This window comes from Rhinoderma darwinii, chromosome 6 (genome assembly GCF_050947455.1).
Source record: "Rhinoderma darwinii isolate aRhiDar2 chromosome 6, aRhiDar2.hap1, whole genome shotgun sequence".
NCBI lineage: Eukaryota > Metazoa > Chordata > Amphibia > Anura > Rhinodermatidae > Rhinoderma > Rhinoderma darwinii.
In genome coordinates this window covers 39017858-39162036 of record NC_134692.1, presented here as the reverse complement: position 1 = coordinate 39162036, position 144179 = coordinate 39017858, and positions in this window count along the sequence as shown.

Sequence of the window (144179 nt, the reverse complement as noted above, 5' to 3'; positions counted from 1 at the left end):
TTTCCCAGACCGAACACGGTCCATCGAGACGTACTGATAGTATCATCATAGTTATATATGATGCTAGGTGTCCCTGCCTCCCTGTGGGAATACTGTCCCATACTGCAATCATGTTTTCAATACAGGACAGTAGTCCCGCAGGAAGGCAGTGACTCACAGGATAATGGATGACTACGATGCTAAGAGTAAGGCTCCCTGAACAGTGTTCGGTCCAGGAAATGCAGCCGACATGCGGTCCGTATCTCACGGACTGTACACGGCCATGTGAATAAGGCCTGAGAAAAACAGAGCTCTGACCCTCTCTAACAATATATGGTGCAGTTTCTGGGACTTCATTAAACCCAACCAAATTAGAAAAAAAAAATTCTATAAGCCCTCTGGTGCTGCGAATAGCCCTCAGTCAGGCAGCTGTGTTCCCTCAATAGACTCAAGTCTATGAGGGACCCGTGAAAATGAGTCCCGCACGGGTGCAAATCGGCTGTGATTTGACACCCGGTCGTGTGATTAAAGCGTAGCTAAACGTTTAACTAACTTCTGACATGTCATAGTGACATGTCAGAAGTTTTGATTGGTGGGTGTCCGAGCGCTGAGACCCCCACCTATCGCTAAAACGAAGCAGCTGAAGCCCTCGTGTGAGCGCTCAGCCGCTTCATTCTGTTCGTCTTATTCCGGAAATCAATGTATCGGTGTAAGGAATCAATAGAAAGTCTATGAGCCTGTTATTGAGATACATCAGATTCCCGGAAAAAGGCGAACAGAAACGAAGCAGCTGAGCGCTTGCACGAGTGCTTCAGCTGCTTTGTTTTAGTGATTGGTGGGGGTCTCGGTGCTCGGACCCCCACCAATCAAAACTTAACATGTCAGAAGTTTGTTAAACATTTAGCTACAGTTTAAAGCCTTAAAGGCTATGTAAACCTTTGAGCACTTTTTTTTTTTTAAATAAAACTATTTTAAAGGATTTCAAACAACTTTTTTTATTGGTTTTTATTAAAACATTTTTTACTTTTTGAGATACAGCTTCTATGTATCCTGGATACATAGAAGCTGTATCTTGCGCTCAAATCCAAATCCATCAGGTAGCGGGACGGACTGCTACGGTAACAGTGGGTTGTTGATCACATCTAAATTCATGACTTAGATGTGATTGATAACAGGTGGATTCTGCGTGTCAGAGACACGCAGGACTCGCTGTCACTGAAGCTGTCAGTCCCGCTGACTTGAAGCATTCGGCTTGGAGTGCAAGATACAGCTTCTATGTATCCAGGATACATAGAAGCTGTATCTTAAAAAGTCAAAACATTTTTAATGACTTTCTCTCAATCTCATTTTTTGGAGCTGTTTTTCTATTGACTCAATGAAAAACAGCTCATGACTTGCGCTTCTTTTTTACGTGCAGATATGATTTTACGGAAATCAATATATCGGAGTATGGGCTCAAAAGAAAGTCTATGAGCCCGTACTCCGATACGTCGGCTTTCCGGAATAAGGCGAACAGAAACAAAGCTGCTCATTGCTCACATGAGCACTTCTGCCGCTTTGTTCTAGTGATTGGTGGGTCTCAGTGCTTGGGCCCCCACCAATCAAAACTTCTGACATGTCACTATGACATGTCAGAAGTTTGTTGAACATTTAGTTACCCTTTAATAGATTTGTGTTGGTAAGGCTAGGATAGACATTGATTTTTTTTCTATGTGAAGTGTAAAATGTTAACAAATATATTTGATGAATATATCTGAATATTAAATTTATAGTGTGAATGCCAAAAAACAACAAATGCAATTACTTGCCATACTAGTATATAATAACATACATATCAACTAACTGTATTAAATATATCTAATTTTAGAGGAATATTTAAAGTGACCCACCAGGCTCCCCCTTACTAGGGCTTATTTGCCTCAGTATATGTGTGACAATTACCTGATTTTCATCTTTTTCTAACTAGTGATTTAGTAATAAGTACTTTATAATCATACTGCTCTTGCTGTAATAGAAGGAAGTCCTCTATGCACGGACTTCCTGGTGAGCTTGTGATAGGCTTGTGTTTATACCCAGCAGCTAATCAGAAGAGGCAGAGCTGCAATAGTGAGGGAAAGAGCAGCAGCCTCAACCAATTATGAGACAAGAGGTGTGTCTCAGACTACCTCAGACTCCATGTAGACGCTGTAGCTAAGCTGTAGTCAGAGATCACACGTCTGCCCTAATGGCAATGAGCCAAAAAACAGCCAAGCGGCAAGCACTGAGGAAAAAAATTGTAAGTAAGCATCATCATCATTGCATTGGACTTCCATCATTTTAATGCTAACTACTGGACATATGCTTGATGTCAGCAGAATTTACGGAGGCAGTAATCATTTAGATGGGGGTTTAAAAATTATTACCAAATGCATGGAGGGTGGCTAGTTAAGTTAAATATGTGGGGGTCTGGGAATGTCTAGCAAATAAAGGTGACCATTTGTATCGCATACTAGGCAATTTCTGGCCACTGCTTTGAGTTTTCCTGGGGGCAGGATACGGACCAGGCAGTCTCTGATCATTGCTTGCAGAGTTGCCATGTGGCAGGAGGCAGCTGGGAGGCCCTTTTTTCTAATCCAAGACAACTCCTTTAATTATGGCAGGATTTTATTTTTTCTTTTAGAATGTCCTAATAAAGAAAAATAGACTATGGCATGGAGGGCTATTAACTCTGTAAAGGAGGCACTCGGTAATGGCAGACAGATTTTTATGTCTAACATTCATGTAATAAAATGTATAGTTTCTACTGTATAATTATGTAACTTTATCAGAAAAAAATGGAGTTATAAATCTATTGTGCTTTTGTTTATTTCTGTACATTTTCAATAAAGAAGCATTTCTGTAAAATAAATTAGGAAAAAAAACGAGTCCAGTGAGACCATGAATGGACTACTATAAGCGGCATACTTTAACCGTGGGTCTGGACTGTTCTGCCCTCCCCAATCGGCTCCAGCAGAGTATGAAATGCAATAGACCTCAAAGCAATTTTGAGAACTATCGTCACGCTTCTGCTGTTATGCCTAACATGATGTAATCCTCCCAGGGGATTATAATTGTATGTTGAATTAATGATGTTTTGGGTAAAGTCTGGATTCCTTAAGAATGTCAGTTATCTACGTCCGTGTCAGATGTTTTACTTTCCCCCTCAAAACTTACCATTACTTATAACCAGCTGCATTGTTTGCATATACTGTATACTATATTTGTACGAGGCATTAAATTTTGCTCAACTGATGCCTTGACGTTGCTATACGGAGCCAAGATGGTTAGTTAAATTACTGAATTAGAACTGCCAATACTTGAGGTATTGAATCAGCATCGAGACTAAGGCAAGACCATCAGCCAACAGACCAAGACCAATGGTTCAATATCTCCCCATTATCGGTGCTTCTTTTTTCGGATCTATGTTCTACAATGGTCCTTTTGCATTCTTCCTTTAAATACTGTTTGGAGTAGGAACAGAAGGAGAGTCTGAGGCTAATGGCGAAGAGCTACTCCATATACTATAGCTTACTACGAGGTATTATGGACCATATCTGCTCTCTGCTGCTTTTCAGTTTTCTTTTATGTGATGTTTGAGAGGATATAGTATCCTATAAACGATGGCATGTGTGTGATTATTTTAGGGCATAAACACATTAAAAAATATGTTGTCTGGGCCGGATGCCATATTTATCGAACACCTGTGCCACTTTTTTCCACATATACTTAGAAAAGAGGCAGAACGCAACATCCGGTTCAACCTGGCATTGTTTTTAGCCTATGCCAAATTCATAAACAGGGTGGGCACTCTGTTGGTGAATCTGGTACATGCTGCACTGGGGGAGGGAGTAGTGCACCGCTCGCATGGAGGGCCAGTTTTAATAAATCTCCCTCATCGTTTCTATGCACCAATATAAAATACTTCAATAAATTGTTTTGGAATTGAAAACTATCTACATATGTTTAGTACAGTGACTGTAAACAGAAATAAAGTTTAATAAGTAAAATTATACAAATCAACATTGTCTGGTTTTCCTAGTATATCACTTCTGATTCATAATAAAATAATGATTATATCCATCATACGTGATGCTGAGTAAGATTCTAGCCATCCGGGTCTTCTTAGTGTACAGCTTCCCATGACCTATTCAAGCGATGGAAACAAAGGGCAAATAGCTGCACAGGATATATAAACAAGGAGAGTTTAGGATGTGCAAGTTACAAAGATATAGTCACAAGGACAGTGTTGATAGCATGCATGGCTTTTCCCCCCTAAATCCATAAGCGGTTTATGATCTATGTTTGACTTGAAAGAAGAAAATCATGCATGATGAAATGGAAATCTGTTTCAGATCCAGTGATGTAATACAAGTATAAAGGCTATCACCACTTAAAAATGGTTTGGTAAGTTGGATGAATAAAATATTTCTCAAGTACAGGCTTTTACCTCTCCTGATCTTTTTCAAGGTTCACTGATGAGCAGGACTTAATAATGGGTAACAGTTAAAAAAATATTTTGGGAAATTATCATCTGACTTCTTAATGACCAAATATATTATGGTTCCTTATGACCAGATAGTTAGTGATTTTTAGAATGCATGGGTTTAACCAGGGCCGGCGTTAAACCCATGCGGTTGTTAAGGCACCACTGTCCATATATGGACAGTGATGTAAGAAGGAGAGGATTCCGAGGCAGAGCGCTAGCGGCTCTGCTCCGGGACTCCGTCTCTGGGAAAGCCCCTGACATCGCTGTCCATATATGGACCAGAGCAGTGTCCCAGCCTGGCCGTGCTGCTCCCGCCTCGATTCAGTTGGTTTGAATGCTGGAGCCTCGCTCCAGCATTCACTGTGCCGTGGGCAGATCGGCAAATGTAGGCGCGATGTAGTGACGTCACTACCTATCGCCTGTCGCTCACAGGACAGTGCAGAGGAGGAGAAGGATCCTCCCCACGTCGGTAGGTAAGTAATTAGGTTTTTTTTTTTTTCCATTAGGTACATATGGGGGCATTATACTGGGTATGAGGGAGGGTCCTATTGTAGCTGCTGAGGGGGCATTATACTGTATCGGACAGCTGTGGGGGGCATTATACTGTATGTGGCAGCTATGGAGGGCATTATACTGTATGGTGTAGCCATGGAGGGCATTATACTATGTGGGGCAGCTACGGGGAGCATTATACTGTGGTGGTCAGCTACTGGGGCATTATACTGTGTGGCGGCAGCTATGGGGAGGTCATACTGTGGGGGCATTCATGGGGTCTGTCAGGCAAGTTAGCTTGACATAGGCGTGCGCAGGGGTCTGGTGGTGTTGGGTAGGGGGGGGGGCTAAGCTGAATTCTTGCACCAGGGCCCATGAGCCTTTAGCTACGCCACTCCCAGGCAGAGTGCTAATAGTGCTCTGCCCGGGACTATGGATCTGGGGTTGCCCCTGACAAAACTGTCCATATATAGACAGTGATGTCAGGAACTGTGCACCACTACCTGGGAGGAGGGTGCTGTGTGCCACTATCTACAGAGGGTACTAAATTTATTGGGGTACAAACTGGGGGCCTAACTTTTATATGGGGGCATAAACAGGGCCCAACCTCTATATGGGGGCACAAAGTGATGATTTTTAGCATTTTACTGCCGCCGTGAGTTTCCCCGCAAAGGGGCCCACTAAGACTGTCTCGCCCAAGGGCCCACATAAACCTGGAGCCAGCCCTGGGTTTAACAACTATAAAAATATTTTCTAGAGTACCTAACTTTTTTGGCTTCTTTTTCAAGAAGACAGATAAACACTCATGTGATCACAATTTTTAGGTAATAAGCCTTCACATTTTAGAGTTTTTAGTACTTTAGCGAATGATGAGTGAGATAAAATATTTCTTACCACTGGAAACATAATTTTTAATCAAGAATAGTATTACTTTAGTGTAACAAAGTAGGTTTACCAATGTATTGGCTTCATATATCTGGGGGTATGATTAGGGCTACTAGGGTTTATTAGGGCTTAGATAGGACAATTAGAAAAAGGCTGGGTGGGGGGGGGGGGGACGGACGCGTAATGTGTGGGTACTTAATTACACACCCAACTACGAAGCTTCTTTTTCCCACGGGTCAGAAGGCAAAAATTAGCTCCTATTTTGAAACTGTTATTAATCATATATGACCTTTATTTTTTGCTGATAATTTAATTTAGGAACTGTGTCAGCAATAATGTATTACCGTCTTTAACACTTGAAAACTCACAAAATTGACTGTTGAAACTTTACTATAATCTACTTAATCCATTACAACTCTTAGGTCTTGTCCACACGTAACGGAATTGCTGCGTATTTTCCGTCGGGAATTGCAGATGGAAAATATGCAGCAGAATACAGTAGCAGCATTTTTACAAATCTCATCCACATGCTGCATAAAATTTCCGACCAGAAATTCACATGCGGTGCATATTTTTCACTCTGCAGCATGTCAATTCCTGCTGCGGAAAGGGGACTGAATTGCTGCAGATTTTTTTTTAGGCGATATCACCATTTCCTAGCATTGAAAAAAAACGCAGCAAAATACGCACCATTTTCTGCAGTAAAAAACGCAGGAAATAGGGCGGTTTTCCAGTGTCTGCTAGCTTTAACGGAAATACTGCAGAAATCTTCTGCAGCAAATCCGTTACATGTGGACAATCCCTTACAATAAAGAACCTTCATAAGAAATAAAATTAAATGTGCAGTTCTAAAAATCTAACATCTGACCGTTCCTTATATATTTCAACTTCGCTTTAGTTGAACCTTTAATGAACAATTGTATTTCTGTGCATGTAAGATACATCATTATGTAAACATGTTTATTTGTCCATTGTGACTGTAACTTTACTTAATATAACAATAAAAATTATTGAAACAGAAAACTCACAATGTACTGGTACAATATATATATATATATATATATATATATATATATATACACACATACATACACACACTGTATTCCTACAATGCGTATCCCTATTTAACGGATGTTAAACAATCACCACTGATAGTGTAGAGATAAATGGAAGGTGTGATGGTACTAAGTGAACAGACACAACTTTGTCTTTATCTATGCAGAGGATTTTAATGAGGATGCCATTCCATTTATAAACCCTTACATTTATCTCTTTATCTTGTCCTTTCCGCCCCTGCTTCCATGCTTTCTCTTTTATATCTCCCTCACATCCTCCCTATGTGGTTCCCTCGTACTGTGATACAAAATGGCCAGTGTGTTAAAGCCCTTTTACAAGTAGTCACTTTTTATAAGAACAGTTAGTGATAAACTGTTATGCAGATGGATGATGTATGTATGTATGCACAGGACTTGTTAGTCCTAGCAAGCAGAGTGATACTCCTATTACACGTAGAGATCGTACATTTTCTTGGAATTGTACTGTACATGCTCCAATGTGTGTTCAGTTAGGGCTGCGACTAGTAAGATTAAGTATATATATATATATATATATATATATATATATATATACACACACACATATATATATATATATATACACACACATATATACTTTAGGGATAAACTTGCCTTTTGGATATATGGAAATTCCCTATAGAGAAAAGGATGACGTGGCACTTGCGAATTTTGCAGAAATTTCCAACCATGCTCGAAGCTTCTAAATCTCAAATCACATGTGACCTTCTCCTCATAGGGAATAACAGAAGTTACAGACTTCAAGCCACCATGTAATCCTAAATCGGATACGCAAATAGAGCACCAGTATGTAGAACAGACTTTAGTATCATGTCATATCTATACAGATAAGACAACATCTGCTTTTGTAGACTTCTGCTTACTTTTGCACTTTTGACCTTTTCCCACATCCCCCACTTGGAATCCTCTGGATTGATAATAAATTTATCGTAACCCCCTAAGGTTCAGCTACCTATAAATTTTTGGTGGAATTTGCCAATGATCTATTGTGTATAGGTGATATGAGATGAATCGGCTGTATTGGATTTAGTGGTCAGAGGTCTTGTGGGTGCATTTTCCTATTTCAATTGATCTTTATATGTTGAGAGAAGGCAGAGCTGTGTGTATGGAATCTGTACATTGGAACTGGTGGAGTTTTTGTAGCTCTGCACTACGAAGACGTGGGCACTATGTGATGCAGTATAATGCCTCCATGTGGCATTGTATTATGGAGCTATTCTGCCCTAGAAGTATTGCCACTGTAATAAAGCATACATTTAGACAGTATGCAACATAAAAACCTCTCTGCCAATTTATGAAATCTGAAGTCATATGAGGGTACAGTCGGGCCCCATACACCTCAAATGGGAGCCATATGATGACTTTTTCTATGCGGAATATGTAGTTTCATGAGCCCTTAAAATAATTCTCACCTGCTACTCTGTTTTGTGTTGCTTTTTCTCTAAAATTGGTACAACAATAATATAATATATAATATGTTAAACGATTCAATGTATTATAGCATGACTCGCTCAATATGGGAGACACTGCTCACCCCAAGACCTCTCATCCATCTAAAACAGGACATGAAGGGATTGACCCATGTCCAAACTCGCTCAAAATACTCATTAAATTAGGTGACAAAGAAGCTCACTCCCTCCACTCCAAAAGACCCCCTCCCACATCATGCTGATGTAGAAACGGAGTTCGACACAGGTGGGATCCAAACAAAAGCAGACCCGGGAACCGAACCCAGGCCATGATGTCTGTATCACGGTAAGTCACATAACGTCACCCTACGTGGTGCACCAACTACACTTCACCTGGGTAAGAAATGAACATAGCCGGGAATATACCCAAATCCTGGGAGAGAAGGAACAAAGAGGGACGGGTCCAAATAACTGAGCTGAAAGATTTAAATATAATATAACAATAACAGGATCACAGGGATAATGACAACACCAAAACGATATTGAAAAAAAATAAAAATAAATTATATATAAAACCATGTACACTATACAAATAGGCATCTGTTGATGACAACCTAATACAGGAGATAAAATCATTGTGCTCGTGAAATGGAGATGATGACGCATGAGTCCAGAGTAGAAGTACCACCAACAGATCTATATCTAAAACAAGATAAAAGACAAAGAAGAATAGCTGTAAGTATGTAGACATCAGCAGAAAAAAATGGGACATAGATAACTTCAAAACTACAAAAAAGGCCATACTTACTAAGTGGGTGGGTGAAAACCCGTTCCCAGCAGGACGCAGACAGGTCAAAAAATGCTGCAGAAGGAGGGTGCATTAAATAGTGATAGCCCCTCCCAATAGTCTTGAGGGGAGTGGCGAACTAAGTGCTCAAAGGTGTGCGATAAATGAGCGTCAGTGTTAGTGTAGTGCTAGGGTGTGAATGTATGGTAAAAAAGAAATGTGTATGTATGAAAGTGTCAGAACGGTGTGATAATGTAATAATAAATAAATGTGATGAATAGGGGTCAGTGCTGTGAATAGTACATGGGGTGTCAGTACTATGTGTAATATGTGGAGGGATAAGGTGCTGGTCGTCAGGCATAGCATATCTTGCGGAATTACAGCCTATTTGTAACGCCGCTACTGTTAGCTAAAGCGGGCTGCTCTGCATGCCAAACCAAACGCCAGCACATCATGCCCTCCCAGCATATAAGACCCATTATTTAATCACTATTTAATGCACCCTCCTTCTGCAGCATTTTTTGACCTGTCTGCGTCCTGGCTGGGAATGGGTTTTCACCCACCCACTTAGTAAGTATGGCCTTTTTTGTGGTTTTGAAGTATGTAGACATTTAAAAGAATATACTACTCAAATCATGAATATAGTGTACATTCAAAATCTCGTACAGCAGAGAGGAATATGTGTGTGAATAGACTTCACACTATATATACACCGAAATCTAACATATTCAATATAGCACATCCTCAAATAACAGAACCAACCTTGAAATCAATATTAAGGCCATGAGGAGATAATGTCTTCAATTTGAAAATCCACTCAAGTTTCCGACATTTAAGTTTAGCTATCCTTGCCCATGCGCGTACATTTTTCTAAATAGACTGACTCCGGACACGTGAGATTTTTCCTGATGCGTCTGTGGGGCAATGCGCAGCAGATAGAGTAGTTTCTTTATCACGGCTGCCTTCACTTCGTTCCCAGACATGCGCAGTGGCGAGTGGGAAACGCTGAGACCGAGGAACAGTAAGTCCACATGTGATAGCTTTGATGGAATGTTTAAAGAGGCTCTGTCACCAGATTTTGCAGCGCCTATCTGCTATTGCAGCAGATAGGCGCTGCAATGTAGATTACAGTAACGTTTTTATTTTTAAAAAACGAGCATTTTTGGCCAAGTTATGACCATTTTTGTAATTATGCAAATGAGGCTTGCAAAAGTCCAAGTGGGTGTGTTTAAAAGTCCAAGTCCAAGTGGGCGTGTATTATGTGCGTACATCGGGGCGTTTTTACTACTTTTACTAGCTGGGCGTTCTGACGAGAAGTATCATCCACTTCTCTTCAGAACACCCAGCTTCTGGCAGTGCAGACACAGCCGTGTTCTCGAGAGATCACGCTGTGTCGTCACTCACAGGTCCTGCATTGTGTCGGACGAGCGAGGACACATCGGCACCAGAGGCTACAGTTGATTCTGCAGCAGCATCGGCGTTTGCAGGTAAGTCGATGTAGCTACTTACCTGCAAACGCTGATGCTGCTGCAGAATCAACTGTAGCCTCTGCTGCCGATGTGGCCGTCACGATGCAGGACCTGTGAGTGACGTCACAGATCTGCACTGTCACAAGCTGGGCGTTCTGAAGAGAAGAGGATGTTACTTCTCTTCACAGCGCCCAGCTAGTAAAAGTATTAAAAACGCCCCGATGTACGCACCTAATACACGCCCACTTGGACTTTTACTTTTAAACACACCCACTTGGACTTTTGCAAGCCTCATTTGCATAATTACAAAAATGGTCATAACTTGGCCAAAAATGCTCGTTTTTTAAAAATAAAAATGTTACTGTAATCTACATTGCAGCGCCTATCTGCTGCAATAGCAGATAGGGGTTGCAAAATCTGGTGACAGAGCCTCTTTAAATGTGTGTTTTTAAAATCTCTAAGTAGAATTTGTATATTGCACATTCTTTTTTAAACACTTTTATATTGATCACTACACTTTACCTATGTCAGGTAGTGTTTGCTATTTAATATCATGACCCTATGACTTGTATTTTTTGTACTGTATCACTTAATTATATTTGCTGATTGTTAATGACTCTTTGAGTCCTTATATACTCATCACATTATGTGTGTTCACATGTTTCAGAAATGTCCTAATACCTGTAAGGGTCCTCTTACACGGCCCAACGTGGGCCATGTAAACGAGCGCCGATCAACACGACAGCTCGTTGATCCGCGCTCGTTTGCTCTTTTGCTACTACGATCTATGATCGCTCGTCCCCATACATTTCTATCACGTCGGCAGCATGCCTCCCTGTTTACATAGGGAGATGTGCTGCCGACAATGATATTTTAGGCTGCATAAACGATATAATCAGCAGATGAACGAGCGTTTGCTCATTCATTGGCTGTTGCCCTGTTTACACAGGGCAATGATCGAAACGAGCGTTCTGCGAACGCTCGTTTGCCCATGTAAAAGGGCCTTAAGTCTCTTAGTCCAGCAGCGCAATGCTTGGGCCAAAGCAAAATAAGTCACCCAAAGGTTGTGGGGGATTCTGGTGCAACTAATTCTCCAAATACTAGGTGGTGTACTAAAAACAAGTATGCCATTTCATTCGTAAACCTACAGAATAATGTTACATTGGTTGAAATAAATGATTATGTTACAATAGACATAAAAGTGGTCATTATGTAAAATGTATTCCGTGTATCTAGTTCGGTCATAATTCAATAAACTTAGCTATATTTATGTTAAAAATCACCCTTCTTATTTTATGCATGTAAAACATTTATCCATTTATCGGAGGTCCCTACACTATAAAATACTAATTATAAAATTCAGAAGAAGAGCATTCAGTGAAATAGGAGATTCTGAAGGGAATGTATATATTATAGATAGTTAAGATTTTTAATAAAAATTCCCTGCACTCATATTGAACGCATGAATGGAGTGACAACGTTTAAAAATACAGTGTGAAAAGGACAAATGGTTTCCTAAATCCTAAGTGCCCGGCCCCTGAACCATCCAGTGATCTGACTTGGCACAACATTTGTTAATTAGTGACATCTTACACTTTTATAATTTCCCAATTTATAATACATGTATAATTCCTTCATGGCAGTAAATCTATGTTCCTTTGCCAGTAATGTGTTTTGCACCAGAAATCTCAAAACTCCTTGGCATATGTGCTTCATAATATGTCTTTCTAATTAATTGCTAGTCTAAAAATGCTAACAGCAAAAAGAGAGACCTAGATCTTCCACCAGAAAAGAGAGGGAAGAAGTAATGGCAGATGCCAATATGCCGCGTTCCCTGAAGGTTCTCAATCACTCCCACAGCTGTGATCCTCTAGGCAAAGCAAGCTAAGAAACTCTACTCTGCCTTTAAGAGTGCGACATATTTCAGACTTTTCAGTCACTGAATTCATTTTAAAGGTGGGTATATTTTTAATGGCCTCACATAAACATCTGTTTGTCACTGAAATAAGAAGTCACTTTCAGAATGAAATGACTGGTCTTTGTAGTTTCTGCCCTGGAATGCAGCATTGCATTGATTTGTATTGTAATCACAAACAGACGCCCCACTCAGGAAGTTGGGCACACGCTGAAACTATTTTTACAGCTGACCTATGTTTACATGCATCCTTTATAGAGTCCTTTGTGTCATCCAATGCTCTAAAATTGCACAGGTACCAATGGCGGAGAAACCAGACATCAATCAACTAACAGAAGTTAAAAAAAAAAAAGTTTATAGGGCTTTAAAAGAAACGGTTTGTTCACTAAGCTCATTAACTTACACATTTCTGTGGCAACGCTTTGAAGCTTTATTGATATTTACAAATATTTGTCACCCTGGCAAAAAGGGTGGTGCAAAATAACGTAATAGGAAATTGACCGCTTGTTCACATGGAACCACTTCTTCATTCTTGCCAGTGAAATGTTTTATTCATTTTATTTCCTGTTACTTTTATAGCACCCACATACGTTGCAGTGGAAGTCAATATCTCATGTGGATCTTTCAAGCACACAATCAAACTAATTTCATAGGAAGCCAATTAACCAATCAGTGTGCTTTTTGGAGTGTGAGAAAAAAAATTGAATAATGAGGACAATCATACAAGGTGAAGATAAACTCTGTGCTGATATTTTGCCATTGTTTAGATTTGAACTAAGGACCCCAGTTCTGCAAGGCAACTGTATAAGACTTTCTGCAGATTTTCCGTGCGGACAGAAAATCCATAGTGGAGTACTGTAGCTGTAGGGGGTGCAGAGGTGGTAGTCACTTATGAGCCCATCTGCCAGTAATTAATGGGACCCAAAAGCAGAGGCGTAACTAGGTTCTCCAGCACCCGGGGCAAAGATTCAGATTGGCGCCCCCCCCCCCCACATCTCCTTCCCCCGGTTTGCTTTCTCTACCAATCAATGAGGTGTACAATATTATAACAATAAGTTAAAAAAATAATTAAAGAGAACACACACAGCCCCCTTGTAGATATTACCACACATACCCCCTGTGTGTGGTAATAGCTACACACCACCCCCTGTAGATAGCGCCACACACAGACCTCCTGTAGAGATAGCGCCACACACAGACCCCCTGTAGATAGCGCCACACACAGACCCCCTGTAGATAGCGCCACACACAGACCTCCTGTAGATAACCCCCACACACCCCTTGTAGAAAGCCTCACACACCACCCCCCCCCCCCGTAGATTGTGCCACACACACACACACCGCTTGTAGATAGTGCCACACACAGCCCCCCGTAGATAGCGCCACACACATCCCTTGTAGATAGCGTCACACACCCCTTGTAGATAGCGCCACACACAGCACCCCCTGTAGATAGCGCCACACACAGCCCCTCACCTGTAGATCGCGCCACACACACACAGCCCCCCACCTGTAGATAGCGTGCACCACACACACACTCACAGCCCCCTGTAGATCGCGCCACACACAGCCCCCTGTAGATCGCGCCACACACAGCCCCCTTGTAGACATTGTGCACAGCCCTCCCTTGTACTTATTGTGCATTGCCCCCATCAACACTGTATATAACCCCCATCATCCCTGTGTATTACCCCCATCATCCCTGTGTAATGATGAGATTATACACGGGGATGATGGGGTTGTACACGGGGATCATACACGGGGATGATGGGGGTCTACACGGGGATCATGAGGTAATACATGGGGATCATGAGGTAATACACAGGGATGATGAGGTAATACACAGGGATGATGAGGTAATACACAGGGATGATGAGGTAATACACAGGGATGATGAGGTAATACACAGGGATGATGAGGTAATACACAGGGATGATTAGGTAATACACAGGGATGATTAGGTAATACACAGGGATGATTAGGTAATACACAGGGATGATTAGGTAATACACAGGGATGATGAGGTAATACACAGGGATGATGGGGTTATATACAGGGATGATGGGGTTATACATGGATGATGAGGTAATACACAGGGATCATGGAGGTTATATACATGGATGATGAGGTAATACACAGGGATCATGGAGCTTATATACAGGGATGATGAGGTAATACACAGGGATGATATATAGGTTGTATACAGGTATGATGGAGTTATATCACCCCTGTGTATAACTCCCCCCCCCCCCCCATCATCCCTGTGTATTACATCATCATCCCTGTTTATAACCCCATCATCCGTGTGCAGGGCCGCCATCAGGAATTTCAGGGCCCCATACAGCTAAATTTTCTGGGCCCCTCTACCGTGGCACCGCCTGTTAACGTTACTCCGTCCAGCACTATATCATGGTACCCAGGGCCGCCATCAGGGGGGGTATTAGGGGTACTGATGTGAGAGGCCCGGCCAAACCTAATTGAAAGGGGTCCGGCAACTGCCGCGACTTGCCTTTGGTAGAAAAAAAACAGGCCCCTGCAATGGAGCCCGTTTTTTTCACCAAAAGAATGTCGTGAGCTGCGTGCCCCCCTTTACATTTTGGCTTTTTAAGCCGCAGCATGTCAATGTATTCTGTGGAGTCGCTGCTCCTCTGTTGCGGAAATGCTGCGGTTCTGCCGCAAAAATCACAAATGAGAAAAAAAAAAAAAGGCACTTTTTTAAATGTATAAAAAAGTTTAGACTTACCCCGGCCGTAGTCCTGGGGACGCATCTTTCTATTCTTAGCGCAGAAAATCACTGACAGTCTGCACGGCCCCATAGAGTAACATAGGTCCGTGCGAGGCACGTGAAAATAACGCGCGTTGCACGGACGTATTACACGTTCGTCTGAATAAGCCCTAACAATAAGGCCCAGTTCACAGAATTTTTGGGCCTTGATATTGACTCGGACACTGCGTCAGAATCAGCACCAAAAAACTTCCAAAACCGCCTCCCACTGATTTAATCTGAAATCAATGGGAGCCAGTCGCGGAAAAAATAAAAAGCACCACGTCCATTTTTGCCGCGGTTCCGCCTCTGACCTCCCATCGAAATCAATGGGAGGCAGAAAATGCATTTTTCGCTGCGTTTTTTGTCTGCTGTCCTCAATCGCAGCGGGCAAAAAACGCAGCAAAAAACGCGGCAAAATAGTGTGGGCAGGTCAAAATCTGCCTCAAAATTCTTTATGGAATTTTGAGGCAGATTTTTTCTGCCTGCAAAATACTCTGTGTGAACAGGGCTATACTTAATGAGAGCTTTGAGACACTTTACTCACTGTGTCAGAAGAGCTGCTCCCACTCCAGTCCTCGTCAGGCGAGGTCTTCGGTCCAGACCTTCACCTCCAGGCTCCAGAAAATGGTGGGGATCGTAGAACTCCTGCCGCCGCGCAACAACTGGACTCCACCCCCTCTCGCTACGCTCTGGAGAAGAAGGAGGAGGCGGAGGAGGAGAAGGGCGGAGGCGGCGGAGGAGGAGGACGAGTCGGAGTCGGAGGCGGGCCAGCAGGTAACTAGACTGTGCACCGCTGTCCCTGTGTGGCTGTCCTTCCCAATAGATCGGTCGATGTACTTGTGGTGCGGGCGCACTGCCTCCCTCTCGGCGGCGGGCACGAGCGGGTTGAGCTCCAGCGCGCCCGGTCGTTCGCGTGTGGGCACGCGCTTGCGGTCATGCGAGGGCGGGTGCGCGCTTGCAGTCGTTCGCGCGCAACCGGGCTGTGTTTCGCGGCGGTGTTTGATGAGAGGGGGGCCCGCTGCTCACGACATTGTTTTGGTGAAAAGAACAGGCTCCATTGCAGGGGCCTGTTTTTTTCTACCAAAGGCAAGTCGCGGCAGTTGCCGGTCCCCCCTTTCAATTAATTTTGGCCGGGCCCCCTACAGTAGTACCCCAAATACCCCCCTGATTGCGGCCCTGTCCGTGTGTGTATAACCACAACATCCCTGTGTATTACCCCAACATCCCTGTGTATTACCCCCAACATCCCTGTGTATTACCCCCAACATCCCTGTGTATTACCCCCAACATCCCTGTGTATTACCCCCAACATCCCTGTGTATTACCCCCAACATCCCTGTGTATTACCCCCAACATCCCTGTGTATTACCCCCAACATCCCTGTGTATTACCCCCAACATCCCTGTGTATTACCCCCATCCCCGTGTGTGATTATTACTGGGAGTGTGTGAGAGTGCAGGGAGCTGGGTGACTAATTAGAGCAGGGAATGACCTGTGTACATAGAAGGGCGTGACAGTATGCAAATGGCTTAGATGCTGTGGAGGTTAGGAAGGGGGGATGTAAGCTATTTCCTCAGATGCAGCAAGGGATCATGGGTATGGTGGGTTACAAAACCGGAAACTGCCAGGACCAGAAGCAAGGGATGTAAACAAACAGAAAGAGCAGCAGTGACGATGGAGATCGAACAGAAACTGGTTAGAAAGCACGTAGGGGGTTTTAGGGAAGGCAAGCTTTGGCTGGGGGACACATTTTAGAAAATATTTTTTTCTATATTGTAACGTAATGTCATGTCTATTTGGCTTTAATTTACATCCTGTGCATACACCTAAAATATGCCCTAACAGGGACTTATACTGGACAGCTCTGGAGGCCCTTCTTAGGCCCCAGGCTGACAAAATAAAACCATCAGTCCCAGCAAACGCAGTGTCGGGACTGGCGGTCAGATGACAAAGGGAGCCCCCTCCCTTTGTCAGCAACACGATCAACGTGCTGAATGAGTTAAAGCGACGGGATCGGAGTTCTCTAATCACAGCTGTTCGTACTGGAGGGGAGCTGTTAATTATAGCAGTTTGTCAGAGGAGGATTGCGCAGGTATAGCTTCAGTGCCCAGCGCGATCACATCACGTACATGTACGTTGGGATACATTAAAGAGTTTGCGTTACATGGAGGCTGTTCGTTAGCAGCCCATGTGCCACTGTATGGTGCCTCTGTACCAGGCTATATTGAAATCCTTCTAATGAAGAATGCCTACACAATTTTATTCTGCCAGGTTCATATGGAATCAGACAGAACAAGCCTCTGCATGTGAAATCGGAGACATATGGACGGGGTATAGAAATAGGGGTCCAGAGATAGCAGTCACACTAAGGCCCTGGTACCTCTCGGGCCCAGAGGCTCCTTTGCCACATACTACACCAGTATTATAAATGGCAAATGGTAGGTGGGTGGCCCTGTTAGGGTATTTGCACACGACCTATTTTCAGACGTAATGAAGGCGTTTTACGCCTCGAATTACACCTGAAAAGACGGATCCAAAACGTCTGCAAACATCTGCCCATTGCCTGCAATGGGTTTTACGATGTTCTGTGCAGACGAGGTGTAATTTCACGCGTCGCTGTCAAAAGTCGGCACGTAAAAGAACAGCTCCAATTATGTCCGTAAAAAACGCGAGTACATGCAAAAACCTCTGAAATTCAGGAGCGGTTTTCCCCTGAAAACAGCTCCGTAATTTCAGACGCATTTTGCGCTGTGTGAACATACTCTTAGGCTGCGTTTACATGTACAGGATTTGCCTATGGCAAACGCTGTTGTGTTTTTTTTACAAGGAATCCAAGGCAGAAATCCGAGGCTGACACTCTGAATTCTACCATGGATTTGCCGGAGGATAGACACATGGATTAGCCCCGTTGTGTTTTCATGGGACCAATCAGCGGCTTTTCCATGCGGAATGCATCAGAATATATATATATTACTCAGTAGCAGACACGGACAGCTCGGGTCCCCTGTGCAAGAACAGAATATGGGCCCCTTGTTTTCCAATATCTTATCATAGATCACCACCTTATGTCGCTCTAACAATCCATTAGTAATTATTAGTCATAAAATGTATTACCTCAGGCATTTACATGCAATCTAATACACAGAAGGAGGCTGCTTTAAGGTGACATTGGGCCCCTTACCTACTGGGCTCCTGTGCCGCTGCACATGTTGCACTAATGGTATGTCCGCCCCTGATATTACTCATTCTCGCAGATAAAAAAAAATTCTGTGGCACATTTTTTCCTGAGCATGTGAATGAGATATGAAATACCCAAATCAGTTGCACTCGATGTGGAATTTGTGCCTGAATCTTCATCAAACCCTGAACGTGCGAACATGGTCTTACAGATCTTGCATTGGGGCCAAGGAACTTTAAGTTACACCTCTGCATACAGAGATACAGAATAGTCCCATAGAAGTCCTTGTAGTGTGGGGCTATTCTTGGTAACGTGGAGGAGTCCATTATATAGAATCAGAGAATTAATTCATTTGTAATAATAAAGCTCGTCTGCAAAGCTGCAAACATTGAGTGGTGTGAGAAGAGGAATGTGAATTACGGTGAATAATTATAGGGAATGTTTACAAACAGTAATAAATGATTAAAGGATTCAGTGATAATTACTGGATCAAAGTAAATAATGTTCAGCTTTATTTAGGTCTTCGTTTTTGCTTCTTAGTTCAGAAGTAACTATGCTGTATGAATAGGTTTAGAAATGTTCTCATGAGATTTTGCGGCTTATTTAGCGGTGTTTTGGTGAAAAATGTCACCAGACATGCCATAGTCGCCAATACAGCCAAGACCCGTGAGATGTAGGAGCACGTATGTGTGGAGTAGTGAATACTAAATTCATTGGTCTGTCTCCCTCTGTTGCTTCGCCTGCTGGCTAGCAAACCCTTTGTGCTGTCCACTATTTCTACAGACAAACGGATTCAGCATTCTCACTAAGGCTCTGTTCACGCGGAGGATATTGCTGGAAGAAAAAAAATCTGCCTCAAAATTCCTTCAGGATTTTTGAGGCAGATTTTGACCTGCCTGCACTTTCATGCCGTGGTTTTCATGGAGTTTTCCACCTGCGGTCATTTAGGGCCACGGGAAAAAAACACAGCGAAAAATGCTTTCTCTGCCTCCCATTGATTCCAATGGGAGGTCAGAGGCATAAACGCAGCAAGGGTATGTGCACACGTAGTGACCAAAAACGTCTGAAAATCCAGAGCTGTTTTCAAGGGAAAACAGACCCTGCTTTTCAGACGTTTTTTGACCAACTCGCATTTTTCGTGGCGTTTTCCGCGCCGTTTTCGCGGCGTGTTTTATGTCCGTTTTTGGAGCTGTTTTCATTGGAGTCTATGAGAAAACAGCTCCAAAAACGTCCAAAGAAGTGTCCTGCACTTCTTTAGACGAGGCTGTATTTTTACGCGTCGTCGTTTGACAGCTGTCAAACGACGACGCGTAAATAACAGGTCGTCTGCACAGTACGTCGGCAAACCCATTCAAATGAATGGGCAGATGTTTGCCGACGTATTGTAGCCCTATTTTCAGACGTAAAACGAGGCATAATACGCCTCGTTTACGTCTGAAAATAGGTCGTGTGAACCCAGCCTAAGAAAGAACACACCGCTTTTTTTTCCCACGAGCGGCTAAAAGCCACCGTGGAAAAAAAAAAAACAACACGTCAGCCTCCTATTGAAATCAATGGGAGGCAGTTTCGGGCATTTTTTGGCACGGGTTCCTTGTAATTAAAAAAAACTCACCGTAAACTGGGCCTAACACATAGCATTACCTGCATCTTACCTGTATGGAATGAAACCTGAACAGAGGGTGAGCTGGGTTTATATAGGATGCACTTGATTGATGACAGGTGAGGCAGTGCTGCAGCCAAACACAGTAGATGTATCTTTCTTTTGTATGATTTGGTTATGTGTATAGAGATTGTAAGCTCCTTTTAATTTTTAAAGGAGACAAGCAGTATGGAATATGAATAATATGTTGTTTAGGTATAATATGTATGTTTTGAAATTTAAATGTGTGTCCCTTTAAGACTGTAGAATTCTGGGAACTAGAATATTGTGTATTTAAGGGCAACTAGAGCTGCGTGTGGCAAGTTCAGTTCAGGGGGTATAAACTGAGAATTGGGATGCTGCTTGACACTAAGGGAGCGGCAATTTAACACCTAGTTTCCCTTCTTTTTTTGTTGTTTTACTTTTGTTTTGTATTTGCTCAAAATAAATCTGAGCGTCGTTTGTTAAATCCTGACTGTTTATGACGGAAAAATTACCCACATTGTACGCCCACCAATCGTAAATATTTGATGCATAGAGCACATGATGCGTATTATGTGCGGATTTGCCGCGTGCATTTTCGTGCAGAAAATCTGCAGCGTAATACTGTACCAGCAAAATAAATAAGCTTCAAGAAATATCATCTACATGTTGCAGATTTTTGGTGCGTTCTTTTGAAAACTAGTCAGATACAGATGCACGGGCGGAAATGCAAGATAAAATTTACAAGCTGCAGATTTTAAAATATGCAGGCAGGTCAATTTCCGTGCAGAAAAATCTGCAACGTGTAGATGAGATTTCTTGAAGTCTCATTTACTTCGCTATTACTGTATTATGCTGCGGATTTGCCGCACGGAAATATGCGCAGCAAATCCGCACGTGATATGCATCGTGTGCATTTGGCCTAAATGTTCCAGTGTGACAGATATAAATACACCTTTCAACCATACCACTGAGAGAATACACCTTGGTTTCCGTTTGGCTTTCCGTTCATGGGTTCCTCCGACGGAAAGCTTCAACGAAAACCATGGACGGAAAACAACGCTAATGTGAACGAGGCCTGAGCGACACAAATACAATCTATATAAAAGCAAACAAAGTGGCAGCAATGTTTAGGGTTTATGTAGAGCCTTGTGCATGGATCCTTTACTGCGGCACACAGAGTTCTTAGGGGTCTATATAACGTACCAGTAGTCTCCCTGAGTGCCACCAAATGGTGCCATATTATTGGTCCGTACAACACAGTCATGCCGGTTTCAGATAGCTGGACTATAGTGTGATGGCGGTGATCTCACCTGTCTAAAATTTCAGGGTGTTGAGAAAATCCACCTCTCTCCCAGGGGTGGAGATTTGGACAGAATATTACTGCAAAAGGAAGTCCAATGGATTTTCAGAATAAACCGTGTTAAACCTCTGGGCCTCAAAAATGAATTATATCTCAGTTTAGTCCATAGATAGTTTACTCTTCACATGAATAATTACATTCATCCACAACAGCTTGTTATCAGTGGCATAACTACCACTGTAGCAGTCATAGCGACTACTACAGGGCCCGCGGCATGAGCCCCGCCGGACAGACCCCCTCCGCTAGCAGGCGCTATGGCTGCTACAGCGGTAGCGAAGCCACATTCAATAGTATCTGCGTCCTTAGGACCCAGATACTATTGAACACTGTGGCAGAGCAGAGAGGTATCTCCCTGCTCTGCCACAGGCTACGGGCCACATTCGGCCTGCAGCCGATCAGGCACAGCCTACGCAAGGATCCCGTCGGCGTTGAGGAGCAGCTCAGTTTGTTGTGGGAATAGGGCCTAGATAAGTAGAACGTTTTCTGTTTTATTTGTTTGGGGGGGCGATATATGGCGCTATTTACAGGGGGCTGTATGGCACTATCTACACGGCGGGGATGTATAGCACTATCTACAGGGGGAGGCTGTATAGCACTGTTACAGGGGGAGACTGTATAGCACTGTCTATAGGGGGAGGCTGTATAGCACTGTCTACAGGGGGGGCTGTATGGCACTGTCCATAGGGGGGGCTGTATTGCACTGTCTACATGGGGTGCTGTATGGCACTGTCTAGAGAGGGGCTGTATTGCACTGTCTACAGTGGGGCTGTATAGCACTGTCTACAGGGGTGGCTGTATAGCACTGTCTACAGGGAGGACTGTATTTCACTGTCTACAGGGGGGCTGTATAGCACTGTCTTCAGGGGGAGGCTGTATAGCACTGTCTACAGGGGCGGCTGTATAGCACTGTCTACAGGGGGCTGTATAGCACTGCCTACAGGGGGGCTGTATAAAACTGTCTACCGGGTGGCTGTATAGCACTGTCTAGATGGGGAGGCTGTAAAGCACTTTCTACAGGGTGGCTGTATAGCACTGTCTACAGGGGGAAGCTGTATAGCAATGTCTACAGGGGGCTGTATAGTACTGTCTACAGGGGGGCTGTATAGCGCTGTCTACAGGGATGGGCTGTATAGCACTGTCCACAGGGCGGGCTGTCTACAGGGCCGGCCTTAGGGATGAGCGACCTGTGCCATTGCACAGAGTGCATCACTCCAGCAGGTGGAAGGGGGCGCTGCAGTGGATCCCTTCCCCTGCTTGTTTCAGAAACGACAGGCCCAGCGACTCAGCAGCCGCCTTTCCGCCTGGGCGCTTCTTCACTCAGTGGTGTCGCTACCGCTGTAGCAGCCATAGCGGCTGCTAGCGGCGACACCGGGCATGAGGGCGCCCGTGCCACCCTTCAGGACAGGCCCCTCTATGGTCGGCGGCGCCACTGCGGCTACTACAGTGGTAGCGATGCCACTATAGCAGAGCAGGAAGGTATCTCCCTGCTCTGCTATCTACTAGCGCCACTGTTGCTCCCTGAAGGAGCGGAATCCCCGTGTGGTCAGGGATCCCGTTCCTGGACGGAGCGCTTGATGTCTCTGTCCATATATGGACAGTGACGTCAGTGGCAACTCCTGAAGCTGAATCCCCATCCACAGTGTTGCTGACTGTGACCGTTGATTCCTCTCCAGGAGAAGCCCTTGACGTCACTGTCCATAAAAGGACACAGACGGCAGCGGCTTCTCCTGGAGTGGAATCCCCGGTCACAGTGTCGGCAATGCCGTGGACGGGGATTCCGCTTCAGGAGTTGCCCCTGATGTCATTGTCGATATATGGACAGAGGCATCAAGCGCTCCATCCAGCAGCGGAATCCCTGGCCACTGCGGCATTCCGCTTCTTCAGGGAGCTACAATGCTATCTACAAGGTTGGTTATGGGCTGTGTGGCACTACCTACAAGGGGTCTGTGTGGCACTACCTACAAAGGGGCTGTGTGACACTACCTACCAGGGGGCTGTGTGGCACTACCTACAAGGGGGCTGTGTGGCACTACCTACCAGGGGGCTGTGTGGCACTACCTACAAGGGGGCTGTGTGGCACTACCTACAAGGGGGCTGTGTGGCACTATCTACAGGGGGAATCTGTGAGTGAGGGTCTGTGTGGCACTATCTACAGGGGGAATCTGTGAGTGAGGGGCTAATGGTCATTTTACTGTGAGTGGCGGGGAGAGAGAGAGAGAGAGAGCGCACATGTATGGGAAGGTGAAAGGTTCTCTTTAAGGATGAAACGCGCTGAGGGATGATACTGTATGATATTTTTTTTATTACAATTATTAGTACCACATATTGTAGATATACATAACAATTAGGATCTGTTCACATTGAGATTCTTGTTGTGATTTTTTACGTGGAAAAAATACGTCCGCGAACGATAAAAAAACATTTCCGTCTCTGACCTCCCATTGACATCAATGGGAGGCAGAGAAAGCGATACTCGTGCCATTTTTTTGGCATTACATTGGCGTTTTATATCAATGGATCAATGGCCGCGGCCGAAAAACACAGCAAAAAACGCAGAAAGGAGAGTGCAGGCAGGTCAAAATCTGAATTTTGAGGCAGATTTTTCTGCCTGAAAAAAACTCTGTGTGAACAGGCCCTTATAAGGAAATTAGATGTATTGTTAGCTATAGGGTCAAAGACAAACACTATTTTCTGACTTTGGCTGTCTCCCTGCTTATCGTAAATACAAATATCTCTTACTTCTATCCAGGGAGAGTATAGCAATAAAGCTTATATTTGTGTCCATATTAGCATGGTGTGAATTATACTAAAAGTTCTTATTTAGAGCCACACAGGTTTTCATATATATCAATAAAAGTTATTTTATTTTTATTTTAATTTCTCACTATTCCAGTGAATTGTACTTTACGTGTGGGAATACGTTAATATAGTTTAAGTGATATCCTATATAATGGACCAGTAGGCTCGCCGAGTGCCACCAAACGGTGCCATATTATTGGTACGTACAACAGTCATGTCGGTTTTTAGACTCTGGAATATGGTCACATTTTAATGTCCACATTATAGCCGCAATACTAAGGCCTCTTTAAAATTCTACTGAAGCAAACTCAGATAACCATTTGTATGGTATACGTCCATAGTAAATGTGTCAATCATTTTGTCCACGCCCATTTTATGCACCATTCTTTAACCTTTGTAAAGGTTGCAGAATAATCTTATTAATTCATGAGTAGTTCATAAATTTGGCCGTATATTCTTAAGCATGTTACAGTGCTTTTCTGGCACATTCCTTTTCATAAATCTGCCCCATTGTTTTGCAATGGTTTTGCTTCCTGCAGCATTATGTCCACTACTAATACTTGTGAAAGGTCCCTTACAATTGGATCTTGCTGTTTAGAGTTCAGATCTTCATGATATTCTTTCTGTGGCCAATATCATTTTCAAGAGGAAAAGGATCAGCACTCCTTGTGGAATATATAAGTATTCGTCTTTATTGAAATAGTCAGCGGGTAAAAACAGGCAAAGTGGACAAATTACATAAAGCGTCCGTCCCCTCTGACGCGTTTCTAGCTCTCCAGAGCCATTACTTATTACTCATAGATATCTATGAGTAAAGAAGAATACCTTTATATTCCACAAAGAGTGCTGATTGTTTTACTCTTGAAAATTTTGCCTGTGGCGTGGAGATTGCTGTTTGTTTCGTGCACCTTTGGAGGTGCGCTGACATTCCCACTTCTATTTGATGTGATAAATCTAACCCTACTGCCCTTTTTTAGAAATTCGCCAATCTTCTAAAGAAAAAAGTGATGTGGTGAAGGTCAAACTTATGACCATGTTTATGTATGGACTTAATTTTTTCCTCTTTTACAATTGGCTGCCCGTTTTATGTTTGTGGGCAGAACTAGAAGTGGCGCATGTATAAGATCATATAACATATTTTAGACCAATTTTCAGCCAGTTAATGACATCTCTGAGATGACCTAGACTGTAGAAGAGCTTTTCTAAAGGGTGAAGTAGTGCATGTTGGCATCATAAGACAGGGATGAAGATAGCTTGCACAAATTCATCTCTGTCAATTAACAATTTCTGCACTATAACAATTTCTTAACTACAACACACGTACAAGACCTGTGTCATTTTTGGCAACATAACACTATAAGTGTGCCCCACTGTGTTGATAGTAAATTATTTCTAATAAGCAGTAATTTTATAAGGCAAAGAACGAATCACATATATTTAATATGGTAAAAAGCCGGTCAGCCATTAGGAAATATTTTACAATGTTTATGAGCAGATGAAGTAGTTAAAGAAGCTGTCAGCAGTGATCAGCTTGGTATTCCTAAATTAAACATTTCAGTTTTGAAAGCGTACCTAACCTTTCAGGTGACTTTTCAGAATAAACTGAACAATAACACTATATCTGACCATTATATGACTTGTATGTGGCATTATTTATCAGTTTTACCCTCTGCAGGCTTTATCTCTAATTCTCTGTTGTCTCTGAGCTAGTGGACGAAGCCTGACGGATGTCATGTCTTCTATACACAGCGCACAGAGAAGAGGAGAATCATGCTCTCCTATCTCTATCCATCAGATACAAGTCCTTCATAATGAATTAGGATATCATCAAAAAGTTATTTAATTTCAGTAATTCAATTAAAAAAGTTAAACTCATATATTATATAGATTCATTACACACAGAGTGATCTATTTCCAGCATTTTTTTATTTTAATGTTAATGATTATTGCTAACAGTTAATGAAAACTCAAAACTTAGTGTCTCAGAAAATAAGAATATTGGTTAAAAGTTGAAAATTGTAGACTCATGGTGTGACACTCTAATCAGCTAATCAACACAAAACACCTGCAAAGGTTTCGTAAGCCTTTAAATGGTCCAACAGTCTGGTTCAGTAGGCTACACAATCATGACGAAGACTGCTGACTTGACAGTTGTCCAGTAGACAGTCATTGACACCCTCCACAAAAGGACATTGCTAAAGAAGCTGGCTGTTCACAGAGTGCTGTATCCAAACATAGTAATGGAATGTTGAGAGGAAGGAAAAAGTGTGGTAGAAAAAGGTGCACAAGCAACAGGGATAACCGCAGCCTTGAAAGGATAGTCAAGAAATGGCCATTCAAGAATGTGGGGAAAATTCACAAGGAGTGGACTGCGGCTGAATTCAGTGCTTCAAGACCCACCACACACAGACGTTTCCAGGACATGGGCTACAACTGTCGCATTCCATGAGACAACGTCAGAGGCGTCTTACCTGGGCTAAGGTGAAAAAGGACTGGTCTGTTGCTCTATTTTCAGATGAAAGTAAATTTTGCATTTCATTGGGAAATCAAGGTCCTAGAGTCTGGAGGAAGAGTGGAGAGGCATCAATTCAAGTTTCTTGCGGTCCAGTTTGAAGTTTCCACAGTCAGTGATGGTTTGGGGAGCCATGTCATCTGCTGGTGTCGGTCCACTGTGTTATATCAAGTCCAGAGTCAACGCAGCCGTCTACCAGGAAATTTTAGAGCACTTCATGCTTCCCTCTGCTAACAAGCTTTATGGAGATGCTGATTTCATTTTCCAGCAGGACTTGGCACCTACCCACACTACAAAAATTCAATACCAGGTTTAATAACCACAGTATCACTGTGGTTGATTGGCCAGCAAACTCACCTGACCCAAACCCCATTGAGAATCTATGGGGTATTGTCAAGAGGAAGATGAGACACCAGACTCAACAATGCAGACGAGCTGAAGGCCATTATCAAAGGAACCTGGGCTTCCATAACACCTCGGCAGTGCCACAGGCTGATCGCCTCCATGCTACGCCGCATTGATGCAGTAATTCATGCAAAAGGAGCCCCGACCAAGTATTGAGTGCATATACTGTACATTATTTTCAGTAGGCCTACATTTCCGTTTTAAAAATCATTTTTGAAATTGGGCTTCTATAATATTCTAATTTTCTGAGATACTACATTTTAGGTTTTCATCAACTGTTAGCCATAATCTTCAACATTAAAAGAAAAATGCTGGAAATAGATCACTCTGTGTGTAATGAATCTATATGAGTTTCCATTTTTTAATTGAATTACTGAAATAAATTAACTTTTTGATGATATTCTAATTAATTGAGAAGGAGTGGATTGCATATAGTGGCAGCAGCATGGAGGACATCATACAGCAGTAATAGCAATAGTAGTGTAGCTGTAAATCCAGCATGGGGTGAGACATAATAACTAGAAGCTGCAGCAGTGTTAGGGATCTGCCAGGTACTACGTCTAGGTATACTCCTGGGATTAATCAATCCACACCTGAGGCCAGACCTGTTTGACTGACACCATCTCCCACCAACCAGGGTGGCAGGCTCAGGAGTGGGAGAGCCTATCCCGGCCTGGTCAGTCGGAGTTAGCTCCGCCCCCTGTCCTTTATTACCTGCTGTGTTCTCCTCCTCAGTGCTTGTAATTCTTTTGGATTCCTGGCCCCACTGCTGCTTGCTCCAGCCTGCTTCTGCCGTGCTTCTGCCTTGCTGCTGTTCTGCTTAACCCGCTTTGCTTTGCCTCCGGCTTGCTTCCTCCTCCGTGCTCACTTGGGTATACTCCACTTCATCCTGGTCCTGACAACTCATTCACCGCTCGTTTCCTCGCGGCGTTCCGTGGGCTACTGCCCCTTCCCTTGCGTGTCCCCTGTTTGTTATCCCGTGCACTTAGACAGCGTAGGGACCGCCGCCCATTTGTACCCCGTCGCCTAGGGCGGGTCGTTGCAAGTAGGCAGGGACAGGGCGGTGGGTAGATTAGGGCTCACTTTCCCTTCACCTCCTTCCTGCCATTACATAATTACAAGCCCCATTACCAGAAACTATTGGTGGCCTGGGTTGCCTAAAGACGTTAGGGCTTACGTCGCCGCTTGTGAGGTTTGCGCTAGGTCCAAAACCCCTAGGTCCCGACCTGCGGGCCTACTACGTTCCTTGCCCATTCCCCAGAGACCTTGGACCCATATCTCCATGGATTTTATCACCGATTTGCCTCCATCTCAGGGCAAGTCGGTGGTGTGGGTGGTAGTAGACCGCTTCAGCAAGATGTGCCACTTTGTGCCCCTTAAGAAGCTACCTAACGCCAAGACGTTAGCTTCTTTGTTTGTGAAACACATCCTGCGTCTCCATGGGGCCCCAGTCAATATCGTTTCTGACAGAGGGGTACAATTTGTTTCCTTATTTTGGAGAGCCTTTTGTAAAAAGTTGGAGATTGATCTGTCCTTCTCCTCCGCCTTCCATCCCGAAACTAATGGTCAAACGGAGAGGACTAACCAGTCCCTGGAACAATATTTAAGGTGTTTCATCTCTGACTGTCAATTCGATTGGGTCTCATTCCTTCCCCTTGCTGAATTTTCCCTGAATAACCGGGTCAGTAACTCGTCAGGGGTCTCCCCGTTTTTCTGTAATTTCGGGTTTAACCCAAGGTTCTCCTCCGTTTCCCCTGGTTGTTCCAATAATCCTGAGGTAGAGGATGTTCATCAGGAACTGTGCACTGTCTGGGCCCAGGTTCAGAAGAACCTAGAGGCGTCCCAGAGCGCACAAAAGATTCAGGTGGATAGTAGACGTTCTGCTAACCCCCGGTTTGTCGTCGGGGATTTGGTCTGGTTGTCGTCCAGGAACTTGCGCCTTAAGGTCCCGTCCAGGAAGTTTGCTCCCCGATTTATTGGGCCTTATAAGATCATTGAAATCCTCAACCCTGTATCCTTCCGTCTGGAGCTGCCCCCATCCTTTCGCATACATGACGTCTTCCATGCCTCCCTCCTTAAACGCTGCTCCCCGTCCTGGTCCCCCTCGAGGAAACCTCATGTTCCCGTTCTCACCCCTGAGGGGGTGGAATTCGAGGTGGCCAAGATTATGGACAGTAGGATGGTCCAGGGCTCCCTCCAGTACCTGGTCCATTGGAGAGGGTACGGGCCGGAGGAGAGGACTTGGGTACCTGCCCGTGATGTTCACGCTGGGGTATTGATCAGGAGGTTCCACCTTCTCTTCCCTACTAAACCGGGTCCTCTTAGTAAGGGTCCGGTGGCCCCTCATAAAAGGGGGAGTACTGTTAGGGATCTGCCAGGTACTACGTCTAGGTATACTCCTGGGATTAATCAATCCACACCTGAGGCCAGACCTGTTCGACTGACACCATCTCCCACCAACCAGGGTGGCAGGCTCAGGAGTGGGAGAGCCTATCGCGGCCTGGTCAGTCGGAGTTAGCTCCGCCCCCTGTCCTTTATTACCTGCTGTGTTCTCCTCCTCAGTGCTTGTAATTCTTTTGGATTCCTGGCCCCACTGCTGCTTGCTCCAGCCTGCTTCTGCCGTGCTTCTGCCTTGCTGCTGTTCTGCTTAACCCGCTTTGCTTTGCCTTCGGCTTGGTTCCTCCTCCGTGCTCACTTGGGTATACTCCACTTCATCCTGGTCCTGACAACTCATTCACCGCTCGTTTCCTCGCGGCATTCCGTGGGCTACTGCCCCTTCCCTTGCGTGTCCCCTGTTTGTTCTCCCGTGCACTTAGACAGCGTAGGGACCGCCGCCCAGTTGTACCCCGTCGCCTAGGGCGGGTCGTTGCAAGTAGGCAGGGACAGGGCGGTGGGTAGATTAGGGCTCACTTTCCCTTCACCTCCTTCCTGCCATTACAAGCAGCGTGTATATGCCTCTCTCTCACTCTGCTCCTGCCTTCTCCACCCCCTCCCCTCTCCATAGACTTCTATGGGCCACTGTAACCTGATCACTCATTGAGCTAATGGTCTGTCTTGCCTTGGGGAGACGGATTTAGTAGTAAATTCAAAGTAGGTGATCAGTTAGGAAGGGGGAGAGGAAAGGATTCTGATAAATGGAGAAAGGCATTTTTATCCAATAAGATATATTACAACGTTTGTTATATTCGCTTGTACTATTGATTCATGCAAAGTTTGTTAAAAAGTTAATGACCATTTAATGGAGACAATATTATGGCATTCATAATTTAAATTGGGAGATGCTGTGTTATTACCACTAGTTAAGGTCAAAACCACATTTTTTTCCTGTGGGAATTGAAAATTGAACAAAATAATGTGAAAGAAACTAAATGTATGAGCTAGTATTTCTGGCGTGGGAAAGGACGTGGTGAGCGAAAATCACTGTCCTTACTGTTTAGGTTAAGTAATGTATTTTTTAGTTCTGTCACATAATGTATTGCTTAAAAGTCTGCAAGTGTAGACCTAATTCCTAATGGAAAGTCAGTTCAATAAATACAATTACATACTTTCCAGCTCAAAGTAGTGATCAGAAACTTGAATTGGAGCAGTAAAAATTTTAACAGAAATGTTGTCAAGGGTTAAAAATCTGGTGATGCGCATTTCTCCATATATGACAAGAACTTGGTGACTAGGATTTCGAAGTAATTTTGCCCTGAAACAAGAATGGGTCTGTATGTAAAAGATGTCATGGTCGTAAATTAGCCAACAGACCAGAGATTACAGCGAAAGTAGAAGAAACATTAGGCCAAATGAACATGATGCGTATTACGTGCGGATTTGCTGCGTGTAATTTCATGCGACAAATTCGCAGCGTAATATAGTACCAGCAAAGTAAATGAGATTTCAAGAAATCTCATCTACACGTTGAAGATTTTTTCTGCATGTAAACTGACCTGTGGTGCGTATTTTAATATCCACTTGTCAATTTATCTTGCGTTTCTGCTTGCAAATTGTATCGGACTCGTTTTTTAAAAAGCGCCAAAGCCTGCAGTATAAAAATGCACATATTTTCTCATTAAATGTAAAAACCGAATCTAAAAACGCATTAAAAAACGCACTATTAGGTGCAAATTTTACCTGCGGAATTACCTTTGCTTACCTGTGGTTTTATTGCAGATTTTCTGCACCAAAGTCCATAACGTGTGCATGCAGCTATTAAAGCTAATGCAAGGACCGTGGGCAAAAAACGCAGTAAAAAAATGCTCAGAAACAAGCGCCACAGGTTTTTCTACCTACCATCGATTACAATGGGAGGTTAGAGGCGGAGACCACGGCAAGAAAGGACATGGCGCTTTCTTTTTTCCCCGAGTGGCCATAAGCCGCCTGGGAAAAAAAGCACCTCTGCCTCCAATTGAAAGCAATGGAGATGATTTCGGCCATTTTTTGCCGATGATTTCTACGCGGTTTCCGCGTCAAAATTAGCGGCAAAAAAAATTTGTGTCAATTGACCCTTACAGAGTATTGGAAGGAGGAAACATTTTTAGAAAAATTGGTAAAAAGGGACATCAAATTATTTGTAAGTAAAAAGGGTTAGAAAGAGAGTGAGGGGTGTGAGATGCTCAAGAATAATGTTGCTCGTATACATAAGATAGTTGTTGGCTGAACAGTGGTTTGGCCAACAGCGATTTCTGCCAACTTCATCATAAAGATACTTGCTCAGATGGGAAGAAGTGAAGATTTTCTTTAGTTGCCCAGGTGTTACTGGTGAACTGGCTCAAGGAAGCCATTCTGATATCAAAGATTGCTAGGCAAATTATATTTTTGCAATACCCTGACATATTTGTATACAAGAACAAAGGGAAACCTATAGTTTTAAATCTAGGACAATTCACCGTAATACATTAATACCTGGATATTATTATGGTTTTGAATATTCACACAGGCTGAATAGCATATAATACATGACACCAATTATTTGCAGTGGTATTAATATGTTAATGAGCATATCAGACACATTGCCCATTCACAGCAGGACACTGCAGTGCACCCAAGTAGTAAATAATGACACCTAATAAGAATAAGGTCAGTCAACAGCAGCTTGATGACTTTTTTTTATGTCCAAATAGGACGTTCAAACTAAAGATTAAGTAAAACAACAAAAAGATAATGAATATACACAGTCGAGTCACATTATTATGACCACCAGTTATTATCCAGTGTAACCGCCGTGCGCAGCACGGACAGCAGCTAGAAAGTCTGGGAGTGACTCAATAAGGTGCTGGTCGGTTGTCTCAGGTATCTGGTGCCATGCTGACTGCAGTGCATCCCACATTTGCTGGAGGGTGCGTGGGGGAGGATCCATAGAGTGAACAAGACGATCGAGGTGGTCCCACAGATGCTGAATTGGGTTCAAGTCTGCCAAAAATAGGGGGCCAGGGAAGTACTTGGAAGTCTTGGTCGTGCTCTTGCAATCACTGTCGGACATTAGCTGTGTGACATGTCGCATTGTCTTGCCGGAAGATTCCATCTGCCCCAGGGAAGACGAACAGCATGTATGGGTGGATGTGATCCGTAATGGTGGATTCATACCCATATTGGTTCAGAGCCTTCCACATGGATGAGTGGGCCCAGAGATTGCCATGAAAAAATTCCCCAGACCATAATGCTGCCACCACCGGCTTGTGTTCTTCCAGCAATGGTTGCAGGGTGTTTGTTCTCTGATGTTTCCCGCCTGACACGCCAACGTCCATCCGTTTGATGAAGCAGAAAACGTGACTCATCGGAGAAGGCAACCCTTTGCCAATCATTGGTGGTCCAATTCCGACACTGCCGTGCAAATTGAAGACTCTTTTTTTCGATGCACCTTTATTAGCATAGGAGAAGTGACCATCCGTCTGCTTCAGTGCCCCATACGCAGTAGGGTTCGCTGAACTGTTGTTTTAGACACACGTCTGGTAGCCCCCTGGTTGATTTTCACAGTGAGTTGCTCTACTGTAGGGTGTCGTTGCCCTCGCGCACCTTCGTAGCTGACGTTCACCTCTCACATCAATGGCACGTGGTGCTCCGAAGTTTCCACATCGGTTATTCCCAATGGTGCCATTTGTCCACTCACGATACATTTTCACCACAGCAGCCCGCGAACAGTTCACAAACTACGCTGTTTGAGAAATACTGCCACCTGTGGCCCGAAAGCCAATAATCATTACTTTTAATACTCTGATAAATCACCCCTTTTACCCATGGCAGCAACAAGTGATATGTGTTCAGACAGCCTATCGCACAATATACAGTGAAGGAAATAAGTATTTGATCCCTTGCTGATTTTGTAAGTTTGCCCACTGTCAAAGACATGAACAGTCTAGAATTTTTAGGCTAGGTTAATTTTACCAGTCAGAGATAGATTATATAAAAAAAATAAAAAAAAATCACATTGTCAAAATTATATATATTTATTTGCATTGTGCACAGAGAAATAAGTATTTGATCCCTTTGGCAAACAAGACTTAATACTTGGTGGCAAAACCCTTGTTGGCAAGCACAGCAGTCAGACATTTTTAGTAGTTGATGATGAGGTTTGCCCACATGTTAGATGGAATTTTGGCCCACTCCTCTTTGCAGATCATCTGTAAATCATTAAGATTTTGAGGCTGTCGCTTGGCAACTCGGATCTTCAGCTCCCTCCATAAGTTTTCAATGGGATTAAGGTCTGGAGACTGGCTAGGCCACTCCATGACCTTAATGTGCTTCTTTTTGAGCCACTCCTTTGTTGCCTTGGCTGTATGTTTCGGGTAATTGTCGTGCTGGAAGACCCAGCCACGAGCCATTTTTAATGTCCTGGTAGAGGGAAGGAGGTTGTCACTCAGGATTTGACGGTACATGGCTCCATCCATTCTCCCATTGATGCGGTGAAGTAGTCCTGTGCCCTTAGCAGAGAAACACCCCCAAAACATAATGTTTCCACCTCCATGCTTGACAGTGGGGACAGTGTTCTTTGGGTCATAGGCAGCATTTCTCTTCCTCCAAAAATGGCGAGTTGAGTTAATGCCAAAGAGCTCAATTTTAGTCTCATCTGACCACAGCACCTTCTCCCAATCCCTCTCAGAATCATCCAGATGTTCATTTGCAAACTTCAGACGGGCCTGTACATGTGCCTTCTTGAGCAGGGGGACCTTGCGGGCACTGCAGGATTTTAATCCATTACGGCGTAATGTGTTACCAATGGTTTTCTTGGTGACTGTGGTCCCAGCTGCCTTGAGATCATTAACAAGTTCCCCCGTGTAGTTTTCGGCTGAGCTCTCACCTTCCTCAGGATCAAGGATACCCCACGAGGTGAGATTTTGCATGGAGCCCCAGATCGATGTCGATTTTCTTACTATTGCACCAACAGTTGTCTCCTTCTCACCCAGCGTCTTACTTATGGTTTTGTAGCCCATTCCAGCCTTGTGCAGGTCTATGATCTTGTCCCTGACATCCTTAGAAAGCTCTTTGGTCTTGCCCATGTTGTAGGGGTTAGAGTCAGACTGATTAATTGAGTCCGTGGATAGGAGTCTTTTAAACAGGTGACCATTTAAGACAGCTGTCTTTAATGCAGGCACCAAGTTGATTTGGAGTGTGTAACTGGTCCGGAGGAGGCTGAACTCTTAATGGTTGGTAGGGGATCAAATACTTATTTCTCTGTGCACAATGCAAATAAATATATATAATTTTGACAATGTGATTTTCTTTTTTTTTTTTTATATAATCTATCTCTGACTGGTAAAATTAACCTAGCCTAAAAATTCTAGACTGTTCATGACTTTGACAGTGGGCAAACTTACAAAATCAGCAAGGGATCAAATACTTATTTCCTCCACTGTATATACCCACCAAGCCTGCCCACGACACATCAGTTCCTTCACGGGCTACATGGTGCCGGCGTCGAAAGTAGGAGGTGGTCATAATAATGTGACTCGACTGTTCATATTACTAAGATGCTAGCTTTTACAATGGCTGACTATATAGATACCGCTAAACAATTTGTATCTCAATATTGTTTAGATTTTTAAACAGACATATGTTTTCCATATGTGTTGAGCAAAGGAATAGATTTCATTCCCATAGGGCTTAAAAAGCATCAAGGTCAAATGAGGACATCCCATCGATTTGCACATAATATTAGCTATTTGAACATAATATTCACTGAATAGTCATACAAAGAGACATAGAACTTCACTGTTCACTTCCATTCTTATCTGAGCCATGACAGCTTTGATGGATCTCTTTTGGAAACAGATCCAATTGACTTATTGTATAATCAATACTTTTTTTAATGGAAATTTGTACTTTTTTATGGCAAGAATAGCAATGTAGACTACAATAATCTTTCTATCAAAAGGCAATGGAAACCTGACAGACTGAGACTAACAGTGTGAACTGTGTGTAACATCACTAAAAGGATGTGTGCAGTTTCATGTTATGTGAAAATTAAACTGCACTGACCCAGTTAGTTTATTGTAAAGCTGGGTTTGTTCAGGTGGGTTGTGGCCGTCGGCACACGGTAGGCCCATCATTTGACTGGGCCATTGCGGAGAGTTCCACCTATACTGCCTTGGTGGTGGTGCCAAGTGCAATAGTTGCCATAATAGTACTGTAAAGCATTACTGATAGCCCAAGTTTTGATACGGGCACATAAATTACAGGATATTTTGGGCGCCAAATAAGCAGGGTAAAGGTGTACATTTATATACACATTGAAGGATGGTACATAATATATGGGGGCTATATAAATCCAGAACAATAAGATAAGTATTTAAAACCAACCCATCCCCCTGCTTAACTCCATTGATTTAGGCTCCTCTTTAAATCCTGTTCTCTCCAACAATCCACAGCTCAAAGTCTGATTGTGTTCCATCTGTTAAAAATTATTGAGAAAGGAAATAATTAACTAACACTATAGCACAGCAAGTACTGATAGCGTCAGCAGTCCTGAGAGATGAACTTTTCCAGCCAACAAAACACGTAGGGAAATTGCTGCATAAAGAGCTTTCCACGTGTGATGCGTCCTGTTTGTTTAATGAATTGTGCAGAGACCTCTTTGAATAGAGGCTCTATTAGATGTCGTAATGATATTATTCTAGTGAATAAAATACAGCGAGTCTCCATTGGCTCCTCAAGTGAGGAGTTAATGGCCAGAAGATCATGTCACTGGTATCTCCTACAAAGAATGAGAAGGGCAAAAAAAGGGACAGCAAGCAGTGGGCCTACCTTTCCTGGGATGGGTACATGTGATGTCATGAAACAGATTTTTGCTATGGGAACGTTCGATGTGCTTCCTGAAAGGAACCTCCACTTTTGGAAAATGTAATCCATTCCATGGAGTTTAGATAGGCATTTAGAAACATATATATATATATACACTACCGTTCAAAAGTTTAGGGTCACTTAGAAATGTCCTTATTTTTTTAAGAAAAGCACAGTTTTTTTCAATGAAAATAACATTAAATTAATCAGAAATACACTCTATACATTGTTAATGTGCTAAATGACTATTCTAGCTGCAAACGTCTGGTTTTTAATGCAATATCTACATATGTGTATAGAGGCCCATTTCCCGTGTTTTAATGGTACATTGTGTTTGCTAACTGTGTTAGAAGGCTAATGGATGATTAGAAAACACTTGAAAACCCTTGTGCAATTATATTCGCACCGCTGTAAACAGTTTTGCTGTTTAGAGGAGCTATAAAACTGACCTTCCTTTGAGCTAGTTGAGAATCTGGAGCATTACATTTGTGGGTTCGATTAAACTCTCAAAATGGCTAGAAAAAGAGAGCTTTCATGTGAAACTCGACAGTCTATTCTTGTTCTTAGAAATGAAGGCTATTCCATGCGAGAAATTGCCAAGAAACTGAAGATGTCCTACAACGGTGTGTACTACTCCCTTCAGAGGACAGCACAAACAGGCTTTAACCAGAGTAGAAAGAGAAGTGGGAGGCCCGCTGCACAACTGAGCAACAAGACAAGTACATTAGAGTCTCTAGTTTGAGAAATAGACGCCTCACAGGTCCTCAACTGGCAGCTTCATTAAATAGTACCCGCAAAACGCCAGTGTCAACGTCTACAGTGAAGAAGCGACTACAGGATGCTGGCCTTCAGGGCAGTGGTAAAAAGCCATATCTGAGACTGGCTAATAAAAGGAAAAGATTAATATGGGCAAAAGCACACAGACATTGGACAGAGGAAGATTGGAAAAAAGTGTTATGGACAGACGAATCAAAGTTTGAGGTGTTTGGATCACACAGAAGAACATTTGTGAGAGGCAGAACAAATGAAAAGATGCTGGAAGAGTGCCTGACGCCATCTGTCAAGCATGGTGGAGGTAATGTGATGGTCTGGGGTTGCTTTGGTAAAGTGGGAGATTTGTACAAGGTAAAAGGGATTTTGAATAAGGAAGACTATCATTCCATTTTGCAACGCCATGCCATACCCTGTGGACAGCGCTTGATTGGAGCCAATTTCATCCTACAACAGGACAATGACCCAAAGCACACCTCCAAATTATGCAAGAACTATTTAAGGAAGAAGCAGGCAGCTGGTATTCTATCTGTAAAGGAGTGGCCAGCGCAGTCACCAGATCTCAACCCCATAGAGCTGTTGTGGGAGCAGCTTGACCGTAAGGTACCCAAGAAGTGCCCATCAAGCCAATCCAACTTGTGGGAGGGGCTTCTGGAAGCATGGGGTGAAATTTCACCCGATTACCTCAGCAAATTAACAGCTAGAATGCCAAAGGTCTGCAATGCTGTAATTGCTGCAAATGGAGCATTCTTTGACGAAAGCAAAGTTTGAAGGAGAAAATTATTATTTAAAATAAAAATAATTATTTCTAACCTTGTCAATGTCTTGACTATATTTTCTAGTCATTTTGCAACTCATTTGATAAATATAAGTGTGAGTTTTCAAGGAAAACACAAAATTGTCTGGGTGACCCCAAAATTTTGAACGGTAGTATATATATATATATATATATATATATAAAAGGCCGATTTCACATCCACGTTGGTGTTTCTGTTGTTATGCTCCGTTCAGAGGAGCAGAACAATGAAAATACCTGAAGCACCGATTCCATTGTATATTGGACGCCATCGCTGCCTGACAGAACCCATCGACTTGAATGGGTTCCGCTGTGTTTACATCAGAGTGTCCGTGGTTTTACTAGAAACAATAGCGCAGAATGCAGTGCTATTGTTTCCAGTATTTTTGGTCAGATCTGTGGCAGAGGCCCCTAATGGAGCTGCCAATGCAGATGTGAACAGGCACTTATAGTATATAAATATTCATACAATCACACAACCATAAGTGCTCAGTAGTAAAATGGTGTTTCAGAGAAGGTCTTTTCACAATTGCCTCTCTGCAGCCATTCAAATCCCCTGCCGCATCTTTGTTTGCATGCGAGCCTGATGGCATATTGTCCATAGTGACAACACATCAGATAAAAGGGCTGGACAATCACAGCATGCTGCCGAAGACACATTACTTCAATGGGCTGTAACATGCAGGTATATTGACTAGTTTGTTATTTTAAAACAGGTTTGTCCGTGTGTTTGGTGTAACTTTATAAATAGTTTTTATTAAACATTTGTTTTACTTTTTTAGATACAGCTGCTCTGTATTCTGTATGCACATCAGCTCTATCTAGCGCTAAATCCTGCTCCCGTCAGGTCCGCGGGACTGACAGGTTCAGTGAGAGTGGGTCCTGAGTGTCTCTGACATGCAGGATCCACCTGTAATCTATCACATCTAAATTATGAATTTAGGTTTAATAGATTACAGGTCTGTGGGTCTGACGGATTCAGGTAATAGCAAATGATACAGCTGCTCTGTATAGAGAATACAGAGCAGCTGTATATAAAAAAGTAAAACACATTTTTAATAAAAAACTATAAAAAGTTACACCAAACACACTGAATAACCTGCTTAGTAAAAAAAAAAAAAAAAAAAAGCCCTGCAAAGACATAGCCTTTTCACTGCCAAGGACGTATATAATATGCCATGACTTAAAACTCTGGCCACGACTAGACTATGAGGGCTTTGAAGCTAAATTGTATGAAAGCACCGATCACTGTAAGGGCTGAGAAAGTATATGAGTATGGAGGTATAATAGGATATTTGTGTATGTCAAAATGTGAAAGTTGTCCCGGCAGTGATAGGGTAAATAGCCTCAGCAGTTACAGCAAGATCTTATATTTTTTAAATAAAATATATTATTGTACATTTTTCATGTGGCTCAAAAATTTTACCTATTACAAAAACCCCTATAAGTGTGGTTTAAACCATTGTGTCAACCGCATAAATACTTTTGCTTTCTCAAATAAATATCACACAATATTTGTGATTCAACTTATGGAAATGTGATGTTACGGTCTTCTTGCCAAGTGTGGCTCAGTCTTTAATTGAGCCTGGAAACTTTGAGCTCAAGATTTAGCCTAATGAAGCAGCATCTGTGGTTTGCCTCCACTCCTTCTATTATATGTGTGTGTTTTATTGACCTTGTGTGTCTGTTTCCTGAATAACGTGTTGTTTATTCCCAGTTACTATGAGTAGAATATACAGCCTACTTATACACTGGGTATTGTTCCTATGTTTCATTTCATAATTCCTATTTGAAAGCAGTATTTGATTGTCCAGTAATAAACAGCTATTTCTTGAATTCCATCAAATACCATGAGTTTTGGGGACCGGAGAACCCAATATTACTATTCCTTCAAAGAAACCAGCTGAGGGGGACCCAGCAGTGAGGGGCACCTGAAAAATTAGCAAGAGTTATACAAACAGAATAGTCCCTTTAATCAGAAAACTCCACTTTTTTAAAGGAGAACGCAACTGAATCCACTGGGCTTTGGGTGATATTTAGTGATCTACATCCCACCACACACACATTCTCTATACTTAGAGATCATGCTACTAAAATAAGCAGCAACTTTTTGGCTTCTTGTCTCTGCCAGTCACTGTGGAATGGGGCTGTTTAAATATTGCAGAAGGAGTAATGCACAAGGCTCTCATGATGGAGATCTTTACATTGACATTGGCACTTTATGGGCTCTTATAATTAAGCAGTTCTTAAGTGACAAATATCTGAGGGCATTTCTTTTTTTTTTTTTTTTTTTTTATTAAAAGTTTTACAAAATACAGAAGTAAAAATGTCACATTAATTGACTTTCTATCAAGTTGCTGAAAAGTATTACAAAAATTAAATTAACACAATGTCTGTGTGATTGTATGGAGACATAGTACAGAAATAGTACAGAAAATAGTACAAAATGAGTACAAAAATAATACAGAATGACTGGTCTAGATCTGATAAAGAAATGGAATAGGAATATGTTAGGTTCAAAAGTTAACTAATTAAGTCTACAGGTTTAGTGCTGAGCAAGCTATTAAGCCATAGTTTCCATTCAGGTAGTATTTGGGGGTTTCTATGAGTAGCACCAGCATACATTAGTTCATGTCAACAATTGTCGTTGATGCCTTTAATTATTATTTACATTTGGGAAAAGTCTCCCTCCAATGTTGGTCAATTTTCAACCTTGGAGTAATCAGTGTGTGTGCTAAAATGGTATTTTGTTCAATTGGAAACTGCTCCAAGCCCATTCCCAATAGAGCTAAGGCCAGATCTGGCATCAACTGTGCTTTACATAGCTTGGTCAGCATTTGAAATACGCTTGACCATAAGTTACGTACCAAAAAGCATTTCAACCAAAGATGAAAGAAAAATCGCTCTGTGGAGTCACAACTCCAACAGGGACTGGAGGGAAGATCTAGGGAAGATTTTATTCCATTTCAATGAAGTGAGATACCACTTATACAGTAACTTTCTAGTGTTTTCTAGATGATTTATAGATTTTGAGGTTCTAGTGATCATGATGAAAGCCGATATCCATTCCTCTTTTGCTTAGATGAGTAGATCCCAACCAATTCTCAAAAATGCAGGAAGAAGTTGCTTGTGTTGGGGAAGGGAGGCCTTGTAGCAGATGTCTGATCTGCAGGAACTTAAAAAAGTCAGTGTGTGGTATATCATATTTATTTGTCAGATCAGAAAACACCACAAAGCGACCCTCCTGCCAGAACATTCCAATATTAGTCAAAACCTTTTCTCTCCATGGAATGATATGCAATCCTGCATTTGCTATTTGCAGTATTTCTATAGGCGTAGAATAAACATCCAAATTACACAAAACTTTTACATTAGAAACTGCACTCCATACAAGAGGAATTGCTTGCATTGTTAGTAGTCTAGGGCGGAAGTCTGTTTCAAAAAGGGATTGGGCCTTTAGATGATGTTGGATTTAATTCTTACCTAAAGAATTTAATACAGTGCGTACCCATAATTTAGGCCCATCTGTGGACCATAATGATCTCATTCGGTCCAGTACCACCGCTCTGTAATAATGTAGAATCGATGGTGTATTTAAATGTCCACTGGAGTGTGGAAGATGAAGTAAATTAGCTTTAAAGAGGATCTGTCAGTAGTTTAGTAATGCCTTATGTCCTAGCTAATCTAATACGCGCTGTCACACTGATAATACTAGTCAAAATTGTGTCCCAAAAAGTTTATTATTTTAAAAGTTATGAGCTTTCTTCTAAATATGTAAATGTGGACCGGAAGTCGCTGCCGGACAGTAATATTACTACTTCCGGTCGCGGCTTCCGGACTTGTGCACTTGGACCAGCAGACGGAGCGGACGGGCCGGAGGGAGCCGCGGCGGCAGGAGCAGGTAAGAGATTTCAATGTATGTTCGTGTTTGTGTACGTTTACTACTGTATGTAAACCTACTACACTGTGTGTTAGCTCAAAAAATGGCGACACACAGTGTAGGAGCTTAGACCGTTCAAACCCCTCGTTTATCCCGGCACTAGCCAGGATAAAGGAGGGGGGGGGATGCTGAGAGCTCAATAGAGCGAGGGCTTTTTACCCAATTTTGCAATGCTGCAATTTCGGGAATAGCTCGATCTAGTGACCAGCAATGGGAAATATTATAAATTAGAATTAATTTATAATATTTCCTGACTCGTGAAAAAAATAAAAAAAATGTGAACAATGTTTAATCACCTACACACTAAATGTTTAATTAAAAAAAACAAACATGTTTTTCTGGCAACACATTCCCTTTAAATATACCTGATTGGACAGCGTCATACAGAAAACATTACACCGCCCAGAGTGAAAGGAAAGAGTCACCTCCTATTTGGATATAGAGTCAAAGGCATATTTAGAAAAATGCTCATATCTTTGCAAATAATAAAAGTTTTTGAAAAAAAATCACACTGTAGTAATTAGCATCATAGCACCTATTAGATTAGTTAGGAGATAGGGAATTAATAAACTAGTGACAAATCCTCTTTAACTCCGGGTTTCATTTTGCTCCATATACGGTAATCACTTGTATAATGGACTACAGTTTCTAAATATATGAATTGGGTAAAAAAATTGGTAAATTTCTGAACATGTAATGAATCTTGGGCAGGATTCAGATTTTGACTGCTGATATCTTGCCCAGCCAAGATATACCTTGCATTTTAGTTTTTTTTAACGAGGCCATTGCTTATTGGCTATCTTCATGTAGTTAAAATACACTTATATCTAGGATGTTTTCATAGTTGTGTTGTTGAGAAGCCTTTTTCTGGAGTTCACAAGAATTTTACTTGTATATCTGGAATGCAGACTGAAATTTCTTATCTGGGTTTTCTTGTAAATTCTAAAGCAAAGAGCATTTATGTCATTTATTGGATAAATAAATAGTCTAGCATATTTCTCTCTGTAAGCAAAACTGTTCAAATGTGTGTTGCAGTTAGTTTTATTTGTCCATTCCACTATGTGGGATGATACATTTTCTAAAAAAACGAATAGATTTATCACCTCCATTATTTAGGGAGCTCCCCTTTTCTACCAATAAAGAATCTTCAATCACTGCATATGAATTCCACCTTTTCACATTCAAAATACTGAATTCCTTAAGGGAACGGCAAATAATTTTTCTTTATGTGGTTCAATAAATAACATGTCTTATTGTGTGAATTGCAACAATTAAGTACACTTTTTTTCTTAATTTAATTAGTAAAACTTCATTTAGTTATTTTGTGACTTTTTCTCTTAAATATATATATATATTGTAAGGGAATTAGGTAGCGGGACAGTCGTCTCTTGGGGTAGACGGGCACTCGGTATCAAACACGCCAGTAAATTTTAGTCCGCACAGCAAAGATGTGGTACTACTGGCCTCAACCAGTTTTATTTACAGGTTTGTACATGAATAAAAAGACAAACAAAAGAAAACTCTATGCCTGTCCGGCACTAACTATATAGTCAGGTATCCTAACTAAGAGTGCAGGCCTAATGCCTGGCACCATAAACCATGCAGACCATACAACCTGTTATGAATGCAGTCTGTTTTGCTCTCACAAGCTACTCTCCCAAGGCTGAGAGAGAGTGTGACTGAACTGCTTTTTAAAGGGCTATCACACCTGACCCCTGATTAATAGCTAGACAACCCAAGACCAGGACTGTGTGGATGGATTGGGGACCCACCCATCTCTCCCCACTCCAACAACCAGGCCCTTTTCCAGGTTTTAGATAAAGCCTATTGTAGAGTGAGAACCACATTCTCTGCTGAATTTAGTCCCTGGTTGTTTTCAGATAGCAGAAGAAAAATCTTGGGGAAATATAGACCCCCATCCACAACCTCTCCACATGGTCTGTCACAATATAGATATATATATTTTTTTTACAATGCATTATAGCCTGTACATTTGTAAGACCCGCAGCTGTCACATAAAACCCATTCACTTTGATGGTCACATCGCAGGGGTTTAAACGGCCAAGATTGTCACATGATCACAGTGCCGTAAATGTATGACGCTGCGGCCAGTCACATATATCTGTGTCAGTCCATCATCACTGTAGCAGGATGTAGAGACCGGCAGGGGACTGGGAACCAGCAGAATGAGAATGGCTGAGGATTGGTGCAGTGAGTATGGATTTTTTTATGTTGGTATAGTATTGTGCGCTGTTTAAAAATATTTTTTAGTACCTGGACAACCCCTTTAATGAAGAGAACACACACCAGGGTTTTTCTTTTTCAAATATTTTGTGTATTATTATAATTTTTTTTTTTTTTTCAACAGTAACAAGTTTATTTGAAAAAGCAAGCCAGGTAATAACAAAGCAACACATTTACATCAGAGATCAGAGGAGGCTTTTATTTTATATTCTATTACTACTTGTAAAAAAAAAAAAAAAAGTTCAAACATTATTATTGTTGTTTTTTATACCTATGTTTAATGTTATATTGTTTATATTTCATATGCATAATGTTTAATGTTTGTCTTTGCATATCTATTATATCAGTGGTCCCCAACCAGTGTCATTCAGGCACCCTGTTTGTGACTCACTAGCTGTTGGCAACTGCAAATACTATTGTACACCAATGACACAAAGAATGCCACAGTATTACTACACCTTACGTCAGAACCAGAGTGGCAGTTAACACGACACGGAACCAATACCACTGATACTTGGCACTTGGTCCAGGATAATATAACTGCCATTGGTGAGTACTGTCAAACAAGACTGTGAACTATCATAATATCACTGCCCCACTGGTAATTTCTTTTGTATTTCTAAGTCATTTGTAGTGCATTTTACTTTGTAAAACTGAGGCCTTATGATGGATGATGCCCTGTGTGGAACCTTCTGTTGTTGCCCCCATGGTCATACAGTGTACAAATCACCCTACTATACAGTGCCTTACAGCATAGTGCACATATAACAGTGCCATAGGTTGGCCAAATAAAACTTTCAGTGTTATGCAGTGCCACCACCACCACCTACTGCCAAAATAATATACTATACTGTGAGTAAGTAGCAGTGCCCCACAATGTAAATACCCTACAATTCTATGCAGTGCTCAAATAATACCACCATACAGTGACCAAATAACAGCTCTATACATAAAGTTATCTAATAAAAGTGCAATACAATGTCTAAAATAACTGCTATATAAATAATATTAGGATTTGTGATGGTCACAAACCTCAGGTGCCGGGCCATCTGCAGCACCCCCTTCAGCAGGGTTAACTGATGCGCCCAGTGCAATCGCACAGGTTGCACATCAACAAGGCCAGCCCTGGTAATACTTAATGTGGATCGATGGCATTTACTATCCTTAAATGTGACTCTTGATAAAAAAAAGATTAGATGGCGTTCCTCTAATAACCCTGTTTTTTCTGCATTGCATGGTTATGACTAGATTTTTTTAATATGTAAAACAAAATCAAAAGCATATTTTATGTTATAATGTAGGCTGGAATCACACGTGCCGTTTTTATATGCTGTTTTTTGTTGGAGTTTTTTGAGCCACAGTCAAAAGTGGATCGAAAAGGAAGTAAAAGTATAAAGGAAAGACTCTCTTTTGTATCCACTCCTATGTTTGGCTCTAAAAACGGCATCAAAAACTGCATGTGTGATTCCTGCCATAATATTATAACTAGTAAGTGATATTTACTTTCGGTAGCCTCATCATATTTCTGTGGAGCAGGGGATTGAGAAGATGATGAAATACGTAAATTGTAGCTACATCTGGATATTTATAAACTGTATGTCATATATCTAAACATAGTCTGTGCATCTTTTCGTTCCTTTTTACTGAGCTGTATGGATATGTTTGGGATATGAAAAAAGCCATACTAAAATCATGAAGTCATAGGAATTTGTGATAAGTTGGCCCTGGGGGGCCAACATAAATATTTCTTTATTGTATTATCTCACAGAATGATTGTGTAAGTATATCTGCCTTCCTTGTCATCTCCAGGGATTGCACCCTCTGACAAGGAACAGGAAAATCCTTTGCAGATGTTTATTGTAAAACATAATTTGACTGCCCACAGGAACTATATGACAGTGCATAAATGCTGAGTCTCCTGTAAGAAGTGATTTAGGACATACATAAAGGATGCCTTAGCTAAGGAGATCTAGCATTTATCAAACATGTGCATATCATCAATAAGGAGTTAAATTCCATACTAGCACATGCCAGCATTAATGCAACACATATGAAAAATCACATTATCTTCATAGAATCTTCAAACAAGGGAAAAAAGACATAAAGTCAAGTCAATTCAAATCATATTTTTGTGATATTATCTCATATAAATTGTACAGCTAATGTGAATCCACTTTTTCACACCATTTTTTTTTTGGGTCCAAATTTCTGTGTTTAAAGAGGACTTGTCTCGTCTCCTGACATATCTGTTTTAGTAAATACTTGTATTCCCCATAAAATCACAATTTTGAAACATCTTTCCTTAGAACTCTGTATTGTGCTGTTCCTTTGTTATTCCTCCTAGAAATTTATGAATAAATTGACAACTGTGTGTTACCATTCCCCTTGTCAAAGAGGTGTGTCACTACACAGTGCAGTGATTGGACATTGTCAGACTGTGTAGGGACACACCCCCCAACTGGTAACACCCAGTTGTCAATTTATTCATAAACTTGTAGAATGAATGACAGAGGAAGGACAGAATGCAGAGTTTTAAGAAAAGGTTCTCAAGATTCGCTATTTTATGGAGCATACTAGTATTAACTAAGACAGACATGTCAGGAGAGCTGACAGATCCTCTTTAGTTTTAAAATATATCTTTATAGAGGTTGGATCTCTGTTTTTCTAATACAAAGCACCTATACCCTGGATTCCCTTCACTCAGCCATAAAGTTAATTGTCAAAATTCTGCCTTCAGCCACCACTGGGTAGAGTGTATGCGGCATACTGTTTTATTAGTGAGATCAATGTATAAGATGTAGCAGTAAGCTCCTACCCTATTCCTAGTTTTGGCTATAGTCAGCCCCATGCACACGAACATATTTTTTTCCTCCGGTAAATACTGGTGTAAATATGGGTCCTTTGTCACACGTATTCGACCCGTATTCCACCAGTATTTACGGGCCCGTGCCCGTAAATACGGGTCCGTTGTCACCAGTATTCCACCCGTATTTACGGACCCATTTTCTCTGCACTAATCGGCAGCCCCTTCTCTCTATCGGTGCTGGATAGAGAGAAGGGGCAGCCCTTTCGGGCAGAGTTTCCGCAGCGATTGAAAGTAAAAGAAGTTCATATGTACCCCGGCCGTTGTCTTGGTGACGCGTTCCTCTTTTGACATCCAGTCCGACCTCCCTGGATGCCGCGGCAGTCCATGTGACCGCTGTAGCCTGTGATTGCCTGCAGCGGTCACATGGGATGAAACGTCATCCCGGGAGGCCGGACTGTAGGAAGAAGCAGGGAGTTCTGGGTAAGTTAACTTTTAATACTATTAACTCCAGCGGTAGTCACTGTCCCGGGTGCTGAAAGAGTTACTGCCGATCAGTTAACTCTTTCAGCACCCTGGACAGTGACTATACCCTGACGTCGTCTAGCAACGCTCCTGTAATTACGGGTGCACACACGTAGCCACCCGTAATTACGGGAGCCCCCTAGACTTCTATGGGCCTGCCCGTGCTGTAATTACAGCCTGAAATAGAACATGTTCCATATTTTTCAACGGCCGGGCACCTTCCTGTAAGCAAACGGGAAGGTACCCGTGGCCAATAGAAGTCTATGGGCCCGTAATTACGGGCCGTAATTACAGGCGTGTGCATGGGGCCTAACTCTATGGAAGAGATTTCATACGCAATTTTTAATATAAAGCTAGCTGAAGTAAGATGCGCTTAATTTAATAAGAGGCGAACGCTTCTTATTAAATTAGGCGAGTCTTTGGCTGTACCTGCGCTTGAAAGGGAAATCTAGGCCAGCTACAAGATGCCAAAATTTCCTTAAAATTTTATGCCAGTTTGTGGTGAAAAATATAGTAAATTTGTCCAGGGTGACAGGTAACAACCTTCCACTCAGCTCCGCCCACTTTTTGGCGTAGTGGCTTGACACGCTAATGCACCAAAAGTTGCTATTTTTTGTACAAATTACGACTTTTGATGCATTTGCGAAATTTGGTGCCAGAAAACTGGAGTTTAAATATTGATAAATTCCCCCTATTGCCTACAAAGACGTGACTGGTGCTTGTTTCTATTTAAAGAGAGAATCTGCTATACAAGTTGATTAGTCAAACAATTATTGTGTACACTTTTGCACTTTAATCATTTCTCTATATAATTTGAGGTACACTTTAATATAAATAAACACTAACTTACATTTGCACCAAAAAGGTGCCTAAACTACAACTTGGCAGAAAGAAAAAGAAAATGTAAAAAGATAATCCCTCTTATTGGCGCTGTTCCTTTCTGGTTGTTGTTGTTGTTTTCTTGGTGAGCCTCGCTGGTGCAGAAACACCAGCGATGAGTCATAAAGAATTTCTGGTCCGTGACCACAAGATTGTATTAATAACAATTTATTTCAATGTGGATATAAGTATAAAAGCTACGCGTTTCGAGACCGAACCGTTCTCTTCCTCAGGCTAAAAAATACATAAAACGTACCCTGTCCTGGCAGTTACTTATATAGCTAGGCAGAGTACCAAAAGAAGGCTCTAGGGCCAGAGTTCCCATAGTGTTGTATAAACATTACTAAGAAGGCAAATAGTTACAATGTGGCCAAGTTCTCCCTTCATTCGTTGTGGTGTCAGCAACTATCACGATATTAGAAGGCGGCACTGTTTCTGGTATATTTTCGACCATCAAGTCAATACACTAATAAATATAATAAAACACGGGTAGGAATAAATAAATATAAGCATTATCTAAACATTTATAATTCCTATATAAATCCACGATAAGATCTACAACTTAAACTGCAAAAATTAAGGGCCCATTCAGTTATGTCAATTAAGTAAACTTATAATTGTTATAGCGGAACAAATAGGAATTTTTTTTTTTTTTTACTGCATCCGGTAGGGGCTTAATATAAAGGCTATGTTTTTGTTATCTCCATAATGACCCTAAAAAGAAGATTGGACAGTGTGATGGAGCTGGCAATAGATGAATAGATATTTAAAAAATGGGCATGGTAAGAATTTGTGTGTGTGGCAGATGATCAACATAATTTCTATGGTCATAAAAAACATTAACATTGTTCTAAAACATTAGAACTGCTGTAAATTTTACCCAGAACCATATCTAACATATAGCCACTTCTCATTAAGATATCGATTATTCTGTTTAATAATAGGAGCACATAAAACACTCACACTTTTCAATATAAAGCTTTATCCACAGGATGGAGTTGGGTGCACGGAGCCTGTGTGGCTGCAGACAAAGTTCCTCCGCATGTCTCTGTATGAAATGAGGCATACAAAGGTTCAGTATAGCTCAATTCCTTTCTCTGGATGTCATATTGCGGCTCATACTGTGTATGTATGGAGCTGTAATATGGCCATGAGCATTAGGTCTTAGCTTATTCAGCTCCTGCTTTAGTTGTAACGTACAAGCATGTGCCGACTTTGTAAGAATTGGTAAATTGTAAGGATCCTACTGGAAAGATATCTGCAACCAGGAAGAATGACAATAATTTGACGTTGTGAGAAACCTGGAGGCAGATCCACTGCTGATAGTGCAACTACCCGTGTGTCTTGCCAAGCAGCCAGATGTTGTGGTCTAATTTCCTACGTCTTGACATCTGTGTCTAGCAATGGCATAATTAGCCCATAGAACAACCAGAGGCAATTTATTTAGCACAAATAATTTTTCAGTATGCTGTTTAAGATTTATAAATTAATAACAAAACGCTCCACATACCACCACCCATAGCTAAAGATTTTGGTGTTTTGAGCCTTAAAATCATATTTATGATTTGTTTAAAGGTAACACTATTTATATTTGCCTTGGAATTATATTTATGAATGTGATAGAGGTCATTATACTATGGCCTATACTGTCAATTATAGTGTAGTAGACCTATGTGTATATATTCGTAAACTTAAACTACTTAATCTGTAATCCATAAATCAATAGTACAGAAACTTTGTAACATATTTTGTTAGAGAAAAATGCCTTTCTCCACTTAACAGGCAACTTTCCCTTTTTTCTTAATTATTCACTGACTCAGAATTCACTCATAGAATCCATATTCAGAGAGTCAGAGAAGATACGGATGCAAAGCTCCACTAAGAGATCAGGTTATAGCTGCCCATAGAAGTTTATGGAGAAGGAAAGGGGGGAGACACTGCAGCTTCATAGTAAGAGTTATATCTCACTTCAGTGCTGGATTCACAGCTACACTGCTCCTCACTTCTGTATAATGGATCTTCTGTGTATGTTGTTTATAGAAAACTATTAGCTAGTCTCTCATATCGATATGCCATATATTGCCAAGATGAGAATACGCCTTTTACAGGTAAATAGTTGGTAATGTGTAATAGCAGCCTTTTTAAACTTTGGTTCATATTACATTTTAAATTCTTCAAAATGTGTCATTATATATGTCGTATTTTTAAAGTTTAGAATAATTTGAATAATACTGTGTAGAACACTCTGCAGGCAGTGAATACAGTTAGTCAAGAAAACCAATGTTCCTGATGATAACTCTACCCATCCAACCTTGACTTACAGAGAAGCAGCCATTGTCTGATCAGCAAATAATAGTACATTGCATATTCATTTTCAGGCAGAACTTCAGAATCTCTGTATAACTGAAACAGAAGTGAAATTGTATGAATTTACCTTTTATTTATTATATTTTCATGCTAAGAGGCAAAATAGCAAAAACTATGGTGTCCAAATAGTTGATGGATACTAACTTACAACCATGAAAATTTCATGGAAATCTTGAAGGCAGTAGAAAGTTGTTTTTTTTAATCTTCAGATACAACACGCTAAAAAAAAGAAACATAATTATATAATTGTGTGTGCACAAGCCTTAGGACCTCAGAATCCAGTCCCACATTTGTATTTCCAAAAGAATAGGCAGCAGAACACAGGTTCCAATTCAGTGAAAAAAAGTTTTATTCACCCATACGACAGTCCAACGTTTCAGCCCCCATAGGCCTTTCTCTGCTTGACCCCCAGACGAAGGCTTGCGGCCGAAACGCGCGTCGGGGTGTGACACCAGACAGTGTTGTCCCTGACATGGGTAAGTTGTTCCAGTGCATTGTGCAGAGATAATATACGGTATATACACTGCTATACCCATCATTGAACCATACCATGTCTATTTTCAATATATATTGATTGTTTTTGTGCTTACTTGGTTGCTGTGATTCTATTTCTATGTATAGGTTCATGTTACATTAGTGGAGCAGGCTCCCTTGGCCCTTTGTGGCCTCATATATGCACATTTAGTGTGCATTGTGTTATTTATTGTACAGCTCTGCCCCTTTATTTCTGATACAGCGCCATTTCTTGCATATCACTGTTTGGTTGTCCATCTGTACTGTGGTAATCATCTCTATGCTTTTAATTCATTTGTTTGTTGTTTTAATCTCATTCAACAACAAATTTATACCTTTTTAATTGATCTCTGGTGTGTTAGACTCCGATCCTTAGGTTGTTTTTTTTTTTTTCACTGTGTTATATTAAAGAGGCTCTGTCACCAGATTTTGCAACCCCTATCTGCTATTGCAGCAGATAGGCGCTGCAATGTAGATTACAGTAACGTTTTCATTTTTAAAAAACGAGCATTTTTGGCCAAGTTATGACCATTTTTGTATTTATGCAAATGAGGCTTGCAAAAGTACAACTGGGCGTGTTGAAAAGTAAAAGTACAACTGGGCGTGTATTATGTGCGTACATCAGGGCGTTTTTACTTCTTTTACTAGCTGGGCGTTCTGAAGAGAAGTGGATGATACTTCTCGTCAGAACGCCCAGCTAGTAAAAGAAGTAAAAACGCCCCGATGTACGCACATAATACACACCCAGTTGTACTTTTACTTTTCAACACGCTCAGTTGTACTTTTGCAAGCCTCATTTGCATAAATACAAAAATGGTCATAACTTGGCCAAAAATTCTCGTTTTTAAAAAATAAAAACGTTACTGTAATCTACATTGCAGCGCCTATCTGCTGCAATAGCAGATAGGGGTTGCAAAATCTGGTGACAGAGCCTCTTTAAGTCCAGAGTCAGCGCAGTGTCTACCAGGACATTTTAGAGCACTTCATGCTTCCCTCTGCTGACAATCTTTATGGAGATGCTGATTTCATTTTCCAGCAGGACTTGGCACCTGCCCCCACTGCCAAAAGTACCAATACCTGGTGTAATAATCACAGTATCACTGCGCTTGATTGGCCAACAAACTCGCCTGACCTAAACCCCATAGAGAATCTATGGGGTATTGTCAAGAGGGAGATGAGAGACACCAGACCCAACAATGCAGACCAGCTGAAGTCCGCTATCAAAACAACCTGGGCTTCCATAACACCCCAGCAATGCCACAGGCTAATCGCCTCCATGCCGCGCCGCATTAATGCAGTAATTCATGCCAAAGGCGCCCGACCAAGTATTGAGTGCATATACTGTATATATCAGCATTGTGAGAAACTAGACATGGACCGCACAATCCACAATATATACGTTGATCTGAGCCGCTAGGCATAATTTATAAACATAAACATGAGGTTCTTCGTTAACATTTTGATCAAACTGTATAAGCCCACTTGCCACTTCACGGCGACCTCTTTAAAGTGGGTCCCTACTCTATCAGCTGCAGCACCGCATGGCGGCCCCCACCACCGCAGCACCGCTCCCGCAGAGGGAGCAACCCAGGGGTCCAAAAGCACCCATGCTATCAGACCGTGCCAAGCCTCCTTGGCTTTGGGCCAAGTCACCCCACATGTGCAGCATTACAGCAACAGACACCACCCCACAGCACCACAACATGTGAACAGATGGAATGAGCTCACCTTACCATGCGCAACCCAGCGGCCAACTGGGAGCACAAGCAAGAGTAGAAACACTTATGAGGTAACTCCTGAATTAAAATCAGCTGGGTTTTTTCAAATGCGTGGAGTGCTGGCCAAGTAAAAAAAAAGAATTGAGGAGGATAGAATATACAATATCAGAATTGTGAGAAACTAGACATGGACCGCACAATCCACAATATATACATTGATCTGAGCCTCTAGGCATAATTTATAAACATGATGAACATGAGGTTCTTTGTTAACATTTTGATCAAACTGTGTAAGCCCACTTGCCACTTCACGGTGACCTCTTTAAAGTGGGTCCTTACTCTATCGGCTGCAGCACCGCATGGCGGCCCCGGCCATCACAGTACCGCTCCTGCAGAGGGAGCAACCCAGGGGTCCAAAAGCACCCATGCTATCATACTATGCCAAGCCTCCTTGGCTCTGGGCCACGTCCCCCCACAAGTGCTCATGTATCTAAATTATTCCTAGCGGCTCAGATCAACGTATATATTGTGGATGTGCGGTCCATGTCTAGTTTATCACAATGTTGATATACTGTATATACTTTTCAGTAGGCCAGCATTTCAGTATTAAAAATCATTTTTGAAATTGAGCTTATTTAATATTCAAATTTTCTGAGACTAAATTTGTGGTTTTTATTAACTGTTAGCATCAACATTAAAATAACAAAATGCTGGAAATAGATCACTCTGTGTGTAATGAATCTATATAATATAGGAGTTTCACTTTTTGAATTAAATTACTGAAATAAATTAACTTTTTGATGATATTCCAATTTATTGAGAAGGACTATACACACATACACCGAACAGCCATAACACTAAAACCACTGACAAGATAAGAAAATAACATTGAATTTCTAGTTACAATTGCACCTGACAAGGGGTGGGATATGTTAGGCAGCAAGTGTCCAAGTCAGTTCTTGAAGTTGATGTGTTGGAAGCTGTTGGAAGCCTGAAAAATGGACAAGCATAAGGATCTCGGTGACTTTGACAAGGGCTAAATTTTAATGACTAGGCGACTGGGTCAGAGGATCTCCATATCAGCAGGTCTTGTGGGGTGTTCCTAGTATGCATTGCTTAGTACAGGGGTCAGGAACCTTTTTGGCTAAGAGAGCCGTAAACGCCACATATTTTGAAATATAATTCCGCGAGAGCCGTACAATATGTTTAAAGGGCCATTGACAGATCAATCGCTCCAATGTTCACTTAGTACAGCAAGGAATGCTCCTCCCTGCTGTATAAAGCCACAACTGGACTGAAACAATGGTAATTAGCAGTAAAAAAATTAAATAAATAACTTACATTGTGAGCTTGCGATGCATGACATCAGTCCAGCAGTCTGGCTTCTTCTTTTTCCTGCGCATGACTGGAAGCTGGCATTCTTCCCACCTGATGTTGAGAGAATGCCAGCTTTGAGGCATTCGCAGAAGAAAGAAGCTGGAATGTTGGACATGTCACACAACGCATTGTCAGTTATGTCAATTATCTATTTTATTATTTTACAGCGAATTATTGTTTAGGTCCAGCGGTGGCTTAGTGCAGCAGAGAGGAACACTCCTTTGTGTACTAAGTGACCGCTGGAGCAATTGTATCTGTCAGTGGCCCTTTTAAAAGTGTTGGTCTTACAGAAAATGAACAAAAAAGAGAGGCTCAGACCCATAGGGAACTAAAGCATTTACTACTTAAAGTGGTACATACAAGCAGGCACACCCAGCGTAATAAATAATTGAACTTTATTAAATAGTCTCACTGTACATAAAGTGCACACATTGACTTGTATTTAATTTTAAAGAACAACAAATCTCCGAACTCTTTTTTTTATAACATAATAACGTTTTAATGCTGTTGCTAACCAACGACGAATAGAATACTTCCTACCGTTAACGTCCAAGGGAGACACAAGGGAGGAGGCAGATGCCGCTTCACTAGGGGACGCAGGTGCGTGCTTGCAGACGGCGCGGCTATGCAGGGAGTTATGGGAAATGTAGTCCATGCTCCCTGCCGCTCACCACTGCCGCCAATGCTTATCAGGCCATCAAAGAACTACCAATATCAGCGTGCACCGCGGCCTGATGGAGCGCGGTGCACGGGCTGATGGAGCGCGGTGCATGCATCCTTCCCATAGACAGGTAGGAGCCCTGTCTGCGAGCCAGATACGGCCATCAAAAGAGCCATATCTGGCTCGCGAGCCATAGGTTCCCGACCCCTGGCTTAGTACCTACCAAAAGTTCTCCAAGGCAAGATAACCAGTCATGGGCGTATGAGGCACATTCATACGCATAGGGAGTTAAGGTTAGACTATAAGGTCTGATCCCACAGAAGAGTGCCTGTAGCACAAATTGCTGTAAAAGTTATTCATGAAACTTTTATATAGAAACATAAAAGTCATAATACATGCAATAGGGGAATATTTTCAGATGGCCCATAATGCTGTAATAAGAGGTATATGCTGTGGTCTACAAGCAAAATGTAAAAAAGAAGATCAAATTATTTAAAAGAAGTTTAAATTATTGACAGATTTCCTAAGTTAATTGTAAACAAAACAACATAAAGAGCAGCCTCTGGACAGCATATACCAAGAATTACAGGCCACCTGACTAGAAATCCAAAAACTTCTTATTCAGAAATACTGAACTACAGTAAGATATACAGTGAAGGAAATAAGTATTTGATCCCTTGCTGATTTTGTAAGTTTGCCCACTGTCAAAGACATGAACAGTCTAGAATTTTTAGGCTAGGTTAATTTTACCAGTGAGAGATAGATTATATGAAAAAAAAAAAAAGAAAATCACATTGTCAAAATTATATATATTTATTTGCATTGTGCACAGAGAAATAAGTATTTGATCCCTTTGGCAAACAAGACTTAATACTTGGTGGCAAAACCCTTGTTGACAAGGACAGCAGTCAGACGTTTTTTGTAGTTGATGATGAGGTTTGCACACATGTTAGATGGAATTTTGGCCCACTCCTCTTTGCAGATCATCTGTAAATCATTAAGATTTCCAGGCTGTCGCTTGGCAATTCGGATCTTCAGCTCCCTCCATAAGTTTTCGATGGGATTAAGGTCTGGAGACTGGCTAGGCCACTCCATGACCTTAATGTGCTTCTTTTTTGAGCCACTCCTTTGTTGCCTTGGCTGTATGTTTCGGGTCATTGTCGTGCTGGAAGACCCAGCCACGAGCCATTTTTAATGTCCTGGTGGAGGGAAGGAAGTTGTCACTCAGGATTTGACGGTACATGGCTCCATCCATTCTCCCATTGATGCAGTGAAGTAGTCCTGTGCCCTTAGCAGAGAAACACCCCCAAAACATAATGTTTCCACCTCCATGCTTGACAGTGGGGACGGTGTTCTTTGGGTCATAGGCAGCATTTCTCTTCCTCCAAACACGGCGAGTTGAGTTAATGCCAAAGAGCTCAATTTTAGTCTCACCTGACCACACCACCTTCTCCCAATCACTCTCAGAATCATCCAGATGTTCATTTGCAAACTTCAGACGGGCCTGTACATGTGCCTTCTTGAGCAGGGGGACCTTGCGGGCACTGCAGGATTTTAATCCATTACGGCGTAATGTGTTACCAATGGTTTTCTTGGTGACTGTGGTCCCAGCTGCCTTGAGATCATTAACAAGTTCCCCCCGTGTAGTTTTCGGCTGAGCTCTCACCTTCCTCAGGATCAAGGATACCCCACGAGGTGAGATTTTGCATGGAGCCCCAGCTCGATGTCGATTGACAGTCATTTTGTATGTCTTCCATTTTCTTACTATTGCACCAACAGTTGTCTCCTTCTCACCCAGCGTCTTACTTATGGTTTTGTAGCCCATTCCAGCCTTGTGCAGGTCTATGATCTTGTCCCTGACATCCTTAGAAAGCTCTTTGGTCTTGCCCATGTTGTAGAGGGTAGAGTCAGACTGATTAATTGAGTCTGTGGACAGGAGTCTTTTATACAGGTGACCATTTAAGACAGCTGTCTTTAATGCAGGCACCAAGTTGATTTGGAGCGTGTAACTGGTCTGGAGGAGGCAGAACTCTCAATGGTTGGTAGGGGATCAAATACTTATTTCTCTGTGCACAATGCAAATAAATATATATAATTTTGACTATGTGATTTTCTTTTATTTTTTTTTATATAATCTATCTCTCACTGGTAAAATTAACCTAGCCTAAAAATTTATAGACTGTTCATGACTTTGACAGTGGGCAAACTTACAAAATCAGCAAGGGATCAAATACTTATTTCCTTCACTGTACATCGCTATGCAATTAGGAATAAAGTAGGTAGGATATTAAGCCAAAATATTAAAAAAACAGAACGTTTCTAGACAAAGTAGAAAAGATATCAGTTGGGAAAGGCAATATTTTCTGTGATCCATAAGTTATAATGGATACATTTGCATATTACTATTATGATCTTTATAATATCAAAAACAACAGCCATTTACAACATCCCTCTGAAAACTTAATACTTTTTTGAATAATTTAAATTTACCTACACTGGACGAAGGGCAACTGTTGACTCTTAATGGGGAATTTAAGCTGGTAGAGGTGCGAAAGTCAATTGGATCTTTACATTCCTGTAAGGCCCCTGGGCCAGATGGATTTATTAATGAGTATGATCGGGAATGTGTAGATCCACATGCTTCACACCTCGCTTCTCTTTTTAACTCATTTGGTTAAGGTTGCGGCAAAGATTACTATAATACATAAGCTAGGTAAAGATCCCTTATTGCCAGAAAACTACAGGCTAGAGACTTTTAAATGGAGACTTTAAAATTTTCTCCTCATTTATGCTTTGATTAATATATCCTTTGAACTATCCCTATAGACTATAGATGGGTAGTAAATTAGATACTAAATTCAGCAATAATAGCATCTAACTGGTTAAGAGTGCGAATAGCTTGGATGGAAAGTCGATGGCAGAAAAAGTTAATCAGTGCAATACATAGGAATTTTGTCTAGCAGAGTACGGAGTACTAAAAACAGAAAACACTAGAATAAAATGGACTAGATGTAAGATGGCCATTAGCTAGCACGTGGTCTGTGGGTATATGCTGTTATCGTGATGTCCATTGCTATTTGCACAGTAGTCAGCTTTTCTCAGAGGGTCCCTTTTTTTTCCCCCTCTTCTTTCCTCCTTCTCTTTTACGTCATTCTGTACAGTTTTTTTCCTGGAAGATACATGGGTAGGTTCAAGGGGAATATTTGGGAGCATTTTTTTGCTATTTGCAATGTAATGTCTTGATATAAGTTAAAAGAAAAATAATAATTGCTGAAAAAGTTACTGCTGGCTATGATAGAAAGGTGTCAGAACACACAGTGCATTGCAGCTTCCTGCATTTGGAGTTGTGCAGCCACAGACTGGTCAGATTGCCCATGCAGACTCCTTTTCACCTCTGAAAGTGCCTACAATGAGCACGTAAGCATCAAAACTGGACCACAAAGCAATGGAAGAAGGTGACCTAGACTGTTTAATCAAATTTTCTTTTAAACCATGTTGAAGGCCGGGTCTGTGTGTGTTGCTTACCTGGAGAAAAGATGGCACCAGCATGCACTATGGGAAGAAAGCAACCCGGGGCGGAGGCAGTGTAAAGCCCTGGTCAATGTTCTGCTGGAAAACCATCATCTTGGCATTCATGTGGATATTACTTTGACACTTTGTACCACCTACCTAAACATTGCTGCAGACCAAGTATACCCCTTCATGACAACAATATTCTCTAATGGCAGTGACCACTTTCAGCAGATAATGTACCCTGCCACACCGCAAAAATAGTTCAGGGATGGTTTGACAAAGAGCTCAAGATGTTGACTTGGCCTCCAAACACTCCAGATCTTAATCCGAGCAGGGATCTGTGGCATGCGCTGGAAAAATGTGTCCGGTCCATGAAGGACCCACCTTGCAACTTATAGGACTTAGGATTTGCGTCTAGCATCTTGGTGCCAGATACAGCAAAGCTGTTTTCGCAGAACGAGGGGGACCTACATGATATTAGGCAGGTGGTTTTAATGTAATGGCTGAGCGCTGTGTGCTCTACATTGTTAATATTTCTTCATACAACATAAAATTTGGTTAAAACTAATACTTAAAATGAGTTATGTGCATGAAAGAATAATTACAATACTCAGGCTAGTAAAAGTTAAATTCCTAACTAATGGCGAGTCTTCTGATTATTCTAATTAAATCAGGTTGATTTGATTTGCACACTGTAAAGACATTTACCACAGACTGGAACAAATCTGGCTCCTGACATCTTCATTTAAATTATGCAAAATTAATAGCCAACTCTGTATTTTGTCATTTACCAAGCTAGCTTGTATTACAGTATTTTCTGTCCTTTATAGATATCTATGGTAATTTATTTGACTTTGATATTTCTTTTATGTTGTGCAAAAGCTGTAGTGAAGCAAAAAATCTCGACTGTAATGAAAACTGGTACAATCCGCTCACCATATACCTGCTCCATCCTGCATGGTTTCATTGGCATTCAGTGTGTTGATAAATTAATTGGTTTAATGGGACAATATATTTGACATATGCAAGACTCTCTTGAGGAATACAATTCATTTTTGCATTTCACACGGATACCGACACACATATCCACTTCCAACAGCTGTGCCAAAATACATGAACGGTGCCAGCATGCAACATTTTACTCCATACAAATCCCAGGCTGCAGTTAACAATCTGTTGCCCTGATCATTATTTTTTAGATTTTTAGTTATGTTTATAATGTTACAATTCCTGTCACTTTATATATTTTTTACTTCTTTTGTTTAAATATACTTCTGCAAATATTTTTATTTGAAAACAACCAGAAATTAAAAGTATGCAGCATCACAAGCTTTGTTTTCTAAAATAATGGACTATAGATAATACTTACATAATAGGGATTGAGGAGAAAGAAAAATTGTTGACAGCAAACCCAAAGTAAATATCTCAAGGTGTAAATATAATAGGTAACTTTAACAGAGTAGTAAATAAATCAATAAAAGAATGAAAAATTATATATATATATAAAAGTGAAAGAAATCTCGGAGCACTGTAATGCTTGCAAAAATAGAATGTGATTTATTCATTCAACATCTGCAACGTTTCCGTCCTGTTATAGGACCTTTTTCAAGCATAGTGACACAACCAATACATGCAGTATATAAATCATGTGCCTCATTATCATAATGAGGGATCATTAATAAAGTGCACAGACAAAAATATGGTACAGAATATAAATACTTGTATTAATATCATATGTTGCAATTATGAAAACAGTGTAAAGTAATAAAATCCAGTGTAAATATAGACATACATTTAACAACGCATAATATATCTTGATTATCCCTTAATAAAAAATGCAATCATATGTGTAGGTGGCAAGGTCTTCAGGTCAATCACCAATCGCTGACTTGATATGTAAAGTAAACAGTTTAATCCTTGTTCATGCTGGTTTCCACATGTGGTCAGGATGTCTGGCGTCCTCCAAACAGAACTGCGCATGCTCGTTTCGTCATCTGGGACGCGTCCGGTAGCATAGCAACCACACGACGCTTTATTTGTTGCGCATGTGCTGGGGGTCCAGATACAAACCTCCGTAAATAAGTTACAGTGTAACTGCATAAGGAGGGCCAACAACATAGGTTGCAATTTATGAATTATGATAAGTCTGTACACCGACATCAAAAAGGACAATAGTCCAGGGAAATAATGGCTAGCAATCCAGTCAATTGAATATGAGAGACATATGTAGAATGGACAGTGTCAAAAATAAATCAAAGTATATGTTTATTTTGAAGGTAATCATACAAATAAATGCAGAAATTTACGTTTACTTTTAATTGTGTTACATATTATCTGCTCTTTTACCAAATGAGTACTCGAGCCAACCGAACCAGATCGAAAAATGGTCCGTGTGCAATACCGTTCTAAATTCATTAACAGGGACAGCCACTAGAGAACCTATTACTCATGTCATAACAGCAAGAAGAAGATTTTTAGGGGTCAATATATATTCAACAGCCCCTCAATTTAAATGTACACATGTCTCTCATGAATTCAAAGGATAAAAGAAGAAGAAATAATAATAATACTAAACTAGTACATATTAAAATGAACAAACAGACTTGTGTAAGATATCTCACATTATATACGAAGACAGAGCTCCAGTCATGGTGAGTGGTCCTGAAATCCTAGAATCCTCTGTAAAGAGAAAAAAGGAAAAATTAAAAACAATGTACAAATATACAAATCATGTATCACATGTGTGTATAAATATACATTCATTGAGAAAGACAACGCAAGGACAAGGGGGGAAAAGAACGGGAACGAGACATATTATGTAATGAGTCTCGTAACATTGAACCCCACATTGATGCCCTTTGGTTTCAATGATTCTAGTAAAAAGATCCATTTCAATTCACACTTGTGTAATAATGCTGATCTATTACCCCTTATAAGGGCTAGGAACCTGTTCCAAAATCATAAATCTAGATCTTTTTCTGTGTGTCCAAGTTCCGAGAAATGTTTCACTACCGGTAAATCACTTTTCTTCTTACGTATGGAATATCTGTGATTATTCAGACGTGTCTTGAAATCACAAGAGGTTTCACCGACATATAGAAGTGAACATGGGCACAAGAGAACGTAAATAACCCAATCCGAATCGCATGTAAGAAATTGTTTAATCCTGTGCTCTCTTTGGGTTTGCGGATGAATAAAGACATTTCCCCTATGCATAAGGCGACAATTGATGCAATGGAGACAGGGAAAGGTACCCATTTTTTTCGGTCTAAGGAGTGTCTGTTGTCCTGTTTTTCTGTGTGTCAGACTATTGAATAATTTGTCACGTAAATTTTGTGGACGTCTATATGACATGAGGGGTGCATTATAAAAAAATTCAATGTGTTCATAAATGTTCTTAAAAATACCCCAATGTCTATTAAAAATCTTTGCCACTTCTCCACTAAGATCGTTATAGGTGGACACAAAAGGAACACGGGAAAGAGATTTACGCTGTTTAGGATTAACCAATAGATTATTTCTAGGAGTGTTCTTGACCTGGTCCTTAAAGATATTCAACAGTCATCTTGGATATCCTCTATGTTTAAAGTTTAGAGTCTGATTTAATTCTGAATCATCATCCACAATACGTCTCGCCCTGAGCATCTTACTGTATGGAAGAGAGCTTATCATATTTTTCGGATTACAGCTCTCAAATTTCAATAATGTGTTACGGTCAGCTTGCTTAGTATATAGACTAGTGTACAAGACATCATTTTTAATGCTTATTGAGACATCCAAGAATTGGATCATCTCAGTCGAATAAGTACAAGTAAATTGAATGCCTGGATCGATTTGATTCAAAAAGGTGTGGAATTCCAAAAAGGATTCTGTGGTGTCAGTCCAGATGAGGAAGATGTCGTCTATGTATCGCCACCACCTCAGAACATGTGTGAAGTGGTGGGATACATAGATCAACAACTCCTCCATCATGCCCACAAAAATGTTGGCATACGTAGGGGCCATATTAGACTCCATTGCCGTGCCCCTTAGTTGTAGATAAAATGTATCATCAAATGCAAAGTAGTTAGAGGTAAGTATAAGTTCCAGAAGGGAAATAATCAGCTCGCAGCATGATGGACTATATACCGATGTGAGCAATCTATGTTTAACAGCCTCCAACCCCTTATTATGGTCAATGGATGTGTACAGTGACACTACATCGAAGGCAGCAAGTACCCCTGCGGTGGTGTGACCTGTTGTAGTTTACAGATAAAGTCTGAGGTATCCCTGATATAGGACCTAGTATCTATAGCAAAATCTCTCAATGTTCTATCAATAAAAATAGAGATATTGTTCAATATAGAGTCCCTACCCGATACGATCGGGCAACCTGGAGGATTAGCAAGGCATTTATGCACTTTAGGCAACAAATAAAGACAAGGTGTCTTAGGATGCTCAATAATAAGATATTTCTTTAGGGCACGATCAATTAACCCATCTTCAAAAGCTTGATTGACTAGATTCAAACTCTTTCTCTCTATGTCAAACCTAGGATCACCAATAAGTAATCTATAGACATTCCCATCTTGTAACTGCCTATATGCCACCCCCATATACATAATAGTGTCCACAACCACGATCGCCCCACCCTTGTCCGCGGATTTTATGGTTAGATCGTGGTTATGGATCAGTACATCAAGAGCCAGCATTTCAATAGATGTAATATTAGGGTGTCTCAAATTCATATCTTGGCATTCAATACGCCATTTATCAATATCTTTTTTTAACTAGATCCATGTAAGTCTCTATGGGATGTTCTAAACTTGGTGGTTGGAATTTACTTTTGTTATGTAATCCAAGACTGTTCAGACAGAAGCCACTGTCAACATTATTGTGATCAGTATCTGCCCCACGTATGTTAAACCACGCTTTTAATTTTAAACTCCTAATGAAATTTTACAAATCCAACTCCAAACCAAACCAATCCATCATTTGGCTTGGGCAGAAAGACAGTCCTTTGGACAAGACCAATGATTGTATAGGTGTCAAAACAGTGGTAACAATGATATATTTACCACTGTTTCTGAGGATATTTCCCCTTGTTGGGTGTATTCCTCATTCCTTGTGGTCGTAAAGTCCTCTGTTGGCGCATTCTTCTTTGTTCTATTCCTCCTGCAACCTGCCCTCCTGGTACTCCTTCTGGGTCCTGTATGTATTGAGCCAGGTATAAACTCGTCCTGTTTTGTAATCCATTTGGTATCTGTACCATTTCCTTTTCTTTACTTCCTCTGTCTCCGATCTGAGTTTATTCATTGATGTTTGCAATTTTTCCATACTCAGATTATAGTCCTCAATGGGGACCAATTTTTTGAAGGTCTTTCCCAATTCTTGAGTCCTAAGTCTCAATGAAGAAAGATCACGTTGAAGGAAGTCCATGTTTAATAAGATGACCTCCAAGGCATATTTGCTGGAAAGCTTTTCGTGCTCCACGCGAAATTCATCATCATGTATACACATGGATGGTTTTGATTGACATCGCATCCCACGTGGGATCATATGATTCTTGTAATATTATCCCAATGTCAAAAGGTGTAATTCAACATTAATAAGTCACTTGGATTCAGCTACCAAATTAAGTTTAATGTCCAATGTTGATGGTAAACTCAAAAACGATACATCACCCTCCGCTCCACCCAGTATCCTTGCGATGTCCACCTCAGTGAATGAAAAGGTGTTGGCTGAAGAAGTGTCCATTGTACATATGTCTCTCATATTCAATTGACTGGATTGCTAGCCATTATTTCCCTGGACTTTTGTCCTTTTTGATGTCGGCGTACAGACTTATCATAATCGATAAATTGCAACCTATGTTGTTGGCCCTCCTTATGCAGTTACACTGTATCTTATTTACGGAGGTTTGTATCCGGACCCCTAGCACATGCGCAACAAATAAAGCATCGTGTGGTTGCTATGCAACCGGACGCGTCTGTGATGACGACACGAGCATGCACAGTTCTGTTTGGAGGACGCCAGACATCCTGACCACATGTGGAAACCAGCACGAACAAGGATTAAACTGTTTACTTTACATATCAAGTCAGCGATTGGTGATTGACCTGAAGACCTTGCCCCCTACACATATGATTGCATTTTTGATTAAGGGATAATCAAGCTATATTATGCGTTTTTAAATGTATGTCTATATTTACACTGGATTTTATCACTTTACACTGTTTTCATAATTGCAACATATGATATTAATACAAGTATTTATATTCTGTACCATATTTTTGTCTGTGCACTTTATTAATGATCCCTCATTATGATAATGAGGCACATGATTTATATACTGCATGTATTGGTTGTGTCACTATGCTTGAAAAAGGTCCTATAGCAGGATGGAAACGTTGCAGCTGTTGACTGAATAAATCACATTCTATTTTGGGAAGCATTGGAGTGCTCCGAAATTTCTTTCACTTATGCCTTATAAACCACGGATCTGGATTACCTGCTTGCACCCATCATCGTGTTGGAATTTGACGCAGTGTGCTGCTTTTATATATATATATATATATATATATATATATATATATATACATACACACCAGCAAAGATAAGCAGCAGCACTCGGTTTTCAAACAGGAAAATCCAGTAATAAAGGGTGCCAGCAAGTAGTCTTGATCCAAAGACCATGTAGATATCCCAGAAATAAATAATTTGCCATGTTGGGACAACAAACCACACTTTTTTCCCCTTGATTACCGGAGTGCTGCAGGATTTATTTCTGGTATATATATATATATATATATATATATATATATATATATATATATATACACAGTATATATATATATTAACGTTTTCTCCAATGTAAAAGAATTGTTTCAGTTTCAGTGTTTCCTACACAGAGCTACAATTTCCCTAAAAAACATAGAGATTAAATGATTAAATATTAGCAGCCTTAAAGAGGATCTGTCACTAGTTTAGTAATGCCCAAACTCCTAGCTAATCTTATAGGCGCTGTCACGCTGATAATGCTAGTGAAAATTGTGTCCCAAAAAAGTTTATTATTTTAAAAGTTATGAGCTTTTTTTCTAAATATGCAAATGAGGCTGTACTGGATGATAGGGTATCTCCTGAGGTGGAGCTACTTCACAGCCTGTGACACTGTCCTATCAGCATGAGGCTGCTTCACACACAGTGTGAGAGACTGAGGCTGGAGGGAAAGGGGATAACTTCAAATAGCCATGTCTCGGGCTGTGGACCACTTAGAACAGTGGCATATGAAAGATGAGGGTCAAATCTTTCATATGCCACCAGGATCGCAGTTCTAGCTGTGAAACAACCAGAGGTATCACCAGTTAAAGTTGTAAAGATATATTGTGTTAAGAACATAATCAGTATAAAATGTTAATATAACATGATGCTAAATGATGTACATTCACTTTAAGACTAATGGGTAATGAATCTAATGATTGTTATATGGGTCATGAATCTAGCTATGAAATTGTATGTTTACATTTTTAAGTCAAGTTAATTTTTTTCTAATAAAAGTTATAATTCTATTGTTTTTGTGGCATAAAATTAAGTAAAAAATATGATTGTGATTTTATGCTATGAAAAAATCTGCAAAAAAAAATCCTGAAACAAAATATTACATCTATTTATACATCTATTTTTAGAAAACAGACATGGCAAATATCTGCTATTATTGTTGGCGCCCTTTGCTTTTAAAGGTAATCAGTGGCTTCTTGATGTGTCTCAGAGATCTTCTTGGATATGTCAGAGGTCACTATTCTGCTGTCAGGATGTCAATCTTACCCGACTCTCCTTTTCTTGTGAAGACAACAAAAACATTTTTAACTTTGTAGCGTGTCATAAAAGGTCATCAAAAGGACCTTGAAGTACAAAGTAGGCTATTCATGTGGAGCTTAGCAAAAACATGTACTCATAATGACTCCCTAACAGATACTTCTGTTTTCTGGTGTCTATCTAAAGCAATGACAAGATGCCACCAATATATATTTTTCTTTCTTTAAAACAAAATACTTAAAATCTATTTATGCAAATGAATCAAATTGCACAAAGAAAAAAAAAGAAAAAAAAACTTGTATTGTTATTACTATAAATTAAATATGTAACCCCCTTAACGACCCCGACATCTTTCATTTTTACATTTTAGTTTTTCATTCTTCGCCTTCCAAGAGCTATAACATTTTTATTTTTCCGTCAATAGAGTGGTGTGAGGGCGTAATTGTTGCAGGAGGAGCTGTAGTTTCTATTGACACCAGTTAAAGTACCATATAATGTACTGGGCAACGGAAAAAATATATTTGTGGGGTGGAATAGGAAAAAACTAAATTTGCGGTGCGGTAAAAACGACAACTTAACTTTATTCTGCATCTCAATATGATTACGGTGATACCAAATTTATATAGTTTTTTTTTATATTTTACTACATTTACAAAGAAAAAACTATTTGTTAAAAAGAAATTGTTCTGGTTCACACCATTCTGAAAGCCATACATTTGATATTTTTCCGTCGATTGAGACGGGTGAAGGCTTATTTCTTGCGGGACGAGCTGCAATTTTTATTGGTACCATTTTTTTGGTACATATGATTTTTTGATCACTTTTTGTTTAATTTTATTAACGCTAAGGTGACCAAAAAACAACGATTCGTGTGTTTTAATTTTTTATTACACCATTCACCGTGCGACTCCTGAAAAATTTATTTTACTTTGTTTTTACACATTTTATTAGTCCCCCTAGGGGACTTAAGCCAGCGATCGTTAGATCACTGATACAATACACTGCAATAGGCCCCCGGGCTGCCAAGACAACCATCGGCGCACCCCGATCGCACTGCAGGGGGGCTGTTGGGCTGTCGGAGCAGGCAGCCGCTCCTTCTAACAGTTTAAATGCTGCTAATGGTCACTATTGACTGTGGCATTTAACTAGTTAAATGGCCAGGAACAGCGCGATCGCTGTTCCTGGCCGTTATAGCAGCATGCCAGCTTTAATACACAGCTAACAGCTGCAATGTATGGAGCGAGCTCAGCGCGTGAGCCCGCTCCAAACATCGTCACTGGTCGGTAAGGGGTTAAAGATCTTCTTCATCAAAACATGGGAGCATTAGCCATGACATTCTTAGTCTTTCCATTAATTAATAATCAGATTTTTTTTAAACTAAATTTAGAGGTAGAACCTCAAAAGGAAAATGCAGAAATTTTAAGGGTTGCTCGGAGCTGATATAGCAAAATCCCCCCAATTATAGTCACTTTAACTACTGCATCATATGTTATTACATAGGGTGGTTTAGAGGTTAATATCTCGGGTGGTCTAGGGTGGTAAACTGATTAACTATAATATCCTTAATGCTCTGGGGTTATAGTTATGGATTAATACCTTATACCCCTGGAGGTCTAGAGTGATATTTACAACTAATATATCTTTTGGTTTAGTATATTGAAGAGATAAATGGTAATATCTGTGATGGCCTTTGACAGTAAAGCGCTAAAGTTTACTTATAATTTAATTTTGTTTAGTCTAAATAGGTCCAAAAGTCTGTACTGGTTAATTTCATAATACAACATTATAGGGGTCAAAGCTCCGTTCTTCTGTTCCAGAGCTTCAAATCCCTGCTTCCCTTCACACAGACATAGAATTAAATGATAAAATGATGGTTGCCTGCAGCCATCACTAGGTGGAGCTCACTGTATTTGGATGTATACACCTCTCATTGATAATAGAGTGAACAAAGAGAATTCCAAGTATTGTTTAATATTTATATACTCTGCTCATAAGGGAAAAAGGGAATTGTAAACCCTACTTTAACTAGAATTGATAAGCCTGTGAAGTAGTGGTAGTTGAGGTAGATTTTTTTTTTTGGGGGGGGGGGGGTTATTTATATATGTTTCTTCTGTAGCACAAACATATACTGTATGCGTGCCGTACAGAAGTTGTCCTCACTCCCTGCCCAAAGTGGGGCTCACAATCTAAATTCCCTAAAGATTTTTCAGTGTGGGAGAAAACTAGTGTACACGGAGGGAACCTCAGAATCCACGGGAAGAATATACAAACTGCATCCGTGCTAACCGCTCATGACTTGTTCAGTTAAATTACTTTTTTCTTTAGTAATACAAACCTATGAGTAATACAAACCTAATGCAAAAGCTACCGGGAAAGGCTATTAACGTGTATTGAAATTTTCCATACTTCAGTTGCAAAATGCATCTTATTTTAGTTACAATTACATTTTTGTTTATTTTATAAATGTGTCTTTGCTTTTGTTGTATGTATTGTTTCATCTCTAAGCAACAGTACTCAATTGCAGTTGCACAAAGTAATAGATGATGGCATGTACAATGTGGCGTAGAGCTGCTGTGTCAAGGAAATAAAGCATCAATCAAGACTCCATTTTCTCTGAGCAAATGCCTTTCAGCTTCCCTTATCACCCCCTCTGGTCATAGAAGCAGTCAGCTAATGAATCAGAATAAAAGCTGGTTACCAGATGTCCTGGCCTATTAACACACACGCTCTATTCTGCGTTGGCATTCTCAAAGCACTTGATGTGTTGCATACACTGGTAAACATGGATTGTTTTCATCAAGATCGTAGAAAATTCCTTTGTCCTTTCTAATAGAAATGATTTACACGGCCTCTTATGTTGCAATAGGACTTTTGCAACCTTGTCTGAAAAAAAACGTTTAACCTAGGACTTAGCAACATGTTAAGGGGTGAATGCCACCTGGGACCACTTTAAAGTCACCTTAGATATGTTACTGAAATAAATTTATTATGTCATTTTGAGGTCCAACATGCTGTGCTGAATGCTTTTTGTAATCGTTACATCAGTGCTTTGCTTTTATGATACAGATCTCCAAATTCCCCACACACTAATGGAAGTTTCAGTTTGGATTTTATTCATGGGTTCCCTTGACAGAAATCTCCGATGGAACCCATGAACGGGGTCCTGACGCAGATGTGAATGAAGCCTTATGGATAACAAAAAGTACAGCATATTTTGCATATTTGGTATCGCTGTAATCATATTGACAGAATAAAGTTAACATGTTGTTTTTACCGCACGGGAACCCCATAAAATCAAAACCCAAAAAAGAATGGAGGAATCACTATTTTCTTCCCATTCTACCCCACAAAGATTTTTTTTCCAGTTTCCCAGTACATTATGTGGTACATTATGTGCCGCGAAAAACTACTACTTGTCCAACAAAGAACTAACAGCTATATGGACGGAAAAATAAAAAAGTTAGGGCTTTTGGAAGGTTCGGAGGGAAAAGTGAAAATTAAAATCTGAAAAATGGTTGTAGCGGGAAGGGGTTAAATGTAATAATAAACAATATGGCCCTAAAAGGACTCCCTACATTTTGATGGATCTCTGAATGTAAAACAGGTATCTTTCATGATTGGTGTGTGCAATGATAACAGCAGATTTAACTATGCAATATGCACTGTTCTTTATAGCTGTAGGGTTTTCCCTCTAAAACATTTATTATGGGTGTCCAAAGTTCTTTAGTGTGACACTGTCTATATACTTCTCAATTGCCATAACATATATCCAACGAGAAGTAGAATGGAATACTAAGGCTTCGTTCACATCTGTGTTGGGACTCCGTTCATGGGTTCCATCGGAGCTTTCCGTCAGGCGAACCCATGAACAGAATCCAAACTGAAACAAACGGAAACCATAGGTTTCCTTTTGCAAATGGCGACGGATCCGGTGCAAATGGTTTCCATTTGTCATCGTTGTTTAAGGGTTCTGTCATTTTGACGGAATCATTCCATCAAAATGACGGAACCCTTACACAACGGGGACAAATGGACACAATTTGCACCGGATCCGTCACCATTGAAATTAATGGTGATGCAAACGGAAACCTATGGTTGCTCACTGATGTTTCAAGGCTCTTTAAAGTGTCGGACAGTGTTGCAGGGTAGCCACCTATAAGGGAGTTTTCTTCTGAAGGAAAGATATTTTGCAAACACAGATTATATCATTAAAAGGGTTTGATATTTAGCAAATTACCCCAAAATTGTTAGACCCTAGCAGAAAGTGATGTGCTCCAAATTAAGCTTTAGATCTTGTCTTCTGCTGGATCTGAAGGGATCTGTTACATTTCAAAAGAATGTGTTTATATGCCTTCTTAGTATAGCTTCAAGGGGAGAATGCAATGTCTCATGAAGGCACCATATGGCGGCATATCAAGTGCCCAGGGGTCTACAACACAGGATCTGTATACATGGCAATGTCATGTGAATGGACCCTAAATTGCAATACAATTAGTTACATTTTTTACAGAATTTTCCATAGTCGCAAATAAGTAATGGGAGACTTGCTGGGAGTAGTAATGCAGCCATGAGAGGTGATACATACACATATTTTGTAGAACATGGACAGATAAGATGATTTTTTTCCATGTAACTCTAGTTTCCAAATATTCGGGTTAGGGGTTTAATTGTTGTTTCTGTCTGTCTACAAACAATTTTGTCTAATTCCAAAAGACTCTTTAAATTTGACATGCATTTTATGATTTATTCAACAATGATGCACAAATCTGCAGAGACATAATTCATTTGAGAGTTCATTAATTATGCAAATGAGTTTCAATTAACAAATGTGCTTAGTGGATGGTATTTGCATGATAATAAACATCACATTTAATAAGATACCTTACTACATTTTAGAACTTAATGCTCATGTGAATAATTTGAAGCACATTGTATGCAATTTGCTTTGACATTAAATTTAATGACTCTGATGTCCCCAATCTCTAATTAAAATAAAATTAGATTAATATACAGGCCTATGCACTTTATATATATATATATATATATATATATATATATATATATATATATATAGACACGTAGAAAGCAAAATCAATTAGACATTTAGAAATAAGGTTAATTTAAACTCAATGTCTTTTTATAGTGATAAGTCTGTGTATTTTTTTCAAAGGGTTTTATTGATTAAGCAGAAGGTCCTTGTTTAGCAAGAATTGTACAGTATTATTATATAGAAAAGAGGGGGCAGTTTTCTTTATTAATATAAATAGGTCAAACATTCTATACTGATTAATTTAACCTAATTAATACATCTTTATAGCAGTTGGAGCTTTGTTTTTCTGATACAGAGCTTCAAGTCCCTTTCCCCATAGATATAGGGGGGAATTCATTAAACATTCTGGCACATAAAAGTCCCAAAAAGGCCTAAAAGTCGCAACTTGCAGTGAAAATTTATAAGTTGCCCTCCCCACTTTTTGTAAAAGGGGCGTGGATTACAAAGGAGCTGGGTCACCATGGACCCATACATTTATTATCATTTACACTAAAAAACTGGCGTAAATTATAGTGGAAATCTACGCCGGCTCTTACCTGGTGTGGATTTCACTTTGTGGGGCATAGCAAGGTGGAGGCCCATGCCAGGCCCTGTACCTTGCCCCCCAGATCAGACTACTCACTATCGGGCAATAAAAAAGGAAAAACTAGTATACTTACCTCTGCACTCCTTTTCTCCCCTCCGGGTCCCCTCTGCGTCCCATCAGGCTCTCATTACTGACCGTGGCTCATACAACGTACTGACGCTAGGCAGCATCAGGACATTGTATGTGTTTCAGCACTGATGATGTTAAGTGCTGTGTTGCATATAATGCCCTGATGCTACTCGGCATCAGGACCTTGTATAAACCGCAGCATGCTGAGGGGCCCGGAGGGGAAAAGCGAAGAGGAGCAGTGAGGGGAGAATCCATTTTTTTAAATTGTTATGTCCAGTGGGGGGAATAGATGGTATATGGCTGCGGATTTTGGACCATAACTGTGGTGCACGACCCTCGGAAAGATGCACCAGATTTATTAAGAGGCCTTATGAATTTCTTGCTACATGCAGCCCCCAGTACAGGAAGCTTACTGCATTAACATTAACATTTATACAGCTCCTACTGAGTTCAATAAGAGCTGTTCACATCCATATACTGTAGTTCCCACATCCTTTAAATCCATGTGAAGATAAGCAGGGGATTTGGAGCTCAGTGCAACAAAAATATATGCCATTTCTGGGACCACAAAAAAACCCACATGAAAATTCTGTAATATATAGTTACTAATTATTATTATTATGTATACTTGCTATTGTTATGGCAGTTTACTTTACTTTGTTATGTGTATAATCACAGGGCAATCCAGGCACACTTCATTTCCTGTAACGTTCGGACATTTCCTCTATAATTATAATCTTTGTCTGCCAAATACAAATACCTATCACTATCCCTTATTTATGATGACCCGTCCCAATCTCAGAGTATTAATTCCTCACATCCCTAACTCAATTTACCTCTTGAATTTGAACATAGGATAATTGTGCTCTTGGACTGTTGTTGAAGTTGATGTACAAAGTTTTTGAAGTACAAAGAGTCCATCCTAAGAAAGACTCATTCAGGGTTAAATGCTGAATTATTTATAGAATAAACAGGTTCTAATCATTATTAGAAATAAATCTTTTTAGTCAACAAAAAGAGGAAATTGAATATTTGTATTGTATATTGTCATTCAGTTGTCTGTATGTGACTGTATGTGACAGCAGTGGATACAATGGGGGAAATTTATGAAGCCCTCTACGCCAGTTTTCTGGTGTAGAAAAGTTGCAATTGCATAAAAACGAAATTTTTCGCAACTTTTGCACGTTTTTTATTTTTCTGCGCCTCTGCCACTTAAAAAAAGCAAGTGGTGGGACTTTGAGACAGGGGTCTTGATACATTTACTAAGTAGATTTGATTTTCTGATGGACGGACAGATTTCCCCTCCAATTTTTTAAGAGAATATGCCTCATTTATTAAGAGGCCTGCACCACTTAATAAATTAGGCGCATCTAACTAAAAAAAAATGTAGATTAAGACTGGCATATGTATCAAATCCCAGTCTTAATAAATTGCCCCAATGACAGTTTTCATTGTGATTGCTACAGTACGGCTTTGTCCAGGGCCATGTAAATATTTCAATTGTAATTGTGTTTTTGTTTTGTTTTTTCATTTTTGCCAGAAAGACATCTGTAAGTTTACTACACTTCACCCATGTAAAATAGTGTATTTCCATATTAATAGTATAACTAGTATAGGCTTAAGGAAAATGGAAAATAAACAAAAAAAAGTATAATGGAAATATTTGTACCTCTTCTGTGTTTTGGACACTCTCCTGGTTTTGGCTTCGAAATACTGATGCAAAATACTTCAATGCAAAAATAGTCAGTTTAGAGGACATCCACACCATTCTCTAAAGTTCAAACAGGCTAGAAAATATTGTTATTTTTATTAATATTCTGTTTATTAGCAGATAGGACTTTAAATTTATGAGCACATTAGAAATACAGTCTTCATGATAAAAGGTAATGAACTCAACTATAAATGTGTCTCCCCCACTGTTAGAACTTGTATATCTACAGTAGGTGACTAATGTGTGGAGGACTTGACTTGCTCTAAACCTCCATGATGATTTCAACAACTTAATATACATATTTAATATATTTAAAAGGGAAGTGTAAAGGATCTGCCAGGCACAGCTTCTTTATCTACGCCCATAGGTAATCAGTCTGCACCTGCTTCTAGGTCTGTGAGACTGACTCCATCTTCCACCACACAGGATGGCAGGCTTAGGAGTGGGAGAGCCTATCGCTGCCTGGCCAGACGGAGCTAGCTCCAGCCCTCTGTCTATTTATACCTGCCTTTCCTGTTCCTCCTTGCTTGTGAATCTTCTCTGTTGGTTTCCTGGCCCTGCTGCAGCTTCTTGTACTATTTGTCCCTGCTTCGTATTGACCCTGGCTTGTTGACTACTCTCCTGCTCTGCGTTTGGTACCTCGTGCTCTCCTGGTTTGACTCGGCTTGTTCACTACTCTCCTGCTCTGCGTTTGGCACGTCGAACTCTCCTGGTTTTACTCGGCTCGTTTACTACTCTTGTTGCTCACAGTCTTGCCGTGGGCAACTGCCCCGTTTCCCTTAGGTTCTGTGTTCCCTTGTCTGTTTGTCTGTCGTTCACTTATTGAGTGTAGGGACCGTCGCCCAGTTGTACCCCGTCGCCTAGGGCGGGTCGTTGCAAGTAGGCAGGGACTGAGTGGCGGGTAGATTAGGGCTCACTTGTCTGTTTCCCTACCCCCATCATTACAGGAAGATTGCATGAACAAAAGAGTAAAAGGAAAAGAAAGAAGAAAGAATAAAATTGTATTAAAGAGCAATTATTGTATTCATATAACTACCACATGAATTAATGTTATGTAGCATTTTCCTAATAAACCTGCCAAGGTGCTCGATATATATTTTTTTTCGACAGAGCACCATTCTTGTGTTCCCACAAACATATATGTTCAAAAATCTTGATTACCTTTTGCCGCCACCAGGGGCAATCTATATGTCTATATTTAAGGGAGTCGCCAGGACTTTTGTCCCGCCCCCCACTAGACTAACACCACTAGATAGGAAGTGTCCGGCAACCCACTGTAACACCTCTCTAACCCCTGCTCTCTTCTCTTGATTGACAGATCTACTGGTCCTCATCCTTATACACGGTTACAGCAGGGAGCTGGAAACTTCTTATTCATGTTAAGACTAAAAACTCCTTTTCCAGGATGAGGATTTCAGCCACAACACTAACATAGGTATGCCTAAACTAGTCTCCCCTACACCAATCTAGTGGTGTTAGCGGTGGGGGGGGGGGAGCCCTCACAGACTCCCTTCAATGTCAATAGAAGTCACTAGTCACATACAGATGAATAGAGATAGGCCCCCTCGTGGTGAAAGCACATTGCCAAAATTTTACAAATATATTTTTGTTGGGAATCGCAGAAACGTGCACTGTAATAAAGAAAAGGAGTACTGTAGACTTATCCAGTATATAAGGAGAACTCTCCAAACCATTTATGATGCAAAACATTGTCACATTGGGTAAAATTTAAGGCTATGTTCAAACTACCTGCGCAGGCCTGTACGCAAAATCCACGTCAATAAGTGGCATTTTTTCCGCCACGCAAATATCAAATACACATTAGAAAATTCTGCATCACATAAATGAACACTGGGATTTTTCATGTGGGCGGATTTTGCACAGATTTCGTAATCCGTGGGAAAAATTGTGTGAACAAAGCTTAACAACAGAGTTGAGTTTATACTCAAACATATTGATATTTTATTTTATTTCCATGCGATCAGAATGGTAGTATATTCATGGGTTGATGGATTAAAAATTATTTTACAATTGTTCCAATAAATGTCAAATAAAAAATTATAAAATTCAAAAGAATTATCAAAATATTCCCTGCTCTAGAAGTCCAGAAATATGTGCACCCCTTTGATCAGTTCTGGGAGCTGTAGGGTATGTTCACACGTGACTTATACTCTGCGGAATTTCCATGCAAAAATTCTGCAGCATTTCCAGTAGCAGCAAAGTGGATGAGATTTTAACAAATCTCATCCACAAGCTGCAGAAAAATTCTGCACAGTATACGTGCAAATATTAACCTTTCCTGGCACTTTAATAGCAATACGTGCCTGCTTTTACAGATACTCTGTGTACATACAGCTTCCTGTGATGACGTTTCATTACATGTGTCCCCTGTAGTCAGTCACAGGCTGCAGCAGTCACATTTGCTGAAATGTCATCACAGGAGGCCGGCTGTACAGAAAGCAGCCAGAGAGCAGGGTTGTGTTGCTATGAAAGCACCAGGAGAGGTGAGTATAGTTTTTTTCAGCCATTTTCCGCAGGGTTCACTTTGGCTAAATATCAATACCAAATTAAAGCAAAATTTTTTGCAAATATTCAGACAGATTTCCTTGCGGATCCTAGGTCAGATATGCTGCAGACTTTTCTGCAGCATATCCGACCTGTTTGAACATACCCTTACCCACTTTTTCATCCATACTTGTGAATGACATAAGCAGCTCCTTTTACAAGCTTTGGTTTATTTCCCCTTTAACATGACACAAAGAGCGAATCCTTTTTGAGCACAATTCTTGGCATGATTTTACTATGAATAGATAGCAAATATTTGGTAAATTAGCTTCATGTCATTTCTGAAATGCATCCTAAAATTAGGAAAAAAGAAAAACTATGTATAAAATAGAATGCATAGCTCAACTGCGCTTTGAATATCATACAAAGAATTACTTACTCTGTCTAAATACAGCATTGGACATTTCACATTCCATCTGAATGAGCTGAGGATTTAGTTTCATCACAATTTAAGTCCGGGTTCCAGAAAAGTTTAGCAAGACTTAGTGACATTAAGAATGCCAAGTTGAACTATAAGAACACTTACAATGATGGCACTCAGGAGAATTAAATATCTATGATGCAGAATACAAAAGGAGAGTGCAATTAATGCCCCCCATTGAAGGTGGAAATGACCAAATTATGGCATGTGAGTTAAGATTATGAAATGGTGTTTCTCTGTTCTAAAATATATGTCTGCATTCTTTAGAAAGTATTTGACATTACATTTAGAAAGGAGGGAAATTTAGCCATCACTGATAAACCCTTGTACCACTATATTTTCCAGCAAGCACAGAAAAGATTTAGGGTATGTTCACACGGCCAAATTACGGACGTAATTCGGGTATTTTACGCCTGGAATTACGTCCGAAATTACGGCTTGAAAGCGCTGACAAACATCTGCCCATTGAAAGCAATGGGCTGACGTTTGTCTGTTCACACGAGGCGTATATTTAATGGCCGTAATGGCCAAAATTACGGGGCTGTTTTCAGGAGAAAACAGCCCTGTTATTTCAGCCGTAACGGCATGTGCAGGCGCTTGAACGCCGCGTCCATTACGGACGTAATGGAGCTGGTTTTCCATGGAGTCCATGGAAAACGGCTCCATTTACGTCTGAAGAAGTGACATGACACTTCTTTGGCGCGGGCGTCTATTTACGTGCCGTTTTTTGACAGCGACGCGTAAATATACGCCTCGTGTGAACAGACAAACGTCAGCCCATTGCTTTCAATGGGCAGATGTTTGTCAACGCTTTCAAGCCGTAATTTCGGACATAATTCCAGGCGTAAAACACCCGAATTACGTCCGTAATTTGGCCGTGTGAACATACCCTTATTGTCAAACTCTAGTCAACAAATTCAAATTCTGTTTTCACTGGAGATTGGAACTCTGACTGCCATGCTTCTCATATCTCCCATTCTAGTGGCCCTACATTTCCATAGTATTGGTGAATTGGTCCATGTAAGGAAGCTAACACTACCAGTATTAGTGAGCAGCAGTTTTATGCCTAAAACATACAAGTGCCATCAGAAGGCTTCATCTTCGCCCAAAAGCCAACTTTCTTAATTTTTGGCTATAAAATGTCCCTCCATTCACGAACAGTTAAACCTTAAATTATTAAATCTTAACACAACAGTAACTGCATATAACTCATTCAATCTTGAAATTAATGATAAAAGTAAAAAGGAGATAAACTTATTCACATTGTTTTTAAGTGTTCGGGATTTTCTCCATATTCAGGAAACAAACTGTCTTGTAGAAATCCCACAGAGGACACAAGGCTAAATTTCCTAATAGCCTCTTCCATTTTTTGAATGTTAAATGGCTGAGGAGGCATGGGGCGGACCTAAACAATCTTTGTGTCCTACTGCATACATTGTAGACGTGGCAGGCTCCTGCTGCAGCCAGTTGTCTTGCAGCCAGACACAGGAATGTGAGGATGAGGGGAGGAATGGGTGATCTTCTGGGATACATGAAAAAAAAATATTTATATATTTCTCAATTTTAATTGCAATATGAGACAAAAGAGGATCAAAGGAGAGGAGGAAATCAAGGGAAGAATGCTGGGACTTTTTTTTTTTTTCTTTATTAACTTTTATGTTTAGTGTTTATTTAATAGGTATGACATGCCTTTTCAAATCTTTTGTTATGTCTCTTCTTACATCCCTTACTGTATTCTAATTGCCTAGAAACGACATGTTTTTTTGCCTTGGTGACGACCATTTCCGTTTACAAAGCTACCATATACAAAAGTGATCACCGGATATTCTGTTTGCTATACAAAAGACTGTCTTTCCATGCTACACAGGCCTGTTTTAGGTTCTTCCTACTTGAGGCAGGTAACATGAGGCAATAAAATCAAGCTAGACAAGGGGAAGAGGTACAGGAATAAGAAAGATTGTAACTTATTTTTTAGCTTCCTATTGAAAAGGAGGCCCGTAGCAAACATGTTTTATGTGCATTTATTGAACATATTTATAGTCAAATTAAATAAGTGCAAATTCGTTGTACTTTAGTTACTTGGATGTTACTACTGTTACTTACCTTTATGATGTAAAATATAAACAAGTAAGCTCATTTGTAAAGTTTTCTGTAAAGAAAATTAAGGAAAAGGATTTTATAATTAGTTTATATATTACTTTCCCTGTAGTTTCCTTACGCTTTGCCTTGAAATCTTGTTACAGGCAAGCAACATGTGACAGAAATAGTTTGTCCCATTTCCTGTGAAGAAATGTATCTAATACTGAAATGAGCAATTCCTAGTTTTATGTAGCATGAATAACATAGTTGTCAAACAACTCTAATATCAATGCATAAATTGTTTATGAATTCCCATATGGAAATACCCCATTAGACCCATACATAGTGCTGAGCTAGAGATTTACAAATAATTCTAACAGATATAATGTATTATTTATGCTGTAGAGAGTAAAACATTCCCAAAAATGTTGTTAAATCAGGTTGAATAAATACTGTATAAATGTTGGCAGTAATGAAAACCACGTAACATATCCGTTGCATTGCCATTTATAATACAGCGATTAAGAAAACATACATATATGTAACTGTGCAATGGTATAGGTAGAATGTATCTATAATATAATCTAATGATTTAATGGTGGAAAAGGAAGTTCTCCTATATTCACAAGCAGGTCGGGTTTAGTAAAGAATCAGAAGAAGAATTGTTATTCACCAGTGCCCACCAGGACATAATAGAGAAATATCTATATCTATCTATCTATCTATCTATCTATCTATCTATCTATCTATCTATCTATCTATCTATCTATCTATCTATCTATCTATCTATCTATCTACCTACCTACCTACCTATCTATCTATCTATCTATCTATCTATCTATCTATCTATCTATCTATCTACCTACTTACCTATCTATCTATCTATCTATCTATCTATCTATCTATCTATCTATCTATCTATCTATCTATCTATCTATCTATCTATCTATCTATCTATCTATCTATCTATCGATCGATCTATCATCTATATCCCAGAGATATCCAGAGGAAAAACTCTGAAGTACTCTATTGGTCCCAAGACTTCAGTATGAGATGGTTCTCTGGAGGGGTGCCAGTGACAATGGGAGAAAATGAAAATTGTCCGGCCTGATAGAAAATAGTAATCAAAGTTAAGTAAGAATCAGAGGGCCAAAATCTCGGTCAGACAATGAAAGGTTGGCAACAATCAGGCAGCAAATAAAGAGCCATAGGCAAGACCAAGCCAGGTTACTAGTTAGTAGGTCAGCAACATTTGGCAATGCACTACTAGATAGCTAGACTGAACAACTAAAGTCTTCAAGTGGCCAAGTGGTCAAGCATGCTGTGTATGTGCATCCCATTTCTCAACATCATGGAAGCTCAGAAAATGTACTTGGGCTAGTCAAATATCAGGCTACACAACAGCTGCTTATTCCTATGGTATGTTATATTACGCCTGGGCATTTGACCCTTCAACTTTTTGAAATACGTTATATATGATTTACTGAGTATGGAGAGCTTGCCTACACAAAAATACCAGTTTTGCATCAGGTACAATGATGAGCATTCAGGAAGACCATTGTTTACCCATTTCTGACCATTTTTCAAGCAATTTTATTTTACTAAAAAAAGATTACAACATGGGCTTACTAGTAGTATGAATATCTTCTAGTACCTTTTATGGCACTATATATTTTTGTACTTTAATCTGAATAATAATGAATAATATAACATTACACTTCTGAACAATTATTTTGTAAATGTATAGAAACATTGCAAACGAAATTATTAAAAAAAAGAAAAAATATAATTCAAGCTAGTGAGATGTTGGAGCTATTTTGCAATGCTATGAACTAAAAACAAAAGCATTCCTTATATAAATCATGAAATGTTACAATCCAGTTTATTGTCTGCTTAATGAAAGGAATATGGACGGAGGCCAAAAAATAAATGTTTTGTTTATTGTGCAAATTATATTGTGACAAAACATTATTGTGATTGATATATATTAAAAGAATGTAATTTACTAACTGGAGCTTAATGAAAAAACATAAAGAAGAAAGATGGAGAGGTGAAAAAGAGTAAACGATGAGGCTGCCTAGGACAAACTATTCTCCTATAGTAAATCACGGAAACACAATAGTGCTTCTGTAAGGCTATGGCTCTGTTCACACCTACGTTTTGTTTTTTTCCATTGTTCTGCTCTGTCATAGGAGCAGAATACGGAAAAACCGGAGCTGCCAGATCAGTCGCACAATGAATCTTTTGACTTTTATGGGTTCTGTCAGGTTTGCGTCACCGTATTCGGCAAAATTGACAGAATCTGCGACAGAGGATCATAACAGAGGCTCTGATGCAGATGTAGGGGGATCACTTCAAATAGCCATATCTCAGGCTGTGGACCACCTTTGGATAGTGGTTCTGGTGGCATATGAAAGATGAGATTCTAATCTCTCATTCGAATGCAGTTCTAGCTGTAAAAATCTGGGGATATCACCAGTTGAAAACACAGTCGGGAATGTAAGCTGTATACTATATGAGCACACTGTGTTGCTCGGCAGTGAAGGGGGAGAAGATGTAGGACTATTGTACAGCATTATACAGAAAACATTACACCGCCCAGAGTGAAAAGAAAGAGTCACCTCACATTTGGCAAGTATAGCCAAATTAGCATATTTAGAAAAATGCACATAACTTTGCAAATAATAAACGTTTCTGGAAAATAATTACACTGCAGTTATCAGCATCATAGCGCCTATTAGATTACTTAGGTGATAGGGAATTCATAAACTAGTGACAGATCCCCTTTAGGGCATGCCCACACGTGGCGGATTTCCTCCGCAACTGTCCGCATCAATGCCGCACAGAATCTGCGTTGCAGATTCTGCGGCGGATCTGCCCAAAATGTGCAGTAAATTGATGCGGACTAGCTGCTGCGGACTGCGGTAAAAGTGTTTCCCTTCTCTCTATCAGTGCAGGATATCAGTGCAGGATAGACAGAAGGGACAGCACTTTCCCTAGTGAAAGTAAAAGAATTTCATACTTACCGGCCGTTGTCTTGGTGACACGTCCCTCTTTCGGCATCCAGCCCGACCTCCCTGGATGACGCGGCAGTCCATGTGACCGCTGCAGCCGTCACTTAGACTGAAACGTCATCCTGGGAAGCCGGACTGGAGACAGAAGCAGGGAGTTCTCGGTAAGTATGAACTTCTATTTTTTTTACAGGTTGCTGTATATTGGGATCGGTAGTCACTGTCCAGGGTGCAGAAACAGTTACTGCCGATCGCTTAACTCTTTCAGCACCCTGGACAGTGACTATTTACTGACGTCTCCTAGCAACGCTCCCGTAATTACGGGAGCCCCATTGACTTCCTCAGTCTGGCTGTAGACCTAGAAATACATAGGTCCAGCCAGAATGAAGAAATGTCATGGCAAAAAAGCAAGACGCATCCGCAGCACATATAACATTTTCATGACAGCTGCGGACTTCATTGCGGAATTTAGAATCTCCATTGAAGTCAATGGAAAAATTCCACCGTGAGTCCGCAACCAGTCCGCCACAACTCCGCAACAGCCATTGCATGCTGAGGACACCAAATTCCGCACCGCAGCCTATGCTCCGCAGCGGAATTTTACGCATCGTCTAAACGAACACTTCTAAATAAAAGTGGAAGTCAATGGAGAAACGGCTCCGCTGCGGATTAACGCTGCGGAGTGTCCGCTGCGGAATTCAAGAGGAAATCCGCCACGTCTGGCCATGCCCTTAAAGAAATTATTACATCATGCTCTGTTCTTTACAATATCACTTTCCAACCTCTTTCTGCTCCAACTATGTTTTTATGTGATTTTGTTTGTGAATACATACTATAAGGCCTTATGCACATTATCGTATTTTGCTTCTATGCAACCTAAGAGTTGTATGGAGCTGTAAATGAGTATAAAGGGACTGTTAGGCTCACTAAATAATGAATAGTGTAAGTGTCACAGCAAGTGCAATCAAAACGATGTATATGTAATTATTAAGAGGTTAATATTACATGTGAATAATTTTAATGCAGAATTATATTTGAATTTTTTTCATATTTTATTTAATCTACACTTGGGTGCGTCTTGCAGTGTGGTTTAAGCAGGTTATACACATTAACTAAAAATCAGCTGAACTCACCAATTTCAATGGGATCAGCCCTCTGATCTAATCTGCATGGGCAGCTCTACAGTTCTCCCCAGCACTATTTAGAGAAGGAAGGATTGGGCAAGTTTGATTTCAGAGTTGTCTAGCAGAGGATTATTACCCTCTCCCTACTGAAATAGACTTAAATGTTTCATCTGCTCCTTTCATCCAGGTTTACGGGAAAGCATGGAGAGAAAACTGTGTGTATGGCAGCTTTAGACTATGTTCCCATGTAGTGGTAATAGTGTGGCCCAAATTGGACCGCTACTGCATCACAAAAAAGCAGCAAAATATATGTTATGCTGGATTTACACATGCCGTTTTTTATGCTGTTTTTTGTAGGCTAAAGAAAAAGTGAATACAAAATTAATGAAAGACAAATAAAAGACAAATGAAAACAAAAATATCAATCATTCCTTTAGACTTTTTTTCCTTAAAAAAAACCACTATTACAAAATAGAAACATTTTTGTTAAAAAACATTTTTATTTTGTGTCGACATATTCTGAGAGCCTTAACTTTTATATAGTTTCATCGATTGAGCGATGGGGGGGGCTTGTTTTTTGCAGAGTGAGCTGTAGTTTTTGGGTACATACAACTTTTTGATTACTTTTTACTCCATTTTTTGTGGTAGACGAAATAACCAAAAAACACGTTCTATTTTATTTAGTTTGGACTTTTATGCAAACGACAATACCAAAGGTGCTTTATTGGTCCATAGAAAACACGACGTTTCAGATCAACGCAGGAGCCTTTTTCACGTGGACTTGTGCACTTGAAAAAGGCTCCTGCGTTGAGCTGAAACGTCGTGTTTTCTATGGACCAATAAAGCACCTTTTTCTACCTTGCTTATACCTTAGAGTGCTGCCTGATTTTTGGATCTAACTATAGCAGGTCTATTAGCCCTGACCTGGGCGGGATGGCACCCACACACGATAGGAAAGGCTGTGCGGCTGACATTTTGTTTGGAGATATATATATATATATATATATATATATATATATATATATATATATATATATAGTTATTTTTGTCATAGTATGGGAATGTGTGATTTTTGTTAGTTACCCTTTAGAGATTAGTCCTTTTTAGAAGACAGTCTGCCAAAAAATGTAAATGACAAAAACACAATCACTCATAATTCTATCAGCCACAGTGGGATATATTTTATAATGATGTCAATGCATAAAGTGTAAAGTGACTGTTTTATCTAAATATAATTTATAAGTGTTGAAAACATGGAGGTTCTGAGCAGAGATTAATAGAAATCTTGCCCTTACCCGCCAAAGCATAAAATAGCACAGTGCCTTAAATTGTGCCAGATAATGGAAAGGTTACATGCATAATTCCTTTTGATTGAACATAATAGGATCTGCTCCCATTTTATAAATTTGCTAATGCTATGTCCTTATTTCTATATAATAGTCTCAATATTGTACTATTAAGTGACACTACGCTATTTTTAGATGATTTATTTTTAATGAGAGTCGTATGGATCCAGAGCACTGGATTATTATATTTTTGGTAGAATCACATTTAATTGTTGCTTATAAATTAGCATAACTATTAATGTGAAAATGTTAGATAATAATGAGCAAAAATCACTTTCACCAGCCACTCACTAGAAATTTTCAAAGCAAGTAAAAATATATCTAAACAATTGAATTAAGGATGTTGTCATATTTCTGAATATTATTGAATCGAGATTCCCAAACTACAATGTTCATTCTGTCCTGATTGATTCCATGAGGAATAACCACAAACAGGAATTTCTCAGACTTTAGGAAAAATCTCATGTTTGTGTCAGCTGCCACACTCTTGGTTGATTTACACATTTTCCGTTTAAATGATGTACGTTGATTTGTATTTCTTTATAAAAAATATACAAAATAATTGGGATTACATTACATATTTTCACTATACTTTGCTTTTATCCATAGTTTCATATCAGTTTTAGTTTTGCTTAAACTTTGAATCTTCTTAGATCTTTTAATTTTGGCAGAGTATATATATATATTAAAATAATGTAAGCAGCCAGCCTTCCAGTTTGGACGTCATGCACATGAATGCATTATGGCTCTTTACAACTTTGAACCCATTATAATCGGATGCCCGGGTCCTACTACACCTCCATGATTTCTTGCAGAGGTAAACCGTGTTTTTTCTGTTAGCTTCTGTATGAATCCAACATAAAAGTATTTGTAGCGTGCTCCATCAATTGTTGTATTACAAAGTTATTGTAATTGTTTTTACAGGAGAATAAGGGCATGACCACACATGGCGGAATTCCTCCGCAACTGTCCGCATCAATGCCCAAAATGTGTCGCGGATCTGCACAAAATGTGCAGAAAATTGATGCGGACTGGCCGCTGCGGACTGCAGGAAAAGTGCTTCTCTTCTCCCTATTCAGTGCAGGATAGAGAGAAGGGACAGCACTTTCCCTAGTGAAAGTCAAAGAAATTCATACTTACCGCCCGTTGTCTTGGTGACACGTCCCTCTTTCGGCATCCGGCCCGACCTCCCTGGATGACGCTCCAGTCCATGTGACCGCTGCAGCCTGTGCTTGGCCTGTGATTGGCTGCAGCCGTCACTTACACTGAAACGTCATCCTGGGAGGCCGGACTGGAGACAGACGCAGGGAGTTCTCGGTAAGTATGAACTTATATTTTTTTTTACAGATACATGTATATTGAGATCGGTAGTCACTGTCCCGGGTGCAGAAACAGTTACTGCCGATCGCGTAACTCTTTCAGCACCCTGGACAGTGACTATTTACAGACGTCTCCTAGCAACGCTCCCGTCATTACGGGAGCCCCATTGACTTCCTCAGTCTGGCTGTAGACCTAGAAATACATAGGTCCAGCCAGAATGAAGAAATGTCATGGTAGTAAAAACAATACGCTCCGCAGCACACATAAGATCTGCGGACTTCATTGCGGAATTTTGACTCTCCATTGAAGTCAATGGAGAAATTCCGCCATGAGTCCGCAACCAGTCCGCCACTGCTCCGCAACAGACAGAGCATGCTGCGGACACCAAATTCCGCTCCGCAGCCTATGCTCCGCAGCGGAATTGTACGCATCGTGTAAACGAACACTGCTAAATTAAAGTGAAAGTCAATGGAGAAACGGCTCCGCTGCGGATTAACGCTGCGGAGTGTCCGCAGCGGAATTTAAGTGAAATTCCGCTATGTGTGAACCCGCCCTTACTCTGTAATACACAGCTGTATAGAGTACTGTACAGCAACACACGGCGTGCCTACAGCCTCCATGTGCCTCTGTACTTTCGCCGTGCACATAACTCTACTGTTTGGCTTTATTAGAATATAAGGCTATTTTAATATCAAGTTCATACACAGATTTGAGGGGGACAATTTCCCTTTTCATCCTAAATCCTATTGGACACGAAAATACTATAAATAATTGATATTGCTCATTTTGAATATCGTTTTACTCTACATATATAATCTACTTCCTTTAATGCCTAACAATGAAAGCATGACAGATATTACTAATTCAATAATTTAATATGCATGTTTATTATTTGAATTTTTTTCTAAACTTGAAATGGCCTATTTACTAATACAGTTCTTGGAAAATGTCAGTAGCATTAATTATTCATGTAAGTTACTATTGTAGACATTTCTTTTCCCATTAAAACAAGCAAGCCAGTCGGCCTCATGTAAGCAAAAACTCATCCTATCAGCCTGAGAATATGAGCTTTTAATTTGAAACAAGCTGCATAAATTGTACCAAGGCTCTTATCATGGCCGCTGGTCCGACTAGTAGTAGTGGGCCTAGTAAGAGAGGCTGAGGCCTCAGTGTGAGATAGGCCCAAGTAAAGCAGGGGCCAGAAGAAATCAAGTGATAAACATTCCCTTGATGCATGTGAAGGAGGTATTGCGCTTCTCCTGATAAACTTTTCTCTTCTAGGTTGGAAATATTGGCTAGAATTTCTGAGAGTCTGCTATTAAGTTGACGCGTGGTGCAGCCCAAATATAGTAGGTCCCACTGTGGTCCATATACAACATATGTTATGCTACAATTAATAAATTATTTTACCTCCAAAGCATATGTGTTGCTAGTAGTCACCACTTATTTATCTTTTGCCTCCGCATTTATAGAGGCCCTTATAAGTTAGCCATTGTTTATTGGTTACAAAGAGCGATGGTGACAAGATGTTGCCAAAGGTCACTACCTTTCGAATGTAAATTGACGTCCCTTTCTAATGTTTGTTTATTGATATGATCCTGATGTAACAAAGGTAAGTACCTTTTAATGATGTTTACTATTTGAGGGAATTCCTTTGAGTATTGGGTAACAAATGTGATTTTTGTTTCTTTTGTAACACATTTGTTGTTCTTATTGTGGTGGTAGAATTTATTGAAGGATGAAATGTTGTGTGCTGTAAAAATTCATGTGAAATATCTAGTTAGTCATAATGTGAAGTTTATGGTATGGCTGTCCATCTTAAGGTTGGCTCTAACAACTATTTGACTTTTCAAAATTACTTATTATTAAAATTATTTACTAAAGACCCTAAATGTATTGATTCAATGAGTGAATGATTCATAATTCTCAATGTTTTCATACATGGAAGTAGAAGAACAGATGTGATAAGTCAGTGGTTTGAAGCTTTAGGTTACCAGAAGTGACTGGAAGAACTTTATTTTTTTTTACTATTTATTTTTATTCTGCATTCTTGAAAAGTTTTAATTATAAATATGCTGACACAGCAGCAACAATAACATGTTATGGAAACATACATTAGCCCTTCCCACAAACCCAACCCAAGAGGAGAGAAGAAGAGAAGAGAAAACCAACAACCTAAATAACTAAAAAAAAATAAAAAAAATAATAATAGAACTACATTTATATTGCATACACCTGTCTTCCCCCCACAGCCATACATAAGATCCAAGGATTCTATTTATGATAGAACCTTTAAAATTTTTTATTGATTCTAAATTATTATATTTTATATATTGTTGTCTTATTAACTTGTCTTTCTTACTCTTGTGAACGTGTACTTTACAAAAACATTCAACATTATTTTCTATAAATCAGATATTAGACCTTTTCTTTTAGTTTGCTTAATAATTTTTTTTATTTATTTTTTTAGAGTGAAAATTTTGTGCATAGTACATATACCCATGTGCTAGAAGGGAACCATCCATTTGCAGTACTTCATAATACTTTAAACTAATATTACATTTATAGCAAAACCTACAATCAATGAAAGACCCAAATTGTGATATTTAAAAGTTAAACCAAAGAGAGTAGACATCCAAAAAATTATGTACTCAATCCAATTTCTGAGCAATATTCCAGATCTTGTGATGTAATTTATACACTAATATATTTTTAGATATTTCGTACTCTAAAAACCCAGATTCCAACAAACTAAATGTATTATTGTCTCTACATTTCCCTGCTCTACTTAAAGTGTCTCTATTTCATGGTTTCTTCTCCCGAACGCACCAATTGTTGGATTTGACCATACATGAAAGTTTGTAAGAGAAAGTCCTACATCACTAATATAGATCTGCCCACCCTTAACTTTTCTTGAACTGTGTTAAGTTATATAATTTGTCATGATACCAATTCAATGTAATCTTACGCCATCCAGTAAAAAAGTATATGTTAACGCATACGTATTTTTCTAACATCAAAGTCTGTGGGCGACAGATGGCCGAACGATGGTGTCCATCAGAGACATCTGTCAGAGGGATACATTCTTGTTACATGTTTGTTAAACATCTCATGCCACAAATCTCGGGATATGTCAGGTTAGAGATAATTCAGGTTAGAGATGAGTTAAGGGAGGACACATCTGTATGTATGGTTAGCACACTTCAGTCTGTCGTTGTTTTCTATTCTAAATCAAATCATTTACTGTAGATTCTAATTCTTTAAATATATACTGCGAAATCCTTACTGGTACATTTACCTAGAAATGCAGGACCTTGGGCAAAATCACCGTCTTCACCAGCACCATTTTAGATGCTCTTGATAGAGGAAGCTTAAGTAGTGCATCAGTAATAAGTTACAGTAAGGAGGAGGAAAAAGTGCTAAAGAAAGGTGCTTTTCAGTGTCATTGCCTGTGGTGATATCAACTAATATAGACATGTATATTATATCAAGGGTTAAGCCAATTATATTAAGAGTTAAGCCATCACAGTTGATCCCAACCATATTATAATGGGGATTATTGTTATTAGTGCTCTGCAGAAATGTTATCAAATGGTGCCCCTAAGAAGAAAAAAAGTACAGGACACATACAAGTAGGGTACTGGATCTCCAATGTCCCCAATGTATTTCTAGGAAAAGTGAAGAGTCTATTGTTTATAAATATCAGTCAAATTCTGATGCTGCAAATGCTTATATATTCTTAATTTATAATGCAACATGATATATTATGCGTGAGAATGTGAAAATTTTAATAATGATAATCGAATAGGGAAAGTGTTTTTCTATCTCAGCAAATTATTTAATAATGTGAAGAACATATGTAGAATATGTGACACTGAGTTGGATAAATTAGACATATGGAACATATCGGGGCTGAAAAAATTCTCTTGACTTTGAATTGTTCCCACCAGTAGATAAATCCAGATTTAAAGTGCTTCCTGCATAACATGCCATGCGGAGTAGTCACAGAGCAAACATAGCAGTAAGGCAATGTAGAGAGATGTGCTTGGTTTAAATCTAGACTTACATACTTTGACTGGGATTTAAGTCCTCTATATAACTGGATCAATTTCAGAACTGTCCACAAACATGATCTCATAGGGCATTTTAGAGTCAGGCCTGGATTATAGGGAGGGAACATGGGGCACGTGCCCTGGGTCATCCACCACTCACATTCCCTGATGTCCCAGGGGCCTCTAAGAACCTTAATCTGGTCCTGCTTTGAACAATCAATGATCACATATTTTTTTCCCAGTAGACCTGCCAATTCAGGGGTTGATTTAAACAATATTATTATCAGTCATTGGTTTACATTTTTGGTCATATATACGGCTTTATCATTTTAGTTGCCTATCATATACTATTGATAGACAACATAATGGTTCATGAACAGGACTGTATTATAGATTTGTACCGATTCTGAGTGAAAAGGAGTAAGAATACAGCAGTAATGTTATTCTATGGAGGTCTCCATACCTTTGTATGTCTTCATATGTTAATACAGAGTTTTCTTGTAGGCTCTGTGTGCTGCCACATATAAAAATAAAATATTTAAGTATTACAACTCTGGTGTCATAATGTTAAATGTCAACTGCAAACATACTTTAGAATCATGAAGGTATTATTTTTTTTTAGTTATTTATTTTTGTAAAACAGATGTGTATTGTGTCTCCAACTATACTAATAGATTATAAAGTCACCTTCTGAAACTTTTTGTTTGGCCCCATTCACTGCTAGGTAGAGAATGTATGGTGTCAAGCCCTAAAAGTGCGTTCCCACAGTTAAGATTTATCACCTATCCACAGGACAGGTGATAAATATATGATTGCTGGGGGCCCCACCACATATCTAGAAGGGGGTCCTGACCCTCGTTTCTCCTCACTGCACAATAGTGAGGATTGTGCAGTGAGGAGGATCTTGAATGGATCGACAGTCGCACATGTGCCTTGCCACACCCTTCAATGTCTATGGGGCCATTGGAAACAGCCGAGCGCTACACTCTGCTGTCTCCGTCGACATTGACATTGAATGAGGCGTCAACGCACATGTGCGACTGCTGCTCCATTAAAAACTAAGATCGTGAAGTGAGCTGGAGCGGGGGTCGGGACCCTCATTTTAGAGATCGATGGGGACCCAAGCGATCATAAATTTATCACTTATCCTGTGGATAGGGGATAAATGTTAATTTATCCTTTAAGCAGCAGAACCAGGATTGGATGACACTTTCTAAGGGATCCTTCACACTTGCAATACAGATTAAATTTTTTTATTTGTGCCATTTCTGTTTTAGTATAATATTCATTTTTGTTCCCGCATTTTGATATGAGTTGTCAGTCTTAATCCATATTTGTTCCATTAAATTTATTGAAGGATGAACTTTTATTTTTTTTGCTGTATTTGGAATATTTCGGAAATACGGATGTAAAAAAACAACAAATACTCAAATGTGAACTATGATAAAATGGAACATACATTTTTTTAAATCGACCCAGTAACTTCTATGCGTTTAAAACATTACCAATAAGGATCCTTTGGAATATGTTTAGTTGTGAAAACAACAGCATGCGCATAAAAAAACCTGTGTATAAGAAAACGGAAAAGTGAATAAAACAATTTATATTGGCAATGAAAAAAAAAGGAATTGATACCGATATGATATATAGAAGTATAAATGAGCCCTATCTCACATGTTAATAGCCATTTTCACAGTAGAGGGCTTTATTTCTATGGAGATTATATGGAAGTAGGGCTATTTATAGATATTAAAATACAATGATCCTTTCCCCATGTTCATTGTGTTTGAATATCCGCTCCTGAAGTCATCTATATATATATCTAGAAGAAGAAGCTATTAACAATGCAAAGTATTTAACTTAAAAATGAAAAAAGGGTTAATAAAACATATTCATCTCCGATTATATTAGACATATTCATCAATTAATAAAACACCAGATTAACAGAGATTAACAAAAATCTAATTTTCAGAAATTCTTGCACAGGTTCTGCCAGACTGACAATTAGACACAGATCAGAGAGATCTAGTTACACATCCTGTTAGGAGTCATCTCCCTCCATGGGTTATAGATCACAGTAGGCCATCCTGTTTAGCGGAGTCTCTCATGAAACATTTAATAGAGTCATTATCCCCAGTAAATTGTTTAAGTCCTATTTGCAGTTCATTGTTAAAAAGAAAAAAGAAGTCTCCTGAGACTTAAACACAGATATTTTTAGATCAGCTTGTACTGTGACTTTAAAAACAATTCTCAATACTACTATGAATTTACGTCTGAACTCTGAATATGTTATGCAGAACATCATGCTGAGTCACCAATCTCATTTCCTATGTATCTGCATAAAAAAAAAGGCTTTGACTGTTTTCCATTAAAAGCCACAATGTTTTCTAGCATAAAAGCTAAGAACTCAAAATAGTAACCAACGGAAATTATGTGTTGTGATTTTGCAGTGAATATGCAGTATTCTATTCAAACCATTTAAGGCACTATAAAGGGTTAAACTACTGGGTACATGGAGCTCCCACGAGAACCAGAATGGGCGGGGGGGGGGGGGGATAATAATGTGTCTGACATCAAACTTCATTGTGATTTACTGTCTGTCAGTCAAGTGCTCTTAGCCAATCAGCATTGGCAGGAATGCTCGCAACTATTTGGCTCAAAGCAGCTGGCACATTGTCCTCTCCTCACAGTGCTCTTCCCAAATGTCCTTTTCAGCTGGACACTAGGTACAGTTTACCAGCCACTCAAACTCTGGCTCTGGAAGAGTGGGAGTTATTTGCACCAACTTCTTTATCCCTTTATGTGCATCTTATAGACGTCCTTTTGCTCCTGTTTCATAACAGTGGCGCATCAAAAGGGCTTCTCCAACATCAACCCCTTTTTAAATTTTCAAACTTATAAAAGTAAGTTAGGTGGATGTTACCCACCATTGCCAAGAAGAAGGAGCCCCACAACCCTGTTCTCAGCTAGAGAGCAGGACAAGCATGCGATCTCTCTCGCCATAGAGATGAATTTGAGCCTCGAAAACAGGCTAATTTGGCTATGGTTTTCCCATCAGAGACATTTATGACATATCCACAGGATGTGTCATAAATGTCAGATAGGTGCGGGTCCCACCTCTGGGACAAGCACCTATCTCTAGAATGGGCCCCTAAACCCCGTTCTACTGCTCTGTGTTGTGGCTGAAGCGTGTGATTTCTGACCATGAATTACGGAAACAGCGTAACTCGTTGAGCTACGTTTTTTCCATAACTCCCATAGTAGTGTATGGCAGTTACAGAAGCAACGTAGCATGCGAGCTACTCTGTTTCCTAACTACATCCAGTTCTATGGTACTTACGGAAATTTCCGAAATTCATGGTTGGGAACCACATGCTTTAGCCACAACTCAGAGCAGTAGAATAGGGTTTAGGGGGCCCCGTTCTAGAGATAGGTGTGGGTCCCAGAGGTGGGACCCGCATCAATCTGACATTTATGACAAATCCTGTGGATATGTCATAAATGTCCCGGATGGGAAACCCCTTTAACAGTAGAGAGGAACAACAAAAACAGTCAAGTGTACACACTTCTAGACATAAAAGGACGGCACACACTTGTTCTGCTCTATGACCAAGAATGATAATTTGGGGCCCACCATTCTCAGCAAGAATGGAGGACAACCCCTTTTCTGAGTGATAAAGTATGATCATATACACCATTCAGTCATAACATTAAAACCACTGACAGGTGAAGTAAAAAACATTGATTATCTCATTACAATGATTCCTGTCAAGAGGTGGGTTATATTGGGCTGCAAGTGAACAGTAAGTCCTTGAAGATGATGTATTGGAAGCAGAAAAAATGGGCAAGCATAAGATTCTGATTGACTTTGACACGGGCCAAACTGTAATAGATAGATGACAGGATCAGAGCATCTCAAAAACTTAAGGTGTTGTGGGTATTCCTGGTATGCAGTGGTTAGTACCTAGCAACAGTGGTCCAAGAAAGGATAAACAGTGAACCGTCGACAGGTTTATGGGAGCCCAAGGCTCATTGATGCAAATGGGCAGTGAAGGCTAACCTGTCTGGTCTAATCCCACGGAAGAGCTACTGTAGCACAAACAGATGAAAAAGTGAATGCTAGCTATGATAGAAAGATGTCAGAACATACAGTGCATTGCAGCTGGCACGGATTGGTAAGAGTGCCCATGATGATCCCTATCTACTGCCAAATTCGCCTACAGTGAGCACGTGAGCATCAGTATCTGTCAATTGAGAAAGGGGAGAAGGTGGCCTGGTCTTCTCCCCTTTCTCAATTGACAGATACTGATGCTCATGTGCTCACTGTAGGTGAGTTTAACCCACTGCGTATACATTTTTACCATGTGAAACTACAGCTCCCCCTGAACCATGGTAACATTATGCTGGTGTCACGGGGACTGTGGTTGTAGTGACTGTGATGTGGCCTACAGGGGATGGTGTGGACACACTGTGTTGCCAACGGATTTGGAGTGAGGCTAAATGGGGGAGCGCAGTCTAAAGAATAGCTAGGTGTTCATCCTTTAACCTCCGTATGGAGAGGTGGACTTGCCGCTAGTATCCTCAAGTCGCTTCTCCCAGAGTAGTCTCTGTTGGCAAAGGCCATCGTGGACAAGCGAGGTACAATAACAGCAGTCGATATGCAGCGTCCAGTATTAGTGTAGATCAGGGCAAATGTTCACTTATGATTTGCAAAGCCAGAGTTCAGGGCAGGCGGCAAACGATTGTCACGGTAAACAGACAAAATGTCAGGGCTGGCGTCAGACACGGATGGTTAGTACAGGGTCAGTAACAGTAAATTCAATAGAAAATGCAGGACAATTGAAATGGAAAGCTAGACAAGTTACCTAATTGCTCAGGCATGAAGCAATGTGGGAGGTATCCTTTTATACCCGCGCACTAGAGGCAGCAGCAGGAGAGCCAGGAGGAGAGCTAGGAGAAGAGCGGCGGCAGGGAAGGCCGCCAACAGCGTGGGATGGTGGAGAAATGCGTGACACTTTCTCTTTCCTTCTCCATCTGTTCAAGACTTCCATGACAACTTCTTCCAACCATGACTAAACTCTGCAGAGTTTCACGCTAAGATGTCTTTGACTGCTAACTTTTCCAACACACTCACACCTATAAACTAAGACAAAATACTCATGGTGCCACACACTATGCCCCTGAATATAATAGCACAATACACTGTGCTCCTTAATATACTGTCACACACTGTGCCCCGGAATACAAAAACATTTAAAAACATAGAGAAAGACATATGATAACCCAAAATAATAAAAAATAATAAATTATAGCAATTCCACTCAAATAAAAAAATTATGTGGCTAATACAAATGCGTCAACCCTTAGCTTTTCTTTAATTGCGTTAAGTTAGCCAATCTGTCATGATACCAATTCAATACAAACTCACGCTATCCCGTAAAAAAATATGCTTTTTTTTTGTGAGTCCATGGGAGACAAATGACCCACGGATGGCATCCATCAAACGCATCCGTCAAAGTCATCTAGTAAAAAAAACTATTACATTAAACATATAGATTTTTTTAACATGGAAGTCTATGGGCGATGGATGACATGATGACTTCCGTCTGAGATTTTTATTTTTACATGTTTGTTTAACATCTCACGCCATACATCTCAGGATATGACAGGTTTAGATAAAATTTAAGGGAGGACAATAATATGTGCATTAAATAAAAATATATAAATGCACTTAAAAGGGTAATTCCATGTTGGGCATTTAGGGCATATCCACAGTATATGCCAAAAATGCCTAATACAATAACCTGGGATCAACATTTGGGACCCCTGATTTCACGATAAGTGAGGGTCCCAGGGGTGGAACTCACACCTGCCAGGCATTTATAGCATATCCTACAGAAATGTAAATCAATAAAATTAAAATAAAGTGCTATAAATGGCCAATATGGGCATACCACTTTTACTACATATACAGATAAGTTAGTGGTTACAATAGTTTCTTATACCATTACTGCATCAACTAAATAAGGTAAGAATGTTTCTTCATCAGTGTATTAGACCACGAAAACCTAAGGGAGAAAATTCACACATTTAATGTAACAACCAAAGAGTGATTAACCGTGTGAATTTGCAAAAATATATAAATATACCATACATACGTGCGTGTTAGCTTGTGAGCTGGATTCCCACGAGTATCGGCGTAGGTAATGGCTTTCTCACCCTTCAACTTTTTCTACTTTCTTATTGGTGTGTTTGCATTGAATAAGGCTTTGGCTACACGGAGACTTTTTGTAGAACAACTGATTGATTTTAGCTATAAAGCTACAGCGGCAGTCCAAAAGAGTACACTCAGTTGCATGCAATCTTGTGGATTGCAGCTGTCACTCAGCAGTAAAAATAAATCAGTTGCGCTACCAAATAGTCTATGTGTAACCTAGGCGTAAGGCTGGTTTTGCACGTTACGCTACTGATCCCACTAGTGATCAAATTAGTATGTAAGGAGGGTGAACTAAGTGCCCGAATTCACAGTCTATGGACTGTCCATGTATCCTTTCTGTTATGGTTGCCTGTTGCTTTATAAGGATTGCAAAGTTTTGCTGAGAGATTGTTCATGTTATGTATATATGTTGTATTGCACTGTATACCTATGTATGTGTTATATTGTCTTATAGGCTCACAGAGGTCCGACTGTAGTGCCCTGCAGTGCGGTTTGGTATTCGGTGCTGTCAAAGTGCAAAGTGCAAAGGAATGAGAGACTTTAAAGGGTCAGTGACAGGGGAGGTATGGAGGACGGTTAGACCCAGAAAGAGCCTGGTGCTGGCAGGAGACGGAGCATGGTGTCGCTGATGCACTGCGCCACCACGCTGACAGATAAGGCAGAAGAGGCGCCATTGGAGGAGGTAGCTGGTGCTATTAGTCTTTACAGTGGTTGGACCAGGACCAGGACACCAGTGTAAGCAGGCTAGTCTCTGTGCATAATGTTGGGAGACATGATGCAGGCCTATGCGGAGCTGATAAGAAGGTATGTTCATGGAAAGTGAGCGAGTCCTTGGATGGAAGCAGTAGGCCTGCTTTGCAGAGTGGAGTAAGAAGTGTGTGTCATGGAGCAGACAGTTAAGGCCCTTTTACACTGGCCGTTAAGCGGACGGTGCAGCGAGTGCAACGAGACATCGTTGATCGTCGCTCATTTGCTCCTGTCACATGGAGCTATGGATGGGTACAAGCGGTCGCTACTCCAATCGCTCGTCCCCATACATTATTATCACGTCGGCAGCGTGTCTCCCTGTTTACACAGGGAGATGTGCTGTCTACAACGATAATATTTAACTTTTTTAAAACAAAACGACCAGCAGATGATCGAGCGTTTGCTCGTTCATCTGCTGATCATTCCCCTGTTTACACAGGGCAATTATCGGAAACCAGCGTTCTATGAACGCTCGTCTGCCCGATAATCGTCCAGTGTAAAACACCCTTTAGCTAGCAAGAGATCATTAGGGTCATGGGACTGATAGATGCAGGTCTTGGATCAGGGCGGCTTGCCAGTGCTCCATGCAGGCCACTGCTGAAGTGGTGATGGCTGCAGTGTGTTGCAGGTCAGAATGCTTAGCTCTGAGAAGTCTGTTAGGGCTGTGGAGTTCAGCCCGGGGTGTGGGAACCAGTAGACAGTGAGCTCTGGATTAGGCTGAACTGGTGCAGAAGTCAGTGGAAGGTGTAGTGTGTGGAAGCCTTTGAGAGTCACTGCCCTAAAAAGAAGGCTTCTTTGATTCTGTGGAGATCGGGAGTAAAGGAGTTAACCTAAGAAAGAGTCTGGAGGTCTTGTGGTGGAAGTACTGGTGAGGCATGAATGGTGAAGGTATGTGGGAGACAGTGCCCTAATATACTTGACCCTTGAGAGTCATGGAGCGGTGACAAAGGGACACTAAGCAGTTGTTGAAAGGTGAAACTCTTGAGATTTAGGGAACTGTGATTTGGAGTTTAATCCCTTATACACTGCTTAGAGGAGGCACAGGGCCTTTGAGGACAGGGTCAAGAACTGGTAAGAAAGCACCATAAGTTCAGGAACTGGCATAGACCGATGTCTGACTGTAGGTGGAAAAACTTTAGGAGAAGTGTAGGGTTGTGTGAAGTAACATAGTCTGGGTGTGGTCTAGGTGAGACAAATTAAATGAAGGCGTTAAAACATCATACTAATGAGGTCAATAAGCCTAATAACAGCTGTACGTGTCTAAAGGGTGTGGAATGCTTAACTACATTATTGTAGTGTACAGCTTACAGGGAACAGTGATTACAGCTTTGTGAAATTAGAGCAAAGGATGGGATCGACTCAGGCAAGCCTTTCCCAAAGCCTTTATGTGTGTGTCACTTGCAGAAAGAATTTTCTGCATTCAGTCCAAATTTTAAATATATACCGATCCAAAACCTGACAAACCCTTTAAGACAATTACTGAATCTAAAAATAATTCCCTTGTCTCCTCTTCTTATCTGCCTAGCATGACTTTTTAGTTCTGTTGTATACACAAAAGTTGACCATACACAGAAATCATAGGATGGGACATTACCCAGTAAGACCTACTCCAGATTAACTGTATTTATAAAAAAAAAAATTATGTCCACCATATCATTTCATACTTTATGTAAAAAGGGACTACTAGAGCTGTTTTTCTGTTCTTTTTTTCAGACGTACTGCTCAAAATCTTCTTAATAGAGTTTTCATAATACTATTCTATGCTTTTGTGGCTAACCTCATAATACATGAGTATAGATATGCTTCGTTTTCCTTACTTGATTAATTCTGGCTGCATGCAGTCACCACTAGGGGCAGCTAACTGCATATGGGGTTTATACAGCTAATAATAAACTAAATAGGAGTTGTAAAAATCTATATATAGTGAGCTCCCACTAGTGGGGACTGCAGGCAAACACTGTGACTGTGTGCCAGGAAACAAGGGAAGCAGTTCCTTTATGGTGGTGGTTACGCCACTGCCAACACATAACATAGTTGTCAGCTAAAGCTATTTACCTAGACCTCCCTATAAACATGCACACTTGGCTCAACTGAGCATGCATGTTTATTTTAATGGGGAGAAGGAAACAAGTCGCTGATAGACATCTTTATCAGTGACTTATCTCCAAGCACAATAAAGGATTTGGCAATTTTGATATCCAACATGCCTGATCCAAAACATTCCCCCATCTGCCATTAAAGGACAGTCGGGAGGTCCCCATACACATTAGTTTGTATAAGCAGTTTAAGTCTGACTTTTTATCATGTTCCCCTTCATAATGATACTGTTATCATTCAGTATTTCACTGTTTTAGACTCTAAGGACCCTTTTACACAGGCCAATTATCGGGCAAATGAGTGTTCACAGAATGATCGTTCCCGATCATTGCCCTGTGTAAACGAGCTGTCTCATTGACGAGCTGTCTCATTGATCGGCACTCGTTTACATGGCCCACTTCATGCCATGTATGACCACCTTAAGGGCCCTTTTACACCGGCCAATTATCGGGCAAACGAGCATTCGGAAAATGTTCATTCTTGATAATTGCCCTGTGTAAACAGGGCGACGATCGGCCGATAAACGAGCAAGCGCTTGCTTGTCGGCTGATTGTATTGTTTACGCGGCCTAAAATATTATCGTTGTCGGCAGCACATCTCCTTGTGTAAACAGGGAGACGTCCACTCCTGCCGAATTGATAGAAATGATGGGGACGCACGATTGGAGTAACGAACGCTCGTCCCTATACATTACTGATAATAGCACCTTGTGAAAGGAGCAAACGAGCACCGATCAACAGCTGTCTCGTTGATCGCTCTTGTTTACATGACCCTTTTCGGGCCATGAAAGAGGACCGTAAGAAATACCAAATTCTCTTATTGATCTCCTCCCTCCAAGATCCCCTAAAGCAGTGGCAGCACATGACAAACTAGTAGATATTATGCTATTGATTTCAATGGAGACTTTTAGAAATGCCTATGTCTGAGATTTCCTGACGGAAATGTTCAACGACAAAACTGCGCTCCTCTGCCTTGGCAATCTTGGGGATCCTGGTTCATGGATCCGCATAATTTTTTTATTTTATGACAAGTAAGAACTTTTGAAAATGCCAATTATAGGACTTGAATGTCCCTTTGTATACATGGACTCCAGTAGAGATTACAGTGTTTGGACTTATCCATCCCAGAACTGTATCCGATAAGTTTAACAAACAAAAAACAAAATCTGCAGCACATAATGCGCATCTGTTTCCCCATCAAAATGTAAAATCCGCATTTTGAAACGGATCAAAAAATGCAATATTAAGTTAGGATTTTACCTACAGAATTACATGCATTTATCAATATAATATTGCCAAGACTTGCTACAAATTACTATTGTTCTACATGTAATTTCTAATGCTATTCACAGGCTACTAGGAAAATATTTGACTTCAATGTTTTACACGGACAGATATCACCCATGTTTTCTACCTTTAAAAAGAGTGCTGATGGACAATACAGCTTGTTGATCTGCTCTCGTTTCTCCCTTCAGACGGAGAAATTATCATTTAGTATGGTGACGAACTATCGTTACTCCGATCGCTCGTCCCCATGCATTTGCATAATGTCGGCAGCACATCTCGCTGTTTACACAGGGAGATGTGCTGCCGACTAGCGACTATTGTGTTAGTTCATCAGCTGATCATTGCCCTGTTTACACATGGCAAAATGATCGGGAACGAGTGTTTATATGAACGCTCGTTTGCCTTATCATTGACCCGTGTAAAAGAGCCTTTAGAGACCTTAGGTTGTTTTCCTAAGGATTATGTCCTCCCGTATGTTGGAACAGGTGGTGGGGAAAGGGAAAGAGTTTAGCACCAATAAAAGTATCACCACTGGAACAAGGAATGTTCTGATCAGTCCTTCACTGCCTAACAGTCTATTAAATTAAGAAACAATGTTTACTTTGGAAGATCATGTATGATCACTTTAGAGTCGACATAATATTATTTAGTTGGGATTTTGGAAGTGCACACTAGATAAGCAACAAAAAGATGTCATATTTTTTTCTTATTTTAGTCTTGGTAACTGAACTAATCCGAAAGCAACAGGAAAATAAAGTGGCATTTGTGCACAAATTAACTTTATAGATTGGAACACGTGCATCAGTAATGTATTATATAGGGGCAACATTTAACATAAGGGCACTTAAAGGGATATTACAGTTTCAGAAAATAAATGTTAGTCATTCTAAATTTAATATTTTTGCTTCCAGGGTATAAAAATCTGTCCAATTCATGTGATGGACATACAAGTGCACAGCTTATTACAAGACAAAGCTCTTATAACTATACCGTAACAAACATTGCACCTCTGTGATCATCACATGACTAGAATATATTTTTATCCCCTGAAAGTAAATTGAAGGTTCCTATTGAATGGCAGCAAGAAGAGATCTTTCATTTACAATGAATAACCTTTATTTCCTGAACCCGTAAAACCCCTTAAATAAGAAAAGCGGGATAGCAACATCAGCCTCAACAAAGAGGACGATATTAAGGCCTTTTTAACACTGGCCAATTATCGGGCAAATGAGCGTTCACAGAACAGGGCAGTAAACAGGGCAACAATAAGCCGATGGACGAGAAAATGCTCATTGTATCGTTGTCGGCAGCACATCTTGGTGTGTAAACAGGGAGATGCGCTGCCGACATGATAAAAATGTATGGGGACGAGCGATCGGAGTAACGAGCACTCGTCCCCATACTTGCTCTTGTGAAATGAGCAATCGAGCGCCGATCAACAAAGTGTCTCGTTGATCGGCGCCCGTGAGGACATGTAATATCACCCTAAGGCCTTATTCAGACGAGTATATAGTATGTCCGTGTGCTGTCCGTTAAAAAAACGGACAGCAGATGGACTTATGCAATTCAATGGGGCTGTTCACATGTGTCCATTGCGTGAAACTCATTGCATGTCCTATTTTGAAATCAAGGGGTGTGTGAAAAACACGGACAGCACACAGACGACATCTGTGTGCTGTCCGTGTTTTTTATGCACTAGTTGCTAAAGAAATGATGAGAAAAAAAAACATAAACCCTAATGCCACACGCAAAGCACGCTGATACCACACGGAACTGAAGTGCATGAAATAGCTTCGTTTTTTTGCGGACACAAAACAGAGATGTTCGTCTGAATAAGGCCTTAGACTACCTCAGACTTTTCTGTAGACTGTAGTTGTAGTTATAGGCCACAGCTCTGTCATGATGATTAAAGTGCAGTGTTTAGGTGAGCAATATGTCAAAAGCTTGTACTAATGATTGTTAATATTTTACTATAGATTAAACTTTATCAAAGTATTGTGAAAATTCTGTAAATGTGCCAAGGAACAAAAAATGTATAAAGATAAGATTAAAATGTAGATTAAAAATAGGAACTAATGGTTTCAAGTGTTTGGAGGAGTTGTGGTTCTATCAAAAAGGAGCCAGAGACATAAGAAAATGAAAGGGGAAGTATGGTGGGCCTCTGCACGAGCTTACACCATGGCATAGTCCTGCATTGCAATTTATCATTATCATTAGGCAAACAGTTATCACAGTTAATGAAACACTAACACCAAAAAAGTATAAAGTAAAATAAGTTATGCTAGCAATGAACAGGAAAATTCTTGGTCTAATTGAACTGTTACAGGAGAATCAGACATTTTGGGGAATGTAACAAGCTCATCCGTCTGTCATATTGTCCAACATATTGAAAAACCTCCATGTAACCATACAATAAACAAAATCCTTCCCTAATTTCATATGAAATATATACAAGGCAAAGAAAGTGTCTTATGCACCGCTCGGGTTCTCTGAGATTTTTTTTTTTTAGAACTGTTTGTTATTGTTCTACGCCTCAAAAAAAGAGCACAGTCTGGTAGACACTTTTGCAGTTCGCTATTATGGAGATATGGAGCTGAGTGTTTTGGTCACCCAGTCACCTAACTGCATAAAAGTATTCACAGAAAAATCTCATGCACACGACAATGTGCCCCAGCCTGGTCCAGTCAGTGATCCGTGGAAAGATAGGACATGTCCTATCTTTCTACAGATAGGAAAGTTGAGTCTGTTTTCACGGACCCGATTCACCCTCTAAAGTGAATGGGTCAGTAAAAACTATCGGGTGCCACTCCGATGCCGTGAAAAACGGCCCGACGTTTGCAACAGGCATAAGCTTTTTATGCCTACTTCACCTGTTCAAGTTTGTTATCAGCCATTCTATCCTTCCACACTACCCATTATAGAATCCACATCCCCATTTCCTAATTCCACCCATAATCCCAGACCATGTCCTTATCCCCAAAAACTCTAAAAACATTGGCAGCCATGTTTACTAAGGGAAACTTTTCCTTAATTACTGCCACCAAAATCCTCTCAAATCATATCAAGGCATCTCTGCAGGAACCCTGGGTAAAATGAATGTTTTAGTTTGTTGTTTATTTTTTGCTTCTCTATAAATGATGAACAATTATGGACAATAAAGCCTCCAGCATGCAAACTATGGAAGCACGTTGGCACCCTTTTTTAAAGAGGCAGAGACTTATTATGGCAGGCATTAGTACTTACCGCTTCACACTGCCTGAGGTAGAGTTGGGAGATCTTCAAAATGCAAAGCTGTTGGATTTCCATTGACATCCTATTTCTGTATAAAAGCAGTTTTACATTTTGTCAATGTGAGTGCATGTCTTAGAATTTGTATTTGGCATCCATAAGATACAACACAGTGCAGAACGCCTGCATTTTGAAGATTTTTTCTATGGTGTTTTATGTTTAGTGTCTTTTTGTACAGGCATTTTCCAGGTGTTTTCCAGGTGATTTTGAACTTCTATAGAGAAGTCTTTGGTTACAAAACCCCAGAAAAAAAAATCAGCATACCTAAGCATGCTGCATTTTTATAAAGACACTGATCTCAAAATGCCATAAAAATGGCAGAAATCAATATGCTGTAAATTTAGACATTGCCATATTTTATTATTGACTTTTAATTAATATCGGGATGCAGCATTTAAAGTAAAAAAAAAAAAAAGCTGCAAAAACGCTGCGTATGGAATCGAACATGAAGGGGTTTTTAGACAGTCTCACAACGCTCAATATAAGCGGCATCAGGGACACACATAAATGTGCAACCTGTGCAGCTGCACAGGGGTCCTGCAGGCAATGAGGCCCATTGCTGCCTTAAAACAATATTTCTCCCTACTGTCTATTAGGTCAAATATAAGAAGGCACAATGTGAGGAATTTTTCAGATTCATATAGGAGGTGGTCTATGGCTAGCTCACCGCTGTTATTAAATTAACATTTGGGATGCAAATTATCGCATACTAGACTTTCAAATCCCCAATGATGGTTCTGTCATCCCCTGACTGTCTTCTGTTCACTAAAGTGCAGCAATAACAGCAGTTGTTGACACATGACAAGGCAGTCAATTTCTAGTCGAAGAGGTGAAGTCAGTAGGGACCGCACATCAGCACTGCGGCCTAAAAAACAATGACCTGCAGGGGACGATGGAAACATTGGCGTGGGAAGGGAATGTGTGACTATTTGTAATTTTCTGTGATATGCAGATGATACGAAACTTTTTTTATGGTCGAAAAAAACCCAGTTCTGTGTCGTGTATCAGGAATTTTTGTATCACGGCACTGTATAGCATTAAATGGTTTTTCAAATTCAATCTGTAAGTAGACACAATGACAGAACTGTCTGAGTATAGGCTGTAGGAGTATTGGCAATGCTATGGGCTGATCAGGATGTAAGAAGACGTCTTTTGCCAAAGATACTCTCTGCTCTTGTCCAATCTGTCTATCCTCATGTATTCCTCTTTGGAACATGTTTTAGTTTAAAAATGGTTTATAGTGGACAGATAACCAAACAGAAAACTGGAAACTATAAAGCCAATAAATAGAGACCTTAAAGGGGTTGTACCATATGGATAGGGCAATTTTTTTTTTTAAATAAAAGGGTCAGTCAGTGTGACTCTCTAAGTAGTTTTTATTAAAAAAAATGTTTATTTTTTTTAGATACAGCTGCACTGCATTCTCTATACATAGCTGTATCTAGCGCTAAATCCTGCTCCTATCAGGTCCGCGGGACTGAAGGGTTCAGTGACAGCAGTTCCTGCATGTCTCTGAGATGCAGGTTCCACCTGTAATCTATCACATCTAACTTCATATCTTAGATGTCATAGATTACAGGTGAATCCTACATGTCAGAGACACGCAGGATCCACTGACAATGAACCCGTCAGGCCGCGGGACTGACGGATTTAGCTCATAGCAAACATAGTAAGCAATAGAGCATACAGAGCAGCTGCATCTAAAAAAGTTAAACTAATTGTTGCACTAATCACACTGACTGACCTTTTTAGTGAAAAAAATAAATAAATTGCCCTCCAAAGGTGTACATAGCCTTTAAGCATTACATATATGCCCTTTGAAATCAATGGACTGTCCGTATAAAGCATAGATGTGCTGGTTCTTCCGGAGAGCGACATGTTATTTAAAACTTCTCTCTGGTTTGGCTCTATAGGCACTTTAGAATATTTGTAAATATATATATATTTTTTAATCCCCTCTAATGCCATATTTATACATAGATGTCATGTATCATTATGTTTAGCGTGGAATCCAAAGTTTCCCATGTAAATTCTCACCTAATCTTTATGTCTGAGGCCACTTCTATTTCTGGTTTCTGAATAATAAAATATCAAGTGTCTGGACTGTTGCATAGCAACAATCAGAGAATGCGTTGAGTGACCACCACAATTCTACATAGTACTGTGCTTCCTGTTTCTTTGACCTGATGTAAAGCTGTTGTTAAAGCCATCTTTGGTTTACAAAGGGTGTTACTTGTTTTGCCTCCCACCCCAAAAACTCTTAGTATTGCAGCCCATAGCGCCCCCACTCAGTAATGCTGCTCCCATAGTGCCCTCCACTCAGAAATGGTGCCAACATTTATACTCCCCCCATAGTGCTCCCACTCAGTAATAATGCCCCAATTGTGTCCCCACTCAGTAACATTGCCCCAATAGTGCCCCACGCTCAGTAATAGTGCCCTCATAATGTTCCCCACTCAGTAATACTGATCACATAGTTCCCCTCACTCAGTAATGGTGGCCCCATAGTGCCCTCACTCAGTAATAGCAGCAGCCTATAAGACACTAGGACGGATCCCTGTGCAGTCCAACGCGATGACGTCACTTCTTCATGCTGGCCTGCCCATCCCAGCTTTTTATAGGATGCAGGCCTGAAGTGGCCCGGGTGCCCGGTGCTAGCCAGGTCTCTGTAGTGGCCAGAAGCTGAATTTTTCTTTTCTAACCAGCAAGTTAGGGGTTGCTTGGGGGAAATTGAAGCAGATTCTTATAATATGGGTTAGGTTAGGAGTAGTCAGTATGAGTTTGTTTCTGCTAAAGTTTTTTTAAGGATCAGAACAATAGGTATGCTTTATTAGTGAACACATTATTCAGTAGTAATGGCATTTAAAAAGTTCCTTGTATTCTCTTAATTATTTTTTTTTGTGTTGTAACACTAGGGGAAAAAAGGAGCTTCCTTGACAACTCAGACTCCTGGGCTTTAAAGAAGAACTCTATAGCATGTTCTATAGGACAGAGATTGTACTTTTAGGGCATGTTTGAATGGGTCAGATACACTGCGAAAAAGTCTGCAGTGTAACCAACATAGAAACCGCAGAGAAATCCGCTCCAATATACTCGCCAAATCGTGCTTATTTTGGTGTGTATATATTACAGCATTGTTTTTCCCTGCGGAAAACAGCTGACAGAAAATAATATATGTATACTGGCGCTGACATAGCAACACGTCCCTGCTCCCACGGCCGGTCTCTGTACTGCCAGTCTCCTGTGATGACATTTCATGCAATTGGATCGCTGTGACCCCTGTGATTGGCTGCAGCAGGCCCATGAGACAAAATGTCATGACAGGAGGCAGCCTGTACAGAGACTAGTCGAGGGAGCAGGGGCGCGTTGCTACAAGACCGCCAGGGGGTGAGTATAGGTTGTTGTTTTTGTTTTTTTCTTTGCAAACAATTACTTTTTTTTTTACTCACGGTTTCAGCAGATAATACACAGAAAATTTTGCAATGATTGCCATTTGTTTCGGAATTTGACATCCCCATTGAACTCAATGTGGAAATTATGCAACAAATTCACAGAAATTCTGAAATATAAATGAACATGCTGCAGATTTAAAATTTGCACTGCAGGTTAATTTACACATGTTTTTTGTGCCTTTTTTTTTCCAGCAGCATGTTTTTTTGGATGAAAATCTCATCCACTGTGCTTCTGCTTTCGTATCAGCCATGTGTGAACATACCCTTAGCTTCAACAACAAAGACAACAGATGGTTTGATGTTATTTTGAAGAGCAGAACTTAGTTTAAATTAAAAGTTGTTGTTTAATTTACTGTAATCTATATATGTGGTCATTTCGGTAGCTGTTTTGCTATAAGCAGTGCACACCCTAGTAACATGTAGTTTCATATGTCTTATTTCCCAGGGTTAAAGGAACCAACATTTATGTTGATAAACCACATTGTTTTTCCACAATTTCCTCTGCAGATTCTCACAAACCTGTGTTGATGACTGTCAGCTATAAAATCAGTTAGTGATTGTAAAGGTAAAGTAGTTATATAAGTAGATAAAATGGGGCCCGGGGTTAATAGCAGAATTTTCCAGCATTTCTTGCTTGTTTAGTGTCCACCAAACATGCACCTGTTGATTTGTCATCTTAAAAATTTCGTTTTTAATGGATCTGTCAACAAATTTCCAACTGTTATCAATAATAACCAGCAGAATGGTGAATGCAGCTCTGGACAATAACATAGTCTGTTACTCAGGACCTGCGCAAGATAAGTAAAGCGATCCATTGACAGTAACCCAACTTTTCTAAAGAGTATATCTTACAGATAAATTCTACAAAATAGGTGCAAAGGTGAAGACCTGATTTTTAAAGGGACTCTACTATCTGGAGAACCACCATCTTTATTTTTTGGAATGTCTCAGGACCCCTTCTATGAGCCAGAGCAGAGAACTACCAGAAAGAAAGGATTTGCTTTGGCAGATTTGGAAGATCTTCTGATCGCTGACATGGTTTCAGTGGGACAACCCTTTAATAATCTGAATTTTAATGCCACAAACTACCCGTAAGTCATATCTGTTAGTTTTTTTTAAATTCATGTATACTGTTTTCTATAGAGTTGGGCCTATCACTATTTGCCCAAAAACTTTTCAGACCTCTGAGTAAGTGCCCATGATTTAACAACATGCTAAACCATCATAATTTGGACAGCTGTCTTCCCATTCATTTTTGTGTATGGCGAAAAGGGTGAACACCCTTCGGGAAGAGAGGTGGGTCTTTACATAAACCATTTGGTTTAGGGCTAGCCATAGACAGGAAGATATAACCAACATTAAAGGGTCATAGATTGACATATAATAGCAATGATGGGAATGATTTTCCATGTAGACAATCATTCCCCCTGTACTATTTCCTCATCTGATTAAATGCTTTCAATCAACAATGACAGAGGAACAACTAAAATAGGACCTATGTTTATTTTGACCAATTATTTGACTGCTATGGGGAAAGCTAGGCCTGCATGTCTCTAACACGGAGGATCCAGCTTTTATCGATCACATATAGGTTCATGAAGAATAGATGTGATTGTTATTAGCTGGATCCTGCATGTTAGAGACACACAGCAGCACCAGCTTTCACCAGAGACGTCAGTGCAGCTCACTTGACGGAATTGGCTTTGACAGCAGGATACAGCTTGTATTTATACAGGATACATAGAAGTTGTATCTTAAAAAGTAATTATTTTTTTAATAAAAATCAGTTTTAAAAATGTTTAAAATCATGGCTCGAGGTGCTGTGTTCCGCCAAGTGATATAGAAAAATTCTTAAATTCGCTGCCGTTATGGCGTCTGTCAGCTGCTCAAGTGATTGAATTGGATGGGCCGATTGTAGCTGAAGAAATAGAGAATGCCATTCAGTTGCTGCCTTCTGGGAAAACCCCTGGTCTTGATGAGTTTGAGGGTGAGTGGTATAGGGCTATTAGCGCTACCTTGATTCCTAGACTTCAGAACATGTATTCCAGTGCTTATGAGATGGGCATCCTGCCGACCTCCATGCGTGAGGCACTTATTGTGGTGTTGTTGAAGCCAGGGAAGGACCCTACTCTCCCGGACTCATATAGTCCGATTTCACTTATTAACTCGCATGCTAAGATATTGTCCAAAATTTTAGATACTAGATTAAAGAAGGTTGTTTTGTGTTTGGTTCACCCAGATGAGACTGGCTTTATGCCCGGGAAGGGAACGGACATTAATATACACAGACTTTTTTTAAATCTAGGTGATCAGTTTCTCCTGGCTTTGTTCTCTCTCTGGATACTTATAAGGCATTTAACTCGGTCGAATGGCGTTATCTTTGGACGCTTTTCTCCCGTTTAAATTTTGGTCCACGTTTTTTGGCTCTGGATCGATTCTTATATGAAGGACCGAGTGCCAGAGTGAGAACGAATATGGATATTTCTGACTCCTTCTTCTTGGGCCCTGGTAACCGGCAGGGGTGCCTGCTCTCCCCTTTGTTATTCGCCCTCGCAATAGAACCCCTTACAGTGGCTATACGCCAATCTCCATCCATAAATGGCCTTTCTAGGGGCCACATAGTTGAATAATTATCCCTGTACGCAGATGACACACTGGTATATCTAGAGGATGACGGTCCTTCTCTGGCTTCACTTTTAAAACTGATTGATACCTTTGGTGCCTTTTCAGGTTTGTCGGTAAATTGGTCTAAGTCGGTCTTATTTCCCCTATTTCCGGGATATTGCTCCAAACAGAGTCTCCCTGTACCCTTGCAAGTAGTTTCCCAATTTACTTACCTTGGGATTAAGATTGCTCTTGATTTATCAAGATATAATGAGCTTAACTTTGACCCTTTGGTTGTTGCTGCTGAAAAGCAGCTAAACACTTGGAACAATCTCCCCTTATCATTATACGGCAGGATTTATTTATTTAATATGGTGTCCCTCCCTAAATTTCTATATTTATTTCATGCCTGTCCTATTGTATTGTCTAGACAATTTTTTAAAAGGCTTGACAGTGTTTTACGGTCTTTTTACTGGCAGGGTAGAGTCCCTAGGTTTGTTCTTGGTCTACTACAGGCTCCTAAACACATGGGGGGAATGACGGCACCAAACCTTTATCTGTATTACCTGGCATCTCAACTGGTACTTGCACGGTGGTGGATAGATATTGATTTGAGTAATGCAGCCACTGCACTTGCAGGGGCACTTATGACATCTTATGAAAAATCTTACTTAATCTACTTTATAGATTCAAATACCGGGATAGTGTACCTCTCCCGTTTCAGACGGTGGATGTAGCATGGAAGGCTGCTCATGCTATGATGAAGGTCACAACGGTCCCATTGTACTCACCTAGAACTCCGATATGGAATAATCCTTGGTTGCCCCATTTTTAATCTTTGCCGGGGTGGGGATGTTGGCGAGGGCCGGGATAAAGTTCCTGGGTCATTTGTCCGCGGAAGACTCTTTCTATCCTTTTCTGAACTTAGAGACAGATTTGAGCTTTTGCAGAAGGTCTTTTTCAACTATCTCCAGTTATGTCATGCTTGGTTTGACAAAACAGATAAAAACAAGGACATTTAGCAAAAACACCGAAAAAGGCCATACTTACAAATGGACACAGCCAGGTCAGAAACGCTGATGAAGGCGAGTGAGCAGGTGCTTTAAATAATAATAGCCACTCCCACTAGTCTTGAGGGGAGTGGTATGTGGTGCATGGGATGTGTAGTAAGAAATAATAAATGAATAGTGTATGTGCAAGTGTAATAATGTAAGTGAAATATAGGGGGCAGTAATGAGTAAAGTGCCTAAAAAATAAATGAATAATGGGATGCAAGTGTGTGAAACATGGAGGGATAGTGTGTAAGTCATGAGGCGCAACGTGACTAGCCAGGTAGAAGCCTATTTGTGACGCCTTGATAATTCATAGAGCGGGCTACCCTGCTTGCTAGGCCAAACAACAACACACCATGCTCTCCCAGCATCAAAGACCTGGCTGTGTCCAAAAGAAGCGAATATAAGTAATAATGAAAAATACCTGGGGTATTAGTGATCATTTTGGCCAAAAGGACGCAAGCTCGCAATCCACGACAAGGATCCCCAGACTTGCGAGTCCCTAACTGGAGCGAAAAGCTCCTGATGTACAGACAAAACAGATAAAAACAAGGACATTTAGCAAAAACACCGAAAAAGGCCATACTTACAAATGGACACAGCCAGGTCAGAAACGCTGATGAAGGCGAGTGAGCAGGTGCTTTAAATAATAATAGCCACTCCCACTAGTCTTGAGGGGAGTGGTATGTGGTGCATGGGATGTGTAGTAAGAAATAATAAATGAATAGTGTATGTGCAAGTGTAATAATGTAAGTGAAATATAGGGGGCAGTAATGAGTAAAGTGCCTAAAAAATAAATGAATAATGGGATGCAAGTGTGTGAAACATGGAGGGATAGTGTGTAAGTCATGAGGCGCAACGTGACTAGCCAGGTAGAAGCCTATTTGTGACGCCTTGATAATTCATAGAGCGGGCTACCCTGCTTGCTAGGCCAAACAACAACACACCATGCTCTCCCAGCATCAAAGACCTGGCTGTGTCCAAAAGAAGCGAATATAAGTAATAATGAAAAATACCTGGGGTATTAGTGATCATTTTGGCCAAAAGGACGCAAGCTCGCAATCCACGACAAGGATCCCCAGACTTGCGAGTCCCTAACTGGAGCGAAAAGCTCCTGATGTACAGACAAAACAGATAAAAACAAGGACATTTAGCAAAAACACCGAAAAAGGCCATACTTACAAATGGACACAGCCAGGTCAGAAACGCTGATGAAGGCGAGTGAGCAGGTGCTTTAAATAATAATAGCCACTCCCACTAGTCTTGAGGGGAGTGGTATGTGGTGCATGGGATGTGTAGTAAGAAATAATAAATGAATAGTGTATGTGCAAGTGTAATAATGTAAGTGAAATATAGGGGGCAGTAATGAGTAAAGTGCCTAAAAAATAAATGAATAATGGGATGCAAGTGTGTGAAACATGGAGGGATAGTGTGTAAGTCATGAGGCGCAACGTGACTAGCCAGGTAGAAGCCTATTTGTGACGCCTTGATAATTCATAGAGCGGGCTACCCTGCTTGCTAGGCCAAACAACAACACACCATGCTCTCCCAGCATCAAAGACCTGGCTGTGTCCAAAAGAAGCGAATATAAGTAATAATGAAAAATACCTGGGGTATTAGTGATCATTTTGGCCAAAAGGACGCAAGCTCGCAATCCACGACAAGGATCCCCAGACTTGCGAGTCCCTAACTGGAGCGAAAAGCTCCTGATGTACAGACAAAACAGATAAAAACAAGGACATTTAGCAAAAACACCGAAAAAGGCCATACTTACAAATGGACACAGCCAGGTCAGAAACGCTGATGAAGGCGAGTGAGCAGGTGCTTTAAATAATAATAGCCACTCCCACTAGTCTTGAGGGGAGTGGTATGTGGTGCATGGGATGTGTAGTAAAAAATAATAAATGAATAGTGTATGTGCAAGTGTAATAATGTAAGTGAAATATAGGGGGCAGTAATGAGTAAAGTGCCTAAAAAATAAATGAATAATGGGATGCAAGTGTGTGAAACATGGAGGGATAGTGTGTAAGTCATGAGGCGCAACGTGACTAGCCAGGTAGAAGCCTATTTGTGACGCCTTGATAATTCATAGAGCGGGCTACCCTGCTTGCTAGGCCAAACAACAACACACCATGCTCTCCCAGCATCAAAGACCTGGCTGTGTCCAAAAGAAGCGAATATAAGTAATAATGAAAAATACCTGGGGTATTAGTGATCATTTTGGCCAAAAGGACGCAAGCTCGCAATCCACGACAAGGATCCCCAGACTTGCGAGTCCCTAACTGGAGCGAAAAGCTCCTGATGTACAGACAAAACAGATAAAAACAAGGACATTTAGCAAAAACACAATTTGGTTCTATGTCGCCTCAGTTGGGGTTTTCTAGACTGGAGGATCTTATGACGGCCCTGGCCCTTTCAAAGGTCCTTGCTCAAATATTGCTGTCCTTTGCCCAACGACCTTTTGATAAAGCCTTTACTCGATGGAAGAGGTATAGCCCTGATCTGGAAGAGGAGCAGTGGAGAGAGGTAGAACTTATTTTTTGATTCGGTTACTAGTGCAAGATATTTTCTGATACAATCTTGGTTTCTGCATCGGATTTACTATACACTAGTCAGACTCCAGAGGATTGGGATGCTGTCTTCGGATAGCTGTTGATAGATAGATAGATGCCAGTCCGAAGTAGGTACATATATACACTGTGTATGGATAAGTCCCAGGATTGCCCCCTTTTGGTCAAAGGTAGTAGAATTTCTTCACACCCACTTTGACTTTCCGAGGCTCCTTGCCCCTCAGGTGTGTCTCTTGGGTATCATAAATGATGTCGTACAAAATTACTATGAAATTTTTTTATTTTGCTTTGTTCTATTCTGCGCTAGAAAGATTGTGATCATGGCTTGGAAGGCCACAGAGGGCCCTAGTTTTGCTCACTGGAAGCAAATGGTGAATAAATATGTACCCATGTATCGTAAATTATATTTAAACAGAAATTGTCCTGATAATTTTGATAAGATCTGGTCCAGACAGTTGGAGACATCCGAATCTGCGGTTTTAAGGTGGAAACAATTCTGATTGGATTGGGAGGGGTTGGGAGGAATGGGGCATGGGATGAATGTTGTATGACTGTTGTTTTCTTGTGAGGCATTGAAAGGGCACACTTGACTACTCCTAATTCATTGGGGAGGTATGTTATATATGTGCTACATCTCTTCTGATAATATTCTTGCAGGATAGTGCCTACCAGATGTCTTGTAATTTGTCTTATTTCTATTGTTTTATTTACTGTACTTGTTTTGTACTGTAACAAATTGCAAAAGTTTTGGAAAAATAAAGCCTTTAAAAAAATGTTTAAAATCAGATAAAACGTTGATTTATTAAAAACAATGTCACTTCAAAGTGTACCTAGCCTTGAAGCTAAGACCTGTCATGGTATTTGAGGGTTAATAAAATATTTAAGGAGTTGTCTAGTTTGGAAAACCAATTTCAAATTCTTCATTAGTGCATTCTGAGTTGATAGAGGAGGGTCTTTCATTTAAAGAGGCTCTGTCACCAGATTGTGCAACCCCTATCTGCTATTGCAGCAGATCGGCGCTGCAATGTAGATTACAGTAACGTTTTTATTTTAAAAAAACAAGCATTTTTGGCCAAGTTATGACCATTTTTGTAGTTATGCAAATGAGGCTTGCAAAAGTCCAAGTGGGTGTGTTTAAAAGTAAAAGTCCAAGTGGGTGTGTATTATGTGCGTACATCGGGGCGTTTTTAATACTTTCACTAGCTGGGCGCTCTGATGAGAAGTAACATCCTCTTCTCTTCAGAACGCCCAGCTTGTGACAGTGCAGATCTGTGACGTCACTCACAGGTCCTGCATCGTGACGGCCACATCGGCACCAGAGGCTACAGTTGATTCTGCAGCAGCATCAGCGTTTGCAGGTAAGTCGATCTTACCTGCAAACGCTGATGCTGCTGCAGAATCAACTGTAGCCTCTGGTGCCGATGTGGCCGTCACGATGCAGGACCTGTGAGTGACGTCACAGATCTGCACTGTCACAAGCTGGGCGTTCTGAAGAGAAGAGTATGTTACTTCTCTTCACAGCGCCCAGCTAGTAAAAGTATTAAAAACGCCCCGATGTACGCACCTAATACACGCCCACTTGGACTTTTACTTTTAAACACACCCACTTGGACTTTTGCAAGCCTCATTTGCATAATTACAAAAATGGTCATAACTTGGCCAAAAATGCTCGTTTTTTAAAAATAAAAACGTTACTGTAATCTACATTGCAGCGCCTATCTGCTGCAATAGCAGATAGGGGTTGCACAATCTGGTGACAGAGCCTCTTTAAGATCCCAATCTGTTAGCCAGAGTGGAGAGCTTCTCTGTTTCTGTAGGACCCTGTAAGTACATGCATTACATAGAGATCCCATTGATTTCAATTGCAAACATTGACAACTCCTTTAATGCTATATTTCCCCTGTGGTGGAGCTGCAAAGGAATTGAACTTGTGGCTAGATTCCCCTGCACATTACAATTAACCAGTGCGGTCCCAGCAGTGAGACTCCTTGTGATCAATTTTTTTTTTTTTAATGGACCCTTCTAACAAAAAAAAAAGGACTGTCAAAAGAAGATAACACCTTTAATATCCATAATGTTTGGATAACTTCCATCTGAAATGTGTGCCTGGTTCATCAACTGTATGTTAAAATTGATTTTGAGGAGATGTCCTCATCTTTTGCTTTAATTGCAGCAACTAATTAATTCGATTTACTCTAATTAAATAATTAGTTTTAATCTAGTTTTAATTATGCCAATTAATTAATCACTTTTAATTAAGAAGGAACAGATGAACTGGAAAATTGGACAATTGTAGAAAAGTGATATTTATAGTATTTCCATAAAATAATTATACTCCAAATGAATATTAGTAATTTGATTGAAAAGACTTAACCACAAATTGTACAATCAATTATTTTGCATTTATTAAATTGTATACCTTAGAAATGCGATTCAGTCACCAGACTTTACAGTTAATAAGAGAAATGTGAATTCATGGAGTCATCTAGAGAGAGATCTAGTACAGAACATTGGCTTTCTTTCATCCATTCGTTGCGGACTGGGTATATAACTGACTCTATTGTTGACTATCTATCTGAATATTGATAACACCATTTTTCTAGTTATGAGAAGGCTTGCTCGTGTCTCCGGTAACTTCATATACAACGAACAAATCAGAGATTCCTTTGTGAATACTAAATTATTTTTAATGAAGAAAATGTTGTCTTATTGTTAAAAAAAATAATTGCTGCAGGCTTTACTTCTTTACCTACAATTGATAACAGAATTTGATTGTTGCTTGTGTAGGTAAACCCTGTTTATTTAAAGGGGCTATCTCATGAAGACAACCGGCTTCTCTCACCCCCGGTGATCAGCTGTTAACGCCGGGAGAAGCAGCGGCCAGCTACAAGTTTCTCTGCAGTGGCCCTTGTAATGCAAGGGCACGCCGGGTCCACCAGAGCTCTTAGAGAGCGTCTCTCTGTTCTCCCCTGTGGGAGACCCCTCTATGATGACCATATGCCATAATAGGGTATATGGACCGGGGTTGATCCTTCCACCCTCCAGGGATTTTAAAATAAATAACTAAAAAAAAGACAGTTGAGTTTTTATTTCTAGACCCTTCAATAAATAAATTTTTTTTGTTTAGCTTTCTGGATATACACTTTAAAAGTTGTTGTACAGGATTAGAAAACCTTGGCGGTTTTATTCCAGAAGCAGCGCCACACCTGTCCATGGGTTGTGTGTGGTATTACAGCTCAGCTCAATTGAAATGAATGGGTCTGAGCTGCACAACCATACATAACCTGTGGAAAGAGGTGGCACTGTATTTGGAAGAAAGCAGCCATGTTTTTCTAATCCTGTAAAACCCCTTTAAGGGCTCATTTACATATGTCCCGCTCCGGTCGATTTTCCCTCACATGTAGTACAAAAATGTAGGAGGAAAACCAATGATTAGACTGATCCCACAGATTTCTATGGGGTCAGTTTTCTGTCTGATGGTATCAGTTTTGTCGTCAGATGTTTTTCTAAACCGGACAAACGTTGCGTGCAATATTTGTCTCTTTGGCTATGGACACGGAACAGGTACTAAAAATGCACAACATTTTCATAAGTTTTGTTCTGCTCAGGAAAATAAAACTGTCTGAATATAACTGTCTGAATAAGTCCTAAGGAGTTGTGGCCTGTGTATGGTATTTCAACTTAGTCCCATTGACCTGAATGGAGTTGAATGAAGATAGTAGAAGTACGAGGCACTCACTGTCTGTGGCAATAAAAAAGATTTATTAAAAAAATTAACTCGGTCTATTAGATGTGGAAAAGCCTACGACCGTTTCATGCTACAAGCGCTTTATCAAGGCCATGGAGTTGAGCTACATTACCCGATGCAACCAACAGACAAGAGTGGAGTTGTTTCTGTATAAAACTACACCCATTAAGTAAATTTGATTACCAAACAATCATGTATTACAGTTACAACCAGTGTCTACACTTTAATTGGTTGAATTATTAGATCCATTTTTTCCATTGTTTCCACTGTGCAACAGGGTCAAATTTGCCAATAGTTACTCTCAATCTATATACGCCATGCACACCAGAAGAACAGTTTACCCTGCTCTTTCATATACTCTGCCATTCCCTAAGTGCGCTCCCCTACTAGACCTTGTATTTAAGATTCCCAAAATGCCCCATACCCAAAACCTATACCTAAGAGACAAAAAATTTTAATCAGCACATTCCAACACAATTAAACAAAACGTGTACGTGTATACAGGTACAAGAACGCCTGTGACTACAATTTGCAATTCGTGGCGGGTGGGCTCACACAGTTTGATCAAAATGTGCGCTAAGAACCTCACTATTGTAAGTACAGTAGATTCAGCAGCAATGCATATTTATTTATATATAGTGTTTAGGTGGCATTGGTGTTCGCAGTGTGCTGTCACCATTTTCTTGTGTGCTGTAAAAACTATACCTTATACTCTCTACCGCCCCACACACCCAGCAGGAGAGCACATAAACATTATTAAGAGTATTTAAGATTGTGTTCTGCATCTGCATCTCAACACCTTGCAATTGACAGTAATTTGTCTGCTTCAACATTGTCCTTTAGAAGCCTTATGTACAACTTCTAACAACATGGCAAGATATGTAAATGCTGAATACAGCGGCCAAATATCCTATTGTTTACTGACATAAATCAGCTTCAAAGGAAATTTTTTGTTTATAGTTTGAAAGCGAAGTCTGAATGCAAAAATGATGGAAAATATTAAACAGTGCATGGCCTAGGATGACTGCATAAAATATTCTTCTTGAAATGGAAATGTTTGGAGCTTTGTTTAATGGTAAAGGCCTGCTTGTTCTTCTTTCACATGTCATCATTGGATTCCAGTGAATGGTGCGCTTTGTGGCTTCTCGCCTGTTCAGGTTTTTTGTCCTGTTCCCAACATTCCAGAACAAGGAGATCTTCACACCTCTACTAAACCTTGCAGTCATTGAGTGTTGATTTTGTCTATGTTAATAGTATCATTTAAAAAAAAAGGTTACATTGCAGTTTAGCTCATTTGCACCTCAAACAAGTCTTTTTATTGCTTCCAATTTTCACTTCTTTTGATAGCCTTGCAGATAATTTGCTAGATGAGCCCCTGTGTTAAATAAAGGTGTTATCAAGTTTGAATCTGAGAAAGAAGTTACTATTTTATGCTTCACTCCAGAAAGAACATGCATCATGTTTATACTTTTGAAGATTACATATTGCTCTATCATTTTATTATTATTATTATTATTATTATTATTATTATTATTATTATTATTATTATGATTATTATGATTATTATTATATACACTGAATGGCCACTTTATTAGAGAGAGCTACCCTTTCACAATTGGAGCTTCGCTTTATGGAAATTAGACACAGGACCCCGGAGTGCAGAATAAAATTCTGTGTGAATCTAATTTAGAATGGGAAATTCAAGTGATCTGGGCAACTTCAAACGAGGCATAGTCATTCTACTAGACTAGCCGAGGCCAGTATTTCAAAAACAGCCAAACTTGTGGCGTTTTCTCGTGCAACGGTGTAGAGAGTATGGCAAGAATGGTGGGATTAGTGGTGTAACTACCTCTGTAGCAGCCATAGCGTCTGCTACGGGGACTGCGGAATGAGGGGGCCGGACGTCACGGGCCCCCTCATTCCCAGGTGGCACGGGCTCCCTGCTCTGCCATTTACTAGGCTACAGGCCGCATTAGGCCTGCAGCCTATAAGGCGCTGGGACAGGATCCCTGCGCAGACTGGTGCAATGACATCACTGGATCATGCTGGCCTACGCAAGGGTCCAGTCTCATAGGCTGCTGAGGAGGCTGTGGAGCAGCTCAATTCGTGGTGAGAACAGGGCTTGGTGAGTATAAGGTTTTTTTATTTTATTTTCGAGGGGGGCACTACCTACAAGGGGGGCACCCGGGGCTGTGTGGCACTATCTAACAGGGGAGTTGGGTTTGGCACTATCTACAAGGAGGGTATGTGGCACTATCTGCCAGGGGGGTATGTGGAACTATCAACAAGGGGGGTAAATTAGAAGGGAGAGAACAAAAAGACGCTACATAGAGTGAGTACGTCAGGTTAAAGATGGCTTTCTCTGTTGAGCGTGGTAAATGGAGGCTCATTTTAAGTGGTTGTGCACAACACTATTGCAGAGAAAGATAATTAGGAAGGATGGTGCCAGTGTGTCGTTATTCCTGGGGCTTCAGGTGCCAGCCTCGCCAGGGAGTAGATGCAGGTAGATAAAAGCAATGGAGACCAGGAAGGATCCACTGTAAAAAAGTGACACCATTCAGGCGCAAAACCTCCACGAGTCAATCGGATGTTTGGTAAAAGTTATTTATTGTATACGAACAATAAAATACAATAAAAAACAAGAGTCTCTAAAATACAACACGTTTCAGGGAAACAAAACCCCTTTTTCAAGTAAGAATGAGACAGTGGACAGTGGATTTCCCCCGTTGTATAGGGGATATTTATAACTAGTTCTTAGAGACGCTGGCTACGGATTCTATGTTGAACAGATGCATCTTGGGAGTAGCTGCTAGCCACTGGTATAAAACCACATTGGCCCTTGCTGTATAGGAAGTTGGAGCATGTGAGAATTAGCGCTATGCCCACTCGTGCGGCAATCTTTTTGGACTAGTTGCGAGTGTATATTATATACTGTTGCCTATCTTATTATGGTCTACACCACTCTTTCACATCCTTTATCTTATACCGAGCTGATTGAATACACTGCCAAGTCGGCTTAAGAGAGAACGCTCAGCAGTATGGGAATTAAGGAAACTGTTCCCTGGCGAAAGTAGAAATCAGTGTCCGCCACCTTCTGTTGCCCAGTGGAAGAATTTGCACAAGTATATATGGCACATATCACTGGAAAAAATTATTTAAGTTGCACAAAATCGGCACCGTTTGTCTTGAAATGGGTAATTAGATGTTACTATCTGTTTTACAGCCTTCTAAGATCGGAGGTACACTTTAACATAAAAACTTGAATTAATATTGGATACTGCCGTCTACAATATATTACTGACATTGTAATTAACATGTTAGATTATTGTACAATACTAGATTGTAGATAGAATGTAAACTAAAATAATGCCGCCAGAGGCTTTCAGCCTGTAATTGTAGAAATGGGTACATGTATTGCCTCATAAACTGATGTGGAGACTATAGCTGCAGGTATTTTCAAGGAGCGTAGTAATCTCATTAGTTTTGAACAAGGCAGAAAATCTGCAAAACTGCCACTTGACCTCAACTACAGCAATGAAACCCATTTCAAATAATCCTTCTGCTGTTATCATCAATTTTCATGGGCAAGAGGATAAAATGGAGCTATCAGGCAGCCCAGATATGAGGATTTTCGTTAATAGTGTAACCATAGGCTATTTTACATATGAAACAATATCATTTTGTGATCATGAGCTTAGTCTATATAAATGTAACCATGTATTTATCTAGTGTGCAGTATAGCTTGAGTCATATATTATATAATGCTAACGCACTTTGCAACTCCGTATACAGGGCCAGCCTTAGGGGTATAATAACTGTGCAGTCACACATCAGCTGCCCCCATTTAACGGGGCACCCCCTATGGCCTGGCAACTGATGCTTGTGACCACCCCTAATTTTCATATTAATTGTATAGCAGGTTTTATAGCACTGTTATTAGATTACTTTATGTATCTAACATATAAAGGAGCTGCGTCACTCTCCGGAATCAATTCAATATCCTGTGTGCAGCCGAAGGTCTCAAAAGTAACTTCTCTATCAACAACAAAAAACTAAACTTGCAGACCTGCACAGCTCAAGCTGTATGTGATGAATTTAGGAGACGGCAGTCAAAACTTCGCTCCTTCGGAGGAGGAAAACAGTGGAGTTTTGATTGACCGCATCTTAATTCATCACATACATCTTGAGCTGCACAGTTTGGCAAGTTTTGGTTTTATGCTTACTTTATGTATGGAGCTGTTACTGTATTTGAGCATTGTATGGCGATATTAACATTGTGTTGCACTCCTGTAGGTACTATACAGTATATTATTTTTGAGATGTAGAGTGGTAGGGGCACAGTCTAGCACAGGTATGGAAGTGTTATTTGGCCAACGTATGGTACACTTATTTGGGCACCATATTGTATGGCGCCTATAATTGGGCAATGTATGGTTAGTTGGGCAGTAGTTCTCTACTACCCATAATCCACCCTACGGTTTGCTACTGGTCAAGTATACCAGGTATGTATATAGTATAGGCACAAAAAAAAGAATGATAAAACACCTGTTTGTAATCACAATAAAAAAAATAATGGAACATACAAATACATTTGTCAAGATTACGGGAAGCACCATGGGATTGGAACTGTAACCAAATGTCCAGAAACCTTGCCAGAAGAGTTTAGTTTTTTTTGCAGATTTCCCAATGTGGCCCATATGAAATAGACTTACTTTATAGTTTGCATTACAGCTGCAAAACCTAGCACCCCCCCCCCCCGTCTCTTTTGAGCGCAGAATACCATAGAACCTTATGGTGAGCTAAGTTTAGTTCAGTTGAACCTCACAGGGTCCAGGTGTTGCGGATATAATCCCTCCCCCTCCCTATAATAGGATGGTATTATTAACTTCTGAAAACCGATTTACCGTCATTATCAGCCAATACGCCTGAAGTAAAAGGTATATCAAACTCTATCACTCTAGAAAGATCATCTCATGACTTTATCTTCAGATATTAATCATCTTGTCTAAAAATGATTGCAGACGGGGAAATACCTACATTTTCCATCAGTGAGTCAAAGGTCTCTGCACAGAAGCATGCATGATTGTGACCTGTCAGGGTATGTTCACACGCAGTGAGCAAAAACATCTGAAAATACGGAGCTGTTTTCAGGTGAAAACAGCTCCTGATTTTCAGGCGTTTTTTTACCAACTTGTGTTCTCCGCAGCGTTTTTTACGGCCGTTTTTGGAGCTGTTTTTCAATGGATTCAATGAAAAACGCCAAAAATGTCCAAAGAAGTGACATGCACTTCTTTTGACGAGCCGTCATTTTACGTGACGTATTTTGTCAGCAACGCGTAAAATAAAGGCTCGTGGGAACAGAACATCGTAATTCCCATTGAAAGCAATGGGCAGATGTTTGTAGGCGTATTAGAGGCGTTTTTTCAGGCGTAATTCAAGGCGTAAAACGCCCGAATTAAGTCCGAAAACACTGCGTGTAAATATACCCTAAGTGTGTGAAAATTAGTCATTCAATTTAATATGCATATAATGTATATTTATATATGCTGCATATATAAAATGTATTCCATTTGCTTTATGCAATAGCTAATTGGTACTTGCATTTTTTGTTGTCTCATAAAATAACGAACTCCATTTATCACAATGAGAATTGTGCCGCAGATGCTAAAATCTTGCACTTGGCATCATTTTCTTTTGTGCTTTGCTATTTCATCGGTACATTTGTATCACATAATTATAAGGTCTGCACTTGCAAAATGATACAATTGCAGGAGAGTCAGAGAGCAAAATACATAAAGGGCAGATGGTTCTTCCTCTATTACGCAGCACGTATCCAGCAGTCATACTTCAGAAATGTGTTTACTGTACAGGTTTTATTAAAGAAGCAACACTGTGCAGGAACACATATGGTTCTCTTCATGATTTGGAAACAATGCTGAGCTTCTATTTTATTTGTATTATGGTTATCATTATATGTTTTATTTTATTAGATCAGTGACGCTGAACAGTCTGCCACCTAGCATTTATCATAGCTATTCCATGTATTATGTCATAATATCAGTGTAAGGGTATGACCAGACGAGGCGTATTTATTTTGCCACTGTCCGCATCAATGTCGCACATAATCTGCGTTGCAGATTCTGTTGCGGCTCTGCCTAAAATGGGCATTAAATTGATGCGGACTGGCCATTGCATATTGAGGTGAAAGTACTTCCCTTTTCCCTATCAGTGCAGGATAGAGAGAAGGGACAGACCTTTCCCTAGTAAAAGTAAAAGAAATTCATACTTACCCGGCCGTTGTCTTGGTGACGCGTCCCTCTTTCGGCATCCAGCCTGACCTCCCTGGATGACGCGGCAGTCCATGTGACCGCTGCAGCCTGTAATTGGCCTGTGATTGGCTGCAGCCGTCACTTGGACTGAAACGTCATCCCAGGAGGCCGGACTTGAGGAAGAAGCAGGGAGTTCTCGGTAAGTATGAACTTCTTTTTTTTTACACGTCAATCTATATTGTGATCGGTAGTCACTGTCCAGGGTGCTGAAACAGTTACTGCCGATCGCTTAAACTCTTTCAGCACCCTGGACAGTGAGTATCTCCTGACGTCGCCTGTAATTACAGGTGCACACACGTAGTCACCCCTAATTACGAGAGCCCCATTGACTAATATGGGCCTGCCCGTGCCCTAATAACGGCCCGTGATTACGGGCGTTCAGTCTGGCTATAGACCTAGAAATACATAGGTCCAGCCTGAATGAAGAAAGATCATGTTCTTAAAACCAATACGCTACGCAACACACATTACGTCTGCGGATTTCATTGCAGAATTTTGAATCTCCATTGCGCCGCTCCCACACAGACCAAAAGGAAGGTCTTCGGCAGAGCGAAATCCGGCGCCATTTTCTTGTGGATCGGAAGCTGCGGCCGGACAGTAAGATGACTACTTCCGGTTGCGGCTTCCGGACATATGTTCCAGGCAGCGAAGACGCGAGGAGTAGGAGCGGAGGCAGCAGCGGCGGCAGGAGCAGGTAAGTTATGTTTGTGTATGTGATGTGTGTATTATGTTCGTGTTATACTGTCTGATTACCACTGTATCTAATCCTCCTACACTGTGTGCCGCCATTTTCTGAGCGAATGCACAGTGTAGGAGGATTAGAAGATTCAACAACCTCCTTCTGCTGGCACTAGCCAGGATAAGGGAGGGGGAATTGTGTGAGCACACTAGAGCGAGTGTGTCTACAACAAATTTGCCGCATAAAGCAATGAGGTCGTTTTGCCACATTGCAATGCTGCAATTTTGGGAATTGCTCCCTCTGGTGACCAGCACATGGAAATGTTATAAATCAGAATCTAATTTATAATATTTCCTGACTTGTGAAAAAATGTAAAAAATTAAAACAATGTTTAATCACTTATATAACTGAACTGAAAAAAAATGTAAAAAATTTCTAGCGACACATTCCCTTTAATGCCATATTCATGTCTTCTATGCACTGCTAACAACTTCCTCTGCAGATCGTAGAATTATACTTTTTTGTAACATACAGACAATGACAAATGGATTACTGGACAACAAACAGGGGCTGTAGTAAGAAAGGCAGAGAAAAGAAAGAGTTTTCAGTGGTTGGTTAGATGGGGACTTTAAAGGGTCACTAGTTTAGTAATGCTCAATCTCCTAGCTAATCTAATAGGTGCTGTCACACCGATAATGGTAGTGAAAATGGTGTCCCAAAAAGTTTATTATTTTAAAAGTTATGCAAATGAGCCTATACTTGACAAGTGGGTATAAACAGCAGCGAATCTCCTGAGGTGGAGCTACCTCACAGCCTCTGACCTGTCCTATCAGCATGAAGTTGCTTCACACAGTGTGAGAGACTGAGGCTGGAGGGAAGGGGGATCACTTCAAACAGCCATGTCTCCGGCTGTGGACCACCTAGTCGTTCTGGTGTCATATGAAAGATGAAATTCTAATATTTCATATGCCACCAGGAACGCAGTTCTAGCTGTGAAATAACCGGAGGTGTCACCAGTTAAAAACACAGTCGGGAATGTAAGCTGTACACTATATGATCACACTGTGTTGCTGGGCAGGGAAGGGGGAGAAGATGTATGCTGATTGGACAGCGTCATACAGAAAACATTACACCGCCCAGAGTGAAAAAATGCACATAACTTTGGAAAAAAAAATCACACTGTAGTTAACAGCATCATAGCGCCTATTAGATTAGTTAGCAGATAGGGCATTAATAAACTGGTAACAGAACCTCTTTAAAGAGGTTGTACATTATGGACAATATCTTTTTGTTAAAAGAGTCAGTCAATGATAAGTTGATAAAAGGGTGTCCTGCTGCTAGGACCCCGAGCAATCTGTTTTAGCAATCTAAAATTTTGTAGGGTAAACCATCAGCAAGTGTTTCATTTCCCTGATGCACCACCACAGGTGACATGAAGCATTACACTTTTCCTATTGAAATCAGTGGACTGTGTGTGAAAAGCACAGACGTCCTTGAATCCGCTCTCCACTCTGGCTAATAGATGAGGGTTCCCCCTCTGTCAAATCAATATTTCCTAATAGAGTATTTGAAAATTGATTTTCTAAACTAAACAAGTCCTCTAGCATTTTGCTATACAGTTGAAAGCAGCCTATAATTATATAATTTGGTGCAATTGCCGCATTCTTCAAAGGATAACAGATAAATACAGAAAATAAATTGCCTTATGAATTTTTGAAAGCAAAACAATTTCGTTTAAAAAATACAACATTGATTAAGCGAAACCAAAGATGGAAGCAACAACGGCTGTGGCACGACCCGGCAGCACTGGGATATATATATTCTTATTGTGCTGCTTCAGGTACAGTACTGAAATGATGCTGATCACATTTTATTACAATAAGTGACAGTAATTTTTAATTGTTTTCATTGTTACCAGTTTATCCTTAGCTGTGATGTTCTAGTAGCTGAAAGATAATTGAGACTTGTTGATGTTATTTTATCATCACAAGTATAAAAAGAATAATGATTTGCAATGAATTACAACATTCATATCTTGAATACACTGAAAGCTAATTGAATTAATTAAATGCATTGTTCTTCCCTCAGACAAGTGTAAGATAATTAAATGCTACTATCCCAAGAGCAGAAAAAAGAGCATCACAGCTTATAAATGGAGCACAGTCTGTTGGCCAACTGGAGATGTTGGTTGGTAAAAAGCAAACCTATTCTTTACCTTTAATTTTCCATAATTGTAGAGTGCATGTAACTATAATAAGCTTTGCAATGTATTAGCCTGGCTGTCACACTATCTTTATACCTTTAGAATCTCTGCAATTACTGAAAACCCATGACAACAGGGCAAGGGTCATGAAAGTCATCAGAGCTTTTTATTGAGGCATCATATGCTACAGAGCTGCAGAAAGACTGCATGAGGGAAAGGTAACCTCATGGGTGGGAAACAATAGTTTAACAACGGGTTCCCTACACGGCATGTGGGATGCCTTCAGTGTAGCGCATCAAAGACAATTATTCCTCCTCTAATAATCATCTCACTGCAGATTTTACAATAAATACAGTACTGATGCGATGCAATCACAGTCAGAATAAACATTTACATTCAGTGACTCACAGGTGATGTCTTCTCTGCATTGTAGTAATCTTTCCTTTTATTCTCTATTTGCCCCACTCTGCCATGGCTACTTCTTTCCACTATGTCACATCTCTTCAGAGTTTGCTGCCTAAATTATTTGAATCCTGAGGTTTTCAGCAGATTCTCACCCTCCATACTAGATCAAGCTCCCCATAATGCTGCACACTGTGCCCTCTAACTATCATTGCCACACATTGTGCCCCCTGAATATTATAGTGCCACACACAGTGCCCCTCGACTATCAGAGTGCCACACAATCTGTCCTCTGAAAATTATAGTGCCACACACTGTGCCCCCTAAAAACACTAGCTCCACATAGCTCCCTGAAAATATTACTTTCACAAGCTGTGCTCTCTAAAAACAATAGCGCCACACAGTGTGTCCCCCGAAAATAGTATTACAAGGACCAGCCTTAGGTTATAAGGCACCCTGTGCAGGATTATTTTGTCTGCCCTCCCATATTACACACCTTCCACATAAATAATGCCACCATATAATGTGTATAAATAAGGCCACAATATACTTAATATATTAATATTACCTCTATAAAATGTATACATAAATAATACCGCTATATACTGTTTACACAAATAATAGTATACATATAAATAATGTCTTTATATACTGTATATATATATATATGTATATATACTGCCATATAGTGTGTATATATATATACACATATATATAATGTAGGCATAGTGCCCTCTGAATTAAATAATATATACATAGTGCCACCACTGCCACCTAAAAATGATTTATTTATAGTTCATCCTGAAATAAATAATTTATACGTAGTACCCCCTGAATTAAATGCTATATAAAAAGTGTCACCGATGCCACCTGAGCAGAAACAATTTATATATAGTGCCCCTGCATTAAATAATATATACATAGTGCCCCCTTAATAAAATAGTTTATATATAGTGACCCCTTAATAAAATAGTTTATAGATAGTGACCCCTAAAAATCTGTAGGTTAACCCTGCAGCAATTGTTTGATTTACAGTACTGTGCAAAAGATTTAGGCAGTGTTAATAATATTTTTTTTTTTTATCAATTCACAAAATACAAAGTGAATGAATAGTAGAGAAATCTAAATCAAATCATTATTTGGTGTGCCACTATTTGCCTTCAAAACAGCATCAATTCTTCTAGGTACAATTGCACAAAGTTTTTGAAGGAACAAGACAGGGAGGTTGTTCCAAACATCTTGGAGAACTAACTACAAATCTTCAGTAGATGCAGGCCACCTCAAATCCTACTGTCTGTTCATGTAATCACAGACAGACTCGATGATGTTGAGATCAGGGCTCTGTGGGGGTCATATCATCACTTCCAGGGCTCCTTGTTCTTATTTATGTTGAAGATATTTCTTAATGACATTGGCTGTATGTTTGGGTTCGTTGTACTGCTGCAGAATAAATTTGGAGCCAATCAGACGCCTCCCCGATGGTATTGCATGATGGATAAGTATCTGCCTGTATGTCTCAGCATTGAGGACACCATTAATCCTGACCAAATCCCCAACTCCATTTGCTGAAATGCAGCCCCAAACTTGCAAGGAACCTCCAACATGCTTCACTGTTACCAGCAGACACTCATTATTGTACCGCTCTCCAGACCTTCGGCAAACAAACTGCCTTCTGTTACAGTCAAATATTTAACATTTTGACTCATCAGTCCGGAGCACCTGCTGACATTTTTCTGCACCCCAATTCCTATGTTTTCGTGTATAATTGAATCGATTGGCCTTGTTTCCACGTCGTAGGTATGGCTTTTTGGCTGCAATTCTTCCATGAATACCACTTCTGGCCAGACTTCTCCGAACAGTAGATGGGTGTATCTGGGTCCTACTGGTTTCTGACAGTTCTGAGTTGATGGCACTACTGGACATCTTCCGGTTTCAAAGGGAAGTAAGCATGATGTGTCTTTGATCTGCTGCATTAAATTTCCTTGATCCTCAACATTGCCCGTTTCTTTGTGCTTCTTCAAAATAGCTTGAACAGCACATCTTGAAACCCCAGTCTCCTTTGAAATCTTTTGACTGGGAGAGACATTACTGATGCACTATAACTATTGCTGTTCTCAGTCTTGCCATGGTAGACCTGTGACATGAAACTGTCTTCCACAACCTCGCCTTTGTAGCAAGAGTTTGGCTGTTCCTCACCAAGTTTTAAGCATACATATGAAAATTATGATCATTATCACCTGTTTAGTATAATAGGTTAATCATACACCTGACTATAATCCTACAAAATCCATGACTTGGGGCAAGTGTACCTAGTAGAATTGATGCTGTTTTGAAGGCAAAGGGCGGTCACACCAAATATTGATTTGATTTAGATTCTTCTTCTGTTCATTCACTTTGCATTTTGTTAACTGATAAAAAAAAAATCTATTAACACTTCTATTTTTGAAAGCATTCTTACTTTGCAGCATTCGTCCACAACTGCCTAAAACTTTTGCACAGTACTGTACCTGCAGCACCACCACAGGTCAAATACATTTCTTCCAGGGGAGAATAACCCCATAATATGGTACCACATAGAGCACCATACAGCAAGACACAAATTACTTGCAGCTCTGTCTCATGTACAAGATCTAAAAACCTTTCATCTCAATAGTACTGTCTCTTCACAAGAGTGGTCAGTCAAGCAAAATGACTCCAAAGGGGCCGAGAATACATCTTATCAAAACACTGTATAAATTGACACAGGCCACTAAACATTTTTAAATAAAATATTAAATATTAATTAAATATTAGTGAGAATGCAGCTGGAGTATTAGTAATCTTTTCTTGCAGCCATTACAGAAGATGACACATCCAATGTATTGCACATTTTCTTCACTTGCATAGGCATGGATAATTTCATGGGGTGCTATGCTAAAATGTATACTGTACCTATAACTCTCCCGAAGAAGCCCTATGAAACTGTATTAATCTGTTCCTAATATCAATAGGATGACCCTATTCTGGCGACAAGCTAAAATGCCCTAACAATGACCCTGCAGCTTCACATTTCCTTGAAGATAAATATTCATCATAATCGTGTAGGTGCTAGGACATTTGGAGGTTCCTAGCGGCAGGTGGTGTTGAGCAAAGGCATGACAAAAAGTTCATCCAAAGAGTCAAGAAACATCACAAAAGATCATCCAAAGTGTACTCTAACCTCAGCCAAGGTCACTGTTCAGTCAAGGTCAGCGATTTCCTAGTGAGTAAGAGACTAGGTGATAATGTGATCCACCAGATAACATTTTTGGCAAAGGGACAACAGGAAGTGCAGCCATATTGGTTTACTCTAAACCGATAGTGAAACTGTTACTAACAGATCATACCGACAAAATTACACTTTAACATCAGTTGCTGAGAAGATAATTCAAAGGTGACAACGATTTAGTTTGATTATTTGTCATTTTACTTGTAAATTACTTCCGAATTGTAAAGAACTATGAAATATGTTGGCGCTGTATAAATAAAGATCATTATTATTATATCATTAATATGGCTGCACTTCATGTTGTCACTTTTGCAAAAAAATGTGCGCCGCAACAAAAAAAAAATAGTGAATAAAAAAATAATTATCAAACTTTGGCTACTGCTCTAACTTCTGACTTACTAATAGATAGTCACTTTTGGGTGGAAATCTGCTTGAAAGGTTGATACAATTATTAATCTTGGTGATTTGAAAGACGTTGAAAAGGAAATGAGAGAAGTTTCTGAACATTAGTAACAACTGATCATTGTAATTAAGAGCGCAGGAAAACAGAGATCTTTTCTGAAAACATATACCGTAAATGTGTCTCTACCCCCATCTACTGGCCGATATGCCTACAATGTTTCTATTGAGAAAAATGAACACAAAACTCTCTGTTTATAGGTCTATTCCCATCTTATAAAGAAATGGCATAGCCCTAGGATATGCCATCACTTTCTGATCACTTTATCAAATGAAGCAGACCTGGCTGGCCAGGGGAAATATAGTATGCAGGGACCTAAGGGGGCATATGGAAAGAGGTTGTCTTCAAGAAACAACCGACTTAAAGGCACATTATGACATGTCAACCAGAAACACACTGTTCTGATCTATGTTTTTCCTGATTAAATAGTTATTACAACTGAGATTTTTTTTTCACAATGTATCAGTTTACACCCTGTTGTCAATTTATTCATACATTTCTAGGAGGAATAACAGAGGCACGGCACAATGCAGAGTTCTAAGAAAAAAAATCTCCAGAATTTTTATTTCATGTGAAATACAAGTACTATTATTAGAACAGACATGTCAGGAGAGAAGACAGGTCCTCTTTCAGATGGAGATTTAGTGTCTCTTTCTATGTCATCTTGTTAGATGACATCAACTTTTGTGGGATCCACAACTATTGTGTCACAGAATGGAAATGCTGTGTTATATAAATGTTGTTTCTACTTTCAATTCTATGGAAGAAAGTTGTGAGATTTGAATAGCATGAAAGCCAAATAATTATGTTATAGGTAGCATGACTCATGGGTCATGATACTGCTCCATGCAGGCGCTGAGGATATCATGCTATGAAGAACTGAAGACACCACAATATTACAAATTGTGGGACACAATTCAACAAGGTTACAGAAAGTTGCAGACATATATATTGCAGGTGGCGGGTTTGCAGATTGGTGGTGGTTATTCACTTCTGAACCTGCGAGCACAGCCTACTCCTCTGGATTCCACAAACTGCTGAGTTCAACTCCTTATAGGGACCTGCTACCTAAGTAATGTTGTCCAGGGTCAAACCTCCCGGCCGCTAAGGGAGAACCACCACAGACTTCCAACAACAGTGTCTTCAGTATAACACTAACTTGAGGACCTGCACATTCTGGTCATGTGACCACAGGCCCTATCTACATAACACATAACAGCATAATATCAAATACCATTATATTTTTGCCACTAGGTGGCAGCAAGACACTAAAATTACATAGAGTTTATAACATTTACAGCCACATGCTTGTTCTTAAACCTGCTAAGAAATTAAATAAATAAAAGTACAGTCTTGTCCGGGGCACAACTTAAACTATGATGAATCTGGAGCTGTGGTGTTCCGTTTCTAGGGCAATGTCACAGCTACCTGCTCTGGACTCTGCATGGCTGAGCCTCAGGTAATAATGTCAGAGGCTTAAGAGTCCTTAAAGGGGAACTGCTCCTGGAATTCCTTGTAAGTTTCCTGGCAGTTTTCCTGTTGTTCCTTGAGATTTCCTGTGTTTGACCTGGCTTGTCTGGACTTTGCTTAATCTGATAATCTGAGTACCGACCTATGGCTTGACACTGACATTGCCTCCTGATACCATTTTCTGGACCTGACTTTGCTCATCAGTTACCGACCTAGACCCGTTTGACTACGATACTGTCTATACTTGCCATCTACAGCACCAACCGTCTATTAAGGTCTGTCCAAGAGAACTCAACTCCACTCCACAAGTTTGTATAGTGCCACTGAAGTCTATTCCTGTTCTGCTGTGCATACTCTGCATCGCTCCTGAGCCATCACCCAAGTTTCGACCTACGCTAGCCAGGGACCAGTATCCAGATACGCTCCAGGGCTCATAATGTATCTAGGCATTCCTCTGTGAGCTAAATACAGCAGCACTCCAATATCTCTCCTACCTTCAGAGTTTGCTAAAATGTATCAGTGTAGGTAAAATTTACCTTCGACACCCTTTAGCTTACAGAGAGCTGCCTGGACTGGGAACAAATTTAGCAAACTCTCAGCTGTAAGATGTATCAAGCATGAATGTGTTTTAACCCCTTCATGCCTCTAACATGTAGATTTACATCCTAGCCGCATATGCCCCATGAGGCCAGGGTGTGAATCTACAGTCCTGTGTTTGTGCCTGCATAGCGCTGAGGAGAGCGCTCTGATACCGGCACTTACAGTGTCCCCGGCACCACAGCAACCTGATCACTGGTGGCCGAACCAATTGATTAACGATCATGGTGACCTCTGAAAAGTTTGTTTGTCCTCTCCTCCCAACCTCCTTCACTCTGTCACAGGTGTTTCAGAAAGAAGGAGACTGATTGAGATTTTATCCAAAGTAGTTCAAAAGTTATAACTGTGTAAAACAATGTATGCCAATACTTCAAAATTTAGGCCAGTCATTGAGGCATCGATGACCCTTGGTCCTGAAAGGGTTAAACAATAATGTCCCATTCACTAACAGCAAGCAGAGATTTTGAAAATGAAGAATTCAAAGTTGCATAACTTTTTATAATACAATTCTTAAACTTTAAGATTCTTCTAATACTAGATGAATACTGAGCTGATGTAAAGCTAATGAGTCTGTTCCTTCAATGACATAGTCATCGTATAAAGGCCGCATGTTTTTAATTAGGCTTTCTACAGTATATGACATTGCACTCAGGACTGTTTTAACAATTCTAATGGGTACTTAGAAATTACAATAGCAAAATCATAATCCTTCACCTTCTGCTGTTATGCTTGAGTATGTATTTAAAAAAAATAATATATAGTGATAAAAGGTAGGTAGGAATTTCAGGTGGGCAAATTACTGAACATTTAAATAGCTATAATGTTATTTTAAATATGTTTATATTGTAGCTATAAGAACATTGCTGTTGTGCAATATATATTTTTTCCTCCCAAAAAAGGCTGTCATAGAAATGGTGTGCCAGAAAGTGATAGCGCCTACAATGGTAAAGCCCATCTGTTTTACTAAATGCTTGCATTCCCCATAAAATAACAATTCTCAGGCATCTTTTCTAAGAACTATTTAAAAAATCAAAACAACACATTTCTGATACTGAATGTGAAAAATTGAAATGCAAGTTAAAGTGTATGTTCAGAAATGCCTGAAGTCTAGCAAGCAAAATGGGGGAGCTGGAGAACTTGGTACTGGAAGAAAATATAGATAAAGTTGGTGTTGCTGAAACATGGCCGAACTCTTCACATGACTGGGCTGTAAATCTAGAGGGTTTTACACTGTTTCGGAAAGACAGGACAAATAGGAAAGGCGGTGGTGTATGTCTGTATGTGAGAAGTGATATGAAGGCGGTGGTGTATGTCTGTATGTGAGAAGTGATATGAAGTTGGTGGTGTATGTCTGTATGTGAGAAGTGATGTTAAGGCGGTGGTGTATGTCTGTATGTGAGAAGTGATATGAAGGCGGTGGTGTATGTCTGTATGTGAGAAGTGATGTTAAGGCGGTGGTGTATGTCTGTATGTGAGAAGTGATATGAAGGCGGTGGTGTATGTCTGTATGTGAGAAGTGATGTTAAGGCGGTGGTGTATGTCTGTATGTGAGAAGTAATATGAAGGCGGTGGTGTATGTCTGTATGTGAGAAGTGATGTGAAGGCGGTGGTATATGTCTGTATGTGAGAAGTGATCTGAAGGCGGTGGTGTATGTCTGTATGTGAGAAGTGATGTGAAGGCGAATGGTGTATGTCTGTATGTGAGAAGTGATATGAAGGTGAGTGTGAAAGAGGCAATAGTGGGTGAAGATTGTGAGGAGGTTGAAACCTTGTGGGTGGAATTACAAGGTAAACACTGAAAAAAATATTTTTGGTGTAATCTATAGACCCTCTAATATAACTGAGGAGATGGAAGTTCAGCTATATAAACAGATGGAGCGGGCTGCACAGGCTGGTGATAATGGGAGATTTTAATTACCAGGATATTAACTGGTGTCATGGTTCTGCTACAACTGCGAAGAGGAGAAATGTCCTCTACCTGTTGCAAGATAATTGTATGGCCCAGTGTGTGGAAGACCCGACTAGAGGTGAAGCTCTGTTGGATCTGGTCATTTCTAATAATGCTGAGCTTGTTGGGAACGTCAATGTTTGTGAAAACCTTGGTAACAGTGATCACAATATAGTTACATTTTACCTATACTGTAAAAAACAAACACAGGCTGGGAGGGCAAAAACACTTAATTTTTATAAGGTCAATTTCCCCAGGATGAGGGCTGCAATTCAGGATATAGACTGGGAAGAACTAATATCAAATAATGGTACAAATGATAAATGGGAGATATTCAAATCTCCTTTGGGTAATTATAGTGCAAAATGTATTCCTACAGGTAAGTATAAACGACTAATACACTATACCAAATTTATTCAATAAAATATAATTTTGAGGTCATTATATTCATTGCAGGCCTGTATGTACATAATATACATTTAAGTTACTGGGAAATCCAGACAGCTAGTTTCACCACTAATCAAATAAAAATAAAAACCAACAAATATCCAGAATTTGTATTCAATGAGCAACAAAAAAGAGAGCTATCACTGTTTCCTGGTAATCGTATATAGCAGAAGCATAAAATCTCTTTCCTTCATGTGTACAATAGAGTTTCTTTGGCTGGTTGAGCAGAGAATTGCTGACAAGATAGAAATGAATCAATGATGTAGAGCACATTTTGTTCAAGGGGAAAAAAAGCACTGGATAAAAGCCAAATGTGAGCAAGATTGGCGACGGCAAAGTAATAAAGGGATAAGATAAAATGAAATGTAGGTCAAATCTGACAAACATCACAGCTAAAAAGAATAAAAATGTTGACATAAGGAAATTACCTATAGGGGAGCCAAGGGAAGCATAAAATAGATAAATGATCCAATTTTCTTTAAAGATGGCTAGATAAAAGGCATTTCTTCAGGTTCCCCTTTGATATATAATATTTTATATACATAGAGTTTACAAATCAGTGAATGTCTTTAGTATGAATGGAGGGGAGAGCCGTAAAGTGTAAAGTGATGGCCATTTTCCTGCTATTATATCAAATATAAATGCCTTTAAAATGCGTCTTTCGCTGCAAATCTGAGCTACAGTTTGTAATAAAGTTTAGAGGGTTTGTCTATCTCCTTTTTGTTAGGAGGATCCTCTGAAAATAAGATGATCACAACATGTGCCCAGTGATCAACTGTATTCTTGGGGGAACCTGGCAACAAGTGTTTAATTCCCCTGCAGCGCCACCACAGAAAAAATGGAGCATTACATAGTTCCCACTAATATCACTGAGCTGTCCATTTAACACATGGATGTGTGGGGTCCTCCAGAGAGAGGGGTGCTGTCTGTAGCTACTCCCCACATATTTCAGTACACACTTCCAAAACTTGCAGTCAATGTGCGTGACCCGGGCAAATGTCTACCAAAGCATGGAGAAGAGCCTGAAGTAACTGCAGACTACAGTCACCAGTGCACTGAGCATATTTGGGTTATTGATTGACAAACAACAGGGCCAAATAATTGCGTATTTATGATCCTAAAGAACTCCATAATGGATAAATACTAAAAGTAAACTTTGTGTTTTATTGCTTTAAGTGTAAGGGTGAGTTCTGTCTATATAAGGGTGAGTTCTGTCTATATAAGGGTGAGTTCTGTCTATATAAGGGTGAGTTCAAACACTGCAGAATTTCTCTACCACTGATCTAGCCGCAAATATGCTGCAAAATCTGAATGAAAATGAATGGCAAATCTGCAACATAGTCGTCATGCTGTTGATAAAATAATCTGTCACATTTACTTTTAAATGCACGGTTGCAAAATCTGCTATGTGTGAATGGGGTTTTGAAAATCCCATTCACATGGACTGTACTGTACTTTGTTGTAGATTTTCAGTGCAGGAGACAGCTGACCTCCCGACAGTGTGCATAGGGTACAGTTGTGTTCTGGTGCGTCTAGGGGTTAATAAGCATCATAGATTCAATCATATTTTATTCAGGTATCTCTAATTACAGGTGTATTTTCAAGAGAGTCATTACTGGTGAAACGAATTTATATGACACCTGGCAAAGCAGAAAGAAATAGATGCTCAATATATTTTTATTTACCCACCACATGCAATGACATGCAGCAACATCGTATAGCTATAAATTAACGATCATACAAGATCTAGTTGATGATTAGTGTGAATATATAATTTAGAAGACGAAAGCATGGGAATAGATGGGTTGTAATTAATATATGAGAAGGCATGTGGGTGGATATAAGTGCAATGGATGTTCTTACTTTAAAAAGAAAGCTCTTTATTAAACAGATCCATGCGTTTTATGGACAAACAGCTTCCTTAAAAATACTAGATAGATAGATAGAGAGAGAGAGAGAAAGAGAGATAGATAGATAGATAGATAGATAGATAGATAGATAGATAGATAGATAGATAGATAGATAGATAGATAGATAGATAGATAGATAGATAGATAGATAGAGAGAGAGAGAGAAAGAGAGATAGATAGATAGATAGATAGATAGATAGATAGATAGATAGATAGATAGATAGATAGATAGATAGATAGATAGATAGATAGATAGAGAGAGAGAGAGAGAGAGAGAGAGAGATAGATAGATAGATAGATAGATAGATAGATAGATAGATAGATAGATAGATAGATAGATAGATAGATAGATAGATATGAGATAGATATATAAATAGTAATATAAAGAAAAAATATAGATAGATAGTAATATAAAGAAAAAAGACAGACGGACAGACAGACAGAGAGACAGACAGATAGATAACCGGCCGGCGATTGGTCTGTAGACCATTAAGAGGCCTCCATAAGGGAACGTCACATCAGTCCTACTCCCAGGATTATGGTGTGGGGTGGCATAATTTACGGTAGCCGGAGCCCTCCAGTCTTCATTTCAGGTACACTAACAGCTCGGCATTACATTGATTTGAACGTGGGACCAGTGGCACGGCCATATCTCCAAAGTGTCCCAGAAGCCGTTTTTCAACAGGACAACGCCAGGCTTCATGTTGCTCGTGCTACTGTGAGCAGCCTGCGGGCCTAAACGTGCTACCATGGCCTGCAGCATCTCCGGACTTGACTCCCATCGAGCAAATCTGGGACTTTATTGGTCGGCAATTGCCAGCAGCCAATCTTGGTGATTTGCGTGTCTAAGTGCATTCAGCGTGGCATAACATTCCTCAGACAACCATTAATAACCTCATTGATAGCATTCCGTGTGTAAGTGCGTGTATTTCTGCGCTTGGTGCTCATACTCAATACTGAATAAATCAAGATGTTTGATGTGCAAATTATAAAAAAAAGATCGAAAAATAATATTCCAATGTCTATCGATGCTGTGATTTCCACAATTCCAAAACTTTTCCTTCTTGGTCTTGCAATTTCAATGTAGAGGTGTGTAGTAGGAAAACTCATTGGTTTCTTATACTGATTATTTAAAGACATTGCGAGTATAATAGTTTGGCCTATATAATGGATCTACATTAATATTTATTATTATTATTACTACATGTATTAATATTAATATAATCATTGTTATTGCCATTATTATAAACAGGCGCTTGTACAGGTCACTAGAGATTTATCCATACAGTGGCATTTAATCTTCTGACTGTGAATTTGAAACAAGGTCGTCTTATCTTCGGTTGACCTTACAGGCAAGGTTTCACCTTATACTCTCATGTCTCCAGGCTGCTGCTAAATACTGCATTGAGTATGATTAGTTAGTAAACCTTAGAATTTGTAAATCCCTACTAAACCTTTAAGATTAAAAATAGAAAAAAAAAGGAATAAATATATATGAAGAGCAACAATTTTCATTGATGATACATTCTATAATGTAACAAATTGAAGACAACATTTTTGAAAATCCCTATGTGAATCTACATACATTTTTTTTCTGACATTGAAGGTCAAGTTAAATGCGTAATTTAAAGAGATCACTGCCATCTGCTGGTTAGCCCATTCATTTAAAGTAACAGAATTCAGTAGCGGTAGACATTGATTTTTTTTATTGTACATGTGACGTTTCAGCTACAAGCCTTCCTCAATGATATCGGTGTAACAATAATATATAAATAAGCAAAGCAACCAAGTGCAATCAAAATGTACAATAAATATCAAATATCATAGTGCAAAATATGTGTATTTTAATCGTATTTAAATATTAGTATTATCTACATTTGTGCCTTATATCATTATAAGTGAGTTAGCGAAAAAATTATCAATAAAATATTTGCAATAAAAAGGTAATCTGATAAAATGAATGATAAAGTTCTGATAATTTGGTCTCCACAGGACTGTAGGGATACAATATTACTGGAAATTCTGAACTATTGGATGTCTTACATAAAAGTGCATACACGTTTGAGCTCCTTCAGTGTTATCGTTGGTGACTGTTGAATCTGTGATTAATGGCCTCCTTGCCCGGTCTGTGAGTTTTGGTGGGCGGACTTCTCTTGTCAGGTTTGCAGTTGTGCCATATTTTTTCCATTTCCTTATAATGGATTTAGAGGTGCTCAGTGAAATGTTCAAAGTTTGGGATATTTTTTTTATAACTCATCCCTGATCTATACTTCTCCATAACTTTGTCTCTGACCTGTTTGGAGAACTTCTTGGTCTCAGGTCCTTAGTGGTGTTGCAGAATCAGGAGCCTTTCAGAACAGGTGTATTTATACTGACATCATGTGACTGATCATGTGACACTTTGATTGCACACAGGGGGACTACAAATGATGTGACTTCTGAATTTAATTGTTTTGACCAGACCCTATTTAGGGGTTTCACAGCAACGGGGGTGAATACATATGAACTCACATCTTTTCACCCGGATTTTTTTGTTTAGTTTTTTTAATCAACGTATTTTTTTTAAATTCCACTGTAAAATTTGGACTATTATGTCAGGTCCATTACATTAAATCAAATTTAAAATCTATTTTAATTCCATGTTGTAATGCAACAAAACAGGAAAAACACCAAGAGTAGGTGAATACTTTCACAAGGTACTGATATACAGACATCCATAGAGCGGGATGCAGGATCGGTCACGTGTCCAGGTCGTGCATTCTGCTGATAAGATGCATCATACATTTATCCATTTCATTAGGGCTTAGGGGTATAACTATTGGCCAATATTACATCAGGTGCCGGATAACACTGCACATACGTAAGCAGATATCTTGACGCTGATGTTTATAATCGGCACACGTTTTCCAGCCCTGGAATGAAATCTTATGCTCTTTCGTGCTTTTCTACTCCACTCCAATATAAAGGTATGATGCACCTTATTGCTAGTCGAATGACCTGAGCCCTCGAGGTGTCCCGCTGCCCAAGACCTGCATCCATGGAGAACTTGCAAGATTAAAATGTAATTTTCATATTAATCCGGCATTGGTACTATATGTGTCACATGCCAAATTAATGTTTTTTTCTCGACCAATGGCTGCAGTATTAGTGGAATTTTACTGTATGTGATAAAATGTGTTAAGGGAGCGAGACTATTTACTGTATAGCCTGTGAATGAAAATACTAGAGCAATGTCTTAATTGCCACATTATTTAAGATGTATGATTCTACGTTATTGTGGAGCTTTATGTCTGAAATGATCATAGAAATATAAATTTCATACTGGAAAGAGACACCGTTTTTTTGTTGATAGCTATGATGTTACTATGTCATTTATCCATCAATCATAAGTGAGTGACTAACGGGAAAAAGAAGAATCATACAGCTCTCCATAGGATACATATGAAACTGAGCCACGGGTCAAGGGTAATATGAATGATCCTAAGCAAGAAGCTCGGGTAACTTTAAAGGGTAAGTCCACTTTCGCAAACCAATTGTTCCTATATGTCTCCATTGTAACAGAAACACAATCAAACTCTGAACAGTCAGATTCTGCAGTCAGTCACATTGCCATCCATATATCTAATTATTAGGTTAAAAGATGAGTGGCAGCATGACTGCAGGATCAGACTACACAGGGTTTGTTTGTTGTCTGTTATCATTGAGACACATAGGTCTGCACAGGAGCTGTAGACACAAAACAATAGGAAACTTTTAATTAAGTCAATTTGCAAATTTCATTTTTTATTTTACATTCATTGGACCAATAAAGAAAAATGGTTGCAAGGTGGACATTCACTTTAAGGATAATTTTTAATTTCTAATTACCATAAATTATTAAAACACATCAATTAATACATCTCTAAACAGCTGCAAATAGTTATTTATTTTTGTATTTTTTTTTTTTTTAAAGGTTGCCATACTTAAAACCTATATTTACTCATTTTGTCTGTACTATACATACTCTTACTATAATACTTTAGTATCTGCCTCTTTGGTAAAGGAAAATTCTATTTAAATAATTAGTGTGTGTAATTAGCCTTTACCGTTAGTTATTTAATCTGGACTAGGTTGACGGGGTTTATACAAATTTTACATTGATGGCCATCCTTAAAAAAGGCATCAATGTGTGGCCAATGAGGGTCCGAATGGGGTCGAGTTGCATTGCCTAGCACATGCAGATGCTCCTCTATGTCTGGAATAATAGAGAAGGGGCAATGGCGCTCTAGCAAGTGACATGGCCCCTTCATTTTGTTGATCGTTGGACGGCTTGGAGATCGTGCCCTAAAAATCAGACATAAGCCATCAATGGAAAATCCTGGAGAAAACCTCTTTAACATAATGCAGCAAATGTTGAAAAAATTGAAACAGGCCTTTATATATGCCACTAACTATAATTTATATGACATAACGGTTCCGGCTGTGAGACAGGCCTGACATTCTCCAATATTTAGTGCTGAGAAAATAAAAAAATGACAGGAACGGCTCTTAGAGCAGCTACTTGTCTTAGATTTCTTTTGGCACATGGCATGAAATGGTGCGCAGTTAAACCGATTATTAGCATATCTCAGTGAGTGATAGACATATGGAGCATACTTCCACTAACTCACAGAAGCTGGAAACATTTTCATTCCCATCATTGAACTGGATTTATTTTTTTTATTTATTATTTTTTTGAAACCACAAGGTTGAGCAGAGCAAGCTGTTGAGCTGAATCTATTTACCCATAATATAAAAATTCAGGTTCATGGAGGACTGGCTTTAAAAATAACAGATGGCTCTGTAATATTTCTCAGCCACAAAGAAGTAGAGGGGGATTTCAGGGCTTATACTTAGAGCCATATTATGTTTAAAGGCAGCAATTTAGAAAGGGGTCGGTAGACATGGATACATTCAAATACCTTAAAGGCTGGGATGAAAGGAAAACTTTCCCATTTAGCTCATTATATTACTAAAAATGATTTACTCACAAAGCATTCATTTCAATGTTGTAATCGTTAATATTCCCTGTGAGAGATCATTGCAAACAATGGGTTTTCACAGCCAGTGGGCTGGTTAGAGTGGAAATCTGAAGCTGAAAAGGTCCCGTCATTTACTAAGCACTAGGGGGGGGGGGGGGACATACAGTGATCCGTAATGTTGGTAAAGGAATCAAAATCACCAGACGCAATTAGAATGTCTCCACCTGATATGGTTGTGTGATAGCTGACACAACTCTGCGGAAGGCAGGGGGTAATGAACGTCGGTCGGCTGCAGCTCTGTCCGGTGAGGTGGAAACCCACCAGTAGGAAAATCTACTAGTAGACCAGGTGGACTTCAGTAGATAAGTAGACTTCATCAGTGTAAGATATGGAAATCATGGCTCTATGGAGGTAGGGCTTGAGGAGTGCTAATCCAAGGAAATGAACACGGCCAGAGTGAGGGATATAAGTAACCAAACACCCCATTTCTCACATAATTGAACACACAAAAGACTTCTTAAAAGAGAAAGTATTCACAGGTTCATTTCTAAGAGACTTTTAAGGATAAGAACAAAAAGGTTTCATAGTTGACTTCTCTCTGCTTCTGTACCCAGCTGGAAACAATGGATAGAACTGAGATAAAAGAAAATTATTTCCATAACAGATTCACTGTCATCTTATCCGTATAGATACAAGTTAAAGGCTGGAACTTCTTCTGAAAGCCCTCTCCCTCCTCAACATTCAGTCTCATATGTAGAAATAAGCACAAGGACAATTTTAAAGTGTTAAAATGACTTTACCGGCATCAATGACACCTGTTGGGGCGTTATTGCAACCTCCATGTGTATATATATATATATATATATATATATATCGATATAAACTATTTTCACGTTAACTGAACATGTAAATTCAATGCACTTTGTAATTTACTTGTGTTTCCATAGTTGTTTCGAATGCCGCATCTCCCATGGCTTGAGAAAGGTTCCTGTTGAACCGAAACGTTGCTATGTTGAGGTGAATAAATCCACCCTGCTTTCATCTACCCTGAAGTCCTGGTGCCGTTACTGTGCTCTATGCTTCTTTCTATATATCTATATATATGTATAAACTATTTTCAAGTTAACTGAACATGTAAATTCAATGCACTTTGTAATTTACTTGCGTTTCCATAGTTGTTTCGAACGCCGCATCTCCCAGCCGGTCACGTGAGGCGTCATACATAGAAAATCAGATCTTCAGCCGTTGTTCCTTACATCAGGCCACTGCAAGCACTAAAAATCTATGTATCAGAAACTCTAGACGTCTCCCTGATGAGTCTAAATCAAGGGTGAAATGCGTAGGAGCAGGAGTTCTATTGTTAGGGAATAATAGAAGAGGACACTAGGGATAGGTTCTGGCAGTAATAGGGTCGTTCTTTTCAGAATGGGTGCCCACTATTATTACCAAATACAGGGCTAGATCAGTATGGCTATAGGGGACAGCAACAGTATGCGATCCTCATAAAAGACTTTGATCATATACTGACCCTATATAGAGCACATAACCGAAGGGAACCTCAATCCCAGTGCCTATATAAGACACCTATATATTCTGTATGTCAGTATGTTTTACATAATCAAATGTCTATTTTTCCATGTTTTATCAGCTCATTAAAAGCTAAGTTTTATAATTACTACTTCCTTACTGAAACATAATTTAAATTGGAAGGAATAACGGGAACCAGCCCATTGTTTTGAATATGGGAATTTCATCAAATTTTTCCGTACATCAGCTATCATTTTCCTCTTCCGTCAGTCTCAATGTATGGGCACGTCATTCTTGACGTCACTGTGCACTGGAGGAGGGTGCGAACCAGATCCTCTGGCTCCTCCGTCTCTGAGCATACATGGCTGATACTCAAACAGTGTTCATCAGCTCTTATAGCGTCTGCGTGCCTTGTCCAGCCCCCCTCAGCCTCAGCATCATGGGAATTGTAGGCTGTGAAGAGCACAGGAAACGCTTGGGGAGAGGAAGTGGCCGTTGTAAACCAAGAGGAGAGTGACCGCAGCACCCAGACAGTGAGAGAATAAATGAAAAAAATTGTTCAGCAGCATTGGAACATCAAACATAACAGGGATATACGATTAATAGTTTGAGAAACCATATCGGAAAACCCATTTAAGTGTGTTTTATTTGGCTCCTAGATTTTTCAATAAAGAAGCCATAGGTGGCCGGGTAGTTTTATAGTCTGGAGCCTTAATTGCAGCCGCTGTAGAGACCACATCCCTGAGCAGGTTCTCACCATTCTTTAAAAGGGGAACGAGACCATCCTGGAATGGACCACCTCTCTTCAAAGTCCCTATAGCAGCAGCTATAGGGACAGAGCTGGTGTAAACCAATAAACCAATGTAGGCAGCCTGGTTCTATGAAATCCAGAGAAAGATTTAAACTGCACATCTCACCTCTAGCCTTTTCCCACTACTTTGGTTAGGGTCCTGTACTTTGCTGGCCCCAGGACTTAAAGGGAAGGTGTCATGAAAATATATTATTTTTATCATATTGCTTTTAATATGATATTAACATACATTTTATTTATTTGTGTTCTCGTGTTCTACTTACTTTTACTTCTCTATGGGGGCTGCCATTTTTTTTTCATCTCTGTATGTGTCGATTAACGACACATACAGAGCTGGAATACGGCACATACAACCCCATAGAGAATGCCAAGGGAGCCGTTCCATTCTCTGCAGCGTACTCCGTCTGTGTGGGAAT